General features: G+C 42.4%; 5 protein-coding genes, 2 long non-coding RNA genes and 3 other non-coding genes across 15 annotated transcripts; 9 read left to right on the top strand and 1 right to left on the bottom strand.

Annotated features, from left to right (window-relative positions):
- The first annotated feature begins 5,211 nt into the window (after window positions 1-5,211).
- Window positions 5,212-9,407, top strand: LOC148651289 (uncharacterized). The gene is made up of 2 exons (XM_088600289.1): window positions 5,212-5,296; window positions 6,924-9,407. The coding sequence occupies exon 2, from the start codon at window positions 7,305-7,307 to the stop codon at window positions 8,052-8,054; it is 750 nt and encodes a 249-aa protein (XP_088456415.1). The 5' UTR covers window positions 5,212-5,296; window positions 6,924-7,304; the 3' UTR covers window positions 8,055-9,407.
- Window positions 9,408-10,773: 1,366 nt separating this feature from the next.
- tbrg4 (transforming growth factor beta regulator 4) lies at window positions 10,774-21,930 on the top strand. Its single transcript, XM_088601386.1, has 11 exons — window positions 10,774-10,899; window positions 12,116-12,628; window positions 13,036-13,359; window positions 13,538-13,712; window positions 13,828-13,985; window positions 15,128-15,238; window positions 15,371-15,515; window positions 16,475-16,711; window positions 17,666-17,777; window positions 18,087-18,201; window positions 21,209-21,930. Exons 2-11 carry the CDS (start codon window positions 12,185-12,187, stop codon window positions 21,308-21,310), a joined length of 1,923 nt encoding a protein of 640 aa, XP_088457512.1. The 5' UTR covers window positions 10,774-10,899; window positions 12,116-12,184; the 3' UTR covers window positions 21,311-21,930.
- Window positions 21,931-31,062: 9,132 nt separating this feature from the next.
- Window positions 31,063-55,991, top strand: nacad (NAC alpha domain containing). 2 transcript variants are annotated; one of them, XM_088601384.1, is made up of 9 exons: window positions 31,063-31,468; window positions 44,800-50,439; window positions 51,547-51,822; window positions 52,572-52,657; window positions 53,682-53,759; window positions 53,971-54,117; window positions 54,823-54,954; window positions 55,512-55,634; window positions 55,854-55,991. In XM_088601384.1, the coding sequence occupies exons 1-9, from the start codon at window positions 31,384-31,386 to the stop codon at window positions 55,866-55,868; spliced, it is 6,582 nt and encodes a 2,193-aa protein (XP_088457510.1). In that variant the 5' UTR covers window positions 31,063-31,383; the 3' UTR covers window positions 55,869-55,991. The 2 variants fall into 2 exon arrangements, with proteins under 2 accessions (XP_088457510.1, XP_088457509.1); XM_088601383.1 differs by having other exon boundaries at window positions 31,064-31,468; window positions 53,676-53,759.
- Window positions 55,992-63,685: 7,694 nt separating this feature from the next.
- LOC148651284 (uncharacterized) lies at window positions 63,686-66,723 on the top strand. Its single transcript, XR_015925709.1, has 5 exons — window positions 63,686-63,845; window positions 64,602-64,649; window positions 65,398-65,551; window positions 66,289-66,491; window positions 66,598-66,723. It is a non-coding gene; the product is annotated as an uncharacterized LOC148651284 (long non-coding RNA).
- Window positions 64,939-65,071, top strand: LOC148651286 (small nucleolar RNA SNORA9). Its single transcript, XR_015925824.1, has one exon. It is a non-coding gene; the product is annotated as a small nucleolar RNA SNORA9 (small nucleolar RNA).
- Window positions 65,652-65,784, top strand: LOC148651285 (small nucleolar RNA SNORA9). Its single transcript, XR_015925826.1, has one exon. It is a non-coding gene; the product is annotated as a small nucleolar RNA SNORA9 (small nucleolar RNA).
- On the bottom strand, window positions 66,422-67,212 carry LOC148651282 (uncharacterized). The gene is made up of 2 exons (XR_015925710.1): window positions 67,100-67,212; window positions 66,422-66,750 (listed from the first exon to the last, which is right to left on the bottom strand). It is a non-coding gene; the product is annotated as an uncharacterized LOC148651282 (long non-coding RNA).
- Window positions 66,592-66,724, top strand: LOC148651283 (small nucleolar RNA SNORA9). Its single transcript, XR_015925825.1, has one exon. It is a non-coding gene; the product is annotated as a small nucleolar RNA SNORA9 (small nucleolar RNA).
- Window positions 67,213-68,379: 1,167 nt separating the features above from the next.
- rbm43 (RNA binding motif protein 43) lies at window positions 68,380-77,969 on the top strand. 4 transcript variants are annotated; one of them, XM_088601380.1, is made up of 4 exons: window positions 68,380-68,653; window positions 70,143-70,333; window positions 74,355-74,434; window positions 75,319-77,969. In XM_088601380.1, the coding sequence occupies exons 2-4, from the start codon at window positions 70,150-70,152 to the stop codon at window positions 76,822-76,824; spliced, it is 1,770 nt and encodes a 589-aa protein (XP_088457506.1). In that variant the 5' UTR covers window positions 68,380-68,653; window positions 70,143-70,149; the 3' UTR covers window positions 76,825-77,969. The 4 variants fall into 4 exon arrangements, with proteins under 4 accessions (XP_088457506.1, XP_088457507.1, XP_088457505.1 ...); XM_088601379.1 differs by having other exon boundaries at window positions 68,382-68,815; XM_088601381.1 differs by lacking the exon at window positions 70,143-70,333 and having other exon boundaries at window positions 68,380-68,815.
- A 2,284-nt stretch (window positions 77,970-80,253) lies between these two features.
- On the top strand, window positions 80,254-140,508 carry myo1g (myosin IG). Of its 2 annotated transcripts, none has more exons than XM_088601377.1 (23): window positions 80,254-80,395; window positions 82,255-83,529; window positions 92,098-92,306; window positions 92,606-92,699; window positions 92,879-93,044; window positions 94,276-94,329; window positions 95,830-95,925; window positions 96,612-96,728; window positions 97,982-98,188; window positions 99,301-99,446; window positions 100,119-100,233; window positions 101,014-101,184; window positions 103,137-103,207; window positions 108,607-108,681; window positions 110,934-111,066; window positions 113,785-113,951; window positions 115,757-115,964; window positions 117,156-117,379; window positions 117,727-117,871; window positions 119,217-119,321; window positions 119,731-119,844; window positions 120,984-121,141; window positions 139,604-140,508. In XM_088601377.1, the coding sequence occupies exons 2-23, from the start codon at window positions 83,435-83,437 to the stop codon at window positions 139,767-139,769; spliced, it is 3,036 nt and encodes a 1,011-aa protein (XP_088457503.1). In that variant the 5' UTR covers window positions 80,254-80,395; window positions 82,255-83,434; the 3' UTR covers window positions 139,770-140,508. The 2 variants fall into 2 exon arrangements, with proteins under 2 accessions (XP_088457503.1, XP_088457504.1); XM_088601378.1 differs by having other exon boundaries at window positions 80,287-80,399.
- The last annotated feature ends 1,157 nt before the right edge of the window (window positions 140,509-141,665 follow it).

The raw sequence follows: 141,665 nt of genomic DNA, 5'->3' as shown, positions 1-141,665 counted from the left end.
AAGCATTACATTTCTGTGCAATATTTGCACTTCTACGTTAATGTCTTGGAATATTGACGATTTCAGAAATTACACTATTATGTTTCTTCTAAGTGACAAAGGCAATGCTGATTTAACTTTGGAAGCCCCAACTCCACAATAAGATGTGTTAAAAAGAGCCCCACACTACAGGAAAGTGCAGTAAAGTGAAAAAAAAAAACCAATACAATATCATATAATAAAACATAGTATATACGAAAAAAACATAAAAATATGTGTAAGGTTTGATATATTTGTAATGAACAAATATGCTCGACTTTGTAAGTAGAAAACTAGTCATTTAATAGCTAACTAAATGACTGAAGAAAGTAAGGCCCTGTACAAAATGAGCTTCACCTTTCACCTCAGTCTTCATCTTAAATTTAGATTTCAAGGCAGGTAAGGAGCAGCTCTTACCTATAATACCAAAGCTCAGTAACATCTCAAAGGCAAGAATTTTCCAACGGACGAGAGATTTTCCGGTCTGTGATATAGCCTGCCAGTGCCTCCCAAAATCCAGTCAATATACAATCCTCTCTGATGCAGTGCAAAAGCACACCCTTCTAATCTGACATTGAAAATGACTGGTATGGTAATGCATTCATTAGAAAGTTATGGAATTTGACAGGATCCTTTCAATTAGAATGATATTATCAACTGCATGATCATAAATATTATAACATAAACAAAGTCAAATAAATATAAATGGCAGCAACTGCTTTTATACACGTGAACACCAGCAAAATGCCTCTTAGTATTAGCTATCAACAGCAACAAAAGTTCAAGGCAGTTCACCCCAGGTGTTCCTGCTCAGAGTACGTGTCTCTTTAGAGAAAGAAAGTTGCTATTGCACCTATTTGTGAAAAGAAGCATGGTTTGTACGTGGAAGGGAGAAAGAGGATAGAGCTCAGGTTGACATCACTTGCAAAATTCAAGCTCTCCCCTCAGTCCTTATAATAAACTCATGACTCTGCTGCTCTGACTACCAAACAGGAAAACCATTAATTCCTATCGTGTTTATTTCTCTCTTTCTGATCACTGTAGGAGGCTTTTTTAGTTAGGGTGGGGGGTCCAGTAGAAACACACTGGAGGCCAGATGGAAGTACAGACGTGTTTTACATTACAGCATTAAGAACAATACAAGACCTACACAAATATGGGATGCCAAGTTTACTCAAAACTGGTTTTAACGATACTGACAATTCCTGTGCCGTTGCTAAGTAACCTGAAGTAAATGCAGCTGTGAAGCCTCAGTCTTGCCCATAAAGAAATGGGGGTATATCAGGCTACTCTTTAACCTTGTATTCCTGAAGAAATTGGCTCGTTTTTTGTATTAATAGAGCTGCGTTGTTTTCAAAGCAGGCAGATCCCTTCACATGAAGTTCAATTTTTTTTAACTCATAACCTAAAGTAAAAAGCAATGATGCAGAAGTAACCTATAGGAACGTATTTGTTAATTTAATGTCTATAACAATAGCTAATGTAACACTCTTACTGACGTTTAGGGCATTTCTAAGATTGGTGAATTACTATGGATGATTTTTTACCAAACTAAAGCACTGCGTTAGCCCCACTTTTTTGGCATCTGGAAGAAAATGTCACTTGTAACAGGAAAAAAAGCTGAAAAAGATGCAAGTGGCATAGTGGTGCAGTGGTCAGCATTGCTGCCTTGTAGTCCTGAGTTGAATTCCTGGGCTGCTGTCTGTGTGGAGTTTGTCAGTTCTCTCCATGTTCGCATGGGTTTTTGCCAGGTGCTGTGGTTTCCTCCCACAGCCCCAAAAAATACTGGTAGGTTAATGGGCTTCTGGGAAAACTGGTCCCATTTTGTGTGTGTGTTGGCCCTACGATGGATTGGTGTGCCATTCAGGTTCTATGCTGCCTTGTGCCTTTGCTTGCCAGGATAAGCTCTGAATCCTCAACCCTAAATTAGAAAATGAAGGATGAAAAAGGCTGAAAAGCTGAAAAGGAAGTGACCAGATCTTAGTTCACCATGATCCCATACTTGTTGCCAATATTGTTATGTTTTGACACCAGGTCATGTACAGTATGTGGAAACTGAAACAGTTTTAATTAACACTGTTTGCAGGCCATACATTCAGGGACATTCTTGCACTAGCTAACTATGGGAACCCAGTGGCACCAAAATAGTTCAAATATACTACAGTATCCATCTGCTACCGGCTAATAAAGTGAAAACATGTAAACCAATAGTTATTACAAATGTCAACTTAAATACTCAAATATAATACATAGTTAAAGAAGACAATTCTTAAGAATAAATCAAAAGTTAATATGTAGTGGGACATTTCTCCCTTTCATCTTTAAAAACTACTGTCAGTTTTACACCCTTGGAACACATAACTCAGCCAGAATTGTTTAAATATTAAAAAGCTGGGGAGTTATATAAAAGCTTCATGCTGTAATCTCTGTATATACATATTCTAATAGAAAAAAATGTCTTTTAAAAAGCTGTTGTGGAATAAAATGTAATGGAACTGGTTGGTGGGACAACATCCAAGCCTGCTTTTGGAAAGGGTGGGAATTGCTGCCTAAAACTGAATTTAAAACCTGCTTTGTAACCTTCCGTCTTACCATGAACATGCAGTGGGACTGCTGCTCGTCCTGTATAGTGAAAAGTTTATTTGCTTTCAATTTGGTCAGGTTTACATAATGGTTGATTGAGCAGGACAGATTCTTGTATCCTCCGTTAGACTGACACAGCCCGATCCTGTGCAGCCGGGATAACTCGATTAAGAGAAGAAAGGTAAGGCTTTAAAATGTCTCATTATTGTCCTCCATTGATATAGAAAGTCATTTTCCATAATGCAATCCAGGTCCACACCCCAAATAATTTGTAATGTAACCTCAGTAGAAATTTCTCTTTTTTATTGAGATTTTTTTGTTCCTAATTGCTTTGTTTCTACAGTAGCTATCCTACATACTGTATATATAGTTTGTGAAGAATCTCAAGACAATGTTTTAAGATAAGATCAGCTGATCAGATAAGTGTTCTGAATCTAACTGGTAAACCTAAAGGTAAGTTTATTATGGTTTATCAAATTGAAGGAAAAACATGGAAATACTTTTGAACTGTATAAATGAGTTGAGTTAAAGTGTCTCATTATTGTCACAGTAATGGTTCACTGATTGCTCCATTGATACAGAAAGTCCCTGTGCTTCATTTTTCATATGCAAACCAGGTCCACAGCCAAATTAATTTGTATTGTAACTTCTTAGAGATTTCTCTTTTTAGTGAGATTTCTTGTTCCAAATTGCTTTTTTTCTACAGTAGCTATCCTACATACTGTATATAAAGTTTGTGAAGAACTTCAAAACAATGTTTTAAGATACGATCAGCTGATCAGATAAGTGTTCTGAATCTAACTGGTAAACCTAAAGGTAAGTTTATTATGGTTTATCAAATTGAAGGAAAAACATTGAAATACTTTTGAACTGTATAAATGAGTTGAGTTAAAGTGTCTCATTATTGTCACAGTGATTGTTCACTGATTGCCCCATTTTCCATAATGCAAACCAGGTCCACACCCAGATTAATTTGTAATGTAACCTCATTAGGGATTTCTCTTCTTTAGTAAGATTTTTTGTTCCTAATTGCTTTGTTTCTAGCTATCCTACTGTATATATATATAGTTTGTGAAGAACTTCAAGAAAAAGTTTTAAGATATGATGCGCTGATAAGATAAGTGTTCTGAATCTAACTGGTAAATCTAAAAGGTTAGTTCATTAAGATTTTTCAAATTACAGGGAAAAGATTGAAATGATTTTGAACTGTATAAATAAATTTGAGTTTAGAGGTTATTCACACTGTTAGTGCCTTGAACTATGGGATTATTGGAAATGTAGGTAATCACTGAAACTATTGACATTAATAGTAGCCACTGTATTATTTCTGTTCTATCTGTGTTTCTTCCCTTGTTGTATGTTTATTCATAGTGATTGTGTGCTTGCTTGTATTTGCATTTTGTGGGGATGTGTTTGGGGGCAGTCCCTTTGTGAGCTTCCTCAACCTGTTGTTTCTGTGCTCACGGTATTATGAGTGTGTCTGTCAGCAGGAAGACTAGAAAATGCAAAGTTCTGATTTTTATTGAACGATAAGAGCACAAATTCCTGGAGAGTGTGGCATAGTGGTGTGGCAGTTAGGTGTGTTTCCTCACAGCTCTTGGGTCCTTCTGTTCAGTTCCCTGAGCTCTGGTTGAACTGTGTGGAGTCTGCATTCTCTTGTTCATGCTTATGTGACTTTTCTCCTGGAGTCGGATTTCCTGACATATTCAGAATTCAAATGCATATTTGATCTGTTACTTGATTTTTTCTTAGGCTTTTGCAAGTATTCCATAGGAAGCCTGTGGTATTCCAGCTCAGGCCAGTGTTACCAAGGAAGTACAACAACCATGGACACTGACCTACACACAGTCCAGGTTCTCCAGGTTCCCACGCACTTCCCCCGGGACTGGATTCTTCAGAAGCTGCACCATCACTTCTCCCAGCCCTGGGGAGGAGAGGTCCTAAGGGTCCAGTACCCCACTCGAACCCCTGGCCAAGCCCTGGTCACCTTCAAGCACCAAGAAGGTGAATTTTGGTCCTCAGCGCTTTCATCTCAGGGAAAGCCCTGAAGTCAAATTCCTTAAAATAACAAGCAAAAAAAAAGTAAAAATCTCTGAAATGCTTACAAGTCGAATGCCGGCAATATGGACTTCTGGAGAGAACTTCACACCTGTCATAGGTATGCTCTGTGTTTATTGAGAGGTTAATAAAACATAAACCACCACTTTGAACGAGTGAATGAATAAGATTGGCTGGATGGCCTCCTGATCTGTAAAGGTTACACATTTACATGGTTATTTTCTTATAGTCCTATTAATTAAAATTATAATGTATCAGGACAGGATCTGGCTTCTTGATCTTGCCTTTGCAATCAAACTCTAATCATCTTAAAATTATCTTTAAAGATTTTTTAGGAAAGCATTTTATTCACAGAAATAAAAGAAATGAAATTCAAGGAAAGCATTTTATTCAAAGAGGGATAGAGCCACAGATAAAAGTGTGTTGCAGCACACACTTATATGAGGCTGCAGTTGAAGGAACAGTGTGCTCCCAGGTTTTTATGAGGGTTATATGAGGCTTTTTATCTTTTTAGCTCACTGACCTCCCCTGTCTCTGTTCCTGTACAGCTGCAGAGCGAATATTCCAGTATAAGCATGTGCTGGAGGTGGAAAGCGAAACTTTCATCCTGAAGGTCAAGAGGATAGAGAAGAATGAGGTGCAGGATGTATTTTACTCTTCTTCACCTGTGTGTTCTGTTCGAAGACCAAAACTGAATTTCTTGGAATCTGATTTTAAAGTGAGGGCAGCACGCACATACAAAACACGAGTTATGCAAGGCTTTCCTATATGCAAGAAGAAAGAGAGCTCAAACTAAATCTAGCAGCTACTAGCCGGTATTTACACAAACATACAGAGTGACATAATGTATTAAGGAGTATTTTATATATTAATGTACTTTATATTGTAAGGTATTAAGACTTGAGAGTATAAAAACTTAAAAAAGCTACAAATGAAAGGAAGCCATCCAGATCAAATTTTTCTTTTGTAGTTTGGTCACTAAAAGAATAAAAATAGCCAGACATTCAGACAGCCACTTCTTGAAGGAAGTTTGGGCCTCAATAGCCAGGCTCAGGAATCTGAAACTCACAACTCTTTACGTTAAAAACATTTAGCTATTTTCACTCTGAAATGAATTTCCTTTGCTTCTGAAATTGTCCAATTGTATTTCCAAATGCTGAACATACAGCTGTCCCCTAGGTTGATGGCACCTATACAATTCAGGATTTCTATATACTTGGATCTTGACTTCTTTTATTGTTCTTTGAGAAAATTAGCACCTTTAACCTGTCCAAGTTTGATAATCACCCAAGACCTGGAATCATTCTTGTTGCTCTTCTTCAAGCTCTTTCCAAGGCTTTTTGTGGAAAGATGACCATAACTGGACACAATATTCCAAATGAGGTTTCACCAATGTGCAGTGAAGCTTGTTGCTTTTTCACATTGTCTTAATGAGAGCATAGAAGAATTTCCATAGATACCCTCACATAGCTCCTGCAGTCCAAAATCACCCATGCAAAGTGTATATTGCACATTGCTATTTCCTGTCAGAATCAGAATCACTGATTTATTTGCCAAGTTATACCTCCAAGGAATTTAATCTGATGTCATGGTGCAAACACATAAATAGAAACCATTCAATAATACTTAAACACTTCACACAAAGAACACGCACAAGTTCACAAATACACACACACACTACATCTGGTATTTCTGCATTGTGTTTAAGCAGGGTGATGGCCAAAAGGAAGATACTGTTCAAATGCCGGGCAGTTTTGCTTTTGATTGACTGGTAGCATCTCCCAGAGGCAAATTTTGTGAAACCGTGTGGCTCGGATTGCATTTTATCCAACTTAAACTTAATTTTCCAAGTATCTGCCCGCTCCAGGATTTTGCTGCCGTTTCTGTCTGGGCACGTCTGACACCCCCCTGTTTTGTGACATGAGCAAATGTAACTCAGTTACTGCGTACACCAGAATCTAAATCATTGAACAAGATCAATGAGAGCACCAGACATGAAATACACCCTGTGATTACATGCTTATGTATAATCGGTTAGTGTTTAGGCCCATTTTGATGTGCTGTTTTTTGTTCATTAATCCGTTCTTGATCCCTGTGCAACAATATCCTTGGATTACTATGGCTTTTCCTTTGACCTTTTCCAAATAGTGCATTTTCCCAAATGTTGATAAGAAAAATACCTGCATATTATCTCATCTCTGTTTTAAGGGAAAAAAAAGTTCAATGAAAACTTACTGGTTTCATTTTTTATTTTTTTAAACAAGTTGATAAAGTGTTCCAAAGACCTGCAAAGTCAACCAGCGAGGGAGACGGGCACCCCAGGCGATGGAGAGTGGAGACGTCAGCCGGTCAGGAGAAGCTCCACTCTGCCGAGTCAGTCAAGCAGGTGCTGGCTGGTGGGGACTGAGACGGACTCAAGTGAAACCCAGTGGTACCTTCAGGAGAGGCTCAAGGACAAGTGGCAGACAGATGAACAAGGACCTCACCGTGTGCCACTAGGCACAAGAGGCAGCTCAGACTCTGCTGCACCAAGACTGAGGTATGTGAATAAGGAGCATCCTAGAAGAAGTTACAGCAGCCCCACTTACAGCACCACTCCAGGTAGCGTTCATCCCACTCCACCTGGAAAAGTGGAAATCTACGAGATGAGTTACAACAGCCTGCGCTCAAATGACACTGATCTGATTCACAGCCCCAAAAGCTATGAGAGGAATTTACCTCAGTCACCAGGAAGAAGAATATTTCCTGCCCCAATAAGGGGCATTTCTGAGGCACCTCAGTATGTTTCAAATGAAAGAAACCAACTCAACTGGAACCACAGAGCTGCCTTGTGCCAACCGGAAAGAAAACAGAACTTTCAAACCTGTCTTACCATTGATACCTACACTCTGAGATACACCCAAGCCTTCCAAAAGCAGCAGATAGACCGGATCCTGAGCAGCCACTCAATGGACCTCAAAGTGGAGGAAAGCATCAGCAAATTGATTCTATCACCCAATGTTCAGGACCCCAAAATGGCAAGAAACATGAAAAATGCCCAGGAGCTCCTCTCAGAGCTGTTAAAGAACACTGGATGCTCCTTGCAAACACAGGACATCAATCTTAGCAAATACAGTGCCCAGGAGCAGAGTGCGATTCTGAGTCGCTATCCGGGGCTGAAAGATGTTTACAGGGTTGTGGTGGAGCTCTGTGGGGACAGGCTTCGTCTGGTGGGGGCGCCCTTGGCCTGCAGCGAAATGAAAGAGAAGCTGCTGGGTAACTCAGCCATGTCTCCAGTAGAGTACCGGCACGTCACACCAAGCACAGGACACAACCAGAGTGGGGATTGTGAGATAGCTGTGCGTAGCAGGTGTGATGCTCAACACCAAGCTGGAACCAAAACCCCGCCTGTATAGTTCGTTGTAACACCTGGGACTTTCCATAATACTCTAGAACTAGAAAAGAAGAGTTTCCTCTTACAAATATTAGCTTATCCAACTAAGAAAGAAAGCCAAGCATTTATCAGATGGCTTCTCAAGATCACACGGGTTTCCTAGTTGCCTTACACTTCATAATAAATGAGCAGTTTGTGGTTATAAATTGGCAGCACATTGGTGCAGTGGTTGTTATTGATCTTTGTAGCTCTGGGGCCCTGTGTTCAATTCCTGGGATGTTACTTGTGTGGAATTTGTTTTGTAATGTGTTTGTGTGGGTTTCCCTTGGGTGCTCCGGTTTCCTCCCACAGTCCAAAAACATACTGGTGTGTTAATTGACTCCTGGGAAAATTGGCCCTGCTGTGAGTGTGTGCACAGCAATGAACTGGTGTCCCATCCTGGATAGACTCCAACTCCCCTTGACCCTGTATTGGAGAAAGTGGTTAGAAAATGGATGGATTATTACCTAGTGAACTACTAGTGAGAACAAAGCTAAGAATAGTTCAGTTCAGTTTAGTTTTATTAGTTTTATTTTGACTTGTATTTTAAAAAGGGTACAATTAAGCTTATGCTGAGACTAGTGGGATAAAATACAAAAATCTGGTCTGACCTTGAATGGACTGCCTACTTACATTGTTTGTTTTTAAAGAGCTGTTTGTATTCATGATCTGAACTTCGGGTGTAATAAACATGCACAGCTGGACTTTCCCCATGTCCTTCTTCCTCATGTTAAAAAACCTGAATCTCTGCTTCAATACTTTAGTTAAATGACATTGAAGCCTGCTTTCTCTTATGGGTGTTAGTGTTAAGCAATGAACACACAGTCTGATTTAATGTTATTTAACCCAGACATGGCTGGCTTGGTGGTGCAGTGGTTAGCATTGCCTCGCTGTGCTGAGGCCCCAGGTTCAATTTCTGGGGAACTTACTGTTTTCACCAGGTGCTCTGGTTTCTTCTCGCAGTCCAAAGATATTCTGGTATATTAATCACCGCCGTTCGGAAAGTTCTTATTGCATGCGAAGTTCACACCTAGTTAGAATGTTTAGCAAATTTGTGAGAATGTTTCGTTTGTGAGATGCCAGCAGCCATATCACTCTGCAACTGACAACTGGCAGCCCACTGAAGCTCAGCAGGTGTGAGCCTGGTCAGTACCTGGATGGGAGTCCTCCTGGGAAAAACTAAGGGTGCTGCTGGAAGAGGTGTTAGTGGGGCCAGCAGGGGGCGCTCACCCTGTGGTCCATGTAAGTCCTAATGCCCCAGTATAGTGACGGGGACACTATACTGTAAAACAGGCGCCATCCTTCGGATGAGACGTAAAACCGAGGTCCTGACTCTCTGTGGTCATTAAAAATCCCAGGGCTTTTCTCAAAAAGAGTAGGGGTGTAAGAGTAGGGGCCCTTACCAATCATGGCCTCCTAATAATCCCCATCTATAAATTGGCTTCATTACTCTGCTCTCCTCCCCACTAATAGCTGATGTGTGGTGAGTGTACTGGAGCACTATGGCTGCCGTCGCATCATCCGGGTGGATGCTGCACATTGGTGGTGGTGGAGGGGAGTCCCCATTACCTGTAAAAGCGCTTTGAGTGGAGTGTCCAGAAAAGCGCTATATAAGTGTATAGATGTTGTTATGGAAATAAAGTATATTTTGATTTAAAAAAAATAGGCTCCTGGAAAAATTAGCACTGGTGTGTCTTTTTATACCCTGTGATGGACTGGCGTCTCATCCAGGATGTTCCCTGTCTTGTGCCTGTTGCTTGCTGGGATAGGCTCTGGCTCCCCATGACCCTGAATTATATAAAGTGGCTAGAAAATGGATGGATGAATGACCCAGAGATTCTACTTACAGTACATTGTGCTTCACAGACCAGTTCAAAGAGAGCCACCCTACTTGAAGCATTAGTCTTGGAGTTCGATAGAAGGTGATAGATGAATGGTGATGTTAAAAGAGCTACACACCTGAAGCTCTCAATTCTTTATAAACTCCAATGAAATATGATATTGCCACCTGCATAACAGGCATGGTATTACAGATTAGCCCATTTCATCACTAGATTTTAGATCATGGTGGACTCTGAAATGCCTCAGCAACTGTAAGAATTGGCAGAATTCTTTCAATGGATTTCAGGGTAAGCCCCACACATGTTAGATCACAAGATGTATTCAAATTAAATCTTACAAGAGATTTCAGAGCAAGATATAAAAAGGTTTAGGTTTCACAAGTAGGTCTTCATTTTAATTTCCCCATCTCATAAGGACAAGCAGGATTGTTGCACGTCCTGTAACTCTTTCTGGATCTGGCTGAATGTTTTGAGTACACAGTCATTAAAACAAATCAGCCAAAACATTTGAACCGAACATTTTTTATAAGGAACAGTAAATTCGAAATCTTCTATGTCTGTTTTTTATTATATGCTCCACAAAATACAAACTACCTGGAGTTCCTACCTTTCACTGCGTTTACAAACTATACTTAAATAAACAGAACTAACTAAAAAAAAGTTGTGTAGTTCTGTAATGTTTAAGTGATCACCAGATGCTTCTATGACTTAAAACTTCTTAAATGTCGAAAAATGAGAAGTGGTCAACCGTTTGCTCTGTAAGATGTAAATCTCACAAAGTATCTGTGCTTTCTTAAAATTGTAAAGTGTACTTTCAGATCGAAAAACCCTTTAAATCAGACAAAAATCCCTTTAAGTCTTCCTCAGTGCAATTTGATACCCATATCACGTGAGGAGGACAGCGATTCCCTGCTTACTAGTGACGAAATCAATCTGCGACATTTGCGTTTGGAGGCCATGTGAATATTGCTTCCTTCGACCAATAAGGTGAGTATATTGTTTATGAATTATATTACACCTCAATCTTATTTTTAAATTTAGAGGTTGGGTGATGAGTAACGAATGGTTTTGTGGCGTTAAGCACATATTTAATGTGCAGTCTTGTTCGATAGTCAGTAAGTTAGGGCAGTGTAACCGGCAAGGTCAGAACGGAGTGTTTCCGCATCAGGTTGTGCAATAGATCAATTCTACTGTCACTACAACATGAATTGTTGGACACTACATTTTGAAACATAGTAGACAAGGGCTTTCACGTACTGTACGGAGTCTGGAGAGCTGTACAATGGTCCTGTGGTTGTCTTTAGGTGATTGTCACTATGTACAATGTAGAAAGAGGATGATGAATATACATACACGATAACGATTAGCGAAATTAATAAGTGATCTCATAATTTTCATAATAAAATGCATTACTTGTCCATGATCTTGGAACCAGAGGCTGCAACATTAACAGAATCGCGAAGTGTTTCTCCCTAGCCCTAATTTACCCCCCAGTCTCCCCTAATCCCAATCGCCAATCATCCATCAATTCTCCGTCCGTTTGCCCTGTTGAGTGTCTCCAGAAGGGTGTAGTTGTTCCTCGTTAAGATTTGAACATTTTACGTCCCACTGGGTCACTGTATTGACTGGGGAAATTACTGCATTGCATGTTTTCAGTTTAACAAGTATGTTAATTATTTAAACGAATTAGCAGTTATTTAAGAAGTGCCAGTTGTGTTCCGTGCTTGCAAGGTCGTGAATTTCATACCTTAATCTGCTTAAATTTTGTTAACCTGACTGGGGGACCAAGTGTATTAGTCCCGGTATATTTCCTGTTCACTCAGTGCAGGGCCTGCAGATTCCCTTTCAGCCCATGGCTGATGTGTCCATAAGTGCTGAGGACTATTGTGTATCTGTAACTCTCCCATTTTCTTACTGTTGGAACTGTTGATAGGCGGCGATATCCGAGTCAGGGCAATCAGACGGCAAATGACCCAGAACTGCACTGGTGTCATCACAGCTATGCCGTGTGTTCTTGTTATTGTTGGGCTGCAGACTGTGTATGTTTGGCCTATGCTCAGACAGGGCTATTTCTTCCCATTTCTAAGAGCCGTTTATTGAAGACCTCTGTCTAGCAAGTCTTTACAAATCCTTCATATCCAATTCCCTGTATAAGCAGAAGTATTCCTGACAACGGGATCTGGCTTCGCATGTTCCCCTGCAGGTTCAGTGAGATGAGGAGTCTAGTTCTTTGCTTGTGAAGGCAGTGGCAGCGCCTGAGAGAGAGCTCCTGATGACCACGCGATTTTTAGCCCGCTGCACCCGGCTCTTGGGTGCCCAATGCACTCGTGTTCCTGCCGTCCAGGGACGGCCCCTGGCCTTCCGTCCCCCTTCAGAGCCCCTGTGGATTGTGGCCTGGCGGCTCCCCTCCCTGGGTCCTCTCCGGGCGCTCTGCGATGGGCACGGCGTGGCGGCGGCGGAGGAATCCTACCCCAAGGCCCCGGAGCGCACCGAGCTGGACCAGCTGCTGGAACAGGCCTGCTCCCCGCAGGAACTGCTGCAGCTGTGGGCAGAACGGGGCGGCAAAGCGAACCAGGCCGCCATTGCCGTCGTGCACCTGGCACGCCTCGCGGGCGACAGGCAGGCCGCCCAGGGGGGAGAGAAGGGCGGTTCTGACACGGACGATCTCCTTTACGACTCCAGATTCCAAGACCTGCTGCACACAGTCAACTCCCAGGTAAGAGCGCCCAGGGCGAGCAGCACCTCCACCTGCCTGTGTGCAGCTGGCCAATAACAGCAGCTATAATATGAGATCTCAATGCAGCTTAACCCACTAAGTAACAGGTCAAATACAGTTATAGAAAACACCAATCCACTGCTCCACTGCACAGAATGGTGAAGTGGCATTGAACATTGCCAAATCTGTGAGTTGCAGAATTTATTCTCGCTTGTTTTTTTTTTAATATTTTAATATTTTGTCAGTGATTTTAATTGTAACAATTAGAAACGTAGAATGGGGTTAATAGATTGTGCTGTGCACGCTCACACAGTTGGCTCAGGGTGCTACAGTGGAGAGTGGGGCAGCGCAGGTGTGTGTCTGGAAGTCTGAACGCCACACGTAAGTACCTTTGCTGTGCTTTCCAGGTGTCCACAGTGTGGAACGGCTCTCTGGTGTCTCTCCTGAGGGCCCTGTCCCGACTGGGTGTGGCCCCTGGGGCTCCTGTGCTGCGCTCTCTGCAGACGGAGGCCCATTGGCGGCTCCGGCGGTTCAGCTACAGGCAGCTGGCGGCGCTGGCAGAGTGGTGCAGTATGCGGCAGCACAGCGGGCAGGAGGGGGCGCTGCTGAGGGACGTGCTGAAGCAGCTGGAGCTGCGCTGGACAGAGATCAGCGACCCACGCACTTTATCCCTCCTGATGATGAAGGTGGGACATCTGTCCGCCTCCCTCATGGACAGGCTGGAGGACAAGGTGAGGAGCGCGAAGGGGGGATGCACTGCTTGGAAATTCTTTCTCTCCTGCCTTCTGTTTGATTTGAATGTGACTTTTCTTAAATAGCCCCGTTTAGTTTATTTTGTGCAGCATTTAATATCCTCCTCTGCAGATCCCACTAATTATCTCTCTCTTTCTCCCTCTCCCTCTCTCCCAGGCTCTGGAGCTGGCCGAGAGGTTTGGCCCGGAGGAGACACGGCGGGTGGCTGTGTCCCTGGCAGCTCAGGGCCGGCGCTCGGTGCCCCTGTTGAGGGCACTGTCCTACCACCTGTTGCAAAAACCTGGCCAGGAGCTCCGCACGCCCCTGCTCATCGACCTCGCCTTCTCTTACGGTGAGGAAGGAGGGAGGGAGAGATTGAGGAAAAGAGGATACCCTGTGTGCCGCTAACAAGCACCGGAGCTCCTTGCACCTTTGATGGATTTCTCCCTTCCCTTGACCCCTGGTAGGAAAGCTCAATTTCCAGCAGACCCAGGTGTTCCAGAGGATCGCGGGTGACCTGCTGCCAAGGCTGCCTGAGATGAGCCCCGGTGATGTGGCACGTTGCGCCAAGTCCTTCTCTTTGCTCAAGTGGCTACATCTTCCGCTATTCGAGAGCTTCGCCGAGGTCTGTCCCTGCCCCACTCTCCACCTTCTCTGTCTGTTCTCTTCATTCTCTTCTTCCTGAAAACACAGCTACAGCTTACCTGATAGGGTTACGTGGGTTTCAGCTTACATTTGCAACAAAAGACCTTTGCAAAACAGAAGAATTAGAAGGTGAAAAAGTAGATAACGAAATTAAAAATTCCACACAGACCCTTACAGAATTGTTTAACATTTGAAAGCCTTGGCCTTCAAGTTAAGACTTGCCCATAGCAAAGCATTATACATTTACTTTAAGGTTCACCAGCCATAAGTTCATATTACAGTAACAATACAGTGGAGCTTGTTGGAGTGTGTGTCCCTAGTTCTGTCTGCTTCTCACTGCCCTGCATTGCTCTCTTAAGTGTCTTACTGACATCCCGTGTTGAAATTCCTGCTCAAATCAAAGGAGGATTCTTGATAAACACAGAATATACCAAACAGGACCTGGTGTGTTCTATGGGGACCAAGATCATTTGCAGAGGAGTTATATCCATAGCAGACTGCAGATTCTTAAAATGTTTCCTGTTCTGCACAAGCTTGGGCAGACAAATGGACAAACCCAGAATAGTATTGGATACACTGCCAGCAGCTAAGCAGGGGTGAGCCTGGTCAGTACCTGGATGGGAGACCTCCTGGGAAAGCTAAGGTTCCTGCTGGAAGAGGTGTTAGTGGGGCCAGCAGGGGGTGCTTACCCTGCCATCTGTGTGGGTCCTAATGCCCCAGGATGGTGTGATGGGACACTATACTGTTGCAACGCTTGCTCTGTGGAAAGCGAAGGGCATGACAAGGCACAGAAAGGCGTCATGGCCATCCACTGCAATTAAGGAAGTCTCCAGTCATGACGAGTACTCGTACCACTGGACCCAGGCTTCTGAGGTCAAGAGAGTGGGACTGCCCCAGTGCAATAGCATTCCCACTTCAAAAAAAGCTCTCCCGAACAAGTTTCTTTGTGCAGAAACAGCCGTCATCATTAGATACACTGCATTTCAGTTTCATCAGTACAGCTTGTAAAGCTTGTAATAGATCCAGCTGATGAGCAATAGGATTCTGATTTGCTGTCGTCCAATCCTCGCGTATTCAAATTCACACCCGAACCCTGTGTTCTCTAACTTTCTCTCATCACAGAATTTCCTGCAGTGCAGCGAAAACTACAGCACCACCCAGCTGTGCAACCTTCTTATGGCATTTGCTCGGCTCAACTTCCAGCCCAGCAAGGATGTTGCCTTCTATAGTAAGGTAGGCACAGCTCGGCCAGGATGGGCTTGTTGACAGGCCCTCCTTCAGGTCCCGGGGGCAGACTTGGGGATTTCACAAGGGCGCATTGCTGCACTGTGTGGTTGATCTGAGGGACTGTGTTTCTGCGAGCAGGTCCATGCTGGTCTGGAGGGTGCTTTGACCCAGCTGGAGCCGTTCCTCCAGACGGACGTGGTGTGGTCACTGTGTATTTTGCAGCAGGCCAGGCCACAGGACTTGCGGCCAGTGCTGGAGCCAGGCTTTCAGAGCAGGCTGACGGGTGAGCTTCTGTCGACACACACTCTCCAGTCCACCGCTCTGCAGCCATTTCCCTCTTTCTTCCTGTAGCCATGTGCTCCTGCTCTTAAATTCTAATTTAGAAGCTCATTTTTGGGTATGATAAAACTGTCCTTCCCCTTCTCATTTCCATTGAGAAAAACAGATTGGCACCTGGTGAGGTCAGAGATACGTGGCCTTCTATATTTGTGACTAAATCTTAGTGATCTTTTGCATTTCTTCTGCATCTGTACCGTGTCATTCCAAGTGTGCCCAGGAGAGGGCAGTGCAGGATGGTGTTCGGGTCAATAAGGTGTAGATCTGTACACAAACTGTAGGCATCGTCTCATGTAGTGGTTAGTCGGGATGCATGTGCTCCTTGCTCAAGTGGACATCCAGCATAATCTTGTGCATTGAAAAAAGCTGATAAAAACGTTCCACATCCGTAAGTGGAAAAAACTGAAGCTAGGGGCAGCGAATCTGAATTTGTACAACACATTTCTGAAAACCATGGATAGAAACTAGACTGAGAATTTAAATAAGACTGAAACTTATTTGGATGACACTTCACTTGAAAGGTGTGACCTAAATTGAGATGTTAAAAAAACTGCATGTCTTTTGCCCTGAACAGAGACGACTTTGTGGAAACTTGGTTCATATTGACAGAATCCTTAAAATATGGACAACTCCAACCCTTTTTTATCTAGAGCTGAGAACAGGCGTCTTTAAAATGAAAGTACGAGTTGTGGAGACTAGAAGTACCCCACCACGTAGTGGAAAGTGGTTGATAGCAATCCTTCCAAAAAAATTGAAATGGTAATACTAATTCCCTGCATTTATATAGCGCCTTCCATCCCAGCGTGCTCAGCTCCTAAAAGCAGGAGGCTTCCTTGTATTGACACACAGTTCTCATGTGCCTGTTGCCATGGCGGCGCTCTGACCCTGTGTGAGTTTGTGTTCCAGGCGGCAGTCCCTCCCGCACTCAGAACTACAGGCTGAAGCTGGCCCACATCGTGGCAACGGCACAGTTGGAGTACGGGGAGCTTCTGGGGACACCACCGCCCGCTCCCCCCGCCGAGGCCTCCAGGAGCCAGCCTACACCCCTGCAGAGCAGCCTGCACGAGGCGCTCCGCAGCCTGGTGGCGGGGCAGGAGGGCACGTACCGGACCGCTGTCAGCACTGTGTACGGCTGGACCATTGGTGAGCCTGGGGAGAGGGCTGACACTGGCTTTGCTGCTGCTCGGGTCCGTCCTGGTCAACTTTTGTAGGTTAACCAAGCTCCTGGATACTACACAGATAGAGCCCGTTTACTTTGCTCTCCTGTGGCTTTCTTTGACAGCGAACGTGTGAAGTCAGAGTTAAGCACCTTACATGTGGTATTTTTGGCATTGAGCTTTAAACCCTGCTTCAGTCATTTACTGTATCATGTTTAAAACAATCGTGATCTAGTGGAGTTCCAGTGGTTAACTGTGAAAGTCATGGGTAACTGTAGTCTAGTGGGGCCCTGGGCTGTAAGTGTAAGAAAAGCAAGCAGAAATATGAAATTACGAAGCAGATTTCTCATTCTTATCTGTAGTAAATGACAGCATTAACTCAAGCCAGGCTGGGGAGGCTGTCGGATGTACTGGTTGTCTCATAAGCTCACAGAAATGATTAACTGTGAGACTGTATTTGTGGAAGATTTAGACAGAAGGTAAAGCAGGTTGCACTGCCTGATGTTAAAAGTAGTAACTGTCTTGTTTAGATTATAGTTTTGGGTTAATTTTATTGTCTTTTAATTTGATATAATTCCACTTGTAAATAAGAGAGTAAATGTTACACTAATTGAGGACAATGAGGGCCCAGTTTAAATCCTTCCTAATAAGCACAAGCCTCTAGTCAGGTTCCACAGAAAGTTTTCTGGACAGTCTGTGCTCCATGCTGCCATATTAGGGCGTCACAACACCCCCTTCATTTTTAATCTTCAGCAATGGTAAGGTCTTTTGCAAGGCTTTTGCAAGGGAATTAAGGTTAGTTTGCTGTGGGCACTGCCTTGAAAAAGATGAGTGAGCTGCAGCCCAGTGGGGTGTTGTGCCTGAGAGACAGATCCTCCTGTTGCGTTCATGTGGCTGTAGTGGACAGACGCTGATGTTTTATTGCCTGGTCGCTCTGCAGACGGAGAACTGGTTCTGGATTCGGAGAATAAGCCAATGAACCTGGAGACCCTGAAGGCCCCCCACCTCCCGGGGGCCGGGGAGCCCACACCGCTCCCCAACGGAGCCAGGAGGTGAGCCGCCTGTGCCTGGCGTCGCCCCTCGACACCCCTCCGCCTTCTCCCTCTTTCCTGCCTGCTTCGTTTCCTCCCTGCCATGTGCCATGCCACCCTCCTCCACCTTCCCACTGTCTCTTCCGCTTCTACAGTAAGGCACTGTGCCCTGACAACTCAAGCCCTATCCTGATTCCTGCCAGTCTGACGCTGGCAGCCACCTTTTTAGAAAACAATGACTCTTCTTATGACGCGAGATGAATGCAAAACGCATTGCCATTTCCTGATTGATTTGTATCCTATTCACCCGAAATCAATGTCGATGTGCAGGATTGCGTTCCTGGCTGGGGAATTCCCTAATTATGGCTCACGGAGCAAAGACCTGCTGGGGCGATTCGTGATGCAGCGGCGCCACCTACAGCTGGCTGGTTTCCTCACTGTGGAGGTGAGAAAGAAGTGTGTGTGTGTGTGCAGGGGGGTGTGCTCTCTAGAAGTCATAACTGGGTCTGTGATGCCATATTATAAAACAGTCAGACTATGCCATTCAAACAAAAAAACAGCAGAAATTCCAGCTACAAAGGATCCCAGTCCAGGTTGTGACATATACATGGGAATTAATATCCATTAAGATTGATGTAATTAAGCTTGAGATCTGTTTCCAGCACATACAGTTCAAACACATGTATATACTTATAATGCATCTGATGTGTATATTTAGTGTAAAACAAGAAATGGAAATAATTGACAAGTGTGTTATGGCCTGTTCATCACTTCTGATGTGCTTTATCACGTCTGTTTGCCCAGCGAGACTAATACATTGCTTCTTGCAAAAAGCAATTAAATTTGCACCAACGCTTGATTTTCCCACCTGTGGTTTAAGTATTACACACATTAAGTTAAAATATATGCACCGGCAATGAGTCCACTTCAAAACTTACAGACTGTAAGGAGGGGAACGCAAAGGACTGTGGTGTGATGTCATTGCGTATTATAGCGCCTACCAGGGAACCTGCTCGGCCTATGTTGCTGGGTTTTGCTGCCTTGAATTTAAGTGTGGATCTGTGAGATGTGTAATAAATTGTTTCGTTAATTAGTTGACGATGTCCGTGTGAAACGAGGAGACTCATAAAAGGGACCCTCTGTATCTTGAAGCAAATCAAATATATTTCTCTTGTCAGCATCTATAGTGCACTACTGGAAATGCAATACCTCAGCAAGCCTCTGACTGCTGCCATGATCCTTAGCAATTGGCCACCCCTCTGAGGAAAGCTGAAGCCACACTGACGTTACTTTATTTCCAAAATGGCCTTCAGAACATTTTTGAGTGCAGTGTTCGCTCAACAGATGCTGTTCAGTATCCGACTTTATTGCATCTTACTTCATTTCTGCAGCAGCTGTCAGAAATGTTACAGTGAAGCAACAGGTTTTGAAAACTGCAGTGCCCCTCCAGCCCAGTAGACCAGCAGGGATAATCCTTCTCCAAGCTCCTTTACAAGATGAGCCTAGTGGCTGAGCCGCTTTTGGTGAAGGGGAGTGTGTTATATCCTGAGTTTCCTGTAACTTAGTTTGTGCGGTTCTTATCATATTATCTGGGGACTGACTGGTGTTGCTTTTTTCTTTTTCTGTTGTTTTTGTCAAGGCTGACACTGTAAAAACTACTTCCATTATAAAAACAAACTTCAAGCTCAACGGGCAGACTAGGACTAAAGGATAAAAACTAAAATGAGGTGGGGGGTATCCCAGTTCCAATCCCAGTTCCAATCCCAGTTCCAATCCCAGTCACCTGGTGACAAGAGCCATGTTAAAACTCAGTATATCACTGACAAAACCTGCCCAGGGGCCTTCTTCTGAATTACTAGTAAAAGTCATACCAGAGGACACAAATGACAGCTAAGAGGAAGTGCATTTAAAATTGGGAACTAGTGGCACTTTTTTACTCAAAAGGTTGTTGGAGCCTAGAACAGTCATGTGGCTGAAGTCACTACCCTGGCTTCTATCAGGAAGCCTCAGAATGTGATCCTCAGATCAATGGGTGTTGTGAGCTTTGTGAACTCTCTTGTTTGAGCCCTTTCTTGTGTGCATAGGGGACTTAATGATTGTCAGTCTGGTTCTGAGCCTCTGACTGGTTTAGAAAAAGCTGAGATCTATTAAATTCTGTTGTTGTGCCCAAAGCAAACTTGTAGTCTGTGAGCAGAGCCAGTGCTGCACAGATGCTGGGTTCCTTCTAGCAAAGAGAGGAGGGTGAGAGGGAGGCAGAGCTGTGATACGCTGGGAGGGGAGGGGCACTGCAACACAAATATTACATTGGGGCGAAGCATCTACTTTAAACACACTCATGTACAAGACTGAATTAAATATGAATGAGACGTCTGTCCAAGACTACAAATATAACTACATTCTATGAGAGTCTTGCTGTCATTGTCTACATAATTTCATGCCTTGCTCTTCCCTGCTGAAGCTGATTCATCGGATGCATAAATGTGTTGAAAAAGGTTCAGCTTTGGTGTCATGGGTAACCGCGCACACGCAGCAAACCTTTTCAGCTTCCCTCCTACATGCGTCAGTGATGAGTGTTATAAATAGTGAGGTCAGCTCTGTGCTCCTTTCAACAGAATCTGTTATCTCTATCTAGGCCAATCCTCTTACCCCTCAGCCAGAACTCAGGCTCTGATGATATTCACTAAATTAAGCCAGTTAGATTGGGCTTGTTATTAGGGCCTAAATAGCAGACCCAGCAGATCTGAGTTACAGCACGCCGAGAGAGTATTTGGCAGGGGTTGGTGGAGAAACTGGGTTACTCCTTAATGGCATTAGACCTCCCTGTGCTGGCAAATAATGGGCAGAGAAGAAGCAATGTCAAGTCCTGCTGATAAGAGTGTGCTGACCACAGGCATGACCAAGTGAGCACCCATAAAAATGCTGCCGTCGAGTTTCTCTGCAGTACTTCCACAACCAAGATATAAATATCGGTTTTCTGTATGACCAAGCCAAAACTACCAGAGCCAGATGTGCTTGTATCTATTTTGTGCCGGGTGTTTTATTGTGGTCTCTGTCCTAATGCTGTTTGTTATACTGTGGCAGTAGCTCTGTGGATTTCCAAGCAGCCCATAAGAGTATTGAAAGTGCAATTGAAAAAATCTGCTGAAGTAATTTGTGTGTACCAGGGTGGAAGCTCATGATACAGGTCATAGGAAAATATAGACTTTGTCATTCTCACTTGTGCACCATCCTGGGCTGAAAGAGCTGATAAATGGGTGGTTTGTACCCTCATCTAAAAACGAGTTATTTCTAAAAGGCATTTATTGATGTTTATTTGTAATTGAGGGGTTGTCCATCCTGCTAAGCTTGAGCATTGCTGTTAATTGTTTTGAGAAAGTAGGGTGTTGAAGCCTGGCCCAATGATTGCAGTTCAGTAATTGTGTTTTTCTTTTTCCGATTTTGTCCTCTTGAAGGTACCCTACTATGAATGGATGGAGCTGAAATCTGACTGGCAGAGGGTGGCCTATCTGAAGGACAAGATGGGGAAGGCAGTGGCAGAGGACATGGCCAAATAACATCTGGACAGCGGAGCCATTTCCCTAAATGAAACATCTGAAAGGAAAACACAAAATAAGGATTAGACAGAAGCAAGCAGCTGGATTTCTGTGTACTCACAAAGAGTTTGTCCATCAGAGGCATTCCCAGCAACACTTGCAGCCCATAGTTTGAGTTCTAGAATGCCACTCAGGTTGTCATGACAACCACCTGGGAATTTCCCTCTGCCCATGGAGATGGCTACAGGGAGGCATTCAGAAGCCTGGTTTTGGATGCAGTATCTATGTATAGTAGGTTGAGCCAGCGGAGATGGAGAGTCAGATACAAAGTGTGCATCAAGAGAAATACCGCGTGAGTGTGCAGAGGATGCTGAAAGGGGAGTTAAGAGTTTTCCAGCTCTCTTGCTTTGCTGTCAGCAAGTAAGAGCTGCCATGTGACGTTATAATACTTGCAAGATAAAGTTCTTGTTAACTGTGCAGGCTGCTGGTGATGTATGTGAACTCAATACCAAACTAATTAAAATGGAAAGGAAACTCCACAGCTCTCAGTGACTCAATTAAAAGAAGAAACCTTAATTTGACTATTTTAATGCTTTGGCTGCTGCCTTCAGTGAGAATAAAGTTTTTAATTGATTTCTTTAGAGGTGCAGTTTTCTTTCCTGTCTGGTGTAATACCACCAAGAGTGTGTCCTGGTGCATGTCTCAAGTTTCAGGAAGAGTTCACTGAAGACCCCTATTATATCACAGCTTCTTACGTAACTCTGTACACTACGGTGAGAGTGACATCTATGGTAGCCATTCAGATTAGGTTCCTGTGCTGTCCTTTAGGACAGTGAAGACATTATCTTTTTAGGGTACAGTAAAATGGGTCTGGGACACCTTGTCAAGAACCAATAATATATAGTGTGGCAATAAGATTTATTTTAACATTGCCTTGGTGACTTGATACATGTTTTTATGTTGGTGAAGAACTGTAAAATGTTGTATCCATAGAATAATGTTTACAGTTTAAAGTTGTATCCATGATAGGCCAACATGGTGGCACAGTAGTTAGCATTGTTGTATATTCTCTCTGTGGGTTTCTTCCAGATGCTCCAGTTTCCTTTCACAGTCCAAAGACATGCTGGTAGGTTATTTGGCTCCTGGGAAAAGTGACTCTGGTGTGAGTGTATGTCTGGACGTGCCTTGCAATGACCTGGTGTCCTGCCCAGGGTGTATCCTGCCTTGCGCCTGTTGCTTACTGGGATAGGCTTCGGCTCCCCCATGACCCTGTACTGGATAAAGCGGTTAGAAAATGGATGGATGTACCTGGGATCCTGAACGTCGGTTTTTCAAGGGCTCTCAAGCTAATGAGAATACAATGCCAAAGTTAGAAATGTGTTCAGTGACCTGAACAACAGGACGAAGGAGGTTGATATCAGCTTCAAGCACATAGTTCAAGTAGGTAATGTTATTATAGTAGCATGTTCCAAGATGAGCAGAACACATTTTGGGACAGCTTGTCTCTTCCCTTCCAGTTTTAACACATAATCTTCAGTTTCTAGTTTATTGTGTGCGAGAGAGGCCTGTTTAGTGTTTCTTTATAATATGCTTTTCTTATTAGTACAATGGCGATATAATCCTTCTCTTATTTGAGTTTAGATGGGCTGGAGTGTAGCACAAGGGTGCCCAGGCATGGGTGTTTGAAACCCCGTTAGACAACTTACACTGATTGCCAGGTCGGTATGTAAGGGAGCTTTGTCTAGAACAGGGCATGTCAGCTCTGATCCTGGAGGCCAGCAGGGTGTGTTAATAACTGGGATCTTATGTTATTGTGGAGCTTTTGGTTCACATCTGGTTTTATTCCAAACTGTTTATGCTTCTAGAAAATGATCAGGGGAGCAGCTCTCCAGGAACACCTGGCCGACGCTGCCAAGTCCGTTAAGCACAAGAGTATCACTCTGTGCTCCTTGACTTGCCACGTGGTCCCAGCTTTCTGAACTCACTCAGCCAAGGGCTGGAGTTCTGTACGTTTTGGCTAGCACTGCACCTGTGTGTGGAACAGTCCAGTGAACAGGACCACGTGACAGAAGCGGACAAACCATAAAGCTGGAAGTATTTCATTCCAGATTTGGCTTCCTCGGGACCTGTGGTCTCTGAAATTAAACTTTAAAAATTGCCACAGACAGGTTTTCTCAATGCTTCGTGAGGGAGCGATGTACTCTTTATTTTCTGGCAGCGTGATCAGTCCAGTCGAAAAAGATTTGTGGGCAGGTTGCCCCTACCTGCAATCTTCCTGCATCGGCATCTCCTCATTACCCCCATTGTAACCTAACTTTAGAGTCTGTAATCAAGACAGGGACCTGTCTGGGCAGAGGAGTAACAATGAGTGCATGTAATAGATGTACAACAATTGGTTTAAACCATCACATCAGGCATTCCAATCTAGAACTGATTGTGGAATTTGAGTACCATAAATATGAACATATAGAACTTTGTCTTCAGGAAGAAATGTTTAATTGAATTTGGAAACTTGCATTTCTGGGCTACTTTTATGTTGTAGGGGAAATTATGATGATGAGTGAAAAGTTTTAGTGATTGCTTCCTTGAAATACACAAATTAGGCAGGCTGCCTGTGCATATTTAAAGTTAAAAGGTATTGCTGCAGGCACCACCAAAAAAGAGCTTTTCCTTGAAATGACTCATTTCCTTTTCCTTCAAAACTAGGTTTGCACATGCATTTATATATTGAGATCCATTGAAAACCCAACAAATGCTGTTATGTAGACCGTCTGGGCCTCTGTTATAAATCCCATGCCACTCCTAGGCCCGATCTGCAGGTACTCTTCTCTAGCTGGTGGAGTGTCAATTCTTTGTCAGTGAAGGGATTAATATGAGTCACCTTCTTCGTGGGAGAATGGACTGCCTTTTAATAAATGGCATTTTGTCTTGATTAGGCTATTTTTTCTCCCTTGACCACTGCTGTGCTGATATGCTATCTGAGCTAATGTTCCAGCTGATGCTGCTTAATGCGCATGTTGTCCTCGCAGAATTTCAGTCTTGGCCAGAAAGGAATTTCTTCCCTCCTCTACCAGTGTGTGAGGCCAGCCAAGGCATGGGGCACTCAAGTGTTTACTTGTGTCTTTTGAAAGGCGACCATATAAGATCCAGATCCAGTCCTTCATTCTATCCAATCCAATCATTCTAATTACTTCAATGCTCATTTTTGAGTGAGCCAGCTAACATTTAGGGGGAGTCAGATCAGAGAGGGTCTAATAATCCTCAGTTGCAGGCCCTGACCTGAGCAGTCATCTCTGCTGCTGCCAGCCAAGAGTTAAACTGCTCACCTTGAAGACGCGGCTGTGATTGAGCCCCGTACTTCAAAATATCCTTAAAATGCCGCTGCCCCCACCTGCAGAAAATCTGCTTACCAGGGTGCATCAAGAGCTGTTGAGCACGAGGCTGACGTCAAACTGGGAAAGAAGGGGGAGGTGGGCAGGTTGGAGCCTGTAAAGCTGTAATTTGCTATAACAAAGAGATCTGGCGAACTGCAAAGCAGCAAAGGGTAGAAAGAAAAGGCCGGGCACATATGCACAACAGCACAGGCCAGCCAGTCTTGAATGAGACTTGGCAAGGTGCAGCCTGCACCAGTGAGAGCCAGCTGGGGCATGGGGCCCTCCACAGCTCACACTCTGCACGGTATCTCGGCAGCATTCGCAGAGAAACAGCTGCGGATGCAACCTTTTAATTTTTGTTTTGAAGAGTAGGGGCATTCAGGATCATTTTGTTTGTGCATCACTTCTGCTAACCATAGCTCATCTTCTGCGCATTATGCATCCGAATACCATATATTTCAGAACCACCGAGAAGAGATGCACAGGACGACCAAATACAGAGGTGTTGGTCTGTGCTTGTCTTTTGGTGCTGAATGGTGTTTCTTGCCATTGTCTTCGTGTCATCTTTTCACTTTAATATGACAGGGTTCTGTCTGTGTTTCATATAGAGATCTGCATAAAATGTCTGCCTACCAGCGATACTCACCCTTCTGTAGCTGTCTCTTCTCAATGCGAAGCAGCTGAGGCGGCAGTCTTCAGGACTGTCCCCAATTGTTTTGAAACCCCCAGTCACTGGTTTATATTAGAAAGGTGTAGTGAACAGTGAACGCTGTTGTGACAGGAGTGCGGTGTGTATGATACTGAGGTGATGTTTTACTTAGGCTAAAAAACATTACACAATACAACGTGCACCAAAACCATATAGCGAAAACAATTAGATAATCAAACCAAGATCCTGTTACTGAGCTGCATCTGCAAGAAGTTCTTGACAGATCTCAAACCTTCAAATGAAAATGTAATTTTTTTCTATGCTTCTGTCTACCTTGTGTTCTATTAGTGTTCTGTTGACAACATATCTCATTATGAACCAGAACAATTGCTTATCTGTAATTCATCTGAACAAATGAATGTAATAAATAATGAATTTTATATAATGTTGTGTTGAGATTATGAGAAAGTTATGACAGTACGTATTAGCTACATTCAGATGAAACCCTGCCAGTTTCAACACTTGAATTGCCAGTGTGCTTGAATTTTGTGAATGCAGATTAAAGAAATCGAGTTGTGCACTAGAACCATGCTGTATTCAACAGCACTCATCAAAGCAGTTCGTACCGCATTCATACTGTTAGATCTCTGCATTGTGGTGATGCAAATGGATTTCATTGGTTAGGAGTTTGTTTCACCTTCCATTTAAGTCTGAGTTCATCTGTAAAATGGCAGTTTTATATGTAATATTTAAGTTTGTATAGCATTCTGAATGGAATGGATTTGTGTCTAGAGTCTCTGGATGCACTCTTGTCTGTTTTCAATTTTCATGGGTATTTAGCTGTTTATGAATGCATTGATTTAAAGGCTTATGTACATGTAACCTCACAATCACACATTCTTAACAGATCTTTATTTGCATATCATATAGAGGCAGCAAAGTTAAGTTATATTGCAACGAAGAATTTTAAATCAAAATAAATTCAAAGGATATACAAATTGACAATTTAATTGTCAAATTGCATAATATGTCGGTGAGTCCTTATTTCAGAATATTATGTACACATTTGATCACCACATTAAGACAAAATATTTCTGCTTCAGAATTCTTTGACTTCGGTGTTAAAAACTGACAGATTAAAATATCTAAAATGTTTAGACAATGGGGGGAACCTGTTTGAAGTAGTCAAACTTCCCTGACAGCTGCAGCCCATTGGTTGTCTTTACACTCAATTCTGAAACATGAACTAGAGGAAACAAGTGGAAACTACGCAGTGTATCCTGGATGCACCCAGATATAGATTGCATTTTGAACTGAGAAATTCTGCTACATCTTTACACGAAGGGTTGTGGGGGCTAGAACAAGCTATGCAGGCTTGAAGTTGATGCCCTGACTTCGTTCACGAAACAGCTGAATCCTTGACTCTTAACGAACTCAGTGTGCCATATAGCCTTCTGTTTTTTTAAAATCTTTTTAAGCCTAATCTTTGCTTTTTTTTACCATCCATCCATTTTATAACCGTTTTACCCAATACAGGGTGATGGGGGAGATAGAACCTACGCTGGCAAGCAGTGGGCACCCTGGATGGGATGCAGGATACATACAGACACACACTCTCATGTCAGGGCCGATATTCCCAGAAACCAAATAACCTACCATGTCTTTGACTGTGGGAGGAAACCAGAGTATAGTTTGAAAAACCCATGTGAAAACGGGGAGAACATACAAACTCTGTCCAGACAGCACCCCGGGAACTAAACTCAAGGTCCAGATGCTGAGAGGCAGCAATGCTAACCACTGTGCCACCAATGCCCCCATTCTTCTTTACCAATCTGGCTGAATTGTGTGAGGAAAGCAAAAAGATTTCCTCATTCCAGCCATAAGCAGCATGCCTTTCATTGGAAAGGCCAATGAGGTCTGCTACCAGCCCTGCTGTGACTCTCACCCCATGCTGTCTCCATACCACCTTCCTGCCCCCACACTGATGATGTCATCACAGAGTCCTGCCTCCTGCCAATGAGCAGTGTCAGGATTCGGTCAGCTTCCTCTCCTAAGAGCATCTGCAGAACTGGCACTGTTGCTGGGGTCTGGCATGACTTCCAGTCTGCCTCATTGATAGGGTTGTTATACACAGGATACATCATTACTTTGGAATTCACACAAAGAAGCACACGTCTCTATGCTGCTGGTCAATTTATCAAGAAAACAATTGCTCCTTAAATATATTTGGAAATGCACACAGTCAAAATGATATTTTGCTTGTAAGCAAAATTCTTCATGTCTTACATCATAATCGTTCCCCTTGTAACAAAAAATGTGGAATAAAATGAGTCATTGCTCGGTAAAACAAAAAAACTTTTTTATTATAAATATGTCGAGGGACGTTATGAGATTTTAGTGACAAAATATTTAGGTAGACTTCATCAACCTCAGGAAACCATCAGAGAATTATTTTTACATTACTTTAAGATAATATCTAATAAAGATGAGATTTTTTATTGTACCCTAGGGGATTTTTTATGGACATGCAGTGTTTTTGTACATCTACTGTATATACATCACAAATTGCAGTATACAAGACATATTTGACACATTTTGATCTATATTTGGGAACCCTAAAAGATCAAAGATGTTGAATTTCAGAATTAAGAATATGAGAAGGATAGTTATTTCTGATTTTTTTAATGGAAGAGTTGCACCCAAAGTTTGTCAGTTTTGTTCAGAGGGTGATGTGATGAGTGATGTGTAAAATGTAAAATCTCAGTTTACCGTCTCTCAGATCAGACACTAACATTTGCTTCCTGTGTTTTTCCGAAGCACCTAAGCAATGGGAGTCAGGTGACAATGACACTGATGTATTTAATGTCTGAAAGATGAGTAAGATATCCAGCCAGCCTGAGAGCTGGGCTTCAGAGCTCCATGTGTGAGCTTGTGTGCAGGCCAGGGTAGCTGGGAGGGGGGGGTCTGATCTGAAACAACTGATTACTGAAGGATTGTGTTCAATGTAGAGACACCCTTCACAGACAAGAGTGACAGATGGGCAAAATGGCCACAATCCAGCCCTGACTCAGAAACCGCAACCTATGCAAAAAGAGAACTTTCGTTTCCAGGGAATTTGGGTATGCCGCAACAGTTTTTGATAGCACAATGAGGGCTCACAATTAAAAGCACATTAAAAACCAAATAAATTTTAGGAAGACGTGGAGACAAAAAAGCTAGAAGATTGCCGTAACCGGCTGCCAAGAGTAAACTCTACATAAGCAACTCCGCCATCTGACCCTTCAGAGCTCTTCCCAGCCCACTTCTTCACAACCTCACAACCTCTGGATTTTATTTCAGGACACCCTCTGTTGAACTAATTATTACAAAATTATTTTAACTTGTTTTTCAAATATTTTTGGCTCCCTCACAAACTCCAACTGACAAATAATTTATGTTTTTCTAACTTGAAAGCCAATGATTTCAGAGCCTAAAACCCTTAAAGAGGCCTAATGAGTGAATTGTTAATTGCAATAGTGGGTTTGATTATGGAGTTGGGGGCTCTGGAAAGAAAACTGGATGACAACGGATTCACAGAGGCCTGTAAAGCATTGAATTACCCCGTGCAGTATGGACCTGTGTTAACCGAAGGCCATGTGAGAATTAAGTGTTACAGTGCGATGATACAGGGGAGGTCAGACCAGGTCTATTGTCCTGACAGCATTGGTGAAATTAAAATCAGCCTTGAGTTTCAGATGAAAGAACTCATTCCAGGAAAGTGAAAGAGATGAGAAACAATGAAAAATTCCCCTCAACCCAATCCACATTGTTGTGTGTCAGAGTCTGGAAAGCCCCCAGTCTTCCTGTACTTCAGTAAGTGCTGTCTCGGGGAACAGGAATGACGCCAGCCTTTGGTTATCTCATTGGATTTTTCTTGCTTCTCTATTGAGTTTTCTCCTGCGATAGTTCCCATGGCAACCTCACTTCTTTTTCTTCCAAAGTTAAGTCTGTTGTTGTTCTGCTGCAGTCATCCCACCTGTCCTCTGTGTTCACATAAGGAAATTCCCTCAGGAAGACAACTCGTGGATAAAGGGGCTTTTTTCAACATAATAAAACCCTAAAACCATAGCTACACTGATTATACCTAAAATACGTTGGGTCTCTTAAGGTGAGCACCATGGTGGTACAGCAGTTAGCATTGCTGCCTTGCAGTCCTTGTGCCCAGGAGTCAGTTCCTGAGATGTTATCTTTTTATAATCACTATGTTGTCCCTGGGTTCATTTCGGTTTCCTCCAGGTGCTCCAGTTTCTTCCCACACTCCAAAGACATACTGAAAGGTTCATTCTTCTGAGAAAACTGGCTCTGGTGGCGTGTGTGCTTGCCTGTGGCTGTGTGTGCCCTGCACTGGACTGGCGTCCTGTCCAGGTTGTATCCTGCCCAGTACCTGTTGCCGGAATGGGTTCTGGCTCCCCTGCGACCCCTTAACTACATAAATTGGTTAGAAAATGGATGGTTGGATGAATACTCTTTCTTTTCCTCGAATCCTGATCATACAATAATTTGATGGAAAGAAACATAGAGATTATTTTCTTCCCCCCTCAGCATGGAAGGAACCGTTACCCTTCATTTAAAAACTAGACTGGGACATGCTGCTAAAGTTGTCACAGAGTGCCCCGAGTCCAACAAGCTGTGATTGCTAACAAGGTGGAGAGGGGAGGGGATTTTATTTTAAGTGAACAATTGCTGTAAAATGCCAGCAATTCAAGCCCTCATTGTATTTTTAATTTAATTTTCACGTGAATCAATGTTTGGTACTGATTCTTCTCTGGCTTCATGCAAGAAAACATCCTTGGATCAATTTGCTGCTAGCTGCCCAATGGGCTCAGTGGGCTGAATGTCCTCCTTTTATTTGTAACACTTCTTATATTCCTTTTTTTAAAACTTTTTATTTAATGATGCAAGAATTTACAAATAAAACACATACAACACAAAGAAAAATAATGTGCAGCTTTCATCTTTCATGATTTGATTATATTATTTTTTATGTAATGAGCTATTTACTTTATACCAGCAAGGATGGGACGTTGCATTTAGAAACACGATCAGCTTAAATATAACAAATAACCAACAATCTAGTCACTGTTCCATCCTCTTTCATCTCAATGGGGCCACAAACCCCAATCCAGGCTGGCCAGTATCTGCTAAACCTTTCTGCTTGTAACCATTATATTAATCTCTTTTTCTGATATCCCTTTATCAGCTTCTTTTCAGGAAGAACTTTCTGTAGACAACACAGTGACTGTTGTGTTCTGGACCACGTGTGCATCTACTGTGCAGCAGGTTCAGTGGAAGTACAGCAGTTGAGAAACCGTTCTAATGGGGGATAAGAGCATCAGACAGCAAGGCTGGAAGAGTTGATCTCATTCCGCAGTAACTCCCTGGAGAGCGAAGGGTTAAAGGAAGGGATGTTGAGGTGGGGGTGGAGCACTGCTGCTGGGCTTGCCTGTGCTCTGCAGCATTAACTGGAAATGCAAGGCCTTTTCTTTCTTTATTTTTTAAGTCTCTCGCAGGCATCTTCTCCAGCTCTCCGCAGTGCTGAATGCACATCCTGCCTTCACCAATAGGGCCGAGGCAGGGAACAAAAACAGAGGAGAAATCTGCTGACATCACAGATCGTGTTCCAGTCACAGCCTGGGAGATGCTGAGTGAGAGAGAGAGAGTGAGCGAGGGAGAGAGGGAGCGAGGGAGGGTGGGGGCCAGGGAGAGAGAAACTGCAAGCAAGAGATTGTGAGAGGAGGGGGGGGGGTATTGCCGAGCTGTGCTGTAATCGGAGAGAATACTGCAGCTCCCTCTCAGACTCCACACGCAGACAGCAGCGCAGCATCTCTGCAGAGTGCGAACACTGGGGAGAGGCAGAGAGCCGTGCACGCACACACACACACAAATGCGGAGAGGGCTGCTGGCCAGGGCTTGAGGATCAATGTCTTAGGAACCGGTAAAAAGCCCGGCGCATCTGACACCACCTATTCTGCAGAGCTGCCCTCAGTCTGAGCGCTTGTGCGATTGCTGGGCTGCTGCAGCCTCAGGGAGCCATGCCAGGGGAGGCAGCCCGCAGCTCCGTGCCCACACCCGGCCTGCCGGAGGGTGAGGCGACAGACAGCGGCATCCCCGGACCAGGTGAGTGAGAGCGAGGGACGGGACAGAGGCAGGGAGGGGTTTGGGGCCGAAAATGCAGACAGAACAATGGCGGAAGGAAGGCTGGGGGAGAGAGGGAGAGGCTAGCCGGAGAGAAGGTTGTCTGACTGGGCCCAGCTGAGGCAAGGATGGAGAACGGAGGGGCTGGGTAAGCAAGGCAAGAGAAAGAGAACATAACGGTTGAACAGAGGCCATGCGAGATGATTGTCCTTTGCTACGGGGAATGACGAAGCCATCAAAACAGATCCCCCACCCCCCAGCAACCCCTAATTACTGTATTGTGCTGTGAATTAGAGCGTAGAGCAGCACTGCCTGGTGCAGAAATGGCGCCTCCTCTGCTGTGAGATGCCAGGGGCATGACACAGCACTGGCACACTGCACCTCATGTGCTCTGGAAAGGGGGGCAGCAGACAAGGAGGACAGAAGGGACACTGTGACACCTGGCCGGCGCGAGCAGACTGGTCACTCCCACGTCCTGAGCGAGAGATTTGTGTCCTTGCTCACAGGCATGCCTTCATGCGTCTCAAAACCAGAGCATCTTGCTGGTGCGCTTTGTCACTTTTGTCATGGCTGATGCCGAACACGAACAATGAAATCCGAAACATTTTATATACTGTATATATAAATGTTTACCAGTTACAGAAAATGTCAGACTGAAAAAGGGTTTCAAAATGTATAATTGATTAATTCATGCCGCTTGACTCGTTGCGCACAAAAGCCGCCAGAGGCGATGCCGCTTGTGCTTATATAAGGTGAACTGGTATGCAGCCATGCGTTCGTTCACTGTGGAGGGAAATGTGAGTGGAGCCTGACGATGTCCCGGGCTGTTGTAGACAGGCTGTCTGCCATCTGAGGTGTGGACAGGTCGGTGCTGGAACACACCAGAGGGGCGATGGCACCTGGCCCCCACTACATCCCTGTCTTTTTTGTCTTGGATACTGGAAACAAGGCAGGAGAAACACGGGGATTGATGGGGCATAGATGGAAGAGGACGGAACAGACTGGGAAAGACAGGGATGTAGTGGGGGGATAGGACAGGAGAAGGAAAGGGAATTGGTGGAGAAGAACAGCTGGGCCAAAGAAGAAGTGAGAAGGTTGCACTGAGCGCCATGTGCTTCAGGGAGTCACAGGGTTAATAAACACCTTCTGTCAGGCCCAGATTGGTGCAGACCCTAGTCTGTCCCCCCAAGGGAAGAGAGAGCGCACTCTGTGAGGGGGATCATGTCTAATTGACAGCTGTCAGACAGCCAGGGATGGGGGGGTTATGCAATTCCCTTCAGACCACGTTCAGAAAGGCTTTAGCTCCCTGACGCAGCAGAAACACTGGAACAAGGCCTGCTCTTGAACATTACATACAGGAGGATACTTGCTATACAACAATAGCAGCTCTTGTTACCCTCTGGTGTAGCTAGATGACTGTCAAAAGACCAGCTGCTTTGGAGATGTTAGCTTTTCAGGAAGGGGGGGTGAGCAGAGAGAGAAAGAGGCTGCCTTATCCTCTATAATTGATATATTCTCTCTGACAAGGGGAAGGTCTGAGATTTTTATGCTGAGATCGAGTTTTCTTTTGAACTTGCTCTGTCACCCTATGGGTTCTCCTTGAGCAGCAGCAAGGATGACTAAGCTATAAGATTTCCCAGAGAGATATGATCAATATGTTTGTTTGTTTTTAAAGATGTAGTTCTATCAGGATATGACCTATTCTAGTCATATGAAAAATGGTCATATTTCTAAAGCATCTCACAGTAATGCTAAGTATTCCAAATGTTTTAGAAATTTGAATTAAAAAATCCTATCTTTATGAAATTTAAAAGCAGAATTTGAATTGTACAAATCAAAGGTAGCTTGATTATCATACTAAAACTTTCACACTTTATACAGTGGGTATAGAAAGTCTCCACCCCCTTTCAAAATATTCACCTTGTGTTGCCCTAAAGCCCAAAAAGAAGGCAAATAAAATCAGACATTTACAAGTTGTACCTTGCAACATCCAAGTGAAAAAAAGTAAGCAAAATATCTGAAAAAAATTAAATAAAAAGTAGAATAACGGGGTTGGATAAGAGAACACCCTGAGTTAATACTTGGTGGAAGCACCTTTTGCTTGAATTACAGCCTTGACTCTGTTTGGATACATCTCTACCAACTTTGCACACCTAGAGGGAGGAATATTTGCCCATTCCTCCTTACAGAATTGTTCAAGCTCAGTCAAACTGCGTGGTGACCGTTGATAGACTGCCCTCTTCAAGTCATTCCAAAGATTTTTGATGGGATTTAGGTCGGGGCTCTGACTGGGCCACTCATGGACATTCACCTTCCTGTCCTTCAGCCACTATACGTTTGCTTTGGCGGTGTGCTTTGGGTCATTGACATGTTGAAAGGTGAACCATCTTCCCATTTTCAATTTCCTGGCTTAGGGCTGCAGGTTTTCTTCAAGAATTTGCCTGTATTTTGCACCATCTTCCCTTCTATCCTGACAAGTGCCCCAGTCCTAGCTGAAGAGAAACACCCCCGCAACAGGATCCTGCCACCACCGTGCTTTACCGTAGGAATGGTATTCTTTGGATGGCTAGATATATTGGCTTTTCACCTGACATACTATTTTACATTCTGGCCAATAAGTTTGATTTTGGTCGCATCTGACCACAGCATCTTTAAGGTGCTTTTTAGCAAAACAAACAAGACTTGTTGTGGCTTTTTTTAAGGAGTGGCTTTTTCCTTGCCACCCTGCCATACTGTGGGGCGCTTGTGATATAGTTGTCACGTGCACACAATGACCAGTCTTTGCCATAAAGGCCTTTAGCTCGTTCAAAGTTGCCATCGGCCTCTTGGAAGCCTCTCTGATCAGTCTCCTTCTTGCTCAGTCATCCAGTTTGGAGGGATGGCCTGATCTAGGCAAGGTCTGGGTGGTGCCATACGCCTTCCACTTCTTAATGATGGTCTTGACTGTGCTCCATGGGATACTTAAAGCCTTTGAAATCTTTTCATATCTACAGTATCTCCTGAGTTGCGCCTTTCCAAAACTTTATCTCAAAGTTTTTTTGAAAGCACCTTTCCACTCATAGTGGAATCTTTGCTTTGAAATGCACTCCCAAGCAGTGGAATCCTCTAGAAACAGCTGCTTTTATTCTGAACTTATCAAAATCACCACAATGGATCACAGGAGGGAACCAATTAGTTTGTGATCTGTAAGGTGATCGATTATACCCGAGCAAGTTTACAAATTGTAGGGGGGTGTTCACTTATCCAAACAAGGTATTTCACTGTTGTAATATTAATTCATTTTCAGAATGTTTTAGAATTGAATTTTCACTTGGGTAATGTGGGTTACTGTGTGTAAATAAAAATGGAACAAGCCTAAATTAATTTGTTTTTATTTTCAGAGTGTCACACAACAAAAGGTACAAATTTTGAAAGGGGGTGGTTCTATACCCACTGTAAATGGTGTCTAGTTCTATTAGGAAAAATAACGCAGTTGAAAGGTCCATGTAGTGGTCATTGTTTTAAGATTATACCTAAAAATCCCTGCTTTTCTTCCAAGGAGGAAACTGTCTTGACTCAAACCAACCCAGTAAATAGCACATAAAGTTACATTCACCACTTTCTAATAATAGTTGGTTGTTTGTACTGATAAAATGAGCTAATGTAATTCTACTGATACACAAAACTGATACAAAGTCATAATCAACAATAGGGCTTCAACATGTTGCTAAACTCCCTTGACATCTGATCTAATCTAATTTCAGAATTTTACCAAGGCACAGCCTACCTACAGTATACTGATTTAGGAGACATCAGCTGAAATCTCCAAGCACCTCAGTCGACCTCTAGGTGGCACTGTGACAACCAGCTTTTGGAAGAGATGTTGTTTTGAGGTCTTATATCACAAATGTTCCATGGTGCTTCTTACAAGAATGGAAGTATTAGCTTAGGGCATGATGGCCTGAACTAAAAACAGGCTGCGAATTCTGCCATACCTTAAGAGCCGCTGACATCTTTGCTCCCTGGATCCGAATAAGACTTGCGGGTTCAATGAAGGTTAAATCTGAAAATGTCTTCCAGCTGTCTGAGCTTTACCTTGTATCCAGCTGTGCTATATAGTGCAGTGTTAGGAGGAGATGGCACCACTTTCCATTGTCAGTCTTTCGTACAGCTCTGTGCCAGAACCCAACAGTCGCTTGAAAGACTCTGTTTACAAATGCCATTTGTTATATAAGAGTTGCTCGTTTGTGTATTCTCAGGGATGGACAGATGGACTCTATTGTTCATCTCACAAACTAGCATGCACATTTCTCTTCCTGATAAAATAAAAAAAACAAGTGTAAACTATACTATTGTTTTATGGCTTATCAGCAAGATCAAATTGGCTGTGTTTTTTTACCATACTGGGAAATCAAAAACATCTAAATGTATCCCCAAAGAAAATAACAAAACAGCATACAGCAATATACAGTATGTACTGTACACCTCCCACCTTGTACAGCAAAACGAATAGTACCATTCAAAAGTCTGGATGTATGATCAACTAAAACATGCTGGAGAGAAATGCTCACTGTAATCCTTAGATTCACTAATATTTATGTATTTTTGAGCAGATATAAGTAACGGTACACTGTTTAGAGAAATTAGCATATTTAATATGCAAATATCTTGTGTTGATATAAAATCAGCTCACCTCTCCTACGCAATGGGAATGCCATTCCTAGTAAAGAAGGATATATCAGCACTCCTGACATCAATGCCTGCTGTTAATGATAAAAAGGAAATAGTTGATAGTTCAGGGGTGCTAGTACCGTATATTACGGAATCTGATGATAATACTGAAGAATTAAGAATTACATTACTCTCTCTCAGCTTCTCTGGGCATATAGTTTAAAAACATTTCGAATAGTGCCGCCTATGCAAAGATCTTTCCTCTTGAAGGAGTTTCTCAGTAGCAGCTGTGCAGTATGTTGCACCAGCTGGAGGCAATCTCCGCAAACACCGCCGATCTATCCCTTCATCCAATCTGAGCACCTCACTTGTTAACACACCCTCTACTTCCTGATTTACGTAAGGCTTCTCCGTTTTGCTGAACACTGCTCTGTATTGTTAGCTTCTTTGAAATTCCTTGCCTCGCATTATTAACGCTGTATTGCCTTTTGGGATACCCGAGACTGGATCTTCCCTTTTGACCTCGATTTCAGCTAGTACTTTGGATTTGTCTGCCTTTCTCCGTTTGGATAACCTTTGGTATCGAACCCGGAATTCGCCCTCGACTATGTCTCTGCCTAACATTCTGGATTCGTCAGAAATCTTTCCTGACTCGGCTCACCATATTCGCATAGGGTTGTTCACTCTAAGAACAACGCGGCTTGTTACAGATCTTTGATAACTGAAGTACTGCAAGTTTTGTATTTAAAAAATCGCTGTGCACAGTCCTTTTAACTCGTGCACAACTCATGCCTTTTATAAATATAAAGCCCTACCAGTGATATCCTATTGTGTTGAATGGAAAGTGCTGTTTAGGTTTTTCTAAATGAATATTTTTAATTAGAATGTGCATGCACAGTCTGGACGCTTTCCTAGGTTAAAGAATATAAATGGCAACAAAACTGTGAAGGGAAAGCCAGTCCTAAAATATGTTGGTTCTGTAAATATTCACCCCCATTTGCTATGGCAACACTAAATTAGTTGAGGTGAGCTTGATTACTTTGACAAATAACATGATCAGTTGAGTGGCCTCTGTCTGTGTTCATTAATTGCTGGTCATACTGAATAAATATACCTGTCTTTGTAATGTCCCTCAGTCATAGTGAAATGCAAGCAAAGATGCAGCTATGAAGACCAAGGTGAGGGAGACTAAGGAGATGATAATTTAGTGGTTAATGGGGCCAGTAGGGGGTGCTCACCCTGTGGTCTCTGTGGGTTCTAATGCCCCAGGATAGCTAGGACACTATACTGTTAAATGGTACTGTCCTTCAGATGAGATGTAATACTGAGGTCTTGACTCTCTGTGGTCATTCAAAATCCCAGGGTATTTCTCAAAAAGAGTAGAGTAGGGGTGTTTTCCTGGTGTCCTGGCCAAATTTCCCATTGGCCCTTACCAATCACGGCCTCCTAATAATTCCCCTCTATGAACTTGCTTCATCACTCTGTTCTCCTCCCCACTGATAGCTGGTATGTGGTGAGTGTACTGGTGTATTATCCCGGTGGGGCTGTACATTGGTGGTGGAGGGGAGTCCCCATTACCTGTAAAGTGTTTTGAGTGGAGTGTCCAGAAGAGGGCTTCTTAAATGTAGAGTATTATTATAGGCGTCAAAAGACACAAATCAAAAGAAAAGTATAAAAACTTACTGTAAAAGTATAAAAAGATACTGAATATACCACTCAGATACTGCCATGGTCAGGCTGGGACATCGTTGAAAGGGGATTAATACAAGTTGCAGTTTACAAGGCACTGTACTTTTTTTTTTTACAATTGCTTTATTAAAAGATAAAATATCAAATAGCTAGCAAGCAACAACATAGCTACCGTGTCGTAGTTTATATCAATGAAAAATCAAATCTAAACCCCTTTTTTCAAAGGGTGTAATTTGTTTTTGTGTTCATAATAGCTTTCATCTTTGTGTTGGGGGCATATTTCACTTGCAGAGGTTTCTGTAGTCGGAATTGTGAGTCTGTTGTTTCTTCCTGAGGTGTCCCCTATGTACTATACATGAAATGGGAGATACCCCCAGTACATTCAGACAGTGCCTCATGGGATATAGCATAAACCCAAACCATTCCCAGCACATCTTGTTAATGTTAACAGTATCTTCTGAATGCAATACTGCCGCTGTAAAAAGACTTCTTAATGAAGTTGCCGCCTGTTGTTTTCATTTCGTCACGGTCTAGAGTTGACAAAAAGAAACCGTGACATAGCCCAACCACCCGTAGGGGTGTGAGGGAGATGGCATCAATTGAAAAGGGATGCAGGTTATATTTACTGTGCCCCCCCCCCCCCCCCCCCCAAACCCTTTTAAACCACATTACCCAGCTGTGTGTGAGCATGAGTTTTAACATAGAGAGATGGAACTGCAGAGTGAGTGCCTGCAGCTGTTTTTCTGTCTTTTTCAGCTGCGCAGGAGCCTTCTGCTGTGTGAGTTGCTCTTCCTTCTGGTAACTGTGGGTTATTGATGGGATGCAGTGGCCGAGTACTAATTCCGGGCTGCCCGTGCTTGTTGTCTCTGAGCCAAAGTAGGAAAGGGGGAGGGATTCTTTGAGCCGATGCAGCAGTGGTTCCAATATTAGCTCATCAGGGTTGTTTTAGAGGGCACGGATCAAAGGTTTCAAAATAATACGTCCATCCGTTTTCTAACCACTTTATCCAATACAAACAAGGAGAGAAGCTAGGCATGATGTCACCTGGATGGGAGATCAGTCCATTGAGGGGCACATGCAGACACAGACATGCACACACTCATACCAGGGCCAGTTTTATTGAAGCTAATTAACCTACATAACAGTATGTCTTTGGATTGTTGGAGGAAACCCACACAAACATGAGGAGAACATAAAAACCCCACACAGATAGCACCCAATGTACAAAATTGAACGCAGGGTCCTAGCACTTCAAGGCAGCAATGGTAACCACTCTACCACCATGCTGTCCCAGAATAATACAATTATTTCTAATTTACGGTGTTTGGCTGATGCATTTATCCAAAGCAATCTCTATTCACACCCATTTATACAGCTGGGCATTTTTCCCAGAACAATTCAAGAAAAGGACTTTTCTCAAGGCTACAACAGATGAATCTCTCCTGGGATTTTAATCCTCAGCCTTCCAGTTTGGAGTCCAGATCCCTAAACACTGCTCCACTTGAAGAAGGGGTGAAAGATGAGTGGCTTGAATTTACAAACTGACTCTGCTTAGATTTGCATTCTGGGAGGCTTTGGAGAGGAAATGTTTTGTAAAGAACTCCTTTGACAAGACCTGAAAACAAAAATATCCCTGCAGGGGTTGTGCCTCTGTCACAATGAGCCTTTCAAAGGGTTTACCCTATTTACAGGGTAAAGTGGTAACGATTCTAGGTTAATTGAATATGGTACATTGACAATTATTCGGTGCTTATTTTTGGAGGCGCCAGGATATGTGTTTGCAGTCAATACATCCATTGTCTAACTGCTACATCCAATTCAGGGTCAAGTTGGAGCGGGATCGTATCATGGCAGGGAATGGGCACAAGGCAGGATACACCGTGGGTGGGACACACACAGACATAAATATGCACACACCCAAAACAGGGCCAATTTTCCCAGAAACCAATACTTTTGCTTCACTATGTCTCCGCACTGTGGGAGGAGCTTTACAAACCCCTGCAAAAACTCAGGGAGAACATATGAACTCCACTCAGACAGCACCTCAGGTCTGGAACTGAAGCCAGGGCTCCAGAACTGGGAGGCAGCAATGCTAACCATTGCACCACTGTACCATTCTTGTCTTACAATCTATTCACATATAAAGTATATTAACATTTTCTGCACGCTAACATGCAGCAAGAAAAGGGCACAATTGTACAACAACGTAACACCATTATTTCAAAGTCAGGCATCAGTATTGTTTAATGGATTTGGATTTAAGAGTCTTAGCAAAATGTAGACCTACTGTAGGAGTACAATGAAATAAAATGGAAGTCATGTTGATAAAGAGTGGAGCTTTGGTTGTCATGCATGAAGAGATGTTCTATCGAAAGGCTGTTTAACTGACCCAGCCAGACAAGGTACTTTTCTTTCCTCGTCATCCGCTCTTCTCGGTCATGTGCTCCACACTTTATTGCACCACAGGCTTATTTCGCTTTCCTCTCTTATCCTGATTTCTCCTGATCCTACTCTAATGTTGTTGCTTCTTTCCTGCTCATCTGAATTCTATTCATTGCTGACTCTGTCTGTGTGTCTCTTTAAAGGGCATTGTAAATACAGACACTAATTGAGTTGACAACAGAGTTTCATCTGATGATAAAGCCTTTATAAACCACATTAGCCTCAGGTCAGGCTCCCGCTGTCTGGAGCTAGAGTATGAGATTACATACAAAAAAATAAAAGTGAACCTCAGCAGATTTCACAGACTCCCAGCCAGAACGAGCTTCACCTTCCGCTTGCACAAAAATGATCTGATCAGCAAAATGTTCTTTATAAGAGATGGGGGCCCTGGACAAATGTTGTACTGTAAACAGTACAATGCAGTATTAACCCACTTTTGTAAATAATATTGGAAAGAGCGTTGCAGTTCTGTTCACACTTGAAGTGAATTATAATACAGGGCAGGGGTTCCTTAACCTGCATTCTTAAGGAGATCAAAGCAATTATTAAATTAATGGAAAGATGGATAGTCCACATGTCACATGTCCTGCAGATGTCTAAAAGCCACCGGAGCTGGGTGGGTTTCATTTAGCCAGGGTATCGTCAATTTGCCCGGCATCTGTGATCCTTGTTGTCCGGTAGACACCTCTGAACTCGAAATGTAATCTTTGAGAGCTGTATCAGTCCTCTATTTCATTTGAGCTCTGTTGTTGGTACTGAGGGTCTTGAACTGCGAAGAAAGGTTGATGGCTCAGCAGTGCCCCCTTTTCTGGAGGTCCTTCGTGCTTGTTCTGCTGCAAGCCACGTTGCTGTCACATTGTTTTTATTTTTAGATGTGAGTCTTTCAATCTTTTAGGCGTAGAGTGAGTCCAAGGACAAATAAGGATTCTCCTTAACTGGATTCCATGTAGACAGTTTCCTCTCCATCCATTCAGATACAGTACTCTCCAAGAGTATCAGCGTAGGTCCTGGAGCTGAAGAAAGTTTCACAGTCAGCTTAAAGTTTAAGGCAAAATCGGAGCTGTGTGTAAAGATGTGAGGGTATTTCTAGAGCCACAGGTCCTTCTCTATCTTTGAGTGAATCTTCTAAATGAAGGATATTCTTCCACAGACCTTAAACCTCTACCAAATTAAGTGGATTGTAACATTACCAATGCTATTACTGTTCCACTGATCCTACCTGCTATCAATACATCGAATAATCATGGAGCTCAGCAGAGCACAAATCTGCAGCAAAGTGGAGTGAACACCTTGAAAGGGACATACTGTACAGTATTTGCATGCATGATTTGCTTTCAAGGTTAATGCTGCATAAAATATGGCGGACAGCTCTGAAGAGCAGTAAAAGAAAAATGACTCTAAGCATTGTTGTTCGTTCTTAATTGGTGCTTGTGTGCCGCTGGGAGACAAAAGTTGAAATGTGGCTTGACATTTAACCCCTGGTAGTCCAGACAGAAAAAAAATTATATCTTTTTACCAGCATTAATATAGCAGCCTCGGTGGTGTATCACGGCTCAGTGATAGACCAATTTGCTTCATTATTTTTTCTTACAGACAGAACTATTCTTTTCGTTTTTTACCCAGACAGGTAGAACATTCACAAGTTCTGTGCTTTATACTGTATGTTATTCCCTACATGAGTACGATCTCATGAGTCTTCAGTACTCTCTGAAAGTCTTTGTTGTAACAAAGGCAGTAACTGTTCGGAGTAATAGCTGCTGTTTTGTGTATTAATTAGTTGTCCTCTTTAAAGAGCTGGGCTGTCCGGCCATGTGCACTGAGACTCTGCCTGCGGAGCCCAGCAGTGCCTCATCACAGCTCTCTGCAGAGGCAGTCTGACAGAAAGGTTAGCAGAGGATTTATTTTGCAGTGATGTCTAATTATAAACAAGATTATATGTTTTTTTTTCTACCGACTTGACAGACCAGGCAATTACTCACTTGGGGTTCTTCTGTCCTCTTCTATCAGAAATAATTATATCTGAAATGCACAGTAAAACGCTTTAGATTGTTTCAAATAGAAAAGGGAGTGCATTAATGCAGACTTTCTTCAGTGTGAACAGATAAACAGTTAATGTTGTGAAAGGGACAGGATGTTCTGATGTGTTTAAGACAATGAAGGGTCCTCTGGGTCTGGTCATTTAGTTACACAGCTGATGCCCTTAATTTTCATATCTTACTCCATGCCTAATCAATGCTCTCCCATCATACTTTCATAGTTATTTTACTTTAGCCCTGGGGTCTGAAATCTGTCAGGTGTAAACCACTAAAGAGGTCTGATTACATGCATTGTAACTTCAAGTGGTGTGAATTAAGTAACTAAGATCTCAGCTGGATAGGAACAAACAAAAACATTATGACTGGACCATAATAATGCCGTTCAGTTGTAGCACTGTTCATTTGGACACAATCATACAACTCATATAAACTTTTGCTCTGGTTCTGCTTATTATTATTTTTGCCTAGTGTTGTAAAGACCTTTAAAGACATGGAACAGAACTGTAATAAAAAAATAATAAGCAAATAACCATCCCATTTACCGTGACTCTTTTTCTTCAGGGGACATTCTTTGAAAGCCTGAGAAACCATGGGTGCAAATTTTAATGTTAGTGAAGAGGCCACAGTAGCAACCTTCTTAAGGAGGAATCCCCTTCAGGCCTATGAATCCTGCAGCACATCACTTTATTCACCTTCACGTTGTCTAATTGAACTAATTATTTACTTCTGTGATCAAAATAATACATTGCTGTTTCCAATGAAGGGCAGCACTGTGGTGAAGTGGTTAGCATTAGTGCCTTACAGCTCTGGGGCCTTGGGTTCAGTTCCCTGGGTGCTTTTTGTGTAGAGTTTGTATGTTCTTCCTTTTGAACATTCCTCCAGGTTCCTCCAGTTTCCTCCCACAGTCCAAATAAGTACTGGTAGGAAAAATAAGCTCTGTTGTGACTGTGTGTCTGTGTGCGCCTTGCAATGGACTGGTGTCCTGTCCAGGGTGGACCCTGCCTTCTGCCCTTTGCTTGCCAAGATAGTTTCCGGCTGCCCTGCGACCCTGAATTGGATGAAGAGGTTAGAAAATAAATAGATTCAATTAAATCCTACTTTAGTTCTCCACTTTAGGGCTGGGATTAGAATTGCTTGATATCCATACCTCACACAGTAGACCGATGACTCAAACAGCCATGGGTTAATGGCCTATTCTACAAGAGTTAATGGATGTGATCTACCCATGATTCAAGATAGCATGTCACAGCTTTTTTAACTGATGCTGCTGTACATATAAAAGAGAAAACAGATAACTGATACTACTTATAAAAGAGTGAAAAACACATTTCAGGATTCCTTCAAAAGTGAGCTTTGACAGAATCACTTAAAACATGGCAAAACAGAATTCTGCTGAGCTGCTGTACTATTGTTAAAAAATGTTTTGATGTTTTTACATTGGTTTAGTTTGAGGTCATCGCTGCCTTCCTAACAGGCCCTTATTCTCTAGGCTAGTGATCTAGAGGGAGTTCAGTGGGTTTTATTGGATATTCCCCTGGGAAGATATGTTTTAAGAGAGTGATGCACATTTTCTAGTGCTTTCTACATGGTTGTTGGTATGACCTTTCTTGTCAGTGTGGTTTAATATTTTATAGCCTGGCATTTAGCTGACATTATTAGAAGATAAACAAGACAAGGGGGAGAGAGGAGGAAAGAATTGAATGTGGGAAAGAAACACAGAGAAAATTAGCATGTCCACAAAACGGATTGCCTCTTTTTTCATCCACTGCTGTTTAAAGTTCAAATTGAAGTATCCTCTTCTTCAAAATCTCTTTACGTTAAGAATAGTTTTTAATGGGCAGCTGAAATCAAGGCTCTAATTAAACAGTGTGTTTGAGCTACACTATAATCACATCAATGTCCATTTTTCCCGAAAACAGTCTTTGACTCTGTTAGCAATTGTTTTATTTTTCCTGAACAGCACCTGATTATTATTTGAATATCTGCTTTGCTTTGAATTGGACTAAACAGATCAGAAGGCAAAGAAACTTAGGGGCTGAATAGAGTGAGAGAGAGTTAAAAAAGATCACAGATTGCTGGGGGACCGGGACACAGGGTATCTCTTACAGAAGGTGCACAAGCAGCTGTGATATCTGACATGTTAAGAGACTGTATGCCTTAATGGATAGAGTGAAGAGAAGAAAAATAATGTGAGAGAACCAGAGGAAATAAAAATGTGAATAGATGGTTGTCACTGAAAACTAAAACAAAATTGTTGATTGAAAAGAAAACTTAAACCTGAAACCAGTTTGACCTTCCAGTTATCATTGAAACCAGGGGGCAGTTTGCCTACAATTTGAAGAGATTAAAAGTACAGCTTTATCACCAGATTGTTGGTTGTTTTAAAATGTGCGGTACTTTGTGTCTTTGTCTAAATTATAGTTGTGCATGTTGAAGTGTTACATCATTGCTAACCCCTCTCAGGATCTGACTGTCTCTGTATTTCCTCTCTTTCAGATATGACCAGGCATTCCTCCAGTTCCTCAGCCTCCACTCCCAGCGACTGTGCCTCCACCCCCTCCCCCCTCACCCCCCCGCAGCTCTCCCCAGCAGGCAGCCCCGAGTGTTCCTCCCCCTTTGGTCCACGGCTGCCCAGGGCCAAGCAGAACTTCTCAGCTCTGCGCCCTCCGCCAGAGGGGGCGAGCTGTGACGGGACCCCTGATGGGAGGCTTGTCAGCATTGGGAGGGCAGCAGGCAAGTATGGCAGGGGGCCATGCAAGCGCGGGTACCAGCCTGTGAAGATGGAACGCATCAAGGTCCTGACCGGAACAGAGATCGAGAGTGACTACAAGGAACCGGAGATACTGGACACTCGGGTAGTGATGGGGGAGGAAGCCTTACTACGCAACATGGAAGCACAGGGAGATAGGGTAATGAACAAGAAGACAGAAGATGAAGGAGCCATTCCAGAAAATTGCCCTCTTCTACCCTCCTCAGCCCCTGAAGAGATTCAGGAGAGACCTAATGAGGAGGCACAGTTGGACACAGGTCAGGATAGTTCCTCCGTCTCCCAGGAAGACAATCCGGCACTCCAAATGGAGCTGGCCAAGGACCCTGTAAGCCTCCTCCCTTCTTCCATTCAGGAACCTACAGCTATGGATGCTGGGATGGCTGATAGTGACCCTCTTATGAGAGAAGAGGGGTCTGAGAAGACGCCGTCTCAGGATGAAGTGCCTTCCTTGTCATTTTCACAGCCCACCTACATGGCTGAGCGCCAGGAGCCGGACCACCAGCTATTGGGGTCTACCCACAGCTTAGATCCTGACCTCTACTTCACTGCCCCCTCCACCCCCATCAAGATGGTCTATTCTCAACATGTCAAGCAGCAGTGGTTCCCTGGGTCACCCACTCCTGAGTCTCCACCTGATGAGTCCCCTGACCTGCCAGAGAGCGAAGGGCTCTGTTCTCCTCCAACCTCCCCCTCGGGCTCCTATATCACAGCAGAGGGGGGAAGTTGGACCTCATCCTGCACATCCAACACCTCCCCTTCTTGTTCCCCCAACCTCATCACAGAGGGAGAGCTGCAGGAGGCCCCTGCCTGTTATGTGGAATCTCTCTCAGAGATCGGGGATGAGCTGGGAGAGGAGAGGCATGGTGCAGACAAATCTGAAGGGCTGGGGCTGGTGGAAAACATTGGCTTTGTGGAGGGCAGGGAGAGGCTGAAGAGGGAGACATGCCGCCCCAGCTGGGTGACCGAAGACATTTCCCCTCAAAGGAGTAGCAGTGGGAGGAGTACTACTTCTGGAGAAGAGGAAGGAGAGGAATCTGAAGGTTCCTTGGAGCCAGCAGAGGTGCTGGAGCCCACAGAACTCACTGCAGATGAGGATCTTGACCAAGACCAGGATTTGGACTTGGATGCATGTGTTGCAGAGCATTTTGCCACTCTGAATGCCCCTCTCAGTCCTGAAGAAGACATTTCCACAGAGCTGGTCTCCTCTTTCCCTTTTGCGCAGCATCGGTTAGCTGCCGCAGATGCTGGAAGTCTCACCCCAGCTACCTGTTCTTCGGAGGTTTCTGACACTGATAACAACAGTCCCTGTGGAGAAATGTCCATCCTGGAGTTTCCTGGCCCCTGTGGAGAGGGCGGCCTGGAGGATGAGAGGATGATCCCTGCTTCCCTCCTGCCTTTCCATGCCAGTCTGATCTTCCAGGCAGACTCCATGGAGATCACACTGTTCCCCACTGAGGATGGGCCAGGAAACGATGTGGATGCCTATGCAGCAGGGGAGGAGGAAGGTGATGTGGATGAAGGTGATGATGATGAGGAGGAAGAGGAGGAGGAAGTAGAAGAAGAAGGGAAGTGTGTTGAAGACGTCAATGAGGAAGACACTTCAGCCTCCTTCCTCAACTCCCTCTCTGAAAATTCCATCAATGAAGGTGTGGATGAGTCTTTTGCTTTCCAAGATGACACAGAGGAGTCCATTGACTCAGCCTCCTACAACGGGGATGAGGATGAAAGGCTGTATAGTACTGAGAGGCATGCTGAGTTATCACAGCACTTCCCTGGCCCTGATGATCCAGCAGAGGAAACACAACCCAAAGAACAAGACTCTTCCAACTCTGGCAGTGGGAGTGAGAGTGAAATGGAGATTTCCTCTGGGTCCTCTGATGCAGAGCATGAGCAGAAGGAGAAGTGTCCTGCCCCTAAATCCAGTCCAGGAGCATCCGTTTCTTCAAAACACCCCAAAGTCCAGGAGTTCATTGAAAGACCAGAAGAGACCTTGACAGACCAGCCTTTGGAAAATGTAGAAGAAGTGAGAGAGGGAGGCCCAGCCCAGAACATTTTCCTGGAAAGTGAAACAGAAGAACAGTGTGTAGACTCCATTATCACAGTCACTGAGGAGCCTGCTGATGCAGCTTACCAAATGTCTTTGCAGGAAGGAATTGTGGAGTTAGTGGAACATGATGATGTGGACAATAACATCCAGATAGAAGAGCCTGTTGTGATTTCTGGACAAAGCGACATAACAATATATCCACAGGAAAGCCAAATGGTAACAGAAAGAGATGTTCTGGCTGATGAGACAACTCTTGAGGCTGAATTAGCTGATCAGGAAAATGCCAATAGCATAGAGTATAATGACTTAAAAGTAAGTCTGGATAGTACAGCTACGAATGATCTCAATAAAGGAGTCCCTCCACTATCTTATCCCAAAGATGACCAGAGCTCCAGTAATATTCCTGTTTCAGAAACCCCTGAAATTCCCACTGATGTCCCTGATAACCTAGCTGTCACAGCATCAGATGTGTTAATCTCTGAATCCTCTCTTGACCAGGATAATCTGACCGAGAACCATCCTTGTACTGATGAAATTAGTTTAGATCCTCTTTACGTCTCCAGTGCTGTTTATAGCATGTTAGCCATTTCGCCAAAGAAGGAAAACTCTGAAACCAATGTCTCAGGAAGGGGAACTACACCTGAATTGTGGGAGTCTGGAGTGCCTGTCTCCTTAGAAGTATGCTGTGAGTATGAGGCTGAAAATTTGCTGACATGTTCAATGGCAGGCCAAGTGATTAATGAACCTGTTGTCGTTCCAAATATTGAGCCAAAGGATACTACCCCTGCTGACCATGAGGCCAACAATAACTGCCTTGTAAATAGCAAGAATAGTGAACTTCCTGAAGATACACTCTTGGATAACTCTGATACTGGTGTGTTGGAGTCTAATCTGTCCAACTGGAAATCACTAGAAGAGATTTCTGAAGCTGGAGGAGGGGAAGATGGAAGTTCTCAGTTTCCAGAAGATGATAACAGTAACCTCCTGGGCTCCATTCTTGAAACAGCAGAGGGCAATGTCCCCCAGCACATCTTACCTGTAGTAGGAGAGGAGACTTGTGAATTGAACAATACAGATGAAAACCACTTGCCGCCCAAATCAGTAGATGATCCCAACTATTTGCAATTTAATATTCTTTCCGAAGATGAAAACAAGGATGCTAAAGACCACACCTATGCTGATTTAGCACAAGATAATCCAAGTGTCCCAGGGGAATCAGCATTATCAATTGTATCCATCGTAGAAGAGAATCCAGAGGATACTGAACACAAAGTGGTTAAAAACCAGTCTGTAAGAGGATCACTGCAGACTGAAGATGCCACTCAGGACCTCTGTGAACCTCAACCTGTCTCTTCAAATTCTCTCCCAGAGGAGGCCTCCACAAGTGCACTATCTCTGACAAGTGAAACTCAAGTCAATTGTTATCCAGAGAAGGTTCCAGATCTTGAAAAGTCAGACAGCACAGGTTCTTCAGGAGGGGGGTCTACTGTTGAGCAAAACACCACACTAGGACACATACAAGTTTCTAAAAATGAGAATGTGACAAACAATGAAGAAGGTCCCAGTAGCATCAAGTCTGAACATGCATTCACTTTGGTTAGTGGTTCTTTTGGATCCTTCATTCCTAGACAAGTATCTTCTAAATATAAGCCAGAGGAAGCCTTTTGCCCTACCTCACCTTTAGAAATCATGGATTCTGTAAGCGAAAATAAGGCAAAGACAACAGAGTCTGAGACTGAAAACTCAACAGATGAGAAGTCTGATGAAAAGACAGATGAAAAGAAAGAGGATCCTGTTGAAGAGGAAAATACTCTTCAATCACTACACCACTCTGAGCAGGTAACTTGTTCAGAAAGAGAGAGGGGTGGAGAAATCGACAATGACCTTGATCTTCAGGAAGAGGAAGAGCAGCAAAAACAGAATGAAGATCCTGTGGATAATAATCATGTCAGTGAACCAAAGAGTGAAGGTGCCTTTGAAGAAAATGAGAGCACAGATGTCAAAATTGATGCTTGCATCTCTGAGGAAACTATCACACCCGTTGAAAACATGGGTTCCCTTCTGACAGAGAGCAAACAGAAGGCAGAATTAAACTCTCTTTCTCAAGGGAAAGATTACAAGCTTAATGAAGACGTTATAACATGTACTGAGAAAGCAAGCATTAGTCCCATAGAGGACAGTTTCTTTGAGAAGGGGACCAGTGAGCAATCAAATAGCATTCCTTTTGATGAGCAGGAAAATGCAACTGAAAGTTCTGACAAAATTAAGGGATCTGACAATGACAAACAGGAAATACACCGTGAACCTGAAAGGAGTGTCAGCCCCATTAAAACAACTGAATGCCACAGGGATAAAGACAAAGGACTTGAGACTACTTCTACAGCAGCTGATTCCAACACACCAGACAACTCTTTGAAGCTGGAGTGTACTATTCAGGAGAAAGAGGGAACTATTGCTGAGGTAGTAGGTATAGATGTGTTACAAGAAAATATATCTTCTAGTGAGAGTGATCATGAAAAGGAATTAACTGACCCTGGTATTAATACACTACAAGAGAACAAGGATACATCAGACCTGACTGTTAGCGAGGGTGGGGTCATAGAGGCATCTAAGAAGGAAGATGAGGTCGAGATAAATAGTTCTTCTAATCTCACAGAAAGCTTTGAAGCTGTAGAAAAAACAGACAAGCCTATTGTCTGTTCTCCTACTTCACAGAATGATGCACCTGCATGCTGCGGGGAAGAACTGGGATCCAACAGTCAGATATGCAGTAACACAACAGAAGTGTTCAATCCACCTATTTGCACAAGCCTGTCAGGAAAAGAACAAGTTGCAGAACCCCCTGTGCCCACCTCAGTGGAAGAGGAAGAGAAGCCAAGCCCATCTATCTCTGAGATACCAGATGAAAACATATTGGATGCCTGCAATGCTGAGGAAAGAAAATGCCAGATCGAAGGGATGAGGGACATCAATGACAATCATGTTGATGACAGCCAAAATGCTCTTGACGAACACAGTGAAACATCTCCTTTGAGTACCTCACCAGTTAATCAAGAGCCCTGTGAAGAGCTTTGCATCCCTGTCCAGGAATCCCAGTCTGTGCCTTTGTGTACCCCACTGCAATCCCTCCCTGATTGTCCATCCCAGATACCCATGAACCCTCATCTGTGCTGTCCTGATTTCTCCAGCCCAATTCCATTTCCCAGTCAGCTATCCACCAAGTCTGTGTCAGGACCAGGGCAGCTCTCTTTAGTTCCTGTTCTGGACACACACACAGACCTGCAGATATCGGCACACTACTCGCAGGACAAGAAGACAGGTAACATTTGAAATCATATCCACCTCACTTTCATTTTCACATTTTCATGGTGTAGCTTAAAATGTTAAATGGTCAAATTCTAACATCTTTGCATATATAAATATAGTTTATTGAAAAATGTATAACTTCCTAGTAGAGGGGAAACAATATTTCCTTCAAAAGCATATCTGCAAATGGGTGGTTAAAATGTTTTGTGGCTAAAGCAGAAGAGAACAACAGAATCCACGGCAGCTGCAGATACATATAGTCTAAAACCATGAAGGAAGTCCCTTTGGTTGACCTCAGCAGCCATTTTTTAAAGAGCCATGAGATCTCATTCAGCAATGTGGCTGTATAGCTTTTTTCAGAGTCCTATAACCCTTTGTGCCTCAGTCTCAAATGGATTTCCTCCTATTTTCTTTCTTAGACTACTGTAGTAGTACAAGTACTAAGTTTATTCTATGCTGAAAAAAGAAGAAAGAAAACACAACGTTTCAGCCATGGAGCCTCAGAATAAAATTATTACTTGTTCCTTTGCAACCTACGCATGCTGACACAGCTACCCACCTGAACTACTGTAGTTAATGTTTTGCTACTTAATCTATTCAAACAGTTAAAGCACAAGGTTTTAATTGCATTGTTCCATGTTCTGGACAGGAGTGTGGACTACGTCAGATCAGGGCTCAGGACTCATAATCAAAAAGTCCCACATGTGACCCAGCTGTTGTATTTGTGTGTTGTATTGTGTTGGTACTTCACTAGGATTGCTTTAGTAAAATGTTCAGTTGTATAAATAAGTTAGTTTGGTAAATGTGTCATTGATAAAAAGCATATTATTATTGTAGTATAGTCATCATATTTTTCAAATTAGTGCACACTGAGTCAAAAGAATTTGATTAAAATGTTTATTAGTGTTCTCTCACATCATAAAGCATAATGCTCCATTGTCTGTATTCAATATCCAGCACTGTACTTTTTCCTGTATCACAAAAAAATAAACAACCCTCACAATTTGAGGTGAGACAGAATCAAGATGATATGAAGTTTTGGTATCCTCTGAGATCCTAAATTTACTTTTATGTGTCCTTAATTCTCTAATGTTCTGTAATTCTGTTTTTCCCCATTCAGCCAGTTCAGCAGTGGACAGGGACCTCAGTGTGGATCAGCTGGACTATTGCATGGAAACTCCCTGCAAGTCCCTCACCCAGACAGACTCAGGTCCTGGTCGGAGGGTAGGGAGACAGTGTGGTTCATCCCACACGGACTCCAGCTCATCCAGTGAGAGGGAGCTCCTGTCTCCCTGCCAGAAGAACTCCCCTGTTCCAGCCCCTCATGCTGCAGCAGCTGAGCCCGAGAGATTCCAGGACAGGTTACCACGCTGCCCCATGTCCTATAGCCACAAAGGTACTTCACCCCCTGCAGCCTAGGCACAGGAACATGTTCAATAAGCACAATAAGCACACATGCATGGACTTTATGTTTGCAATATTGTTAGTCATGTGGATTGATACATCATTCTCTATATCCCCACTCCACTGGGAAAACTGTACATGCAAAACACATAGTGTTTAATTCAACTTTAAAAATAGTTCTTAGCAACATGCCATCCAAGTTCAAAACAGTGAATTGATCCCCTTTTAATGGAAACAGTTTCTGACTTGCATCTAGCGAGACAATACATGTGCCTGAATCTAGTACACCATCTCTATATATTCTGTACAGAATGTGCTTTTTTCAATGTGCTTTTTCAATTTTTTACAATGTACACATTGTAAATGCATTTGCCAAAGGTCACATTTTACATTTAAAGACTTTTTTTTGGTGGTGCATTGATTGCTAGTTCTGAATTGCCTATCTGACAGTGTTATTTAATTTTCAAGTACTCAAACCTAACATTTAGCCTGAACTGTTGAACACTTGTCTTTACATATTTATTCATGTTGATTTCTTCTCCTCTTAATTTCTTCTTGAAGTATGAGTCTCATTGGCAGTGAAGGAAAATAATGTGTGCATCTGCTGTACAGATTCTTCTTGAAATAATAGCATGCATTCTGGTGTGTGTGCTGCCCGTGTATGTGTGCACTAGTGTGCAGACAGTGCATGTCTGCAGTGTTATTCCTGTTAGTAAACCGACACTGTGTATTTATCTGTAGGCTCCTGCAATGACTCAGAGAGTGATGACTCTGTGCCTGACCTGGAAGAGCCAGACAACCACCCACTGCAGCCTGCAGACACACAGGTGAATTCCAGGACTGCTATGAGCACTGAAATGTCTTCAATTGGATCATTGTAGAGCATTTCGAAATCTCCTCAATGCAGAGAGTTATTCAACAAAACACATCAATAGATTATTAGCAGCAGTAACATTATTGATAAACTATGAGAGGTGCAAACAAGCTTTGAGGAACTCCATGGCTTTGTATCCACAGATCCTCTGCAGTTTAAACAGGAAATAATTTGTTTATGAATGAACTCAGAGCATCACTGGCTGTTTTCCTACCAAAAATCATTAGAGATAAAAAATGTCTTGCTCTGAAATGCCGAGACCCATTTGCTTTTGCACCAGCAGCAAATTTTTTCATTTTAAAATAAGATAAGATATAGTGGATCATGCCTCAGTGTTCCATTCACACCAATAGTGAATTAGTTACAGAAATCTTCAGTACCACAGACAGCTCATGCAGTCCTGGTAGCAGTTCAGCACCATGGACAGCTTACAGCCTTACCCTGCAGACAGTCCTCGCACACACAGATATTTAGTACTTCACAGAGCTAAATGCAGAAGTATAGAACATTAAATAAAAACAGAACATGCCCAGAGCTCACAGAAGCAAATATATCTTTCTAAGAAAATAGTTTATCTATAGATTTTTCTTTTCCCTTTTAAGAAGAATGAGCTTTGTGGATTTGAGTGTATTTTGAAAACTGCTGATTTCTGAAAGTCAGGAAGATTAAATAATATGCAGCAAAGCTCACCTAGAATTTCAAACAAAAAGCTCTGCTCTATTATAAAGGTCATTTTTACTAGCTCTAAAGAAGGATATAGAAAAGGAATGCACAGTAGTTATGTTTTTAAAGTAAAGGAAGGAAGGTTGAGCAGATAAAGGTTAAGTGCATTCTAGTATTCTTTACAGAACACTCACTGAACACTATTCACTGCCTTTTCACCATGTCTCCCTTTCTCCCTGTCCATTTATCACTCTCTTTTCCTCTGTCTCTTCCTCTGCCCTCATTCCCCTACTTCATCTCTCTTTCAGTCCCAGCTCTCTCCCTCTGCTCCTTCAGGAGACGACTCCATGAACAAGGCAAAGCAGAGCCGCAGTGAGAAAAAGGCACGCAAGGTAAGAGGCAGAGCTGGACAGAGAAACCAGCACTCAAACGCCAGTGAATCACAGGCAGAGCTAATCGAAAACAGAGCTACAATACTACAGACCTTACAACACGCATAGCATCATGACACCTTGTGAAAATGCACACGGCCTGTCTTTCTAACAACTGCTGTTTGTGTTTCTTCTTCATTGCCATGCTTCTGTGTGCTGTTCTCCCTTCCAGGCCATGTCTAAGCTGGGGCTGAGACAGATCCACGGAGTAACCCGTATAACCATCCGCAAGTCCAAGAACATCCTGTTTGTCATCACAAGACCAGACGTCTTCAAGAGCCCAGCCTCTGACATCTACATTGTATTCGGGGAGGCCAAGGTCAGGCCCCATGGCTTCAGGATAAGGAACATACCAGCAGTCCCATTCTACCAAATTCTTTTAGTCTATTGTACCCACTTGGACTCCAATCAATAACCATGTACTCCTTAGTCCTGAAAGCACATGACATTTCAAATATATACAATTCTCTAGGTAATTTAATGTTAGGGATAGTGACATGGTTCAACACTTTTTCAACACTCATCATCTGTCCTCAGTATTTTCAGTAAGCGCTAGTAGCAATGGACAATAAGCAGAAGGGTTTGCTGTTCCAGGAGTTCTAGGAAGCTGGTTTGTAATATTTTACCTTCACCTATTTTTCAGCCCAACCTGTGTCTTTGCCAATACCTGTAGTGTGCTTGTTCAGTTAACTGTTTACAGCCACAAGACTATTTCCATCTGAACCTGGCAGTATGACAGGTTTTAATTCTGACCCCTCTTGAAGACGAATGCTGCCTTAAGTCAGATGTCCATTGTTGGTGTTGTGTTACTGCATCTCTATTTGAAGCCAGAAGACCTGGGTTAATACTGTGCCTAGGACTGTGCAAGAGTCATCTCTTGTTGACTAAGTCGACAAGTGATGTCCAGAGTGATGTCTCAATGTCCAGATTTAAACATCATGTGATGAAACACCGTTCTGTCTTGAAAGACAACCAGTGCGCCTCCATTGCGTGCAGCTGACAGTGTTTATTCTGTGTGCCGCAGATTGAGGACCTCTCCCAGCAGGTGCATAAGGCAGCCGCAGAGAAGTTCAAGGTGCCACTGGAGCCGTCACCCCTCATCACAGAGAGTGCCCCCAGCCTGAGCATCAAAGAGGAGAGCGAGGACGAAGAGGAGGTACCAGGGGCACATGACTCCCCTTCCTCAAAGCTTCGCTTTTATCTTATAATAGTGCAGTCACTTCTCTGACAGCTTCTTTAAAAAGTACAAGATCACTATTGATTTTTTGCCTTAAATGCACAACAATGTGGAGCTGCCAGTGTTTCAACTCACTGTTTATACCTTATACCACACCAGTCCGGGAGAGATGAGATCAACAGGCAGGCATCTTCAAAAGTGTGCATTGTCAAGACGATTCCTCTCAAACTGAGAGCTCAGACAGCAGTGCGGCTTTTGGGGTCACTTTAAAAACTCTTAATTTTCCCAATAACAAACCAATACGCATGTAATGCTACGAGACGTTTCTCTTTCCACCAGGAAATGTGAAGCCGAAAGCACAATTTTCCTGGATACGGCCTAGAATTAGCAAAAATCTAACCAGACACTTCTCTCTGTCTTTTTACATTTCTGCTCTGCCCTTTCACACTTCCCTTGCTCCTCTTCTTATTCTGCCTCTCCACACCCATCGTCTTTTCTTCTCTTTTTCCCCACCGTCTCTCTGGCGCCCCCCCCAGGTGGATGAGACGGGTCTGGAAGTGCGAGATATCGAGCTTGTGATGGCCCAAGCCAACGTGTCCCGTGCCAAGGCAGTCCGCGCACTGCGGCACAACAAGAATGACATCGTCAATGCCATCATGGTAAGAGCTGGCTTGCTGAACTTGTGAGAGATGTACTCCAATTGTATGAGTATGACAGTGCTCATGGTCCTCGTTGATGACCTGTTCAAAGTACTGTGGTATTATCATGGTGGGTCCTTATCGGCCACAGTGAGTGAGGCATGAGTCTTTTGATATTGAAATCAACAATGTGTTGCCTCTTCACAACCTTGACCCCCTTCTCTCTGCTCTTATCTGCAGGAGCTGACCATGTAGGAGAAAAGAGGCTTTGTCTGTACCTGCACAGTGAACCACAGCTCATACACACTATAGGCTCCACTGCATTGCTGCTACCTTGCATCCCTATACAAGCTCAATAAACCCGTCTGTTATAACCAGCCCAGTTGTTCAGTTGGTTTGTTCACAGTGGTCACGTGTTGCAAGACAACCCTTCACCTGTTTCAGGTCTTGGGTGATTATTCAGAGGCTTCTTGACATTGTTTTAACTGCCCTCTCTAGGAAATCTGCCCACCCCTGACACAGCAGCACCCTATTTTCTTCAATTCATTCATACAATAAAGCTCAGACATTTTATTCAGTTAAAACAGCTTACTTAGAAGTATACTTCTGCTTTTAGTGGAAAATGGTACAAAGGTGACAAAACATTTATTTATTCCATTGGGACCTTTAGTACCATTTTCCTATGCAGTTTTGATCCGAATCCTGCTAGAATCTATTTTGTCTCCGCTTCTAGGCCCTTTAAAAATACTTATTATGTCCTATTTTATTGTTGTTTCCATTTGCATTTTAATTCCAGTTCAGAATTTAATTCCTAACAACATTGTTCTTTATGAGCTAATGCCTTAACAGTATTTACAATGGGCTATTGTACCTGCTTTCCAGCAGAGTATGGCTCACTCAGTGACATCTCCCAGTGCCCTGAAGCTGGAAAACGGCAGTCAAATCAAAATAGAAAGTCCATTCATTCTCTGACCTCAAAGTTGACACAGTAATGGATTTTTTTTTAAATGAAAGCATGTGCTAAAGGAAAATACAGCACACGTCTTCCATTATAAAAGGAAAGACCTGGAAATGCATTGTGGTGTGATTTAATCTTTTTAAACTGTAAGATATTAGTGCATTCATGAAAAAGCAGCTCTGAGGAGATGGATTAGTGTGAACAAAGTAGGCAGCGCTGTACACATTATCTTCCTCTGAAACTTATTACATGGAATAATGACAAGCATCCCTGTGAGGTGTATTTTGATTCTGTTGCAGGCTAACAACAATTGAATTAAGCCTTTACAGAGTTTAAACCTTTACAACAGAAACAAACTAGGCTACTGTACAGCATTGGTTGGGATGCACACTTAAGGTACAGCTAAACACAGTTACTTCAGCCTCTCAGACCTGCTGCCTGTGCTGTTGTCAGCAGCCTCTGCTCTATCTGCAGGACCGTAGCCCCTGGCAACTACTGCCCTGGAAACAGAACCCTGATCTGTCATTCTGAATAAGCTCTCAGTGCTGTATACCCACAAGGGCCTTTACAACTCTTGACTGACTGCTTTCTTCATCTTTTGTTGGCATCCTTTCTAAACCATAGAAACACTTCATTACATTTTTGTGCAAGACAACCATTAATAAAACATTTTAAGAAAAATGTTTTAAAGTAAACATGAAACAGTCTTGTCAGCTTTAAAATCTAAGGATCTTTTAACAAACATAATTTGATTCATTAGGAGAGTTTGGACTGCAATAGTCCCAGGTTGCCCAAGATATCGTAGGTTCAGAGTTTCTTGGGAGTGGGAATCAATCTTCACCAATCACATTTTCTTCTGTCCTCCATTTAAACATGACACTTTGGTAAATAATGTGGTGATGTTTCACTCTTTGACCAGGTGGTTCCATAATGAATTAGGCTAATTTAGTTTTACTATGCTACTATATGAAAATTACTACAATGTAGGGTACTGGGTACATCACTGGACTCCTAAAGCAGTGGAAGTAATAGTAAAATGAGCAGAAAAACCAAGATGAAAGAGCAAAATTAGCACATTTACAATGGCAAACGTTAACAAGAGGAACTTATCAAGTAGCCATAACCTTCACATTCAGAGCTCCAAGCAGAGCTGTGAAACAGAGCTTTAATAGCCTCGCACCCCTGAGCACCTGACCTCTTCAGCTTTGAGCTTTGGGCACTTGCTTGGTAAGATAAGAACCCCAGTGGATATTGACGTGCCTCATGGAAAGTGTCAAGCCCTAAACTGCAGGAGGGCACAGCTGTGCTCCTAGAAGTGTGCAGTCCAGCAGGACACATAGGTCTCTGCAAACAGGAAATCAGGAGATGAAGAAGTTTGGTGGAGGAACAGCAGAAGACCCTATATTCCTCCGGCATAGGACATACATACCATTGCTTTATTAGCCTGAAAGGAAAAAAGGAATACTGTATAAGGGTAAGGGAAATGGTATGACCATTTGAAAGCAAGTTACCAAAAAAACGATTTGCTTTGTGCCTGTCTTCCTAGAGGAGTCTGTACAGGGACCACTTCCTGTCTGTCTGTTGCAGCGGCAGCAATAGTGTGTCTCTGCCCTGCTACTGCAGCAGTTGCCTGCTATGGGCAGGTGTGCAAGGGGACGGGTTGAGCTGGTCAGAAGGAAGTCTTATCCTCCTGTGTTAATAATTAAGGGTTTTAAAAAGTGGCCTGGATTTGGTGCTGCATGTTGTCGTGGAGACTCACTTTGGCAGAGGTGTTACAGAGGGGAGAGGACTCGTTAATTTCGTGCCAGATGATGACACAAAGTGGGGATGGCAGGAAGGGTGTCTCCCCACTCTCATCCATACACACCGGCAGGTCAGTTTGGTAAAACGGCAGTACCTCTCCTGAGAAGGATACACAACATAACACACAGACACATGCAGACATATATAAACATGCTGTGACAGACCTATGTCTCCTCAGGTGACTTGTGAGGCCTGAATTCCTTGTCAAACTGCAAGACAAATATGGTGCAAAGAGTTTCTCTATTTTAGTAAATGTGTTCAAGATACAGACAAAAGAAACACCTGCTCTAACAACCCAACACCAACTGTCAATGTGAATCCCTTTACATACCAAAACTAGTCTAAATTAAACCCATGTGAGAAAATGGCTCTACGCCCCTCACTAATATACAATTAATCAACTAGCACAAGTGAATCTATATACAATACTGTACAAAGACTAGGGGCCCTAATGACCTCTAGTGGCAGGTGAGCTGAATTATTAGCTCAATACAGTACGCAGTTTGAATACAGTATGCGTTGCTGGCCTGCAACACATACAGTACTGCATTCAACGAGAAGAATGCATAAGCACTAGAATACTAGAGTATTCTAGAGTACTAGAATCTTCTAACCTATCAAGCACATAAGTGCAGAGCTAAACACACAGGGAGTTTCTGTTGTCACTCTTTAGTGCACAGAAGCATGTGCTCCCTTCTGCATTTCTGAAGATGAGTGCATATCTGAATTCTGGAGAATTTAGCTGTGTGAAAAGGCTGAGCCTCCTGCTGTGGTAGAGCTCAACACTCTCAGTTTTCCAAGGGGGGTGATGTCATCTTCTGTAGCAGGCTCAGGACGAAATGACTAAGAACAATTCTCCATGATCTGAGTCACAGTACCAAGGTGATGAGTAAAACTCCACCTGGTGTGCATTGACACTTCTGGCTTCAGAGCTACACAGCTCCATGCGACAGTGGAGAACTCTATTAAGACAAAAGGCTGGTCCTCCTGTTGGGGAATTCAGCACTTCACAGCTTTCAATGGATAACAGACTTAATGCTACATGAACCAAGCTGCACACATTTAATATAGGCGAGACTTACGTACAGTAAATGTGACTGTGTGCACCCTGTCTTGTTCAGCACTGCTTCATGTGTGTATCGTCTTTCATGTGTACCCACACATGATACATGTGGAATAATTTCTGCCATGGATCTGCAGTGTTACCCCTTTAATGAATGAAAATGGTTCTAGTGATTTGAAAGGTGCCACTGCTGTGAAATAGTGTACAATTACTCTGCAAGAGAAACTGGAGTGATATGAGGGTGGCCAGTCACCTCCTTCCCCTGTAATGATGGTTTTATTATCTTCACCATTGACACAATTTTGAAGAACTAAGAACATATAAAAGGTGTAGAAAATCCAGACTCTCAGTCAGGTTTGTTTGTGAGAAGGTGCAGTGAGTTTATTATGTATGCATACAGGGACTGATCAGCCACAGGAGCCGTAGTCAATTCAAAGTACGAGGCTGGGACTTTCCCATTTACATAGTCAAGCAGTTACAAAAACCAAGTACAGAGGAGGAAGCATTTCATGAGGAGTGATACCACTCCAAGGGAGTAGTTAACATATTTGTGTAATAAGGCATTAAGCAAAGATATTGCAGAACAAGGACAGCTTATTTACAACTCCAGATATCCACTCCTCACTAGTCCTTGAGCATTATTTTTAAGTCCGGTTCAATTTCAGCTCTGTAAATCTTATCTGACATCTTCTGTTACTCCTCAGACAGCTAAGAGCTCTGATATGCTCTTAACCCTTTCCTTCAAAGGTTATGCACATTTGTGATAATATATGAATTGCGATTACAAAACAGTGGACTGGAATGCTATAGGAGATGGAAAATCTATTGAAAAGATTAATTCAAGATCACATTTATAGTCCCACTAAGTCTTTTCTCCATCCAAACTGAAGCTACAGTACCAGTGATGACCCATGAAGTAGTTAAGCTTGCTCATCAAATTTAACATGAGACCGACCTTGAAGATGTCAAAAACCTCTCAGAAGTGCACTCCGAAGAGCTCACAACTGAGGACTTGATAAGCTTTGATAAGATAAGCTTTGATAAGAACAGAGTATCACAGATGTCAGAAGGGCAAGCCATGGAATGAGCAGTAGAGACCCAATGCGTAGCTGCAAAAGGGGCAACATGAGGGTTAGCCCGGGCTCAGGGGGTCAGACGATGTCGGAAAGAAACCTATGCCCTTAGGCCATGGACAGGAGTCACCTGGTGCTAAGCGGGTCTCAGGTGCTCAATGCTGAGCAAAGAGCAGAGCAGACACAGGAAGTAAATAGGCTACACAACAAGACACACTGGAAAGACAGGAATAATCCCAGGGAACTAGAAACAGGACAGAAGTAGAGCGCCCTCTAGGTGTACAGAACATGACAGTACCCCCCCCTTCAAGGGTGGCTCCTGACGCCCAAAAAAGAGCTGCACAGCACTGGGGGGAGGAAAAACCTAAATTAACTGTAAGAAAACCTCCAGGAGTCCTCGGCTGAGAGCTACCTCCTCCTCCGGGGTAAAAAACCTTTATTGAGTAGAGGAAGGGGGGGCCGGACTGGGCCCCGGAGGAGCAAGACAAAAAACCAGACCGAACAAGTAAAAAATCACGCACAACAAAACATAAACCCTGATGTAACAGGGGAACACATAAAAAATGACTGTTCAGCGCCTCAGAGAGATTTTGCCTCTGTCCGTCTGTCTTCAAAGATATACCTTCTGCACACAGACTGGCCTCTGGGTACAACTGCTCCTAAATCACAGGTGAGCCCCCATCTCCACCTGTGCTTCCAACCTGTCTCTGTCATCAGAGGGGGCACCAGTCTTTCTCCCTCCCCCCCCATAATCCAGTCCAGCAAATCTAGTGAGGCCAGTGTACTTCCTGTCTCCATTACAACTTGTGGGAGAGTCTAGACTCCGCAATGCCCAGGGAGGGGTCCCTGCACTCAGCCACCCTGGCAGAAAGGAACAACTGGGTCAGGACACAACAAGCAACAAGACTCCTGCACCTCCTGTGAAGCTACTTCCTTCGAAGCAGACTCTAAGGCCCATTTCGCACCAATGGCACCCTACTTACCAAGTCATGCTGGAAAAAATTGACATGCTTTCCATCTTCCAGTGCGACCCTCGGCACCTTGTAAATAATGTTGCTTGTCGTAGTTTAATTCCCCAGAGTCTTCATTTTCCTGGCAGCTGTGTTGTCTGGGCATCTGAATGAAAAACAGACAAATGAGTGGAATCTAGTTTCCTTGGAGGATTGGCTTAATCCTTGGAATGGACTGGTGGTTGAGGACCCAGCAGTTACCAGAATAAACAATCAGGTCATATTGTGAAGGTTGATACACTGTGATCTTTCAATACTCAGTTCTGTGTTTGGTAGAATCATTTCAAACATAAAGGATATTATGGGCTTGTAAGGCTGTAATGAAATGGCAATACTCAGTGGCAAAGTGACACCTCCAGGAAGATACTAAAGACAACGAGGCCTGTGTGTGAGGATTTCTTTGGAACTCTATGGATGCACAATGTGAAAGGTGAAAATATTTAATTTCAAGAAACATGATTAGTTGTAGACTTCAGTGAGCTTTTATGTCAGGCAGTCCTGGGGTTGTCTTTTATGTGCTTTCCAAATCTCATTTCACAAAAGGTTTTATCCAATAAAAATGTGTTTAGCATTTGTGTCATTTGAGAAATAAAAATGTGTTTGGCAATGTGTATTGAGACATTAAGCATCAGGAGGTTAGGCTGGGGGTCGATTACTGGCTGTAGGACGAGAAAGCTGGGGTCCCCTGCAGAGGTAGGATTGAACCATGGGACAAGCTGCACAGGCGGAGGTGGGTAGAGGAAGGATGCAGGAAAGAGAGGGGCTCACTGTGGTGTTTATAGTAACATCCATGGAGGATCGTGAGGTAGAGAATTAGAGGTGAAGAAGAACTTGATTGCTTCCATCCTTCCTGTCATGGATGTCGGAAGGGCAAGCCGTGGAACGGCAAGGAGAGCAGTAGTGACTTGACACGGGGGTTATCCCAGGCTCAGGGGGTAGGACGATGTCGATATAGAAACCTGTGCCCTCAGGACACGGACATGGGGCGACCTGGTAATAGGCGGGTCTCACGACATCCGTACCCTCAATGCTGAGCGAGGAAGAAAGGGTGACCCGGAAATATATAACCTCACACAAAGACACACCGGAGGGACAAGCAAAGCACAGGGAAACTAAGAACAGGACAGAAAAGGAGCACACTCTAGCTGTAGAGGGCATGGCACTTCCTAAACGTTTGTTAAAAACTTCTTCCCTCTAATCTCAAACCACACCTACTTTCTCCAATGTGGCAAATAGTCAGGTAGTTGAGTGGTGAATGAATGTTTGGGGGACGTGGCTCATTGATTCTTGTCATAGTCTTTGAGTCTTATCAATGTTTCATTATCTAGGCATGTGTGTAATGTCCATCACTTGTCACCCACTCTCTATCTCTGATCACTGTCTATATCTCGTTCTCCCTATCCTCAAGATTATTTACAGAATAATCTGCACTGTCCTAAGCATCACACGAGTCAGAAAATCTCTGGAGTGATTTTCATGTAATTTTTCTCTCCCTATTATGGGGCTAAAGATGATCAGAACAACAATAAAAACTGTATAATTCACACAGCTGTCTACTGTACAGTGTGTATTCTTGCTCCTAAGTAAAGGTTGTAGGTTAGTTATCTCCAGTTCAGTGTCATGAGACCTTATTAGGTGTTAACCCTCAAACTTGTTCAGTTTAGTTCTGGGGAGTCTTCTGTATGAAGTTTGAATATTGCGTAGGTTTTCTCGGAGCCTCTCAAATCATGCAAGTTTGGTTTGGTTGGCTAAAATAAATTACCTGTAGATTGAGCTGGTTTTCATAAGCATACCAAATATGGCTTGAAATGCGGTATCCACACACATGCATACAACACACGAAACACGCATATTTATATGATCATTTACTTCTTGCTGTTTGTTTATTTTTGATGAGAAATGAAAAGAATGACCTGCATATATTTCTGAACTATATTCATACATTACTTTCTTGATTCCAGACTTTTACACTCGAAAACCAGAGCTGGGAGAGAATCAGCCACCGAACATGACATTTTTCTTTGAAGTGTGCTATTTGCAGTCCATTTGTAACTTCCCACCGCTAGCTAGCGCATTTGAAAAAAACCTACCCAAACAAACCTGCCCCCAAAGTATCACAGGCAATTATTGGCCTCTTGGCTTCACTGACGCGTTTGGGCATGCGTCACCCATCTTAAAAGTTGCAGGCATGCATTTTGTTCTTCCTTTAACACAGTGAAGAGGGAAGAGAATGGCGTGTCGGGGAGCAGTGGGTATAATCTGTGGCCATCCTAAAGCACCGAAAAGGCTTGTTACTGTGGAGGTTCGGCAAAAGTTCTATAAGCGGTAAGACGAACAAATAGTTTATTTTATGATAAATAAGTGTAAAAAACACGTTTCTCGATGGGAGGGAGACTTTGTATTTTGCCGCTCTTGCGTCCTTTTGTCGAGAGAATGATGGTTATTTTGTTAAACACGATTTGAATACTAATATTAGTCTAAGTACAAAGTTATATTTCGTCTTTAGTCACCTTTCTTTACTCCCATTGTGTCCCACGTGTTTGGTTTGCGTTGAGTGCTGCCCCTTCTGGAGATCTCCTATAGATTGTAGTATTGTTTCCATGAGTTGTTTTCTTTCTATATACTGTAGCTTTCTAGTATAAGACTGTGTAATAAAAATTGATTTGCAGGTTTGTACTGCTAGATGTTCAGTGGTTAAAATAATTACGGTTGTGTTAAACGACGTTCACACATCAGCCGTCTGATCGCTTACAGAGTTGGAGACTCGTATCCGTTTTGTTCACATGGAGAGAAAAAATATTGCCTTCTGTATCCAGTGAGAGACTTTAAAACCTGTTTTATCTCGTGTCTGCTTTCATTATATTTGGGTCTACAACTTCTGCTGTTCATACTGATTTTCAGTGGTCCTGAACTGTTGTCCTATGTGTGTGCCACTTTTCTGCCGTTTTAGTTGAGCAAGCGAAAAGGTTTATACGTTAAATCACAGAACAGAAATGTACATCTTTCTCTGACGTGTAACACCTACAGACAAGAAATTGTAGAGTCTAGCAGACAGTTGAACGTTGTATTTGCCTTTTCTAGAGAGCACCTGACATGGGACTGAGAGATGGAAAACGACGTCTTCTGCAGGTGAGTAAAGGCATCTCTAACACATGCACCATTGACTAGCTGCTCTTTAATTTTCTATGCTTTGCTAAAAATTCCTTTATTTAAAGGACATGCTAGATGGTGACCATCTGTGAATGTTTTATAGAATGTAATTTCCAGTTGAATACCATCTTAAAAAGTTGTTGGTGGTGCCTTATTTCTGTTGTTTTTTCCTGTGTGTTGGATCCAGATGTGCTGGTCTGTATGGCTCCCTAGATGGTCGATTTGTATTTCAGAGGAGCTGTGTAGAAATGTGTGTGGTCCCCATGTTGTGCAGGCTAGTCAGCAAGGTGTGGTCTGAGGTGGCCCTGTCCTTTCCTGTAGTGCCTGCTATAGAAAGCTGGGGTGGTTTGAGGCCTTGATGTGTTCATTTCACAGTAAGGTTATAAAAACCTCAGACAGTCACTGCTGTTGTCACACAAGTATGACTGCTGGAAGCCTCCCTCAAAATGGAGGGGACTGGTTTGTAGAACAAGCTTTTACAGATCTCTGAGTGGATGTCACAGGTGAGTAACTACTTTAGGATCAGTTTTCGTTTCTGTTTGCTCAGATATGTTTCTAAAATGATCCCGTAACAGGGCTGTGACAGGAATGTCACATGGCAGTTTTCCAAGAAATTGTGAACTAGTGCAGATCTTGTTGTGTTAGCAGTACATGCTTGTGTGGGCAGTTAAGGAGTTAGTGGCTCAGTTATTTGCACTGTGTGATGTTCTGTTTTTGCTCCCTGTAGAGGCTCCTCTGACCCCATGAACCCAGCCTGAAAACACCTGAGAGGGATCCAGCCTTTCTAAAAGATAAAAAGGTTCTTAAGGGAGAACAGATGCCCCTGAGGATGTGCTGGATTTGAGCTAGATTTGAAGAGGGTGGGATCACTTGAAGAAAAGGTGGGTAGAAACTGGTGAGAACAATGAGACGATACTGCCTGTTCAGGGTGCTACAGGTGTTTTTGCATGCCTGCGTGCTCCCTCATTGTGCTGTCTTGTTGTGCAGGTTGTTCAGCGAGGCCTGGCCTGTGGTGGCCTTGTCCTTTCCTATAGCATCTGCTAAAGAGACCTGGGGTGGTTTGAGGCCTTGGTGTGTCTTCATCATGACAAGGTTATAGAAACCTCACACAATCATTGTGATCCAATCTGCAAGCCAACACTAGCTCTCCCAGCATGGGCAAGGTTCTGCCTATGAAAAGGAGCAGTTACTCGAGGTTCTATGTATGATCATGTATTCAGTGAATTTACTCAGTCCTTGAAATTGATATACAGTACCCTTTTCCATTTGCTCAGATACGCATTTCTGAAATATCCCCATAGCAGGTTGTTTCTGTGTCATGTGGCAGTTTTCTAAGAAATCTTGAGCTGGAACTGTACTGCTGATCTTTGTGTGTTGGCTATACATGCTTGTGTGGGCAGTTAAGGAGTTAGTGGCTTGGTTATTGATGCACCAATGTGCGTCATCCAGGTGGGGCTGCACAATGGTGGTGGAGGAGGGGAGTCCTCATTACCTGTAAAGTCCTTGAGTGGAGTGTCCAGAAAAGAGCTATATAAGTGTAAGGAATTATTATTATTATTATTATTATTATTATTATTATTATTTGCACTGTGTGATGTTCTGTTTTTGCTCCCTGTAGAGGCTCCGCTGACCCCATGAAGCCAGACTGAAAACACCTGAGTGGGATTCAGCCTCCGGGGGTCTGATGTGCAACAGAAGCTGCTTGTACAGAGACAACAGCAATTCTAGAAGATTAAACGGTTCTTTAGGGAGAGCAGATGCCCCTGAGGATGTGCTGGATTTGAGCTAGATCTGAAGAGGGTGGGATCAACTGAAGAAAAGGTGGGTAGAAACGGGTGAGAACAATGAGGCGATACTGCCTGTTCAGGGTGCTACAGGTGTTTTTGCATGCCTGCGTGCTCCCTCATTGTGCTGTCTTGTTGTGCAGGTTGTTCAGCGAGGCCTGGCCTGTGGTGGCCTTGTCCTTTCCTATAGCATCTGCTAAAGAGACCTGGGGTGGTTTGAGGCCTTGGTGTGTCTTCATCATGACAAGGTTATAGAAACCTCACACAATCATTGTGATCCAATCTGCAAGCCAGCACTAGCTTGCCGGTGGCAAGGTTCTGTCAATGTGAAGGTTTTACTTGGAGTTATATTCATTATCTTGTATTTTTTAGTGAATTTACTCAGGCCTTGCAGTGTATATAACTAATAGAATATGGTGAGTTTAGCAGGTTACTGGATTTTTGTCATATTTGCTACCAACTGTAAGGAAAAACATCCATTTAAAGCTTTTTCTATGGCTAATGAAGTTAAGTAGCTTTTCCTGTTTTTTCTTTCGCTCATCCACTTGGTTGAGGGGATATTTCCGCAGATTTGAGTGTTTACCCTGTGGGTGGTGGTTCAGATCTTGGGGGCAAGTCCCTGTGAGAACGGGACACTGACCAGACCTTTTCTTTTTCTCCTGTAGGTGGCAGCATCTCTGGAACAGGCTGGCAGGGAGAGCAGAGCTTCTCATTGACGCACTGTTGTAATGTTTGAATAAAGGCAATGCTAACAAGTGTTTTGGTGTTTGTTCGTCTTGCAATGTGTGTTTGCTGGGTCCATGGGCTTACTGAGAAGCATTTTAAATAAACAGTAAGGTTCAAAACATGGATTTCTAGTTAAGTGTTTTTACCATGCAATAAAAACAGGATCCTGTCAAACACATCTTAAGAAAATGGACAAATTAAAATGCAGGTAAAACTGGTTAATGAGTTTTTTAAATTATTCTATTAAGCCTCAAGGAAAACTGCTGAAATGTTGGGGGACTCTGACACGGGTCAATCCTGTGCCTTGGGGGTACATAATTTGAGGAAACTTACCGATTGCAGATTTTAATGGGTTTCTGCTTAGTGTGGATAAACTGTAATATGGAGATAAATTGGGAAATTATGCCACAAAGAACAGCTGGAAATCGCACTGCAGCTGAGTCTGGAATTGTAGGGGTTCCTCCGTTTTCCTGCTTTTAGGAACACTAATCCGTGGGGTACTCCATCACATGCAATTTATTCCACCTTTGATCTCTGGTTGTAACTTAGTTATGCACAACATGCTGTGTCTGTCAGGTGAGCAACTGAGGAAGAGAGGAATCCATGTGTTCATTTTTTTAGGTACACTGTTTAAGGTACACTGGTTTAAATTCTTTAAAACCTTGTGTGTTTGAAGAACAAGTACAGTGTGTATTTGTGAGGTGAAGTATTCAATGTCCTCATACTGTAGGTGTTGGTTCAACAATGAAAAAGGATCTGGGCTGTGAGGTGGAAATTAAGTGGTTAAGTAATGAGCAGTAATATGTCTGAAACCTAGCTGATTCTGTGGTTATTCAGAACAATTAAGGTTATTGGATATCTCCAACCCTTTCCTTGGGGATCCTTAATCTGGGCTGCTTTCTGCTTTCTTTTGTGTTCAGTCAATTTAAGTATTGAAGCTTGGGACTAAAATCTATATACCCCCAAAAGACCAGAGTTGCCTTGATTGAGCAGATTATAGGATTCATGGAGAGTACAGGTGTTGCTAATATTTAAAACCATGCCGTTATCTCCAGTGTTGGGACTTTCTTAATGTAGCTTGTATCAAAGGAAACTAGGATATCATCTGGTTTGCAGCGTTTATGGTCCTGTGCTGAAGTACGATTTAATACTAGAGGTGCATTGAAAACTACATTTTGGGTAAATATAAATTCTTGAGCGGAGTGGTTTGTACATTGTGTGGTGATTTGTATGGCAGGACCAATTGTAGTTGTAGACTATATGTTGTTTCTGTAGAGTTCTTAGAAAAACAACTGCACGGGCGGGGAGCTGTTCGTCTCGAAGACTAAATTAATACTGTGTTTCGTTGCTCAGTACGGGTCCTTGGAGCTAAGTGAAAGCTCGCCGATGACGGGCATTGAAATCGTTTTTACTTTCGCTTCTGCGTGAGCGGCGAAGGGGCAATAGGCTTTGACAAACAAATGGAGTTCAGAAGTATGTTGTGCGTGGAAATCAGCGAGATCTCTCTTTAAAATGTACATGAATTGTACTAAAGGCGCCACGGTATTGTGGAGAATAGAAACTAAAAGTATAACAGACTAAAAGTAACGCATCCGCATTGACTCTGAGGTTTTGTTGTTCCCGTGTAATCGTGGAGTATGTATATTTTCTTCATTTTCATTCTTCTCTAGTTTAAACCTGTTCTTATGTACATACAGTATAACATTGTGTGCCAATGTTCCGTGCTTTTTTAAGCTGTTATTTTTTATTTGGGCTCTGTTTTTTTAGCTGTAAGATCTGCCGAGCGAGTTCTCGGTGACTTGTTTCCTGTTGGGAAACAAACCACGAGTCTCTCTCAGTTACAGCGGAGCACTGCGCTACCCTTTTGCGAATTCTGTACATTTGCTTAAATACATAATTAATATTAGTATATAATTCTGTTCTTATTAGTATATAGTATATCTAATATAATTTTAACAACGCTCGTATGACGTAGTGGCCGGCCTATAGGGGTCGGAATTTGGTGACTTAGTTCGTTATTTACCTTTGTAAAATTGCATTGACAATTCACATTTTTAAACGTGCTTTTGTGCATACCGTAACTTGAGTGGGGATTGTTTCCAAATTTTTATTCAAGTCAAGTATTTAAATTATGTAAATACGCCAACTGCAATCTTGGAGTGAAGGGCGCTATATTCAAATATGGAATAATTTGGAATAATGGCATTTCAATCGTTAGTAGAAGGCAATGAATGAGAAAGGTTTAAATGAGAAAAGAAAACAGCTATTGTAAAAATTCTGATTCCATTGTGTTTCGGAGGTTGTAAAGTTTTGTGAGGAACTTGCTTGTTTAAGCACAGACTCGTATGAATCAGACCGACTCCTAGAGAAACTGCAAGAGAGCGCGTCTTCCGCTCTGATTGTACAATCTGAAAGGAAATTGCTTTTTGTAAGTTTTCGAGTTAAAAATGGATTTCATATTCTAATAAGAAAACTTGATAAATTTGAGAGTCATCCTGTGAGCATTCATATCTACTAGTAAAATGTTAAGATGTGTGCCCCAGACAGTATGCTACGTATGTTCTGCTGCATGCCCCCAAAGAAAGCCCCCAGCGTGGTCACTAGAGTCAGTGTTTTGACTCTGGAGTAAATTTTGAGGGGTTCATGTGGTCAGGTCAGGAAAGTTTGATGGATGAGGGTTGTGGTGCTGCAGGGAGAGGGTGAAGGATTGTATCTTACTGTCTTGGAGTTGTTTTGTTGTGAGACTATACCTATACTATACTATAGCACCATGTTCTGTCTTTAGGCTTCATTTAATATCTCTGAGCTGTCTTTGGTGACACATTATAACTATTGCTTGACTGTTCCATTGTGCATGTACAGGTATCAGTGCTTTAACAGAATTTGTACAGTGCTGTCCTGCCAAACATCTTGAACTTTGTCACTAGGGGGCAGTGTTTACATAACTATGCTTTCTGTGTAGGCAGTCCATGGCTTCAGAGTTCACGACCATCCAGGTCTTCAAGGTTCCCAGCATCCTCCCTGCTGACCGCATGACTGATAAGTTGATGATTCACTTCCTGCGGCCAAGGAATGGGGGAGGAGAAGTGCTGGGAGTAAAGTTCCCTATGAGCACCCCAGGACAGGCACTGGTGACTTTTGAACTCCTGGAAGGTACATTTTGTCTTTACTACAATGATCAAACTTCACTGAAGAGCTATTTTGTACACAGTGCAGATTCTTCAATGCTCCTTATTTCTGTTCTTTTCCATTAAGGGTTATATTCGATTCTGGCTTAACATTCGACATACATGTGCAGCATACTGTCAAAACATATTTTTTTCACCTTAGAAATATCGCTAGACTACGCCCTATGCTATCATTAACTATGGCTGAAAAGCTGATCAACACATTTGTATTCTCTCAAATTGACTTCTGTAATGCTCTACTCGCCGGGGTATCTAAATCTACGCTGAACAAACTGCAGTATGTCCAAAATTCAGCAGCTAGAATCCTGACCAGGTCTAGTGCAAGTGCTCACATTACTCCTATCCTGGAGTCCTTGCACTGGCTTCTGGTCAAATTCTGTGTAGACTTTAAAATCCTCGTGCTCACCTATAAGGCTCTGCATGGCTTGGCACCTCAGTACCTGTCTGAACTATTGTCGCCCTACTCCCCACCTCACAACCTCCGCTCTTCCAATTCTGCTCTCCTTACTGTCCCCCAACCCCGTCTACACTGTATGGGTGACAGGGCCTTCTCCTGTTCTGCCCCCAAGCTCTGGAACTCTCTGCCCAAGGATATCAGAGAGTCACCTTCTCTAAACTCTTTCAAATCCAGACTCAAAACCCTCTTCTTCAGAAAAGCCTTTACTTAACTGGTTCCATTCTTCACCCCTCTGCTCTTCTTAGTATCACCATCCAATCACCATCCACGGTCTCATCTATATATTGTAATTGTGTCTTATCTTGTGTATTCTTCTTATTTATTGTTGTATTTTTCTAATTTATTGTTATTGTCATCCTATAAAGCGCTTTGAGAAGCCACCTTTAAAGGCGCTATTTAAAATAAAGTTAATTATTAATATTATTATTAAGCTTCCTATGACTCCAACCAAGTGCAACATTTTTAAGACCCTTTAATTGAGCAGATTTGTTTTGGCATGCTGAATCCAATAGTATTGTAGACTTTCCAGGAACAAACTTATTACTTTATCCTTTGCTTAAGGTCTCCCTTAGTCATGTGAATCTATTGTGATGATTAATGGTTTTAATCTAAAATCAAAGTCAACTTTATTGCCAAGCCAGCCCTTTGGGCTGTTAAGAATTTTTTGTGCTTGCTCAAAATAAGAGATGCAAAAAAGATGCATACAAGAAGAGAAAAAAAAATCATAAATAACACATATATTGTATTGTATACAATAACCAATATAAGGCTGCATTACAAGCCACAGATTTACCAATAAATAGTTTAATAAATAATTTTATAGCAGTGTTGAATTAAGAGACCAAATAGCCTTGGGGCAGGTGCTCTTGTAGAATGTCTCTGTTCTGTATTTGACACATCTTAATCTTCTCAAGGGAAGGAGCTCATACAGGGAAGAAGGTGGGTTGGAGTGGTCACTGATTACCTTCTCTTTAAACTCTTTTTTCTCTTTAAACAGTATTGAGTATATGGAAGCAGCATATGGTCAGTGACCAATGGATGCAAGGTGGGGTACACCCTGGATGGGACACCAGTCCATTGCAGGGCAGACAGATGCAGTCATTCCCTCACTCACACCAGGGCCACTTTTCTCAGAAGCTAATTAAACTACCAGTATATTTTTTGGACTATGGGAGGAAATTGGAGCACCCAAAAGTAAGCCATGTGAACACTCGGAGAACATATAAACTTCACATAGATAGCACCCCAGGTCAAGAGTTGAACCCAGGGTCCCAGTGCTGAAAGAGAGCCACGCTAACCACTGCACCATCGTGCTGCCCTGGTTAGCCATAAACGGAATATGGTCGTATGTTGCAAGCAGCATTACCACCTCTGTAGCCTGATCCTGATGCTCAGTTATGCTGGGCCTGGTCAGGGTAGTGTTTTGGGACCTGTAGGTGGTAATCTTCCTTCTTGACCATAAATGTGAAACCAGTGCTTGCTTAACCTACTAGGTGACATTTGTGCTGTAGGAAGGGCTGTACTTCAGATGAGATGTTAAATCAATGTCGTGATTACTTTGGCTTTATAGACCCTATGCCACTGTTTGTATGAGGAGGGGTATTAACCTCAGGGTTTCAGATAAAGTGTTCCAGCTGCTCAAAATCTGATCTCCCTCAACTTTCCTTCTTTACTGTTGTTGTGTAGTTAGACTGTTGGCTCATAGTACAGGTAACTGCTGGAATATAGGAAACACTTGAGTAAATGGGGGAAACAAAGTATATTGAAAGCAGGTGTTTCCATACTGGTGTAGTTCCTGAGTTAATTAAGCAGTTAACATCCCGTCATGCTAAGGATCAGTTGCCCATTATTTTGGCTGCATTGGCTAGAAGAAGAGATCTCAGTGACTTTGAGAGGGGTGATTGCCGAGGTATGTTTGGCAGGAGCTTCTGTTAAGAAGACTGCTCCACTTGCTGATGGTTCACAAGGAACAATAGCTGAGGTGATGTTGGAAGGGAAACACATCATCATCTAGGGGCAACTGGAAGAAAGAGCATACTCCTCGACTGTGATGTCCGTTAGTTTGAGGTACAACACAAAACAGATGAGCCTCTCTGAATCGGTTGACTGCACATGTCAATCTAAGGTGTGAGCAGGCAGTCTCATCAAGTACAGTCTGTCAAACTTCACAGTCTTGGAATACTATGGTCAGATTGCAGTGCATAAACACCTTATTGTGCCTAAAAATTCACTTTTGTAAGTAAAGTGGTGCAGAGAACACAGGCAGTTGTGAGCTGAGTCATAGAAGGAAGTCATATGGTCAGACCCTGTTCTCAACAAGTGGATGAGGACGTGTGGATGCAAAGAGAAACCTACAGGCTCTAATGCTTGTTTCCGAAGGTGAAGGGTGCAATTTCCTAGCGTGGCTTAGGCCCATTCAATCCCTTAGAGGCCAAGGTAAATGCCAGGAAATACAAAGCCATTCTGAGTGATCATGGTGAAGCATTTCTGTCATGATGGGAGTGGAATCTTCCAGTATGACGGTTCCCCTATGCACAGGGCATGAGTGGTCACTGAACGGTTTGATGAGCATGAAAACAATATAAACCATATGCCATGGCCATTCCAGCCATCATATTTCGACTCAAATTGAACACTTATGAGAGGTTCTGGAGCAGCCCTGAGTCATTGTTTTTCACCACCATCAACGAAACACCAAATTATGGAATTTCTTATGGAAGCATGGTGTTGCATCTCTCCAGTAGAGTTCCAGACACTTGTAGAATCTATACCAAGGTGAACTAAAGCTGTTCTGGTCAAACTCCAGAAGGGCCCCAAGTCCCTTGTAAGACACTATGTTGGTGTTTCCTTTATTTTGGCAGTTACCTGTAGCTGCTGCATGTCAGCATGTGAATGGAAAGAAAAGTGCAAGAATTAATTATTAATATTAATATTTTTATTGCTGATGTCAACAAAATTATCTCCAATACAATGTGGAGTGGGGACATGAATACATAAATACACTTAAATGGGGCTAATTGGAATGGAGTTGATCTTGCCTTGTGAAATTTTGAATGGGATATAGATTTAAAATGCACATACTGAAGTGAACTTTGTTCTCAATTGTGTTATTTGATTAAATAATGGATTAAAACAGTATAATTTGTATAATGGTATAATACAGATAAGATATGTAATGAATTGTAAATAAAAGTTACATTTTAAAGTGAATACTGTACATAAATTCCCATTTTCTGAAAAGTCTGGTGAATATCCATTTATATGACAAGAAATTTCTGTCTGCAAATTGAGCAAAGTACCTTACTCAAGGGAAACACTCTGAATTTGAGCCCATAATGTCCTGGTTTGAAGTCCAATCCCTGATGAATTTGTGAAGAGCTTCAAATTCTCTTCATGAAAGGTGACTTTGTAATAAAGGTGTATTAAGTGATGACTTCTTAAGAGTAAGGACTCAAGGGACATCTGATTCCTGTGACATTGCCTCTGCACTAGCTGGAACGATCCTTTTCTTTCTGTTTCTCCCTCTTAGTGGCTGATCGTGTTTTACAGCGGGACCATGTCCTGGAGCTGGAGGGACAGAGGTTCCCCTTGGAGCTCAAGAAACTAGAGGTGAGCTCTGCCAAACAGGAGGTCACAATCCTCTCCACAGAGTTGTAGAGCACCAACACTGGATCTCTGGGCTTTCAGCGGGTTGTGCAGAAACAAGTCTGTCCTGAAGGGCATCAGTATTATGGGGGTGTTTCTATTGGTTCAGTACTTTTGTCTAAGTGGTCAACTAAGAATGACCTGTTCTGTAAAACAGTGCTGAACGTTTTCAGTTCTCAACAGACATATAGTTATATTTATGGAATTTTCATTCCATCACAGCTTTCTTTACTGAGTTATATCCAACATTACATTTTTTTCAGGGCTTTAGTCTGCTAGTTTTCCAGTTTTTAAACAGCCAAGATTTTCCAGATTTTCAGTGGGTGGCTGTTTTTTTCTGTGCGACTGGGACATCTATTAAAATATGGATTACACACCTTCTATTGGAAATTTTTCTCTTTATCTGTGGTGTGGAGTGTTTGCCTCCTGTTCAGGATAGCTTATTTTGATATTTGATATTTATATCCTCAACGGAAAACTAAAAATAATTGCTTCCAACATACTGAATTCAACATATGGTGGCAGTGATGAGAACAGTAAAGGAAGAAACGGGTCAGAAAGAGTAAAGAGAGTGAAAAAGTGGCTAAGTTCATGGACACTTTGAGAAACTGAAGGATGTAAATTGTTAAAACATAAAGTTACAAACAGGAGGAGGCCATGTGGGAGTTAGAAGCTAATTGGTCTAATCTAATACTCGCCTCTGGCCCTTAATTGAAAGAAGCCAGTGTATCAGATTAAACACTTCTTTGACACATTGCATGAAAAATTGTCTTCTATTCTTATTTTAAAATGCACTAGTTTACCAATACATAACACTAAGCTGTACTTCTGTTTCCTATTATGTACAGATTGACATTCCAGCAGAGACAAATCTAGATCTCCAGATGTTTCCAGACCAAAGTTCTGTATGGGAGTTGCTTCAGCGACATCGATTCAGAGTGACACATGGCAGCCCTGGGCAACTGCACCTGCAAGGAACCTTCCTAGGCCTGAGTGTGTTACGGACTCAGCTGCAAGAACTGCTGCTCACTGCACCCCCTGCCCATGTGCGTGGCCCCCCTCATCATCACTACCCCCTGAAAGAGCAGGAGTATTTAGGAACACTCCACATCAATGGACACGCTGCTGGGTCCAAAACCAAGGTTTCTCAGGAATCCACCATGCCTTTAAAGCAAAATGGAGCTGTGGACATAGGTGGGACTCATCACAGTAGAAGCCCTCCGTTTATTGGAAGCACAATGCCCAGCCGTGAGTCTCTGCGTAGTCCTGCTGCCACGGCAGTGTTGTCTGGCTCCTTTGAATCTTCCTCTTTCACTTACCCCTCCCCTAGCAGGTCTGGGGACTCATCCCATGAGTGGTTAGAGTCTTTCCGCAGTGATTCCAGCACCCCAAGGCACAGGGCTGACCTCTCCTTCAGCGCCTCTTCTTCCCAGAGTCACTCCCCTCGTTCCAGTGCCCACCCTCAGACATCCTTCGTCATTGACACACACGTAATCCGCTATGCCCAAAGATTCAAGAATGTGGATGTGCAAGAGATCTTGAAGAAACATTCTTTAAGAATGAATGTGCAAGGAGAAGGCTCTGAATTGAGCACTGTAACGCTGCTCCCTGCTTTTTATGAGGCTGAGAGGGGCACACAGAGAACTATTCAGAGCACCTTGAAGAGTGCCTGTGATGAGCTGTCCAGCTTCCTGTCTCTGGTCGGCCAATCTCTGCGCACGCAGGAGGTACACCTGTCCTCATGTGACCATGATCAGCGGGCTGCGATCGCTAAGAGTATTCCAGTGCTGGCAGAAGTCTACTCTGTGCTTGTCAAGCAACGGGGGGACACCATCTATCTGGTGGGCTCCTCCAGAGGGAGCTACGAGATGAAGCTGAGGTTGCTGGGAGAGGAGCTCAGTTTGCCACGTGTGGGTCGCGAGGGGAGGGGGGTGCGACCTGGCAGGACTGTCACGCGGAGCTCCTCTCTGCCTCGCACGCCCAGTAGGACAGGGGTCCGGGTACCTGAACAGGGATCTCCCAGAGCTCAGGGGTATTCTCCCAGTAAGTACCAGAAAGAGGACGTGGGACCTGGGAAGCAGATGCAGGAGATGGCTGCATTAATGCCTTGTGCAGACAGAGAGGTCCCAAGAAGGAGAAGCCACTCTGAGACACGTAATAAGCATTTGATAGAAAGACCAGTACAGGGTGAGAGCAGCCTAGGAAACATGCAGTCTGGTATACAGACAAATGTAGGGCTGGACCCTGTAACAATGCAGAGGACTGAGAGACAAAGTAGTAAAACACCAACAATACTAAAACCACTGGGTGATTTGTCAAAACGATTTTCTAAAGCAGTGATGAAGCATAAATGACCAAAGTTTGTGGATGTGTATATTCTTTTACAGCTGTGCCTGAGCAAAACTAATGTGTACAAGTATGTATTACCTAATGACTTGAGAGTTAAAACTTGCTAATGGTATGAAAATAAGAGTCTAGGCTGTGTTTTTAACTTCTCAAAATTTTGACAGCCCAATTTCAGTGCTTCAGCTGCATTGTGAAACATGTGGACTGTAGTGAAAATTGCTTGTGCATGCCTAACAAGTCAGCGAGAGTGAGAGTATGACATTTCAGAATGGGGTACAGCAGGCAAAAAGCCTGGCCAATAAATACCCTTTTCTCACAAGAATTAAAAGAACTGAATCTCAGTACTGTTCCTTCTTTAAATAGCAACATTTTCAGGGCATGTTCTCTCTCTGTGATGTTCCTACATCACTTTACAAAACCATTAAAAGCCCAAGGATTTGTGTGCCAAGCCTGACCAGCACCTCACTCTCTTGAACACAACTGAACACAATTAAAAATAGCTGTGAACTGTCCTTGATACAACTTATTGTAAATATTGTCATTTCCTACTATTGTGATGACTCACTCATGACCAACAGAATCGTTTGTATAATACACTCATGTGCTAAAATATTTGGTATCCCTACCAATTAACATGCTGAGCCTCAGCAAGTTGTAAAAAAACAAATTGAACAGTGTTCTTGAATTCCACAAGGCTTTAAGACACTTCAGGCAGCTTTCAGAAATGATTGGGAGTGTTCAGTATTCAGTAAAATAATGATGTGTGGGACTGACCTGCTCAACCCATAATTTTCAACAGGATTAAGGTTCAGGGCTTAATCAGAAGCTGATGGAAGTCTGTCTCTTGTCCTGAAGATGACTATGGATTGTACTCAGGCTGCTCATTTGCCTTAATATTTTATTCAGTGAGTGTATAGAAAGAAGACTGTATCATGTCTTGTGAAGGTGTTGATTAAGGTAAATTAAAGTTTCCAGCACCATGTTTAGAAGCTGTTAGCTGTAGTATCTGTGGCATTTTAAAGAAAAAGGCTTGCATAATCCAGCCTTTGTTCTACGCGTTTGAAAATCATTCTATTTCTTTTACATATGTTATACCAATGGAGCTGTATGTTTTGATGTTAAGATTACGAAGTAAAGTCTTCATTGAAATTAAGTGTTTACTTCTTTTGTGTGTTTCAAAGCCTTTCAGTATATGTACCGAAATCTTCAGAATTTAGGGGCTTTGAAGTGCGAGATGCAAACTGAAACAAAACAAAAAAAAACAACACTTAACATGCATACCACAAAAGAAAAAAGAAACTGAAATAGTCCATGATGTGTTTTCAGTTACTCTAAAATGGCAGGAAGGTGTCAGATCATGTTGACTGTAGCCATTTGTGTTCACAGTAACTAAAATGATACAAATACAAATAATTGTTTCAGTAATCAAAAACATTAAAATGTTACATTAAAATGTAGAATCTTTAAAGGACACAAGCAAACATGCAAGCAAACTTTCCCCCAGTATCTCCATTATTTGTGATTGGCAAGAACACATAACAAGACCACAGCTGAGACAAAACAATCACCTTGTGCCTAAGGAGTACCTCAAAACGGGCAACTCACATTGTGCATTGAAAAATGTGAGTCCCATACACATTCGTTTTACTGTTAACAACAGTGATCATGTCTGAAAATCCAGCATGTCTGCCAGCTTTTTTACAGTACTGCACAAATGTAAGACGAGCGATTACAAATTCACTTACTGTCACCTTCTTGTCCTTGCTGCCTTCTTACCGACCCCATTTCTACCATGAAAAACTTCCATTTTGCATTTTCATGTTTTCCTTTGCGTTTGGCATTTCTGTGCTGGGTGAAAGGTTAAACACATTTTAATACTAAAGCTGAAAAAATGAGTGCCATCAAAATGTATTTCTACATTGCTTGTGTCTGGTGATTAGCACAGTCAAAAGAGTTCTGCGATTTGCGTGAAAATTAATCAAGCATTTTATCCGTGTAAAGGGCTCTTTTACACATCGACCTGCAATACATGATACAGCTGTAATGAGCTATGTAGAGAATTCTTTTAGCACAATGCCATGCAGTAAAATACTTTATAGAGATTATATGCCTACAGTAGGTTATGTGCCAGAATCGTTTTTGATGTTGAACTCTTGGATGCTTGTTGGAGTTTTATGCTGTGCTGTATGACTGACAGGGAAGGTGCAGGTGTAGAGCATGAATAAGTAAAGCCAAAGGCTGCTGGCCAACCGAGGTGTAATAACACTATTTAGGCACAAGAGGGAGTGGGCGTACTCCTCAGGTGTTTAGTTTGATTAGTATCTCTGCTCGTATATACAAAACTGACTATTCAGGGAAGCTTAAGAGCTGCTTCTTAGTCTGAGTGCTGTCATCCTCCACCAGGTCTTCGCTGTGAACTGCAGTAGTTGAAAGCCATTTTCTAATATACAAAATGCCTTTTTAGCATGATTTACAAGAAAGGTGTTTGATAAGTTTAGGACTTTAAGATTACTAGAACATACAAAATCAGTGACAGATTTCAATGATTTGAAATGCTGGACGTTTTTCTGCTCTTCGACCACTTCACGCTTGATCACATGACAGACATGTCTGCGGCTCACAGACTGTGGCAGTGGAGTCTGTGATGTGCTAGTTTACACCCAGTCTAACTCTGGAGTGTGCCATCACACTTTGTTAGAGGACAGATGGTTTCATTAAAGCCATACAGTTTAACTAACATAAAAGGATGAAACCTAAGGTGTGAGCCAGCATTTATAACTTGTTTTAAAACACATCTATTCACTTGTAGGAGCTTTTTAGTGTCACTTGTTATTTCATCCATCTAGTCCATGAACAAATTTAATTTATTGCTTTAAAAAATGCTTCAATGCTGTGTTCTGCCACTCACAGCCTGATCTTCCAGCCCATATCGGATTCTTGCAAGTTCAGTCAGCACTTTCAAATCCTGTTTTGAAACTCACTTTTATACACTAGCCTTTATTTCTGTTTGACTTCCTATATTAGTTTGGACATAGCTGTCCCTTTTGTTTAATTCTTGTAAAGTGTCTTGAGAGAATGCATCCAGAAAAGCACTATGTAAAAATTATTACTGCTGTTATTGCTACAAGGTTGCCCATGCGTGGTACTATGCTACTCTTGTAAGATAAGACATGAGCCATGGTCCACCCATGGTCTTGGTTAAGAGAATATGGAACCATGTACACTGTGCTGCTACAGTCCGTTTTGCCCTGATGCCCACGATCGGTCTGGAAACAGGGCTGTGTGACAGTGGAGGCGGAGAATGACAGCTCTGCCGCTCCCCTGTCATGGAATAGGAAACGCTGAAAGAGGAAACACTGATGTCACCATTAACCGCAGCTACGCAGACTATGTACAGGAAGTGACCCAATATAGTACCTGCAATCAGGCACCAATGCATTGCCTGCACAGTGAGTGACAGCACAGGAGAGGGATGACAGCTTAGAGGTGGAATGGGAGATAAGAAGACAGGAGGGGAAGAGCAGTCATCTCTTGACAGGGAAAGAAGAGAGGCTCAAGAGGGAGGAGAGAAGTAGGAGAGTGAGTGAGTTATGACACGACATGATGGTTGGACAGCAGAACACTGATCTTTCAGGATTGATTAATTCATTTCAGGTTGATTAGTTTGTTTGCAGGTCTGGCAGATAAAACAACAAGCATACAGGATGTTCAGTGGATCAGGGTATGCAGATAAAGTAGTTGCTTCTTCCTCACTCCTTCCTCAGACCTGTGTGGTGGGAGGTGTTTTATATGCTGGTATGGACCAGAAAAGCTGGTGGCTGGGTGGTTTTGCAAGGGTGATAATTAGCTTGGTGGTATATGTGTGTTAATAAGAAATGGTAGCTAAATATCTCACTGTTGATGTCAATTTCGTATCTATTCATGCAAACCTCTTACAGTCACACCAGTAGAACACTAACACTTGAAGTTTTGTGGGAAATTAGAAAAAGTCACTCTTTGGGGATGCTGTCAGTCTGATGAGCCTCTACTGGGACTCCAAGAGGCCTGTTTGCTTGTTCCATATACAGTAGTTCCTTTAATCCGGAGATGAACAGAGATTTTTTAGTTCTCTTAGACCTTTCAACATAGTGGACATTTTGTTAACTTTGAGATTCTTTTTGAGATAAGCTATGTGATGTGGAATAAGTGGTTCAGTCAATTAGTTTTCATCCATTTCCTGGAATGAGGGAACCTGAGACACTGGGCTCCAGTGAAGCACAGCTCTTTTTTTAATTTGGTTCTACAGTTATTTGTGTGCAAGAGTTTCTCTTGTCTCAGGCTATAATTTCCTTATCCATAACACCTATCCTTATTCATGAGGGCCCTTCTCTGTCTTTGATGCCATATTAAAAAACACTTATCTGTAGTGGAAGTGGCCAGTTTCTCCACTGCACATCTGCTCTGTGGTATGAATATCAGCTGCCTTCTGCATGAGATTTTTCTTGTCTTTTTGCACCTGGTTTGTGTCACCTTTTTGACATGGCAGTTCATCACACAACTCCGAAGGAAGACAGGGATTCAGTGTTAATGAGTATGCCTCTGGAACGTTTTCTGTAGCCCCATTATTTGGGACGTCCTAAGCTAAGATAATTATACTCTGCAGTGAAAGTGCAGTGATAGAGATTATATAATTCTTACAAGTATTAGAAGGAGTAGTATTTCTCCTCCTAAATCCTGATAAAAATGTTTCTCCAGCGTGCCACCATTTTGAAATATATGAGATGAAATATGTGTTTTTTCAAACTAAAGAATGATTACAAACTAGAGGTGACCATTATTGTAATAATATCTTAGCTTAAAAACTAATTGGTCTCATTTGGCATTTTTCTGAAAGAATTCTGGGGATTGGCTTCAATGGCATGACTGGCTAGCTTGTCCCATACTCCTTCAACCCTTTGGGTAAAACAAGTGCCTCCAGTTCTCAGTATTAATTTAATTTCTCCATTGCTTCCACTTGTGTCTTTTGGTTTGTGTTTTACTGCTGATTCTTAAGACGTCATTCATAAATTTGTCCATGCCTTTGAGGATTTTGAATAGTTGTATTAGATCTCCTCATGGCCATCTCTGTTAAAGCTAAACATTAATATTTAATAATGTGAGAAATCCTTTGTCAGCTGTCCTACTTTAACCTGACATTGCATTGCCCTGCTTCTGCTTTTGAAAGATCTTATTTTTAAATTTCTAGTTGGTTAAACATGTCTAAGGCCTTCTTAACAGTTATCTTTGCAGCTAAAGCACTACATCCACTATCCAAAGATCTGTAGTTGCTGATAAAACATGCTTTATGATGGCTTAATTTTACTATGGCTTCTTCACATACATAGCATGAAACACACTGTACTTTGTTTCACGAGTAAATTGTTTTATCATCAGCCTCATTTATCTCTTTTTTTCCACAGGTCCAAGTCATACAGGTTCACCTCTGGGACCACAACCACTAGTTCACCACACAGCACAGTAACCAAGCACGTTTGTGTTGTGAAACACTTTTGTGCAGAATGAACTCTCACTTATATCTGGGTCTCACACATGCCACTTGCAGGGACACATTTCCAAAGTGCCTCCAGACCCAAACTCTCATTTATTTGGTGTATTTCTTTTAAAACGTTTGCTTAATACAAACGAGAGGAGGAGGCCGAACTGGTTTCTAGCAGCTAATTGATCCGAGGATCTCATCCAGTGGTTTCTTACTCTGAAACAACTTTGATGACACAGCCATGTAGCTTGTTCCATACTCCCACAACCCTTTTGGGTAAAGAAGTGCTTCCTGTTCTACATTTTAAAAGCATATCCACATTGTTTCCACTTGTGTCCTCTGGTTCGTGTTTCACAGTTGATCCTGAAGAAGTCCACTGGGATGCCTTTATCACTACCTTTGAGGAATTAGCAATATTCATACCATATCCCCATAATCTCTCTAGGTTCACCGGTTCACTCTTGGTGCCTAGGATCAAGTGCATCTTTAAATAAGCAACCTTAACAGGCCCTGAGAAAATCGTAAACATGGCAGTTTGAGCAAGTACTTTGATTCAAAGCTGGAATAAGAACCAAAGGATTCTGCTGCTCTCAGGTAATGGATTCTGACACCCCTGGTCTCCAGGTTGAACAAGCAGACCCATTCTGTGCCTTCTCTTACTGTGCAGTGTTACTTTGCACTGTCACGGTTTCACACAGTTAAACTGTTGTTGGGAACAGACTTAGAGATACAGCATCAATGACAGGAAGTCAGAAATAAAAGCAAAGAGAAGTGACTTAGAGTATCTAATGATAGGTGCTGTCTCCACTTTCTGAGTCCTTCAATATAACTAATGTACATATAGAGAGACACACACACACGCACTCACATAGCAGTGGGAAGATGACGTGCAGCAGCCTGTGACCGCAGCGCTGATAGCTCACGGAGAGCCCTGTCAGTTGCTCTCAGTTAGTCAGTTACACCACACCCACATGTGCTCACACAGACAGAGGATTTGAAACCCTGCCCTGCTCTCTTTATTGAGAGGCCCTGCCAAAGCACCGGCGAGCTAGTCTGTTTGTCCCGACATCGGCCTGCCTGTCTGTTCATCAGCCGGCTCAGGGATGGCGGAACTTGAGGGTCTGGAGTTCGGGAAGTCGGATTTTGTCCTCCTGGATGAGGTGAACATGGAGCAGTTCATGGAGAACCTGAAACTGAGGTAAGAAGGGGTGAAAGTCTGGGCAGCTTGGATGAAATGGGGTGAGGTGAAGAGGAATGAGAGAAAAGAGACTCTGAAAAGCCGATGAGAAAACAGAATCTGGGATGTTGGCTTTAACCCGTCCCTTACCTCACCAGTGTTATCCGACTTCAGGTTATTTTCACCTTACTAAAGACTGCTGGAGTCCATTCTCTAGTGATGGAAAGACAAGGTGTAAAGGACACCAGCCTCTTTACCAGTTTGACTTTTTTATCTCTAGTTCACTTTTTGTGAACAGTTTGTGAGTTGGACTTCATTCACAAACTTGTTCACAAAACGTTCACTTTGCTCTGTCACTTATTTGCCATCAGCTTTCATCCACAACTGAATGAAGCTGTGGACAACTGATTGCAAGAAAAGATGACAATGAAAAAGTAGCTTTCGGTAAACATTTTGCTGTCAAATTTCTCTCATATGTGAAAACACTGGGACGTCTCACAGGGCCAAAGAGAGAAGATAAGAGGAGAAGCAATGAAAATGATGAGAGTCAGAGCGAGAGAGAGTGATAGAGCAGGAAAGAGGGAGTGATTAGTCATTTCTGGTTTGACTTTACCGCTCTTTGCAATGTAGATATGAAGCCTTTGCATTTCAGAGCCTCGCTAGCTGGTTGGTGGAGAGACAGACTGGTTACTGCTGCTGAATTTGTCGTTCACATTTACTGACTGGGTTAAAAGATGTTGGTCTATTATTTCAACAGTAGATTCCCTTCATTATTTTGTTTCTGTTGTTTGTGGCTGAGCAGAAAACAGTGTTAAGTTTTCATTGTAAAATTCAATGATCAAATATAACAGTCATGTATGGTTTAAGGGAATTGATTCAACTTTTCTAAATCTTACATTTTGAGTTGACTGTTACAATTGTGAGTTTTTAAGTCTGAATTTGTCCCTAATTAATGTACTTTAGGGTGGACAAGATCTTTGTAAGACTGATAAAGAATCATAATATATGGTAAATATCAAGATTCATATACTGTAATTAATGCTGGCTGCCCCTTTTAACACAAAACATACATTGTACCTTTCATTCATATTAATTCTAAGGTTACAAACTGTTTGACTATAAAGCAAAAACAACAGTTTTAGCTTTGCTGTTTGGTAGGGTCGATGCAGTAGTCCAGGGAAATTCATATTCCTCCTTGGGAACAGGGTAGGGTAAGAATCTTCTAACACCTGTATAATATCCTAAACCTTCATCTTTTGAGCTTTGGGAGATTATTAGAAGTCCTGTGTTTAGCTGGCAGTTGATTTTCTACCACATATAATGAGCTGTGAGTTCAGAGAAAGCAATTTCAGTCTAATTTCCCACATGCTGACCTGTTCATTTTGTTTCAAAAGGTTTCGCTCACATAGAAATAGTCCCTGCCTGTTTGTGGTTGCATGTGCCTTGCGTGACATGAAGTCAGACTGACACAAGTCCCTTTTTTAAATGGCAGTGGTTGGTATTTTCAGTTTAACTTCACAGTTCATAGTTACTGCTCACCACATTCTTCTGAAAGAATTGTGCTGCTGATAAAGTTCTTCAGCACCTTGTTTTAGTGAATAAGCTGTGGACAGCTACTGCAAAAACCTTTCCTGTTCTACGTCACAAAAAAATGGTCTTCTGGAAATTCGACTGTCAAAATTCGAAGAACACTGAACCCTGATATCCTTCAAAATTAGATTTTGTGCCACCCAGTCCTCACATACTTGTAATGAATAACTTTCATGTTTTCCTGCAAAACGTCTAGGAAAACGTTTATCACACAAGTATTGTCTTGAGCTGAGATCATTTAGCTTTTAAAGGATGATCTTTTTGTTCCTGTCCAAAATACTTTCTGCTTTCGAAATTCACTCATTTCCAATTTGTTTCCCATTCCAATATTGTCTCTGGATAGAAATGCACCTTTAAGACATAATAAGGACTCATAAATTGATATTTTTCATCCCCCAGAAGACAATAAAACAGGGCAAATTTTAGCATATTAATTCAAGATAGTGCCGTTTTAATAAATATGTTTTTCCTGTTGAGAGAAGTTAACTTTAGAAAAGTCCTCAATTTCAAAAAGGGGTTCTTCCAAGGTTTCACTTTGAGATTGGGAGTGACATTACACAAAAGTTTCCCTGAAGCTGACTGAAGCTATGAAGCACTATGACAATTTTCCAGAAGTGAAAGTACTAATTAAGTACTTAATCTTAAGCTTTCTAAAATCCCATTAGTTCATTTCCCATCAAAACTCCCTATAAAGGGAGTTATAAGTATAAAGGAATGACTATATAAATGTTCTTAGAGCTAAGAACATCAGAAAGTGCAGACTGTGTGGGAGAGTAGCCTCTGAGTTCATTACAGGAAACAGGCTTTTGATCTGTTGATGGATTACTGGATGGATAATCCTTTGGTTTTGTCTTAACATTTGAGTTACATATTTTCCAGCTTGATTACAAGGCAGAGTATAAATTCCTCAGCGGGGTATAGAGCAACAGGCAGGAACTTGCAGTATAGTGTGAGTTGGGTATGTGGAAGAGGTCAGGGTGGAATTGTATAGGCAGGATCTGCACCCTCAGCACACTGAGAAGAGAATGCTTTCCTGTTTGAATATGTGAGCACAGGAGCTGAGAAGAGGAAAAACATGAAGTGGTACACAGCACTAAAATACTGTGAGCATTAGACTGATTTCCAGGGCTTTACTAGGCCTAAACAGAGCTGTGGGATCCAGTATGTAGGATATCGAGTAAGTCACAGCTCAGTATACTGACTTTGTAATCTCCTGTCAGAGTTCAGAGGCTATATTTCCTGTTCTCACCTTTCATAAGGTGAAGAAAGGAGACAAGCAGACATGTCATTACACAGACTCTCTCCTATCACTGCCCGCTGGCACCACAGCTATGTACACTGGTTCATTTATCAAAAGCTTAAAACTACAATAATAGTAACAAACATGATTATAATAACTATGGTAATAATGGGCAGCATAGTGATGTAGTGGTTAGAGAGAATTTCAATTCTGAACCTGGGGTGCTATCTGTATGGAGGTTGTATGTTCTCCCCATGTTCTTGTGGGTTTCCTCTGTGTGCTCCATTTTCCTCACACACTCCAAAAACATACTGGTAGGTTAATAGACTCGCACCCTTTATATCACTTATCCCATAGCTTGATGGGATAGGCTCTGATTCCCCCGCCACCTTGAAGTGGGTAAATCAGTTGGAAAGCTCATTAATAATAATAATCATCATCATCATCTATCCATGGCCAACCATCCTAAAACAAATGGTGATTAGCATTGCTGCCACATAGTGTAGGGCTTCTGGGTTCATTTCTGTACCAGGGGTGTAATCTGTGTACAGGTATATGTTTATATTTTCTCCCTGAGTTTCCTCTTGGTTCTCTGGTTTCCTCCTACAATCCAAAAACATACAGGTAGGTTAATTGGCTTCTGTAACAAATTGCCCCTGAAATGATGTGTGCTTGTGTCTCTGTGCCCTGCAATGGATTGGTGTCCCACTCAGGGTATATCCTGCCTCGTGCACAATACTTCCCAGGATAGGCTCCAGACCACCATGACCATCAATTGAACAAGTGGTTATTGAAAGTGATGATGTGAAGAACATAAGGCATGATATTTATGAAACGGTTCCGCAATTAAATGCTGGAGATTCCATTCTGTCTTTCAGTGAATCCATTTCTCCACATGATCCTGGGAAATCTACTTCAGCCACATGTCTGTTTAAAGGACATTGATCTAGAAACTTAATAAGTTCTCTCACTTAACAAGATCTCTCACTTTGATCTCTCAATCTCTCACAATTGTACATTTTGACTGGGTACTTGTGGAACTGGAGTGAAACCACTATAGATGAGAACATTCTGAACATGTTTTGAAACAGGTTCCAGTATTTACTCATAATTTGCATGATAATTTTGCAGATTCTATTCCTGTTATTAAAAAAAATATATAAGCACTTGTTCTCATGTGGCCTTCTCTGCCTGTAGCTGTAGCTCTGTAAGGGGGTCCCCTCCTCCTCTTCCTATAGCCAGGGGGCTAGACCTCAGCCAGCAGGTTAAGTCAAATTTCACTATATCTAAATAATCTATGTACTTACTGTACATCCTGAAATGTATCTTTTACTCCTTGTGAGCAGTTGTAGATTCCTCTCTCACCTCTGACACTTGCAGCCCCCACAACACCCAGTCTTCACCTATTGGTTGTATAGCTGGATCTTCTCTGAGCCCCTATCTTTTACTTGGCCAGGCTACACTGCGTCTCTCCAAATATTTCACTGCCTCATTAACACGAGCTTGACTTCACTGCATTCAGAATTCTTAAAATTATTGAGATTGTAAACCCACTGGAAGTCTTTAAGATCAAGAGTGAAACACAAACCAGACAACATAAGACTGAGAAAAGGAGGTGGGACTGTAGGAGCAGGTACTCATCCTTGATGTGGAGGTTGCTTTTAAGAAACAGCTGAATAAGACTCCCTTATAAAATTAGTTGACACCAGAAGTCTGGAGGGAGAGCAGCTGAGTTGTAATTGTAATTATTCCTATCGACATTCCTTCATGGTAAAAAAAAAACATACGTAAGCTCTGCTCTCCTTCTCATTTGTCTATTGTATCCCTCCTCCACCCCATCTGCACCAGTTGAGAGATATAATCCCTCCAGTGTGCGGGGTCTGTGTGTCCCGAGGTCTCATCGCAGTGGGCCATCCATCGGGGGGTGTCTGGGGGGCATCCCAACGAGATGCCTGAACCACCTCAGCTGGCTCGTCTTGATCCAAAGAAGCAGCAAGTCTTCTCCATGGTCCCCTGGGATTGCCGAGGTCCTCACCCTTCATGGAGAGTGAGCCCGACGGCCCTACTGTAAACACGGGGAAGACGATGAGAGAGCATCAATCCAAAACGATAGACAGAGCTAAAAAGGAGGGGCAGGCTAAAAGGTCACATACCAAAATGAAGGCTAGTAAGGAAATAACGCGCACTTGGGAGCTCTAGGAGAATCCGCAATAGTGAGTGGGGAAGTGAAGAAACGGGAACTCAAATAGTGACAGTAGTAAACGGTGATAGGTGTATTACTTGCAGAGCGAGCATTTGTTAAACATGGCAGTGTGGGAATGCGAGACGGGACAGAGACGTGTGTGGAATGCATAACACCTACAGAGGTACACCTACACCTACATTCCTGCTGCTTGTATCCGTGATCTCATTCTTTCGGTAGCTACCCAAAGCTCGTGATCAGAGGTGATGATGGGGATATAGATTGACCAGAAGCAGAGCTTTATCTAAAAACTGAGCTCCCACTTCAACACCATGGTTCAGTATAGTTTCCTCCTTACAGCAGCTGCTGCACCAATCCACTCCAAGCCAATCTCATGATCCTCTCTACCCTCACTTATAAGCAAGTCTAACCTAAGATCCTCTCTCCAGGAGAGAACCATGATCTCAGATTTGGAGGTACTCACCTTCAGCCACATCACACTCAGCTGTGAAGCTCTCTAGTGTGTGCCACAGATAGCAGAGATGCAGCCCTCAGGTCCCCAGTCTGGATACACTCCAAACCTCGGCTCCACCTTGACATTCTGTTCATGAAGATCATGAACAGCCTTGGTGGAGGACCTTTAATTACTATTTATAAATTCATTTTTAATTAATCTTAAAACAAGATTTTTTTTTCATTAAGAGCTAAAAGAGGGTAGTGGCAGTGCCAATATTAAAGGGGAATGGAATATCAAGATCAATCCACTGAAGGAGGCAGTTACTTATTTTTCAACATCTTTGCTGTAAACACACAAATTAAGTGAGATGTGAGGATGGGGACTGTATGCTAACTGTCTGTTGTACCTTGATTTAAAGTCAAACAAAGTCAGTGTGTGTCACAGATCCCCTAGTGCTGGAGAGAAGTTAGATTTCTGAGAATAGCATACTGACCTCACCCAGGTTTACATACAGAGTACTTCCTGTTCTCACTTCCCAGCCCTGTGCTCTTCCTGTGTATGGGTGAGGCATGCTGGGACAGGGTTCTGTATGTATGGGGTGGAGTAGCATGGGCTGAGCTCTCTGCACAGGTTAGTCACATTTCACAGCATGTACAGTAAAATGTATGCAAATGTGGGAATAAAGCAAGACAGAGCAAAACCTTGAAGCTCTAGTGATAGATACATACTGTAGGTGTACTACAAAAGATAAAGCATTCCTTAGTTGCTTCATATTATAATGTATTAAAAGTTATTTCTAATATAAAAATGATAAATATTGATTGGCATGTTCTTTATAAGAGAGAAGATAGTAATCCTCGATCCATGGATTAACAGCTGCATGTGATGCAGGTGTAGCCTGCAGCTGGTGAGCTTGCAGGTCCTTCCATCTCTCTGCTTCATCCAGTTCTTGTCTGGTCCTATTTTCTTGAAGGTCACTGAATGACAGTTGCCTTCAGCTAGCTTTATCTCGGGGTCATATCCTACAATCAGTAGATGTTTATAATGCAGTCTTTGAGGTTCGACTGCTGAGTGATCTTGTAGCACAGGCATTGTATATCCAGTGATCTTCCAACTTTAGAGCTGGCTTTAACCTCCATCCACACCACATATCTACATATTGAAGATGGTCATGTATCAAGAAGAGCACCAGTGCCTGTTAGATGTTGATCTTTGCTGAGAGCCTAGCCTTTCTTTTGTTCTGAAATCAGTGAAATAGCCTTGACGAAGCACTATGTGACATTGTTGTTGAAATTGAAAATATATATATATTGTAAGACCAAACTGACAAGCCACATGCAAGCTGGTCAGTGATGAGATGAATGAATTCCAGGGAGAAACGTGCAATCACCAAGTAAACAGTATACAGTATCTCAGATCAGATCTCTGATAGTTATCATCCCGTCAGACACCTGAGCAGCCAAGTTCCTGGAGGATTTTCCATATGCTGTCATGGTTTACAGCGTCAAAGTCAGTGGTTAGGTTAACCAAAACCACATAGATCCTGGTTTTTGCTCATGACACATTTTCTGAATCAGTCCTACCACAGTTTTCATTTCCGTGGTTCACTTGATCGGATCTGAAACCTCCACTGTGTTTCTGGAAAGATGGTTTCTTCTAGCTGCTTAATCTTTCATGATTTCTCAGGCTAGAGTCTCGCCGGGGATCAAGAGCAGAGATATCCTTTGGCTATGGGTTGCACTGTCACTCTTTGTTTTGTGCAGGGTACCAATTCATTCACCATTTTATTCCTGGGCCAGCAAGCTGCATTGTCATGTGCTGAAATATGTGAGTGAGTGGTTTGAAGATCTGTCTCTGCCTGTTTACACTACTATCTGCTTTAGCATACTTGAAGAAACCCACCTGATGTCATGCAGTGCAAGGCACAAGGCTAGCTCAGCGAAGACTGAGCACCAGGAAGTTGCACCACGTTATTCTTGTTGTTTATTACACCTAAATGTAATCACCTTGTTACTTATCGTCCATTTGTCACACAAATCTCCAAATCTTCCACAGCATTCAAACAAGCTAAAGTTGTTTCTTTGTGCAACTTTCTACTGGTACTTTCATGTTTCTATATTTGTAACTAATAAGGGATCCAATGCTATACAGTCTACAGCAGATCTGCTCTGTTCAGAAGATCTATTCATATGAAAGACACACTCTATTCTGAAACTATGTTTTTGCAATAGTCCTGTTGCCAGAAACACTGTGAAAATTGAAGACACACCCAGATAACATCCTCCTTGTAGTGTTGTGAGAATCAGAATGAACCAACAGTCCAGAAGACACACCCTACCGAGATACACAACTTTACTCACAGTGTTTGCAGAATGTATGTAGAAATCATTTCTCTGCAGTGTTTAAGGTGTGATCAAAAACACCTTTAAACAGCACGCAAAAGCAGCTAATGCTGACAGGATGTAGACTAATCCTAGTGCATCAACGTGTCTAATTAAAGGCAGATTGCGCACAGTGCTATGATTAACGAAATTGTATCTATCTTTCCTAATAGAGCAAATTGTGGGGACTCTCCACAGTAATCTTTTATGTTAGTCCTGAGTGCTGAATATTCATCTGATTCCAAGTGCATGTTGCATTACTTAATTTACTGTTCATGTTTATTGCCCTGTATTGCTGTTGTCCTCAAACTGTAAAACACTGTACAATAGAGAATTTTTTACATCCATCAATACCTAAAAATATTTTTACTGTGAAATTGTGAAATCATACTTCAATGGTATGTGTATGTTGTGTATAAACACTATATAACAGAAGTCTAAAGCTATATTGTTAAGCTAGAATTCCTTAGCTCCCTCTGTGCAATGATGATGTACAGTATGAGTAGATCTGACAGGGTATTGGACACCTCAATGTCTCGCAGTAGTGTGATTTGTGCATTTCTAGTTGTTTGTAGGCTGTTTTTCTTATAATCCATGTGGCTTTATACTTATGATCAAAAAGAGTGTCCAGGGCTAGTCTGCATGTTTGATTAGTGCATGTCTGTCTACGGGTTGAGAAATCATATTAGCGTCTATGTGTGCATACAGTTTTCACTGTCTGTGTTTGTCTGTGCCACAGGTTTGAGAAGGGCAGAATCTATACCTTCATTGGGGAAGTGGTGGTATCAGTGAACCCCTACAAACAGATGGATATCTATGGCAAGGAGATTATTGAGACGTACAGGGGCCGCGAGCTCTATGAGAATCCCCCGCACCTGTATGCTGTGGCCGATGCCGCATACAAAGCCATGAAGAGACGAGCCAAAGACACCTGCATTGTCATCTCAGGTCAGAACCTGTCCTCCTGTCTTTATTTTCTATTGTATCATAACCCAGTCTATAACACCACAAGACAGGTAAAGTTCATCGAGGGAAAGGGTCTCCCATATGGTGCTGGAGGTTTTGGAGAGCTGGAAGAAGCCGCTGAGATGGTCCAATTAAGCCAAATACTGGCCCTCCAGGATTATTACTGGGGGCACCAGATTATGGGTGTTCGAAAGAACAAGAAAAGTAACAACAGCAGAAAACAAGAAGTGAAACAGCAGGATCCAAGCTGAATGATGGAGCTGTGTGTATGTGTCTTTCAGGGGAGAGTGGAGCAGGGAAGACTGAGGCCAGTAAATACATCATGCAGTACATTGCTGCCATCACTAACCCCAGCCAGCAGGCAGAGGTGGAGAGGTAAGGGCAGGGTGATCTTCAAATGTGCTTTTGGATGCATCAGTGAAAGAAGACCAGGAATACTCAGTGGAGTGTTTGTCCATATGCTTACTTGTGTATGATTGTGGGTGTCTTTGGTGCATGAGTGTGTTGTGGTGCACGTGTATTGCCTCTGGTTTAACACTGCTGTCTCTGTACAGTGTGAAGAATGTGTTGCTCAAGTCGAACTGCGTGCTGGAGGCTTTCGGGAACGCCAAGACCAACCGCAACGACAACTCCAGTCGCTTTGGGAAGTACATGGACATCAACTTTAACTTCAACGGAGACCCTACTGGTGGTCACATCAATAACTACCTGCTGGAGAAAGTCAGTAAAACACCACAACTGAACATACACATACATTCTGTATCCACAGCGTGAGGGGGTCTGCATTCCTAAATGGACTATGCAGATAAGGTTTCTGTAGGAATCAGCCATTTTGGCTCATGTGTATACCAAGAATAGTCACTGAGCCAATGCAGACTCACTCACACATAGTCACATAAAAAAAATATTTTGTGCAGGAAAGTATGATGTGTTACTTGCCCTAATGCCCAGAAAAAATCTGTAAGTTAGTTACAAACCAATGTTTCCATCTATAATGCTTTCTTCTTCACCAGGTCCTGGCCTGTATTTTGATTTAATCATATTAATGGAAATGCACTACATAACACTACAGGTAGTACATGTGCATCCCAATAGTGCAGGGATGAGTCCTGATCCTGCACTATTGGATTAAACATCAAGGTACATTCTTGTATATCCAGATTCAGTCTTGACTCCAGATGATGCTCTGCTGACAGTAGTACAATGTCATGCTTATCAATCACAGTGGAGGCAGAAGAATGGACCCTACTCCCAGAAGAGAAAAGCAAGAACAATGAGTTATGTAAATTAAAAAAAATAATGGCAGATCAATTTGAAAGGCTGTTTGCCTCCTTTTAAATTCTAAAGCCAGTGCCCCATAATGGTGTCAGGGAGCGTTGTGTTGATCCTTCTCTGTAATGGGTTTGGACATCCATGTAATACGAACGATCTGGACGAACACTGAAGCACATAGACAATTTGAAATCTTGATTGCTGTGCACTGCAGGGAAGGAGATGTGCATTACTGATTCAGTCATCAACAAACAAATATCACTGTCTGTCTGTGACTTTCTGTACAAAAGCTAACCAAATAACAGGGTAGCAATTTCCTCTTGCTTTCTTCCTCTCTGTCTGCTGAAGGAATGTGTTTGTCAGGTCCCTCAGGCAATCGTTGCACAATGTGGTATGATGACATGTTGAACAGTGTTAAAACTATCTCAAATTATAGAAGTAAGACTTCTCTTGTACAGGCTGGTGAATAACTATCGTTTGATCTCTGTCAAATGCAATTCAAATCTAATTTAAATTCACAAAAATTTAATTAGCAAAGATGTTTTCCAAACGCTTAAAGACAAACCCCTGGAAGCTTATTATAATTAAATTATTTGCTTTCACACATTGCCATCATTTATATTGCTTTTATATGCATGATAACAACAAGATCTGTTTTCTTACTTTATATTTGTTTTAGTCTCGAGTCATCAAGCAACAGGGAGGAGAGAGGAACTTCCACTCTTTCTATCAGGTAAGACCTACAGTATGCAGGCTAGGTAGCACAACTGCTAAGGGAGATGCATCCTTTTAAGGGATTGGAGATGATATATATTTAGTTAATAATAATAATAATAATAATAATAATAATAATAATAATAATAATAATAATAATAATTGCTTACAGTTATATAGCGCTTTTTCTGGACACTCCACTCAAAGCGCTTTACAGGTAATGGGCACTCCCCTCCACCACCACCAATGTGCAGCATCCACCTGGATGATGCGACGGCAGCCATAGTGCGCCAGAACGCTCACCACACATCAGCTATCAGTGGGGAGGAGAGCAGAGTGATGAAGCCAATTCATAGATGGGGATTATTAGGAGGCCATGATTGGTAAGGGCCAATGGGAAATTTGGCCAGGACACCAGGGTTACACCCCTACTCTTTTCGAGAAACGCCCTGGGATTTTTAATGACCACAGAGAGTCAGGACCTCGGTTTTACGTCTCATCCGAAGGACAGCGCCCTTTTACAGTATAGAGTCCCCATCACCTTTTACAGTGAGCGCCCCCTGCTGGCCCCACTAACACCTCTTCCAGCAGCAACCTTAGTTTTTGCCAGGAGGTCTCCCATCCAGGTACTGACCAGTTATATCATAGTTATATGAAGACAGACAAGACAAGGCTTATTTCCAAGAGAACGTAAACAAGTTTACAAATGAGAGAAGGCCATGTGTCTGGTTATTAACTGCTAAATAATCTGAGGTGATCACACTCAATAGCTCAAGTAGGTTGCATCAGCATACATAAGCAGCAAAGGAACAGGTAAAGGTTTATTCCATGCTGAAAAGAAAAGACACAAGCTGTTTCTTGAAAGAATCCAGATTATCAACTTCAGTAACATAACCAGGTAGCTTCTTCCAGACTCAAACTAACCTTTAGTTCAAAATGACTGCTGTTTCAGTTTTTACTGCACTTTCCTGTTGTTTCCACTTGTGATCCCTGGTTCATGTTTTACTGTTCATTCTAAAAAAGTCTATTGGGTTGATTTAGTCAGCATTTTTGAGGATTTTGAATATTTGAATCAGGTCCCTGCAGTTTTCAAAGCTTAAAGGTTTCAGTTTTTTCAGCCTTTCAGTGTATGACATTCCTTTAAGCCCAGAAATGCATCTGGTTCCTGTTCTTTAGACTAATTCAATTCAGCAATATTCATTTTGTGAATAATTTGTAATGCAGTGACCTAAATTATGGATAGTATTCTAAATGAAGTCTTACTAGTGCATTGCACAGTTTTCAATTCAATTCAATGTATTTTTATATAGAGCCTTTCACAACAAGGTTGCCCCAAGCCACTTAACAATGCAAGTGATCATGTTGTGAATACAGAACAGAAAAGAACAGAAAAGACCAGAAGACTTTATGGTCAAGTTGTTTCCTGGTTTGCTTGTGCTTCTGCCTGTCCATGTGTCCCTGTGTGTCTGCATGTCTGTGTTCCTTGTCTAAACGTCTGGGTGTCTGTCTGCATTTCCAGCTGCTAATGGGTGGCTCGGAGGACATGCTAAGGTCCCTGCATCTCAAGAATGACCCTGCAGCCTATACCTACACCAGAGAGGGATCCGTCTTTCAGGTGAGTGTGTTAGACCCTTCATCTCTCCTTCATCAGGAGCCTAGCACTGTGTTCTGCACTGATGGTAACTTTCTGGCTAGAGAACTTGTGTGCTTTTATGTCAGGCCCCTTAGGCTATCATTGCCCAAAGTTTGTTCTTACGTTGAATAGTATTAAAACTATTAATATGATCAAAGTTTGAGGGATGTTTCGCTACTATCAATGCCTTCTCATCTATGTATGTAGCAGATGCAGTCCATTTTCCATTACAGTTTTTTTTGCAATTTTTCCTAGTCAAACAACCAGTCCCTCAATCTGTATTTCGTTATACACATTAAGATACCAGATTTTCTTTTCATTATGTACATTACTGTACTTCACTAACTCAGCAGCTCTTCTATTTGCCTTGTATTAAAGAATTTGTAATTAAGCTGGCATTTGTGCTGAAGCTCCATCCTTTACTAACTTAATATTCATTCACAATGGACTCTAAATACTAAGGAAGAAAAAATCATAGTATGTTCAAATCCATAACAGCACAGTCCACTGCTAGCTAATAAAACACAGAACGACAAGACAAATATCCTGGTCTGTACAGTGGCTGGGCCCTTCACTGATCTGTAGAACAGTATCTGTGTTGTGTAATAGCTTCCTGTCCAGTGACACTGTCTTTATGTCAGAGGTGATTGTTCTTGCCGTGTTTTCAGACTTCAAATGATGACCGGACCAACCACAAGGCTGTGCTGAATGCCTTGAAGGTGATTGGCTTCACACCTGAGGAGATTAACTCAGTCTACAAGATCCTGGGCACCATCCTACATCTTGTGAGTGGGATCTCAGCATTTGCAGGGGACTGCTAGCTCTAGTCAAGACACCTTCCTGTGAATTTCTCAGTAACACAAATCACTTACTAACCTAAACTTTAAAGAACTTCTTGTTGTTGGTTGCTGTAACACAGGGACCCAGTCCTGCAGAGCCACATGGTCTTCCGGTCTTGATGACAACTGAAGCATGAGCCAGTTATTGCATTGATAAATCATTCAATCAGATCTTATTCATTGCTCTCAATCAGTCCAAGATTTCATTTTTACCAACACTTTATCTGTCCTCCTTCATAAGATCTGATGAGCAACTAAACCTCTTCTTAGTTCAATGAATACTTTAATCAGATAACAGCTTAGCAAAGAAGAAAACCAGTCAAAAGTGCTTCTAAAACAGAGTCTGAGACAGGATGTTTCAAAGCTGTGCATTGCACAATTGGACTGTGAAAACAGTCAGTTTTGAACACAAACATATAATTAATCCTCCCAATTCTTTGTTGGCTTTTTTTGGTTTTTATTTGTAATTTGCTAAGTTTAACGGAAGGTGTGGTTTAAGACGGTGCATATTTATTTTAAGAATCACGTGGTTTACTATGACTCAAGCCTACTGACAGCCACAGTGAAGCAATTCTTTTTCCTCAGAGAATAAAAAGCTCTGAACATCCAGTTTACTTTCTTTTACTCAACAATGCCAATTACTGCTTTGGAGGCCTGGTAATGAGGGTGGTAGCAGATGCCCAAAGATGATACTCCTAATAATACTTTAGAATAGTAGGACCAAAAACAAAGTTGACACTCCTGTTTGGGTTTGGTGATGGACATTTGTGGTGATTCATTATCTTGGGTGTCAGGTTTAACATTCTCAGCTCTCTGCCTCTCAGAATCTAAATGCCCACAAAAGCAGTATCAGGAAGCCACATTGCTTCTGTCCCACGGTCATCAGCTGCACAGTACAAGAGAGAGTGTGTATGAGAGAAAGAGTGTGTTGCACTTAGTTACCTAGTTGTGTTGTAGCTTCTGCTAACAAATTGAAAAGATCTTCTGTGATCACTTAAGACCAGCAAAGGTAATGGATTGTCCATTATGCTTGTCAAACTTTCTAGTATTGTATTTGTATGCACCACCTTAAATAAATCAATAGTTGTTGCATCTAGTTGTTGCATCTATTTTTAGTTGCTCATGATGACCATCAAGTCGTGGAAAAATGTCAGGATCAGGCTCTGACCTGAAACGACCTCTCTGGTCCATCTTCCCAGGGGAATGTGGAGTTTGTGTGTGATGGGGAGAGTACTCAGGTCGCTAATGAGGAGCTGGTTGACCACATCGCGGCCCTGACGGGCACAGAGCCCAGCGCCGTGAGCAAGACCCTGCTGTTTCGCACAGTGGCCACGGGGGGCGGCGAAGTCATTGACAAAGGCCATAACGCACAGGAAGCTAGCACAGGCCGCGATGCCTTTGCCAAGGTAAGGCTCCCTCTCTCCTGCTCAGACGGAGACATCATGCTCACACACAGGCACAAACAGTAAAAAGCAGTTGACATGTTGCACACTTGTAACAGTTTGTCTTTGTGATAATTATTTTAATCAAACAATTAAAGAAGTGACAAGTAACAGGTTTATTCCATGCTGAAAAGAGAAGAAAGAAAACACAACTTTTTGGCCATGGAGCCTTCTTCAGGTGTGTCTCCTGAACTAAATAAAGAAGTGGCTGAGCACATATTTCCTGCTGCAGAATGAATAGGAATGTCCAGTGTTACTCCTGGTTTAGACTTTGAGGTGGGTGTTTTATTAGTAATATAACTGGATAACTGAGATGGAAGGTCTTGGAGTTGATTCTATAGTCAGGGTTCAATTAGGCTGAATCTGGGTTACGATTAAACTTGGACAGGAAATATTGATATATTCAGCCCAATTACTTACCTAATTAGTGTTGAGGATTCAGAAAGAAATCAGTCACCTCTTAGCGTTGGACCTGAGCTGGTGCTGGGATAAGAGTTCCCCCAGACTTCAATTGGGATATCCAAACCCTAACCCAACAGTAAAACTGAACCCCAAACTTCACACCAACCTGACGATGTTATCCGAAATGGACCCTCTTACACCAGTCTTGCCTTTAACATAATCTATGAACCTTGCCATATCCCAGTGCCATCTTTAAATATATTTAAAACCTCAAGTCTATTACCTGCCCAACATTAAACGAAGATGTGGGGTTAGGTTACTGTCCTTACTGAACCCAAGTTGAAACTATGTGTGGAGACTATGAACAAGAGACATTTCTTAACCCAAAGGGTGGTGGGTATGTGGAAAAAAACTACCCACCTCCATTGTTTAATCAAATATGCTGGCTTCTTTAAAAAATAACTGGGTGCGTTCCTTTAAATTCATTATCTACTAACTTCCAAAAGGGTGAGATAGGAAGAATGGCCTCTTACTTTTAAACGCCTTTATGTAGGGATGTCAACCAGCATAGCAAGGACAGAGCTCAAACTGCAACTGGTTCCATTTCAGGATTTTCTCCTCTCTGCTCATACAGTATCTATGGTTTGAAATATGTCTCTGTTCCTCTCTCTCAGGCACTGTATGAACGGCTCTTCTGTTGGATTGTGAACCGTATTAACACGGTGATCGAGGTGAAAGATTATAACCCTGTGCTTCATGGCAAGAACACAGTCATCGGTGTGCTAGATATCTATGGCTTTGAGATCTTCGACAACAACAGGTAGCGTATTGTTCCCTCCACACCGCTACCTGTGCTCTGTTTGTACATTCTGAACTCTGGTTAGGTACAAGCTGGCTAAAACCCTCCTACTTTGCAGAAAGAGTGAAGATATTTCTGAAAATATATTAAGATATGTAGAATCCTCTGAGACGCCCCCTGGTGGCTTTATGGCATCATAGACCCTAAGGAAATGCATTTTACAGTACTTTCACTAAGTCCTATAGTTGAAAAAACAGGAGTTCTTTCTCTAAACCTAAATTCCCTAAATTATGAAGGTTGGCATTAAAATCTTTTAAAAACTTCATTTCATTTTGAAGGTACTTTGTAAATAAATGGTGTTTTTCCTATTACAACTGTCACCCTCAGCCACATGGCCAGACTGCTGATAGCAAATCACACCTTGGTTCTTAAACAAGAACCTCTGGCATTTCTACTTCTGTCCGTATACCTGTCTTGTGCTCAAACCCCCTTTTTCTCTGACTGTCCTTTTACTCACTAGTTGGTCTGTCCACCTCCAGGCAGGTGAGGCCCCCAATCTTTCTACAGGCCTTTTCTCATCTCAGCAGGTCTGTGTTTCTATATTTGCCACAGTCTGTTTGAGGTAGATGAGATCCATTCCTGATGCACGATGTGTATGATGCCACACTTCTCACTTTTTCCTCCCTCTGGTAGTTTTGAGCAGTTCTGCATTAATTACTGCAACGAGAAGCTGCAGCAGCTGTTCATCGAGCTCATCCTGCGGCAGGAGCAGGAGGAGTACCAGCGTGAGGGCATCACCTGGCAGCACGTAAGTATGCTTTCTCACCTGCCCCCACCACACAGTCACAGCGTACGAGAACCCTTTTCACACATTGTTCTCGAGGGCTTAATATTCTTCTTATTATTAATTGTCATCAGTTTTCTTCTTCCATGTTAAATCTGTTATTTCACCTGGCAACATTACTAAAGGTGCCAAATCTATATTATTACAGATGATCACTTTACTTTATTAACCCTATACAATTTCTTTGCATAAGGAATTTGTCTTTTTTCGCATACCCCAGCTTGCTCTCCAGGAGACACACAGACAGGGAGGGAGAAGCCTGGGGACAGAGCGCAGGGTTAGCCTTTGTACAGTGCCCCTGAGGCAGTTGGGGTTAAGGGCCTTTTTCAGGGGCCCAACGGAGTAGGATTCCTCTGCCAGCCACGGGATTTGAACCCGCAACCCTCCAGCCATAGCTGCAGATCCTTAGCCACAGTGCCACTGCTCTGCCCCATATATGTCTCAGGCTGGGTTATGTGTCTTTGTCTTCTTCTGCCTTCTTCTTGCAAGTGTGCTTCCTCTGCGAGAGAGAGGTATCTAGCTTTCATTTTTTTATTGAACAAACAGGTAGAGCTCATCAAATGTGAAGAAACTCATGACGTGCTTGCTACCATTCTGACAGCCACATATTTCACATCACATTGAAATAAAAAACCCATGGATACTGACGCTCTGCGGGAGAATTTGTGTGCATTGTTGTCCGTGTGGGGCTCCAAGGGCGGTGTATCTGAGCTCTGCTCTAATGTGTGCCCCCGCCCTCTGCAGATTGAGTACTTTAATAACCAGATCATCGTGGACCTGGTGGAGCAGCCTCACCGAGGCATCATCTCCATCCTGGATGAGGCGTGCCTGAGTGTGGGCAAGGTCACTGACACACTCTGCCTGGAGAGCATGGACAGCAAGCTGGGCCAGCACCCCCACTACACCTCCCGCAAGGTCAGTTCACGCCTCATGCTAGACGGGTAATCTGCGCTCCTGGTGGAGTGTTCAGTCAAGGTGTCCCTGGGAGCCTTTTGTAAAGTATCAGGTGAAATGGCCTCACATTACACCTGTAGACAAAGGTGATTATATCAGCTGCTGGAAGCTACAGAGGAGTCTCTTTAGGAAGAAAACAGTGCTGGAGAGACTGAAAAAAAGATGTGTGTGAAAGAATTCTAGTTGATAATGATAGTTAAACAGTTATTGTTTAGAAGTTTGGAATGAGTACAGGGAAAAAGCTATAAAAGTTATGTTAGGACTCTGCTTGGCTTTGTTTTGGTTTAGACGTCGGGCTTATCAGGAAAATGAGCTGTCGAAGGCTGAACTTGAGATAAACAAGTGGCCTTCTGAAAGACGCACTATGCCTAAATCTCACACTACTCCTTGAGCACAGCCTTTCAGGGGATGGGAATCACAAAAAATAAATAATTTACTTCTGGCTCTTTTTTAGGACTTGTTTAACATATGTTTTCCTTTGGTTTAAAATGCAAGTTGAACAATTTTAGACTTTCGGTCTTTATGCCTGAGAAATTACTTCCAATGGATGCCGACAGTGCAGCTGCAGTAGAGGGCAGCATTTCCCTGTGAAATTCAACCGAGAAACTAGTGTCTGGAAGACACATTAATATGTGTCTATTATGTGATGTAGTATGTGAAAAAGATAGTGTCTATTAAGACAAATCTTTATGCAAAGTGAGAAAAATACCCCCTTTGCTCCATTCTTTTATTTCAACAGGCATTAAGGGCCCGCTGAATGTCTCCACCTAGCATGGGAAGCTTTCGCAGATTGTTTCAACATCAATTGGACACATCAGACAGCGTGAACTTAGTCTTACTGAAAGACACAGGTCACAGCTCAGGGTCCTTGGCTTTGAACCAGATAGGGGAGCCTTGTGTGTGGAGTTTGCATACCCAACCTATGGTTGAGTTTTCTCTGGGTGCTCTGATTTATTCCAACAGTCCAAGACATGCTGTCTAGGTGAATTGGCATCTCTAGTACCAATCTCTAAATTGTCCCTGTATGAATGTGTGTGTCCTACAATATAGAGTCTGGATGTTCTCTACCTTGTGCTAGTTGTCTCCCAGGTTTGGCTACAGCTTGCTGTGACCTGTATTGGACGAAGTGGTTACTGAAAGTGGGTGGAGTACTTCTAAAACCTTAGATACTTTTTTAATTGGTTGAATATGAAAAAAAAACATTTGTTGATTCTCATTTGCCGACACCTCGTTAGTATTTTGTTTTCTGTTCGGAATTATATTTGACTTAATTTTTTCTTTATTAGTTGCCAAGACCGTGGGTGTTATTTCTCACAGGATGAATACTCTAACCTTGGGATGCAGGAATAAAAGGTGCCTCAATTTAATGACTGCGTGTCTTGCTGAACAATCCAAGAGCACTGTGTTTAGTGCCAGGTTATTGATTCGCAGGAGCGTGGAGATGGGAGTGTGCATGAAAATTATGTTCCTGCTCTGTCAGTTCTTACCTTGACCTTGTGTATCTCACTGTGTGACAGCATGTGTTTGTGTCAGTAAGGTGAAGGAGGGGGGGATGACCTACTGGTAGGGTTATTGTGTGGCTTTCTTTTTACACATAGAGAATTACCAAAGGGATGACATGATCATTTTTGCCTGTGCTACAGAGTCAGACGGCAAGCTGTGTTACTGGTGTTTCTGTGAGAGTGAGATGTGTCAACCTCCCTGTCTGTGCAACATGTACAGTAGGAGACTGGAGCTCTCAGTTTTATGTGAAAGGAACACAGTGGAGCTGTACAATAAGCTCTAAATTGTGTAGGACACTAACATAAGACTTTTTGCCATTCCCCTGCTCCGGCCTCAAACCCAAACCCCATTTGATCCTGAGCTGTGCTACAGCCAGGCCTGACTAGTAACCCCGTGTTCTTCCCCTGCAGCTCTGCCCCACAGACAAGAGCATGGAGTTCCACCGTGACTTCCGCATTCGACACTACGCTGGAGACGTCACGTCAGTACACCCCGTGCCTACATCTGTGCTAATGCGCGTGTATACAAAATGTGTCTGGTATAATGCATGTGTGTTTCTGCGGTGTCCCACCATCTGCACGCTCCTACATTCTCCCTCTCTCCTGATAGCTTTCTTCCTTTGTGTGCCTTCTCTCCTTCAGTCTCGCCTTGTTCTAACTTTCCTGTAATTCTCTTTTGAGGTCATTTGCTTCAAGTCCTTGAGGCATCAGCCTCAATCAGCTCCCGGGCTCTTCCCCAGTATGATTAGTGACTGACATGCCCTTGATTGAGTTTGTCACTTCTAAATTTTGCATTCATTGGTCAAAATACTACACAATGCACTTTCCTGCTGTGGGCAGCTGCACTTAAACCCTGTTCAAAGTTGTACAGCTGGCTGAAATTATTCTGACTAGCCTGCTTTGTGAGGTAGCACAAATTGCAGTCAGTGTGAGCCTCCATGGTCTCCTGTACTGTCTGTAGTTAAGGTAATCCTAAATATTTTATATCTCTCCCCTAGAGTCAGTACTGGGAGAAGAAGATACAGAAATTCAATGACTTATTGCAATAGGAAATGAAGAATAATATATTTCACAGCCCATCAGAACTCTGATGGTATTGAAATGCAACAGGCATTCAAAACACTTAAAGCAAAAAGAACAATCTAGCTTTTACATGTCCTTGTTGAAGCAAAGCAGAGGATTAATCTAAAAAAGAAGTATCAGCCAATGGTCAGGGTGTGGACTTGGGAGCCGTGTATCTCTAGTCCCTGACAGAGCTGTTTCCAGCGACATGACTGATCTGGGTTATTACTGAGGGTCAGGAGAACAGCTGTGGATGACCACAAAGAATGAGTCATCCAGAGGCGCTGACTCACTGACAGGCGAGAGTGGGCAACAGGTGAGACGCCCTGCCTGGTGGAGAGCGGATATTGTTATTTGGCCGGTGTAGTCTGTCCCTAATCAATACTGCCTCCTGTCTCTGAAGGACGGCGAGAGAGAGCGAGATGAATTTGTGAGAAGAGGGGGTTATAAAACATTCTAAGTCACAAACACGATAATTTTGGCACAAAAGGGCTTGAAATCATAAAGTCTGGGTTAAGATAAAGTCATGTTCCCATAACAGAGCATTCAAGGTCTATAATAAAATAGCATCCTTATACATCTGATTTAATAAGTGCTGTCTTTTTTACCCTTGTTGCTTGGAGTTTTTTTACCTATGTGTGGCATGGATTAAAATACACCTGTGGTGAAGGAAGGAAGAAACTCTTGAGAGTTTCTTGGGAGTGCTTGCTGCCCTCGATCCAGGAATAGCAGTGGAGGACGGTTGTGTCTCACATGCTGTATGGGAGTCGAGAGGAAGCAGGAGGTCCCCTGGGTGAACAGGCTTGGAAGAGAGGGAGATGTTGTCTGAGTGCGACTGTCACCTCCTTTAATATCTCTGTGACTCTGATTACACAGTCTACTCTCTGGCTATATTTACTCCTGCTGCCCCACTTTATTCATCCTCCTTTGGCTCAGAGGCTGTGACCTACTTTGCTGACAGTTCCCAATCTGTTTGGCCACACCCTGCCAGGCCCTGCAACAACCCTGTTGTGACCTGGGGCTAGCCATCCTGGGGCAGGCTGGGATAGCGCAGGGTGCTGGAGGCGAAGTATGTCCGAGAATAATCCACACCCCATCTCCTGTGCTAATGCTATGTACAGTACGTGCATGTACAGTCATTTTATCTTTGGAACACCCAAATGTGTTACATTCTTTATCTGACTTGGAGCTACGTTTTTCACTTTGAAGCGTTTCATTCAGCTCTGTGGAGCTCTCCAGGGCTCAGAGATCTGACTGGAGATGTCACAGTTTTATCAAAGGACTGGCAGGAGTCTTGCTGTTGTATGCATTGCTAGAAGAGACAAGGATATTGACCTCCCCTGCTCTACAGGAATATACTGTATCAGCATGCCTGGACTATTAGGGTTTGATCCTCACTCACTGCCTTTAATATAGCACAGATGTTACGTTCCATTCCAGGAGAGCTGTAGTGCAGTGAGTCCCTCATCTAATCAGACAACACTGTCATACTGACAGCTGTTTAATTTGCTGGATCTGATTATCAATTGAATAATAAAATAGGACAATTAAAAAAAATGATCACGGACCATATGTCCTCTGGAGCCCACATGTGGTTCCTGCTTCTCTTTTAAAACTCTTTTAATCTCCTTTTCTGCCATCTGACGAACCTTATGCTTTAGTTCTTAAGTCCCTTCACTAAGGTTTAAGGTCATTTTGAGGATTTGGACATAAAGACAGTCACCCCTGAACCTGAACTCACTGTGTCAGTTAACCACTGTATCCAGCCCTACCATATTGAAATGAGCACTGCTAAAATTAATAGAAATGTCCTATTTTCCTACAGTCCTTCTGCAACACTGTGATGCACATAAGACATCTGCATGAGTGCCCATATTCAACCTAACACAATTTGGTGCATAGTTTTTGATCGCAGTTGTATTAATTATATATTAATGCTTCCCGGGTCCTCTGTAAAGGTAAAATGGTAGTTTCTCAAAAGGTCATGTAGTTTGAGAACAGCGCCTTTGAGAACAGCGCCGTTGGGTAGAGCTGGTCTCTCAGGCGTTTTTTCTGCATCCTGGAGATAATCTAGAGGGCTGAGCTTTGGCCCTTATGCATACATTTATTCAGAGATGGGGGGGGTGAGTGAAGGTGTACAACAAGCCAATACGGTCATTTAGAGACATGTCTAGTTCATTTGTAAAGTTCTTAAAATACTTAAGGATGTGTCTAAATTGTTCGCACTACCTCTTGCTAATGAAGAGGCAGAGCCCCTTAAGTTTTAAAGGACAGTCAAAAACCTCATTTGTTAAAAACCTGGGAGCAAAGGAGTTTTGGACAAATTAAAGAGAGTGATTGATAAAGTTAACCTTCATATTTTCATATGGAATTAAAAACCAGGTGATTCTGAGGCTCTCCAGGAATTCGAGTGAGGAGCATTACTCTAGACCAGTGACATGAGAAATATTTTAGGATGTTTTTTAAAACTAGTTCTCATCTAAATAGGTGTTTCCTTACATATTAATTAATTAACCTCATTATGATGAACAAACTTGAATAAACCAGATTTATGGCTTGACTTTTCAGGCCTTAAAAAAGAATAAATAGGCTCATCTATTGCAGGAATGCTTCGTTTAATAGAAAAATGAATTAAAAAGCATTCATTTTAGTACACAGTATTTACAGGCAGGTCCCGAAGGGTCTCTCCTGCAACTGTAGTATGTTAAATCTATCTCTGTTGAATATTCTGATGCTATTAGCTTGTAATGTGATAATTTCATACAAGATGTGCATATATTGTTTTGTAAATGATCAGCTTTATAGATTGTTCAGGGCTGATGAGTGAGATGAATTTGCAGACTAATGATTCATCTGCAATAGCTCAAGAATTTATTCAATAACAAACATTTAGTTATGTGCGGTTATACTCAAAAAGGCAATTATTTCCTATTGACTTAAAAAAATATGGTGTGAATCTTGAATCGTGCCAGGATTATTTTTTTTTTGTAGCAGAGTGTTTTTTGAGTGATGAATTCTGTCCTGTGTCCTCTTCATTCCAGCTGTGCATTGTCTTTTGATCTTACTTTGCAGTCCCACCAGGGCAGAAACCCAGATTTAGAATAATTAGACTTTTTGTACAGTTGGGACCTTCAAGCCCCAACAGACCAAAAAGGATTAAGTTAACAGTATGTTAGTTTATATGTCTTTAAAGTTTTAGATGTTTTGTAAATCTAGTTTTACTGAAATATACCTTTGTATGAGATATCTGCAAATGCGTTTTAAGAAACCTCCTTGTGCATCTTAGATTTTTTAAATGAGAAAGAAGAAGATCTGAAGTAATAATTATAATAATAATTGCTTTCACTTTTCGCTTTTCTGGACACTCCGCTCAAAGCACTTTACATGTAATGGGGACTCCCCTCCACCACCACCAATGTACAGACCCACCTGGATGATGTGACGGCAGCCATAGTGCACCAGAACGCTCACCACACATCAGCTATTAGTGGGGAGGAGAGCAGAGTAATGAAGCATATTCATAGTTCCATGATTGGTAAGGGCCAATGGGAAATTTGGCCAGGACACTGGGGTTACACCCCTACTCTTTTCGAGAAATGCCCCGGGATTTTTAATGACCACAGAGAGTCAGGACCTCAGTTTTATGGTCTCATCCGAAGGACGGCGCCTTTTTTTACGGTATAGTGTCCCCGTCACTATACTGGGGCATTAGGACTAACACCCACTAACACCTCTTCCAGCAGCAACCTTAGTTTTTCCCAGGAGGTCTCCCATCCAGGTACTGACCCAGCTCACACTTGCTTAGCTTTAGTGGGTTGCCAGTTGTGAGTTGCAGGGTGATATGGCTGCTGGCATGTACTATATCTTTCTGTGTTGGGATTGGACATGTGGGTTGGTCCTCTGTGCCTTCCTCATTTTGGAGAGCTGCTCTCCCTGTCAGGGAGGGATACCAGATGTTGACATCCCATGATCTTATCAGATAAGCAGCCCAATCTAACTGGATAAATCAGATCTCTGATAACATATGAGGCTGGAAATTTCCAGAAATGACCAGGCAAGCTCAGGTATATAGCTGCATACCTGAGCTTGCCTACAAAGGGGAAATACAGAGGCAGGAAAATAGCATAGAATTAACTTTGCACTTGTGTTCCTCATGGACCAATTGAAACCTACCATGTATTGGGACCTGAAAGGTCTCAGCTTATATTTAGAGTATTATGAAATATATTTCACAACTATTTTTCACAGTATCACAATGGATATAATATCTCTAAATCATCAGGTTTTAATTACAGTACTGGAGGGCATTGTACTTGTTTTAGTTTCAGTTTAGCTCCAACATGTAACCTGTAATTGAAGATGTATGTGCTGAATTGGATCATTTTAATTTGAATTATTTTCAACAGAAAATAAATTTGAAAAGCCCTGCTTTTGTCAATTAAGTATTGAAAGCTCAAAATGAATGAAAAACAGAAAACACAGGGATCCATCTGCACCAGAGCAGAAAATCCCCCTTCAAAATGAACATTTGGCATGCCTTAGAGCATATTATGAGGAGAGAGTAAAGAGAGAATGGGAAAGAAGCAGGAAAAAGCATGTGAATTAGAGAGCTCCATCATTACATGTCTAATGAAGACAAACCTTTCCTTTTCAGTTTGAAACTGGTGCTTTGCAATTTAAGCTTGGGAGCTGTCTTCCCTGTGTCTTCTCTGTCTTCTTTCTTCTTTAAAGCCCTCTTTGATCCATATCCAGGTGCTTTGTGCAAGTATGGTGTAAATTCTCTTTATATTAACTCTTCTTGTTTTTGCCCATCCTTCAGGTACTCTGTGGAAGGATTCCTGGAGAAGAATAAAGATCCTCTGTTCCAGGACTTCAAACGCCTCATGTATAACAGGTCAGAGGTTCCTCTCCACCCAACTCCTCACTCTTCCCTTGTCCTTTCATTGCTATTCTTTCAGCCCACCTGACTGACTACATACCCACCTATCCTGACCCCTGTGCAGACCACAGTGAACATTAATCATATAGGAGGACAGCTCTTATTAATAATATTAATCTTTGTTTTGTCTTTACCTTTACCTCTAGATCATTCATTATTTGGAAAATAGATGCTGCACAATAGCTCCTACTAATCTCTCTCCTGACCCTTAGTTTATTGCTGCTGGCATGCCACAGGGTTCTGCCTTGGATATTTAATATTTACACGGAATATTTACAAGGTCAGGTTATTCAATGTCCATGCAAATTTTGTTATATAAGTACTGTTATACTCAGATGTGCTTTTCCTTTTAAACTGACTATGATATAGCTTTTGCAGTCTTGCCTCACTGGATTATTAAAAAGCAGAATGTATACAGTAGTAACTCCCTACAGATAATTTCTGATAAAGTCTGGGATCTACCAGATGAAATACTGAACTGAGTTATTTTCTCCTTATTGCTTTTATACCATTATAATATCAAAATGATGATCTGATATACAGTGTTATACAGTATATTATCATACATCATTTCTAGCCTGTGCCATTCATGTAGAGTATTCAATGTAACCGAGACAGCCTATATTAATCTTTTCAGTATTTCCTATTTACGTCCATTTGCAACATTGCTACTGTAGATGCTGAGAGATTAGTTTCCTCACCTGCATTCCTCACCTTGAACACAGTGTATTGCAATGCCCTCCTAACAGTTCTTTAAGAAGTCTTCTAGATGTTCAAACTGCAGCTACCCATGTTCTAACAAGGACAAAACCTCATGATCATATTTCACCTGCATGATTTCACCTTCACTATTTACCTAATTTTAAAAGCATTATTGCTAACATACTGTATAAATCCTTAAACAGCATGATTCATTCTTACATTGCTGATCTGCATACTCCTTATCACCCCACTCAAAACCTGAGCTGTACTAGCTGTACCAAACTCCAGGCCGCAGTCAAGGTGACAGGATTTTCTAGGTTAATGCACCAAGTCCTAGGAATTCCATGCCAAATGATAATAGCTTTTCCAAATCACTGGAGATGCTTAAATCATGTTTAAAGACATTCTATTTTAATTTGCCTTCTTGTTGCACATTGTCTTATATGTTTTGTATGTTCTTATATTTAATTTCTACATTTATATTCAATATAGTATAATTAATTTAATAAAATATAATTTTTAATATTTATATTTTTTTTATGTTTTGTGCCTTTTGATACTTGTTATGAAAGATGCTTAATATGACTTAACTGTTGTTAATGTCATACCTATGGGGCTAAGTACTGTGTGCACTTTGTAAGCAGTATACCTAACTTGAATTGTGGTGGCACCTGGCTCAATGCCAGTCAGTCGAGAGGTGCGAGCATTGTGTCCCCCTGGATATGGCACAATTGTGGCCCTGCACTCCACCCTACACTGCCCTTCCTTTACTACCTGATTGCTGGATATCAAGTCCTAGGTGTCAGAGCAGCAATCTCAGAAGCTTTTGGATTAGCACATGTGTACATGGAACCTTTACTGCTCAAGCAGTCTGTCACACTAGTACAGGCACAGAACACAATTTCATCTTAGGATGGTACAGGTATATATCACACACATCCATATACCCTGTGCTTAAAATCTCTTAAGCCATACCTGGCTCTAATGCCTTTGTCTCTAGATGTCCTTGGGGAAATGTAGGTCATACTGAGAACAGCGAGATTCCTGTACCTCTGTACACTCCTTGGGTGTTTTTGGAGTACAATGCAGAAAACTCTAGAACAATGCACAAAAATACAGGTACAGGCAATGTTATTGTAGTCCTATAAAGTATCAGTTATGGTCTTCACATACACACTAACAATGGGGCCCTACCTACACAGGCTGCTCCCTGTTTGCTTTCAGCACTGAATGATAGTCCTGTACTGACAGAGTGTGCTGGTACACTTTCAAAATCAATTTTTTTTTATTTAAAATCAATCCAGTTTATTTGACTTGGCAAAAATAGGGACACAGCCAAACTGCAAATCCTTCCTCAAAAGCAATGTGTTTGTCGGAGGAGGCTCTTGTTGCCAAGTTAAATACAATCTCTCCTTCTCCCTTTCCAACTAGCTTTTTGCCCCCATCTCTTTCTCTCACCTCCTCTCACTTGCTCTTTACCCATCTCTCTTCTTCTCTCCCCACAGCTCCAACCCGGTCCAGCAGGAGATGTGGCCAGATGGTCAGCTCTGTATCACAGAGGTCACTAAGCGCCCGCTGACTGCTGCCACACTCTTCAAGAACTCCATGATAGCACTGGTGGACAACCTGGCCTGCAAGGTTAGACACAAGCACATGCACAAATGCAAAAAGACACATGTATACAGAGATAAACAGTGCTGCAGGTAAAGTCATGTGGTCCAACAGGGCTAATCCTTTAGGGTCTAATTAACTCCCATGGTGTGTAGTAGAGGTAAAACCCCAGCCAGCTCTCATGAGGAAACCTCTGGGGAGGTTCCTCTCATCTATCTGCCAGCTGCCTCCTCAAATAGAAATTCATTCTGTTGACAAGCATCTTTCTCATTCTCTGTTTCCTCAAAAAGTGTTTGTGCTGGGTTGTATTGATTTTAAAGTTTTTGTTCCACTCGAACTCTTGATTTCTTAACTAAGTCTAATTATTTGGCTAGACCCAGCAGCCCTTAAAGACCAGTGTTTGAGAGCTGCTGATGCTGTCTGGGCATAAGGTGTGTACTCAGTGCTCCACTGAGTTTGATTATTGTACTGTTGCCTCAGTGAACAACTCATTTTAAAAATGCAAGAAGTGAACAAAATGTACTGGCTTCCCCTGGCTGCCCGCAGCTCTGCCTCACAGACATGATGAATGCAGAGAAACACACACTTTTAAATCTGAATGTCCTGTTTATCAGGCTGTGGTCTTGTTTTTTTGTGCTTCAGCCTTCCTGCTTACCTTGACTGGCTTATGTAAATATAGTAGTGAGTGGGTGGAACGAAAGATTGCAGATTACTGGTTTACTGAAACTGCTTCTTCTTGTGAGTTAGACAGACAGAGCACACCATAGCAGCTATACAGTAGACAGCAACTCAGTTTAAAAAACACACGCTTACTGGTCTTGGAATGAAAGAGAAAAAGTGTTTTTCTTTCCCACTGTTTGTAATTTCTCTTTTGAGTGCTGACTAGATTTTAAATAGCTGTACATCTTATATTCCTTGCACAATAACAATCTCACAAGCTCATTTAAGATGCAATTGATCATCTTGTTTTTTACTGAACGAGTTATATCTGACATTTTGTTTTTCACTGACAGAGTTATATTTGATATTTATTGTGTGTGACACACTTTTCTCTTTAAAGAAACAGAGGTTGTCTCAGTGGGGTGTGGGGAAGAGGGGAGTATCCAGGACAGATTGTGTTTTCTAGGGCACATTGAAGGGCCTGCAGTTTCTCTTGTAGCCCAGTGGGACCCCTTTGCTAAACCCCCCCTATCCTCCCCCCACCCAATCTCCTTCCCTGTTAGAGAGCTAGTAACAGAAACTGGGCCCCTGAGTTTATACAGCACCCATTTCTGTGCAGAGAGTACAGAGTGAAAGAGAGATAAGGAGAGACAGACAGAAAGCATTCTCTTTCAGGCCTGGCTCTGTCATCTCTCCTAGTGATAGCCCCTTCCCTCTTTTTTTCACTTATGATTAATGGTTTCCAGGTCCCTCTCTGCGCTATTCCTGTTTCTGGGCAGATAGGGGAGGGGGGGAGGGTTTGTGCACTGGACACCTTGAACTCTACCTTCACAGCAAGAGCTGAGGCCTGATTCACCAGTCTTCCCTCTTTCTGAACTGCAAACTCACCTTAAACCCTTCTCTGCAGTTTTCTAAAGGAGTTTAAGAGAGCAGCTTAGTACCCTAAAAAAACCTTACCGAGCTGCAGACACAGGTTGCTGTGACATTGGAAAATCTGTGGGATTCTTGTTTGCATTTCAATCTAAAACTTTTCTCTGTTCTAAAGAGGCTGTAAGAATACTGTGGCATTACAGGGGGGCATGCCCAGTGTGGAGGCAGAGCCCTGGAGGAAGGGCGACACCTCATCTTTGTGGTCACAGCTGTCCCGGCTTCTAGATGATAAACCACAGCTGTGCAGGTCCTATAAAGGCACACTGAACACACACAGAAGGGACAGGCAAGGCCACCCCTGAAAAGGGGAGTTTTTACACCAACTGTCCCGGAGGGGATTACACCTGCCTGTCCCATTACATATTTTTACCGGGGCAGGCACACCTTTTTCATGCACTAAGTTTTTATATATTTTTTGGCTTTTCACGCCCTGCTCAACAACAAAAAGGCAAAATAAAGGAGTACCGCTGTGCATCGCGACCTCCAGGCTGGGCTTTGCCTCTTTAGCGGGGTCCAGTCTGGTCACCGCTGTGCTAGCGGTTCTTCTCTTTCCCAGGGTGGACCCCATTAAATAGGGTAAGCCCAGCCTGGAGGTCGCGATGCACAGTGGTACACTTTTCTTTTGCCTTTTTGTTTCACTTTTACCACCCTTTTTGTGTTATTTCTGGTCCCTGCTAACCTCACACTGGTGCTTCTGTCCCTCAGTTAGGGGGGTTGATGTTTTACTGCTTTTTACTGCTCTACTGACTTTTTCCTCCCACTGCTCCACTGTCACAATACACATTTATTACGACAGAAGAGGCCTTTTTAAGATAATGCTGCCTGTTTTCCCATAATGAGACAGATCCAATAGTCTCATGCAAGTCTCATACTGTTTACTAAAGGGTCTCAGAGTCAGCAGATCCATGACCTTCTGATGTTGCTGCAAATTACGATGGGATGAATTTTCCTTGTCAATTTAGAGTAGCACATTTCTGTGTTCTTCAAATCTTAAGATATTACTGCTTTCATACTAAGAGATCACGTCTCTGTCTACCTTCTTTATGTCACACGCTTCAGATATGTGAGTAAAGACCACAGTACACACTGAAGAGCAGTACATTGTGAAATAACGTATTAATTTATTTCTCTGTTTTTATGTCTGTCCACCTGTAGGAGCCCTATTATGTACGCTGTATCAAGCCCAATGAGGTGAAGTCACCACTGGCATTTGATGAGGCTCGATGTCGCCACCAGGTGGCGTACCTGGGTCTCCTGGAAAATGTCAGGGTGCGCCGCGCAGGGTTTGCCTATCGACAGCCCTATTCCCGCTTCCTGCAAAGGTGAGTCTCTCTGATGTCCCAAGGTGCAGTTTGAGCTAAGACTGCAGCATTACAAAGAGCAGTTTACACCAAGAAACAGGGCTTTCAGCTCTTCAGCAGATCACATTTGCTGCCTTAGCTCTTATAAAGATATTAGACTTCCAAAGCATTCACTTGGACACTTCATGCTGGTCATTTACATCACTTCTTAGGTGTATCTTGATTAGTTGGCTGGCATATCAGAGAGATTTTCAGGTTTGTCAAAAGATTAGAACTTGCAGTGGGCATTTGACTTGACCAACCTTTGTCATGTGTGCAGTAAGGTCTTATTGAACTCTCTTAATAGATTTTTCAGCAATGTGCACAGTACAAAACAAACTTAATTACAAACTTAATTAATCTCACTCCCACTGAGTTCACTTCAGTTGCATCTTGAAATTATTTCAAAAGAGAGTCAGCAACTTTCAACTGTTAAAGGAAATAGAGGTTTATTTGAGCCATACAACCAAAATTTATGGGCAGTTTAGTTATGGTTCTTAGTGTTGTAAAGTGATATGAGTTCATCTTATTTGAGAAATAAGATTAGTTTTGCAGAGGCCATGGACAGTTTAAGTTGAGACTCTAACATGCTGACTTCTCATGTGGGTATACTGCAATAAAGTTGTACAAGGTGTGTGGGTTCAAGGATTCAAATACATGTTTCAGGAACCCACATTGTTTCTTACTGGATAGATGGGTGCACTTATATTATCAAGTTCAAGTCCATATTTTAATCTGATTTAAATATAATGGTATTTAGGAAACTAAGTATAATTCTTCACCCAAGACTGTCTTTTCAAAGTCATATTTATATGTTATTAAATAATTTAATTGAAACACACAAGCCTGCACTCAAGTAGCATAAAAGCATTTTACAGCTGTCTCGTGCATTTCAAACCAAAATGTATTTCTGACGAGACCTTGAAAACATTGCACTTTACTTAATTCACAGTGATGTGATTTTTTTTAAGTGCAATGAAAAGATTTGATTAGTAACCTCTTATATGGTCACATGCTGCCTTCTTGACTGAGTGCATGAGTGCTTGAATGGAATTAAAGTTGTCAATCTATCAGTTTAAAATATTTTTCAGTGTATCCGTGTCTTCTGGATTCTCTTATAGGTTAGTTGCTCTGTGCTTCCTCAATGCATCCTATTCTGCTCTAAAGATAAGTAGAAGGAGTTATATAGTCACAGTATAGATTTTATGGGGCTTCCTGGTGCCTCAAATAGTAATAGCACTCTTCTGAGAATTAGTTGAGCTCTATGATTGTGAGTCTGAACCTGGGTCATGTCACTCGCCGACTGTGACTGGAATATCCCATGAAGCAGTGCACAATTGGCTGAACACTGCAGAGGGTATGGTGAGATTAGTCATGTAGAACTCAGTGGACTCCTGTGGTGCTTTCAGGAAAGTATGCACCTCTCCTTTGATCAGTGCTGAACATTTGGGACAGCGTATCTTGGGACGTAGTAAAAAATTAGGGACTCTAAAGTGGGCTGGTTGTAGGAGTCTTCCTACACTTTCTCATTTTCTTCTGTGTGTGGTCATAGTGTGTGTAGTTTTTGAAAATGTCTAAATAAGTAGGTTTATTAGATTGAGAAGGAAGAATAATAGGGTTGATTTCCCAATGTTAGAGACACAGGACCTCATGTTCTTGGAAGAATTATTCCTCATTATGGAAGAATAATTGTGTGACTCAGGGAAATAAGACAACGAGTGAGAAGATGAGTACACCCAACACCTATCTACAGCATGTGTATCACTCAGTCTCTGTCTTGATCTCAGGTACAAAATGACTTGTGAGTACACGTGGCCCAATCACCTGATGGAGACAGACCGTGAGGCAGTGGAAGCTATCATAACGCAACACAATTTCCAGGGTGATGTGGCATATGGGCTGTCAAAGGTGTTTGTGCGCACGCCCCGCACCCTCTTTACACTAGAGCAGGAGAGAGCTGCCCTCATTCCCATCCTCGTCCTCTTCCTTCAGAAGGTAGGTGTGTTCACATGTCCATGACAAGACAGCCCCCCCCACTTTCCTTGTCTCTCATCTTTTCCTTCTGACCTTCCCAGGCTTTGAGACTAGTGTTTAACTAGTCAACACTGCCTCCGTCTCTCTCTTTCCCAGTCCCTGGGCACTAACCACTAGTCTGTGCTAAACATTTGCATAAATCTATTCTGTTTGAAAGACAACAGTAAATAAATAGGCTTTCGGGCCTGGTAGAAGTGAAGTTCAATATCTGTAAGATAAAACAGGCTAATGGCTAAAGTAACTCTCTGACAATGGACTGACATTCCCAGCACATGCCTGAAAAAGCCCTGCTTTTTTCCTTTTCTTTTTTTCCAGCTTTTGCTTTTGTTCCTGCTCTTTTTTTCCTTTGTTTTGCCTTTTAAAAGTTGCTCATGCTCTTCAGAGCAGCGAGCGACCCCCAGTAATGACCTGTGAAATGAGTTGCAAATTGCCATGACTCCATGAGCCAGTGAGGTAATGGTGTAATTAAGTGCTGGGCATTTTGATCTTGGTCCTGTCAAGGAGTCTGTTAATGACGGGATTGTTTGCTTGAGGCTGTAGCTCATTGCTGTCTCCTTCCCTTTGAAGTTGCAGAAAGGAAACTGTCTGGTTTTATACTGTATCAGCTTCACACTGGCTTCATTAACTCCAATCGATTAGAGGAATTTCTTGGTTGACAAAAGAGTTTTTTCATAAAGCGCACCAGTAACTTCCTGTTCTTTTTCTAATTCAAATAATTGCATTATAGAGTTATGAAATTATTTTTTTTCTATGCCAACTCCTGTGCTTGAGGGTCGAGTAAGGTGGCTACAAGAAAGCCTCTGTAAACATGCCCAGAGGATTAATTGAACTAATTATATAGTGACTGTAATGACCCTGGAGTGGGGTTTTTATGGACGCACATGAAGTTTGGTTCTGACTGCAGTGACAAAATGGATAAGGGCTCCATACCCTTGCTTTTGCAACAGTCAACAGTTTATTGGAACATTAACAGGCATCTTGTAGCACATTCATAAAATCTCATTAATAAATTCTCCGCTATCATGTTGGACACTGACAGTATGCACAGGTGTGCCATTTTCCCCAGCTGTGGTGGGAGGACCCTGACTCAAACAGAGAGCAAGATAATCAGGATGACTATTTGTCAGTGACCAGCTGTACTTTATTACTCAGGTCTGGCGGGGAGCGTTGGCGCGCATGCGTTGTCGGCGGATGCGCGCAATCTACACCATCATGGGCGCCTACAAGCGGCACAAGGTGAAAGCGCACTTCCACGAGGTGGAGCGACGCTTCGCCAACGTGCGCAACATGCCTGACTATGGGAAGAGTGTGGAGTGGCCTGAGCCTCCTGCCGTGCTCAGCAAGTTCCACCAGAACACACAGCTGCTCTTCAGAAGGTTCGAGATGGCTGGTGTCTCTGTGCATGTCAGGCTTTGTCTAGTGTCCATGCACACGTGACTGTTCTTAGAAAGCCTGTTCAGGTATCAGTGTTTGTCCTTGTGTAGACCAAGGTGTTTGGCACTGTATATTGATATAACTTTTCAAGATTGTATGTTTCTATGAGTGTATACATAGCTATATACTGTAGTTGTGTCTGTCATTGCAAGACCTGAAATCTGCTGCACCAAGAAAATGTTTCTGGACTCTTTCTCTCTCTCTTTGCCTTTCCCTTTGACTTTATCCTCCCTTCGTTACTCTCTTTCTAATGCTTTCTCTCGTTCCTCTGTGTCCTCTGTGTGGTCAGGTGGCGGGCACGGCAGATCATCAAGAACATACCTCCCTCCCACATGCCAGAAGTGCGGGCCAAGGTGGCAGCGATGACTGTCCTCCAGGGGGAGCGACCCGCCTGGGGCTGTGGGAGGACCTGGGAAAGAGACTACTTGTTCTCTGTGAGTGCAAGAAGGCGAGTGGGGAGACTTTGTGAGGGTGGGAAGGGATGCAGTGCTTGTCTTCCTGGAGCAAGGATAGTAGGGAAGCACTTTTTAAAACATTAAGAGTCTGCAGCATTAAAACTTACACCCTCAAAACAGCAACATCAGCCAAAAAACTTTTACTTTCACAACATATATACTTGCCTTGAGCAAGTATATGCATGAGAGTATTTATTAGACCCTGCAAAATGCACAATGCCAAGTTACCGGGTGCTGCTCTGTTTGTATCTGCTGTGTCTGTGTCTTTGCTGCTCAGAGTCAGGATTCATGTGTATTACTTCTAGGTTTCTTGTTAAAATAAAGCAGCACTCTATAAATGAGTGTTTGCTCAGGGCTCAGTTTGCTTAATTTAACAGACATAAAGAACAATACTGATGAACTGAATGAGTTCTTTTAGTGGCCATGATTTTTATCTATTCAATCACATGGTCGAGACAATTATATTGATCCCTTATAATAAAGATGTAACTGGTCTGATAGAGGACTAAAATGACCTTAGTTACAATAAATAATGGAGGGGCCAGGGTAGTAGTGGTCCTCGATATCTGAGAGGAAAGAAAGAATACATTGATGTTTGGATATGAGTTCTAGGTGTGAGCTGGGTCTTTCTGCAACCTGGGTAACAGTTCTAGAGACAGGACATACTGTATAGGCTGCTCTCCTCGAGCTTGGCATAAGGGTGGCAGTAGAGTTCTGCCAAAACAAACCACCTTCACCCACCTCTTCACCACCCCGCAGCATTTCCAGCCCATCACACTGACAAGCAGAGTAATGACCCAATTAACCAATTCAGTAGTTAAGCCTAGGTTAGATCTTGAAGTGCTTTGTAATTGGCCAGAGCTATAGCATTGCTTTTGTGCTCCAACAGTACAGTTACAAGAGTCTGAGATCCCCAGGGCAATTCTTTCTGACAAAGGGACGCCTCTGTTTCAGTCCCACAGTCTTCTGTTTTAAATCCTACATATGCAGCTCCTGCATCTAATTAAGTTCAAAACTGCTCAGCAATATCATCATCTAAATATGCCCTGGAGCTGCAGGACCCTTACATAAGTGACAGTCAAGGCTGGGACAATGTGTATGTGTTTTAGGGCCATCAATCTGGATGTTACTTGCAACTGCAAATGTTATTTTCTCTCTAAAATTCAACATGGTCGGCAATTTTCTATGGGTGGTGAACAGTCCACAGGTTCAAATTTAGTAAATTAGAGATTCTGTTTGGAAGAACCCCACAGAAGATACTGGGGTTCTGAGGAGATGATTGTAGCAGACATGGTTTATATCAGATACGGATTATGTGTTTCAGGTGCGAGACTCTCCTCAGACCAGCTCCAGCTTTGCCAAGGTGTCGAAGGAGCTGAAGAGTAAAGACCAATACAACACAGTGCTGTTCTCTAGCTTTGTCCGAAAGGTAATCTTACACAGCCCTTGTGTTGTACAAAATGTATTGTCCGGATATTCCTTCAAATAGTATCATACCTAATCTGTATAGAGCCATGCCCAAGTGCTTCTTGCTCATTTTATGTTTCCTTGCAAATAGATAGGAAAACATGCAGGCACTCACATCCTCATATCATATCAATACATAGAAACATACAAGCTAATGCAATCATACATGTAGACAAACTATTTCATTGTATTTTCTCTCACTCTCAGTTTCCTACTCTTTTGATCTGCCTATCTTTATTATACTCCCATATCCTCTCTCTCTGTCCCTGTCTCTCCCTCTTTCTCCCTTTCTTTCTGTTCTATCTGTGTCCCCCCCTCAGTCTGTCTCACAGTCTCTTCGCTCATGTTCTCCCTCCCTCTGCTTTCCCCAGATGAACAGGTTCAACAAGAGCACAGACCGTGCACTCCTGATCACTGACACCCATCTCTACAAGCTGGAGCCACGCAAGCAATTCAAAATGTTGAAGAAGCTGCCTCTGGACAGCGTGAGTACAGACACAGGCTAAGACAGACTTCTGGCTGTCCACATGTCCACTGATCACCTATCCACAAGAACATGTTTGGTGATTGGGGATAGTGTAGTGTGTAGAGTCCTGCAGAGATTTTAGTGGATAAAAAGAAGGGTTCACATCAACCACACATTTGTTGCTCTCACAGCCTGTCTGGACCAACTGCAGGCTAACCTTAGAGTTAAGGGCAAGGTTAGAGGTTTAATTTTAACATTACAGTGTAACAAGGGTAACAAGCAAGGTGAGCATTCAGTGTAGGTCCAGTGTCTGGGTTACTGTATGGTTTATTGCTAGGGAAAAGCCTATAGATTGAGATTACACTCATGGTCATTGTTAGGATGAGGGTAAGGCTAAGTACAGTGTTCTTCAGATCTGATCTACAGACCAATGGGCTTTTTTTAAGTGAGGAAACAAGTTTGACCTACATTATCTGAAATGTAAAAACAGAATAATTCTAAGGGAAGGATATTCTGAGTTTATCATGAAGCTAAGACTTGCAATTTTCATTTCATGCTCTGCTCTTGGAAATGCGATTACCAAGCTCTGAGGGCATTCTGAAACAGCATAGGAAGCATGTCTTCATAATGTGATACTGCAGCCAGCAACCTAGAGTCAGAGCTCCGACTTTCTCATCTGAAAGCTACTGTATATTGATGCCTCAGAGCAACCATAGGAGAAGATATGCCCTGTTTTTCTGAACAGTTCCTGCTTCTTCTGTTTTCTTCAATTTTTCTTATTTTTTATTTTCCATATTCCTCATATGTAGTTTTCCTTTATATTTATATAGTTTTTTGGACTGAAGACAAATGCTTGATCACGTCTCTTGCCATTTTATGTACTGTAGAACATACTTGGTGTCTTTTATTCTTTTCTGAGCTCCCAAATGAAATAAAAGGTATTTTATTGCCCAGAAAGTTTACGATTTTAACTGCCAAAGCTGTGCTACTGTACGTGTTAAATGTTGAGAATTCGCATATAAATTAACACTATAGATTATAGACAGTTTGAGGCTGCCTAATACATGCTCACTCCTCCTCGGTCTGCAATGCTGTGTGTGTTGGAATTGCAGACATGAGGCCATCTGGGTTTGCCTAACTCTTCCTGTGTCCATACAGGTGACAGGAGTGAGTGTGACCTGTGGGAATGACCAGCTGGTGGTTCTGCACACCCTCGCTCGGGATGACCTGCTGTTCTGTCTCCAGAGGGGTGAGCTCAGCCCTAACGAAGATCGTGTTGGAGAGCTGCTGGGCATGTTGGCTGACCATTTCATTCGGTGAGACACCCAGACAGGACTGACCACTAAGACATCACGCTTACATTGACCAAACTAAAAATGATCCTCTTCTGTTCTGTTCATAACGTACCACTCTGTTTGCTGGAAAAGCAGTGTGTAATAGTGATTAGGGGCTCTGGACTCCAAATTGGATGCATATGGGTTTGAATTTTGGCTGGTCTCTTGGAGCCTGGAGATTGATACTGTATGTGATGGTTGGTGAGGAGGTATATCCAATCATGCTGTTCGCTCAACATTTAAGAATCCAGGACCATATACAGTATAGTAAACTGTCAATATTTGTAGTTTCTCCTGTGCATGCAAAAAGTTTTTAGTGACTACTTCTTCACATTCTTAAACCAAATTCACATATTCATGAGCTGTGCAGTAGGCCCATAAACACGGGTGCCCACTTCTGCATCTTCATCTCACAAATCTACTTCACCTGACCTGCATCTGACTCTAGCTTGGTTAACAAAGAGGTAACATGTTTATGTAGCAGTGCCGTGCACCATCGGTTATGCTTTAGTTATTCATTTCTGTCAGGAAAGCGTTACATGTATGTTGTGTGAAGGCCCGTTATCAGAGCAAAGCAATGTGAGTGCTGTGCTGTGAAATAATAGAAATATTTAATAACAAAAAAACCTCCATGGTCCCCTAACTTATCACAGTCTTAGTTCTTCTACTGTATGTCTTAGGGAAAAGAAAAACAAAAGAAACTAGAAGAAAGAGAATCTGATAAATTGAAGGAGAGTGAGTTGGTTGAGTGGGAAGGGAGAGAGTATGTTCAGTTTATTTTGTTATTACTGTACTGAATTTGTAAGAGCAACTAAGACAAGATTTAAACAGTAAAGAAAATGTGCTCTCCTAAGATTGAAAAAAAAAAAAAACTCTAATACAAGGTAAGCTATAATATCATAACAGTGATTTAATGTAATTGTTTGCACATGCAAATACTTGAATTACAGGGGAAAAACAATGCTTTGATAAGTTTGCAGTATTCATTTTCATAAAAAAATGCTTTCTACTAATAAATATTAACACTATTTTGAAATCATGCTTGTTTCACCACCTATATCCTACTAAGTCCCGCAAATTTGACATTCACAGAGACTTTAAGGCACCTAACCCCTGAGAATACTGAGGTTTTACTGTATTGTATTTGTTTGGAACTATTGTGAATCCTGATATTCAGGAGAAAGGGTCAGTGTTAGTGAAAAGTAAGAGCTCGATAGAAGATGAAAGGTAACTATACAAAGAGTGCCTGGTGTCTGGACCAAAGTAGCAAACCATTTCTCATAAGCTAAATTTATCTGAAATGAAACTTGAGGGGGCAACTGGCCAACTATACTGTGTTTGTATAGTACTTTCATTGTGTGCTATAGTAAAGCACAGTCTGTTCATGGTAAAAAAACAGTGAATTTTAGGAAAGAATAAAAAAAAGGCAAGTGTGTGGCAACAAAGGTAAAAGTGCAAAGTTACTGTGTAGCTATGCTGTAGTTAACGTTTGTAAAGGGCAAAAATGTTGTATGTTATTAATATATCCATTACCTTCACTCAATGTGATCTGCAAATGTCACTAAGCTTTTGCTTTACTTTTAAAGATAGGAGGTTTACCTGGAATTTATCCACTTATACTCAAAAACAGCAGGCATTTCCCCATCACTAGGAGCTTGATCAGACCAGACGGCACTTAAGTGCTCTCTGGTCAAGGGATGAGTGGTCTTTCTTTTTCGAGATTGACAAAGCTTGATGCTTTCGAGCAGAAAGAGACTAATAGGAGAGAGCTCCTGCAGTTGTTCATAAGGTATCCACAGAATGCTGGCACCCTGTGTGTTTATTGTGTAAACATGCTCAAAGAATTTTAAAAAAGGGGATGCGAAGACATTCTGCAAAAATGCACCTTTCTATCATTTCTGTATCCAAAGGGAGGTAGTTTATAGTGCTTGCTCTCAGTCATCTTCCAGTCTTACTGCTGGAGACCCACATACCTGCTGATCAACCTCCCTGCCAAGATCTTTAATTAAATAAAGCCTAGCATTTAAAAGAACTAATGAGTATCTTAACTCAACAGCCAGAGATGTTATGCTGCTTATAAACCATAATAATTGAAAGAGAGTCTCCAGTATGTTTAAGAACTAAAGAGTTCAGCACAATCTTAATATAAGGTCATTTGGGGTCCAGTTGTGTAACTGAGAGCTTGGCTGGAAAAAAATAATGGAGTTTGTAAGCACCCAGGTCTGGGTTTGGGGATCCCTGCTCAATACATCTCTAGATTTACTGTCATATTATGATAAAAAAAACATTTCATGATGGACTACAGTCGCTGTTCATTATGCTTCAGATGTGAGTAAATACAGCACTGGATGGGGAAAAAAAAATGAGGTTAAGAAGACCTTGTGGACACTCAGTACAAACCTTCCCTCAGGACAAAGTCCACGTGCCACTAGAAAATGTAGGATTTCTGTGCTCGGATATGTGCCTAATTGCAATACGAGTCGCAGAGCCAAGAGCCAAGTTCAGTTCCCAGTCTGCACCCATGGTTATAAATAGAGCAGCTTCTACTGTATGTGTCCTGCCGCAGCTCTTTAAATTGATTTGTTTTCTAAACCTTAATCCATAAATCCGTTTATGAGCGCATCACTCCTGGAAAACACACTTCCGCTTCCAGCTGCCCAGGAAACACCGGCATACCAGAGCTCAGAGAGAGAGAGAATGAAGTGAGGGAGAAGATCACAGGAGTGAGCTCAGGCATGAGTGGGGATTCTGGAGAAGAGACACAAAGAGTGCATTGTGGCATTAACCTTCTGAAATAGAGAACTAAAGACTGGATGAGCAAGATGCAAGAAAGCTTGAAAGCATCTAATGACAGAACTATTCTTCAAGTCTGAAGGGCTTATTTAATTGCTGTGCAGTGCCTACAGCACTTTCAAACATGAGGCGAAGGTGTTCCCGATGCATACATTAGTAGACAGTATTCTCTGGTGTTCGTGGCATCAAATGGCGATGCCTTCTCAGCCGTGAAGGGGACATGTACACCCTTTGATGCAACCCAGAATGGATCATTGAATGACGTTATTATTATTCATTCATTTGACTCTTTTATCCAGAGTGGCATACATTTGCCCCCATTTATACAGTTAGGCACTTTGCTAAAGCAATCTGAGTCCCACCTTGTTCAAGGTCCAACAGCAGAGTCTCGCCTGGGATTCAAATCCATAGCCCAGCAGGTTTGAGTTCAGTTTTGAGTTCAAGGTGCAGCTGGTACTGACAGTGCAGAATGACTCCCCTTCCCAGCTGTCAGGCTGATGCTGGAGGGTGGACCAGAAGGGCTTGTGCTGCTGCTATGCATCCAGGCTAATCTGCAGGCCCAGACTCTCTCCGTCTTTGTCTGTGTGCTCCCCTGTCGGAGCGCGTTTGTCAGGCCATCTGGGGTGATTACAGGGGTCGTGACCTCTGGGGACTGATCACAGGCAGGAGGGTGAGGGGAAATGCCGGGATCATCTGCAAGGATGACAACACATGCACATGCCCAGAGAGCGGCGTGTGTCTGAATACAAAGAAGGGACAGGCTGAGCGATCTTTGGCCCGTATTTCACGACATGGCTTTTCATATTAAAATGTTGTTGAATTTTAAAATAATCTTGGTCTTGAGCATTAGGATGTTGCAATTCCAAGAACAACTACCTAATAATGATATAATCAAGAAACACTAACAGAATGACTTTCAGATTTTGCTCCCCTGAAAACATTTTGCCACACTTATTTGATTTCCAAAAGAAGCTCAGTTAAGGCCTCCAAACTAAGTGAAAATGCACAAACTTACATCTTTTTCATAACTACATTGTCTTCTGCTAGGTTTGCACCTTTCACCTTTTTTAAAATTCAGTCTCCTATTAAAATCCTTTCTGATTGTTAATTTTCTTCAGTAACTATGCTTTACTTATTTTTGACTGCTCATGTTGAACCAAAGCAAGCGTTGAATTAATTCAGTGATGTGGATCATTCACACTTCTGGTTTAAATTGGAATTATCTCTCAAATGTGTACTCTCTGAATACCCAGGGACAAGGTCTGGCTTGATGAGGCGGATTCTACAGTGAGCGACATGTCTGTGCCCAACTGTGAAATATAAGCCCCCCACTGAAAACACACATGGAGACTTACAGTATGCAGAACAGGGAGACACAGGGACACTCAGGTGTATTCATGTAAAGGCACAAATACAGTATACACAATGATTGACTGAAACAAGCGAGCACGTGCAGAAGCACATACGTCTCTCCTGTCAGCACACACTCACCAACGCAGTTGGTCTCTGCCTCCCTCTCGCTGTCTTTCTTGGGGTCTGTCACTGGCACACTCCCACTCCCTCCCTCCCAGGTGTCAGCTGGGGGCTGCTCGCTCTCGGCCTTTGTGAAACTTTGAATGAGCAGAAGGGGCGGGGCCGCAAAAAAGGTCAGGCCCCGCCCACACCATCTGCTGTGACAGCTGGAAGCACGCGCCAGGGGGCAGGGAGGGGAGAAGCAGCCAGGCTCTATCCTCTATCACTTGATTTTCTCTCCCACCCTCCATTCTCCCTCCTCTCCTGTCTGCTTTGCGGGGTTTTTACTTATATAGTGTACAGTATTGTTCTTAAAATGAAGGGATCTGTTGTCCACTATGAGCGAACTGAATGATATCTCTGCCTTGACAGCAGAGCTGTGCCCTCTGGCTCTGTACTGTAGCTTCTCCCTCCTGCAGTCTGAGCTGTCTGCACTTGTTGTCCGTCTGTATCAGTCTTCTGCGTTAACAAGACAGGTCGAAGGACCCTTACTTTTAACATTTGCGGCTAGAAAAGTCCATCCCAGAAGAAAAAGGGGTGTTACTAATTTACTTTCTTCTAGATCACTAGAGAAATTAATGTATTTTTTCCTAAGAATCAATACAACTCCTAAAACTATTTGTGTTTATTGTTGTAATTAATTAATACTGCTCCCCGCGATGGAGAGAGTGAAACGTTATCTCTTGTACCCTTTATCTCTTGAGAGTGGTTCTGCACAGACCTCCAGCTTCTATCATCAGGATGAGATTACTAGGGGCAGGAATCATATTTGTCATTAGTAGCTCAGACCACAGAGAAACAACTGGCCATTGTACAGGCATCTTCATTGACAGCTGCATTTCTAAAGCTTGGCGTCTTATGAAATATGTGAACAAAATGCATAATGATGAGGTTGAGAAAAAAAAGCTCCTAAGTAGAACTTAATTCAGACAGTCACAATTCATCATTAATCAGTCTATCCTGCAAAAACTACAGTATGTAAACATTTGTTTCAAGTAAGTTATCCAGTTACACAGTTTTGACTGCTTTCTATGGGAACATGTGTCTGAAGAGATAAGGAGGATTTCTCAGTGTGTATTAGGAGGATCAGGGTTCATCGTCTGTGTATCTACACCAAGACAGGTTACCCTTGATTTGCTTTTACTAGACTGAGCAATCTAACATTGTGACATTAGTGGATAAAAGAAATTCAACATTATGTCATGAGTCTAAAACTACTGTGAAAACAGTCAATTGTATGTTGCTTTTGTTATGGTAGCCTCCATAATGCTGAATGTTTGCCCAACTATTCACCTTCACCCTACACCCCTTCACTCTGCAAATAGTTTTTCATTCTACACTCAAAATTCTTCCCCCACAACTCCACAACTAACTCAAGACACATAACTAACACAAGACAAGACACACTTAACTCAATGCCCCTCCCACTTGTTCAGGTCCAGCCAAAAACAGTACAGTCAATCACAGTACTTTACCTCTCCCTCTTGTTATTTTCATATTTAAAACTATAGCAAGAGGAAGTCTGTAACTCTGACTACACAAAGGCTCTCTCGCACACACATCTGATTGGAATATCAGACGTGGTCAGATAGACAGGTAACCAGGTAAAGTCAGGTAATCAGGTAAGGCAAAACGCGACAGTGCCCATCTTTAAATCGGATAGGGATTTGTGTTTGTCTAAAAATCCCTGTGCGTCAAATTTGATTATGCTCGTCGCTAATTGTGTCCCTCCACCTTTATCCGCATGGATTCACCTTCTCCGGGAATGGATCATTTGAAATTGACCTGGGATTGGGGATTCTCATAAATACATCATAAATAATACTTTCATTACTGGCAGTAGCTTCTATCGGAAGCATTGTACAGAGACTAGGGTATGAACCGTGAGTCCATAGCTGCTGCTGCAGCGGGTTCACTTTAAATAGGGGCTGGGTCTGCTTCTTATCTGAAGAACCGAGCATGTGGAGGCTAAAAAACGTGCTCGGGGTAAAATAATATCAGTGGCCAACACCTTCAGAGGAGACTGAGGCGGTAACATTTAGGGTGTACACAAGAGGGTGTATGGTGTCTGTCCAGTGTAGGAGATTCAGTTTGGCACATGCTTGGCCAGCCTTACTGCAAGTGCCAGCACTTCTCTGTGTCTCCCCAGTGGCTCCCTGACCATGTAGGGTGGCAGCACAGGGATACAGCAATGAATGGGGCAGGAGAAGAAGGGGGGGGTACCCTTAGGCTAATCTGTCTTGGCTCTCAGTCAGGGCTTGGAACCTGTCCCTTAGCTTTACTCTCTCCTGCCTCCTTTTCTATAGCAGGACACAAGCTAGACAGGACCTGCTGGAACCCAGAAAACATGTGGTGCATTAATTCACACTAGGGGTTTATTTTTGTGGTGCCACTCTAAGCATGTATGCTGCACAGGCGATAATGAAATTGCCATCACTTCTGGCTCTCTCTGTGCCAGTCAATGACTAATTAGGATGAGGGGGAGAGCCGTGCACCTCTCTGGGGCATCTGAATTGCTATTCTAGTGGGCAAAGGTTTCAAAACTATGTTATTTGCTTACTGATTTAAAGCAGTTTTCAAGGCTATTGGTATTACTGGTGTATCCATTAGTGAGCAACTTTCCTCCCTTTTTCTGTCTCAATCAGTCTGTCTGTCCTCTCCAACCCGCAGACTTACTGTACCTTAGCCCAGAGACTGTTTGGCCCAATCCTGCAGTGCAAGACCATTCTAACTATGTCCTTTCTCTTTAGCACTAGTAGTAAATATTGTAAAACACTTTACTGGACAGCTAGAGCAAAAAACAACTTTATATACTGTATGTCAAACCAAATATGGGACCAAAAAGGGGAATATAGGAACCTTTAACAAAGCAATGATGTATTATAAAGAACAACACTAAGCATCTGGAATATTTTCTTTATGCAGATCTTAAAAAAGGTCCTTGTCTACAATAACATTTCCTACACATCTGGAAGTATCTATTTTCTAGTGCACAATGTTCTGCAGTATACGAGTGAGGGAGGCTGGGGTAATAGCTGTTTAATGTGACTGCAGTGAAAGTGAAAGTGTTTCAGCACAGTCTGAGAGGGAGACAGAATGGATAAGGGCGAGAGAGATGGTAGAAGGCTTATCTTACATAATCAGACGTGACAGCAAAGAAGTTATTAGCAGCCCGAGATAAGTACTGTATACACAGGACATTTTTGGAAAAGGGCTGGAGATTAGAAATCAAGCAGATGTGCCGCATAATATACTGAGGTCAAGGGAGAAAGAGGCTGTCAGCCTGGTATCACAAAGCATGATTCAGTGTTAGAGCAGAGAATCTGAGAGGCAGGAAGAAACAAAGTATGCAGGCTTCACAGTTTGGCTGTTGTGTGAGCAGCTGACAGTAATGGTGACAGCAGTGGGACTTTGGCAGGAGTTTGCATTAGATGGCAGGCTTATCAGCAGTGACAGGACTCCTGCCAGCCCGCAGTGCTGTAAAGTTAGTCCTGCTGACTTCTCTGTCCCTTCGTCCTCCTGGGGCTGCCTGGCACTCAAGCCTGCACAGCACCTCAAATGAGGAGGGGAGAAACACAGAGGTGCCTCATTTATCCTCGCCGGGTCCTGTGTATTTATTAGTATGCAGGTCTAGGGCGCCATGACTTTGCTTATCTTGCTTTGTGCACGTGTTTACCTACACGTACTGCAGTGTGTTTGAGGTGCATTAGCTGATCCTTGTATTTAATTTCCCAGGACGTTTCTCGAGATAGGTAGGGGTGTTACCCTGGCGTCCTGGCCAAATTTCTCATTGGCATTTATCAATCATGGCCTCCTAATAATGCCCATCTATGAATTGGCATCATCACTCTGTTCTCCTCCCCACTGATAGCTGGTGTGTGGTGAGTGTACTGGTGCACTATGGCTGCCGTCGCATCATCCTGGTGGGGCTGCACACTGGTGGTGGTGGAGGGGAGACCCCATTACCTGTTAAGCGCTTTGAATGGAGTATCCAGAAAAGCGCTATATAAGTGTAAGCAATTATTATTTTTATCATCATTAATTTAAAGGTCATGCCTGTTTTGGCAAAAGTGCTCTGGAGTCAGACAGCAGTGTGCAGCACTGAGACAGAGACCCACCCCATTGAGACGGGAATAGTCCTGCACACCTGCCACTCGCTCTCCTGAAGCACAGAGTGTCCTCTTGCAGGTGCCCCTCCCAGCATCCTCTGCACACATTGCCTAGAAGGGAGCCCCCTTTATGCAGCTGCATGTGCAGTAGTAGTGACTGGGACTGGACCAGACCAGATGGATGTTGGTTTAAATCCTGTGTGGGACGCAGCTATTATACTGTTGAGCAAATTGATCTAATAAGTGTCTCCAGTCTATGGGCCTCCAAGTCATCAGTCTAAATGCATGTAGACCTACTAATCCATTCTGGCACAGCTTTCAGTGTGCCCAAATCTGTCATTGTTTAGTTGAATTCATTTTGACTAATGGGGGAAGGTGTGACAGGGACAGTGTAATTGCCAGTGTCTGGGAAGCAGTGTGACTGTGAGCCTAGGGCAGTCATACTGTAATGACAGATGGCAAAGCTGTGGCTCGGTGTAATGCCAGGACTGTGAGACAGGATACGTGTCTGTGCCTGTCCGGGATTCAGTACAGCTGTGTGTCAGTTTCACTACATGACATTCAAAGCTCTTTGTTCCAGTGCATCGGATAGTTACTCAGCTTCATCTAACTATTAATGAACTATGTCCACATATGGACATACTGACCAGGCTCAGGTGTGAGCCTGGTCAGTACCTGGATGGGAGACCTCCTGGGAAAAACTAAGGTTGCTGCTGGAAGAGGTGTTAGTGGGGCCAGCAGGGGGCGCTCACCCTGTGGTCCACGTGGGTCCTAATGCCCCAGTATAGTGATGGGGACGCTATACTGTAAACAGGTGCCGTCCTTCGGATGAGACGTAAAACCGAGGTCCTGACTCTCTGTGGTCATTAAAAATCCCAGGGCGTTTCTCGAAAAGAGTAGGGGTGTAACCCCGGCGTCCTGGCCAAATTTCCCATTGGCCTTAACCAATCATGGCCTCCTAATAATCCCCATCTATGAATTGGGTTCATTACTCTCTACTCTCCTCCCCACTAATAGCTGATGTGTGGTGAGCGTTCTGGCGCACTATGGCTGCCGTCGCATCATCCAGGTGGATGCTGCACATTGGTGGTGGTGGAGGGGAGACCCCATTACCTGTAAAGCGCTTTGAGTGGAGTGTCCAGAAAAGCGCTATATAAGTGTAAGCAATTATTATTATTATTATTATTATTATATGGAAAGTAAGTGGGAAAAAATACATTAATCTCGCTTCATGTCTCTTCCCCTCTTAGGAATGCCAGTTACACCTTCTTGGTTTTTTTTCAGAAAATAAGGAGCAAATTTCACTATGATATAAAGACCTGTATTGACTTCTCTTTATCAGCATATGTGAGCCTGGCATTAGTGTGGCCCTGTGTGCCTGTGCCTCTTTCTTCTGCACTGAGCCCTCAGTGCAGATGCTTTGTTGCTCTGGAAATGGTTGCTAGGCAGCTGAAGAAAAGCTCATTAACAGCTGAGAGGAAATAATGAGCTTGGAGGTGCAGAGAGAGAAAGATGAGGAAGAAGACTAGTTTTAAGGGCAAAGGAGAAGGAGACAAGAGGGAATGGCAGAAGTGGGAAGAGAGAGGAATGGGAACATGTTCAATCAATTGTGGATCAAGAATTTTAATATATGCTTATTGAAATATTTCTGATGTAGTGACTATCCATACAACAGTGAAGCTGAACTAATTAATTCTGCACCTATAAATCTGTTATCTTAACTGTATGTTCAGGAAATGAAAATTAGAACTAAACCAGAGAATCATCTGTATTGCAATAGGACTCTAGGGGACAGTCAGTGTGGATTTAGGACAGGTAGGTCTTGCATAACTAATGAAACGAGTTCTTTGAACAAGCAAAAGGAGTGTATATACAGTACACAGAGCATGCTACAGTATATCGTATATTTCCATTTTGATTTTATATATGATTTATAGATATCTAGGAGTTTAATAAAAAAGAAACAATTTTATAAAGTTTCACATTAAAGATTAATTTTGTTACCTGGTGAAAGGATAGAAAATAAAAGTTGAGATAAGCTATAAACACACCAATTGAGGTAATGTACAGTAATTACCTTTATTAGGGTAATTATGTATAATTATGTATTATGACTTATGTATTAAGGCCACTGCTCACCTTGATTCGTATAAATTGTTAAGAATAATACATTGATTATTTAGAATGATAAATTAAACAATTATTTAGTGACTACAATTAATGGCAAAATTAAAAACTGGAAAAATAAGTAGTGAGTGTACATTTATGGCTACTAGGATTCAGTTGGACAAAGGAAGGCACACAGATTCACAGACATTTTAGATATTTTTACTACAACAACAACAAAATGTGAATAACAAACCAATACAAGACCAAACATACTATATCTTGACAATACACTTGTTATTGACTGCCTCATCATTTAACACATACTTACCACTCTAATCTCTCTGTCTGTGTTCCAAAGACGGTTTTCCGAACTCATACATCAGAAAGACTACCGAAACCAAATTTATCCTGCAGCTAGGATCACACATTCCCCCTTCTCTTAACGACAGACTACACTTCTTTTAAATTTTCTCCATTCATTGGAAGTTGCATTTCACATCTCTCTACTCCTATTCTGACTTCACACCTCTTGATTGGCCTCTCTTTCATTCCCCTGCTCCCACCTCTCACTCCTCCTCCCTCCCAGCCTTTGTTCACCCGCTACATTACCTTTGCCTACTCCCTTGTCTCTCTTACACCTGAAGAAGGCTCCACGGCCGAAACGTTGTGTTTTCTCTCTTCTTTTTTTCAGCATGGAATAAACCTATTACTTGTTCCTAAATACTTAAATATTCATTACCTTAAAATATTTAATTACCGTCTTGAAGAAAACTTTATCTAACATGTATTTAGAGTATTCACTTCATTTTTGAGGTTTGTAATGAGAACATTATAAAATAGACTTTTTTTGTTTTATGTTGAATCACTACAACTCTCACTTTACAACTTCTGGAGAATGTAAGTAAGCAATAAAAGGACAATGTTAGGATATACGATTGGTACTGTGTGAAATTGATCTGGTATGTTAAATTTTACAGTGATCTAGTAAGATCACATTTAGAATATTGTGTACAAATCTAAAAAAAGTGCCCTACTCTGACACACATAAAGAACTATGTATTTAAGTCTTGAATAGAGAAAACTACAAGGGTATTTCATTCAAGTACTCAAGATCCTCGAAGGCATGAACAAAGTCATCTAACGGAAGTTTTAAGAATGAGTAATATACAGTACCTTGGGTGAGTGGCCTGATGGTGCAGTGGTAGCGTTGCTGCCTTGCAGGGCTGGAGTCCAGAGTTTAGTTCAAGACCTGGGGTGCTATCTGTGTGGAATTTGCATGTTCCTTCGGCGTTTCAGTGGGTTTCCTCTCACAGTCCAATGACATACTTGTAGGTTAATAGGAAATTTGGCCCAGTGGAGTGAGTGTGTGCATGTCTGTGTCTGCCCTTCGATAGACTACTGTTCTGTACAGTGTGTACCCTGACTTTCTCCTGGGATAGGCTCCAGCTCCCCTGCATGTAGTATCTTCCTTGTCTGTTTATGGACATTGTGATCTACTGCAAATAAAGCATAATAAAACAGTGCTGTAATGCTCGTAGCCCTTTTTGCTGTCTCGCCGCTACGCATATGGGTCTTTTTCCGCTCTCCTGCTGCCCTCGGGTAGTCCCTTTGGACGTCCGTGACAATCTCCTCTATCATTCTCAACCTTGGATAGGGCTGCAGCTGGATGGATTTGTGAAAGTGTGATGTGAAGAGAAAGGAAAAAGCTGCTTCACCTGACCCACACCTGAATCAATGTATTCCACAGAAACAGTTTATCACACAAGCACAAGGAAACATCAACACTTACCTGCAGCTCTCAACTGGCTACCCACTGAAGCTCAGCAGGGTTGAGCCTGGTCAATACCTGGATGGGAGACCTCCTGGGAAGCTATGGTTACCACTGGAAGTGGTGTAAGTGGGACCAGCAGGGGGTGTCCACCCTGCGGTCTGTGTGGGTCCTAATGCCCCAGTATAGTGGTGGGGACACTATACTATAGGGCTGCCATCTTTCGGATGGGACATTAAACCGAAGTCCTGACTCTCAGTGGTCATTAAAGATCCCCGACACCATGTGTTACAAAGTGGTTTGGCCAACAACATGACAAGGAAAAATGTTTATTCTTTGCATTTAGGATGCGATCATGAACAATATAATCAAGGTTACAGACGAAAGGCAGCCTTTTGGCTCATCTAGTTCTTTTGATTAATGGTACCTCATTGACCAGAGAATCTCATCCAGTCTTTTCTTGAAAGAAGCTGATCACGGATGGTGACTCCTAAATGCGTAAACTGCTTTTAAAAGCTTTGTAGCCAGCTATGCCATCTAGCAATTTTAAGGGTGCTTTGACCCCAGTCTCTGCAATGGCTGGGATGTACTGGAAATCCTCCCATAGACCCTGCTCTGTTTCCACTCTGTCTCTTATCTCAGTACCAGCTCTTCTGGCCTGTTCCTTTGTTCCTTGGCCCCAGCAGACCTTAATCTGTTGCTAAGGCCAGATGTAGTCTGCAGGTTCATACAGGTTCCTGTTTCACAAAAAGTGGCTTGTTTTGCTCTAGCCATCTTGCATACATTGGTGATTACAGAAGGAAGCACAGTGTCAACTATATGGGTCGTTCGAAAACCATATGCAGATTTGCAGGTGTTGTGCTCTCACTCTTTTGTATCACTTTTTTGTTTCCTTTTCTGCCCCTGTTCTGCTCTGAACTGGCTCAGTACCACCACACACCTCCAAGTGCCAATCCTTAAAATGTGGTAATTGCGTTATGTCTGAGCAAACAGTGTTCTTCAATCCTTCTTAATTGTCACCTGGTGTGTTTGAAGACTTGGATTATGTGAAACAGACACACAAGAGAAAGACAAACACACTGACAAGATCACTGGCCACTATATGCAAACTCAATTAATCGTGGTCCCTAAGCCTATTCCCCTCTTCAGTTGTTATCACTACTGTTATGACTCAAGTGTGCATCATTAGGTTTAGAGCTGGGCATTAGTGTTAAGATTGCCTTAACATATTTAAATCTGCACAAACAACGTTAATTTGCATATATTAAACATTATAATGCAGTCATTATAGTTCATTTGCATATATTAAACATCCTATGTCTATACCAGAGCCTTAAACATCATTCTAAAACACCTGTCTTTAAAGATTAGGAACACATGCATGCCGTTGATCAATTGAGCAAGTGATTTGTTAAATTAATGGTTCTGGTTCAGGAGAGCTAAAGGGTGTTCTGAATTGTGTTCCATATCATCTTAAATTTAATTAAACAAATAACCATTTAAAATTGGTCGCAGAGTTTAATTGTTCACAGCTTTTAGAACTTAACTGCTATCAATTCCTTAACTGCTAAATTCCTGTTTTAAGTGTGGCTGTGGGGTTGTTACTGATTCTCATCTTGTATAGTTGCGAGGGATCTTGGGACACTGTGATTTTCTGTTTTATTTATTATTTTCTTTTTACATCCATGATTAAACAATTCATCCTCCCCATTGTACAAGAAACCCTCACAGTCCCACAGACTCGATCATTCCTTTCCCCCAAGAGGAAGTGTGGGCAACCCCAGAACATTTCAGCACCAAGCCCCTTAAGGCGTGGTCCTCCTTGAAACCTTGGATGTTCGTCCCCCGGAGACTGCTTTTAATTAGAGCTCATTAATGTTGTCTGTGCAAATGCAATCTGAAATATTGATGAGCTCCCCGTGCCGTGTCCTCATTACAGGAAGGTGCAGAGAGCAAACAATAAAATAGCAGCTGATTACTTCAGCACACAGCCAGAGGGACAGTGTGCTGGGCTTATACTGATAGAGTTATTTTGTCTTTTTTATCAATGGTAATAAGAGCATCAATCTAAAGTTCCACCTCCTCTAGTGGTGTGATTAATTGAAGAACAAAATTAATATTCAAATGCATAATTCATTACTAGTATTAATAGTTAGAAGCCTATAATACTGCAAATATGAATACTGCTGTTTTGTTTTGTTAGAGATCCATTAGAGGTTTGTATCATTGAGCAGGATTAAACACAAACACATAGCCTTGGTGCTGCTGACCCATTCAGACTTATCAACAATTCTGTATGAGGCACAAATGCTGATGTCTTTAACAGCAAGTGTGGTTTAAACTATGTCAAGGCCATTTCAGATTTTCCAAGGTTGAAGCTGATCCTGAAACAAGACTCTATACTTAGAATCATTGTGAGTACTAAAAGCAAGCAGTGCAACTGCACAAAAAACTGTGGTTTGAGTTTAATTCCACTAAAAACTTTATTAGATCTTATTAAAAACCTTAGAAAATTCTGCAAAAATGCAAATGGCATGAGGCACTACTTGTCTGAAACAAGCAATGCTTTTTGTTTTCAATAAATAACAGAATAAAAGATTCTGGTGATTATTGACCTGAGGTAAGCAGACACAAAACCAAATTTCCATGTTTGTCTACTACAATTTCTTGTTCAGTAAAGATTATTTATTACCAGAATATTGTCTACCAATATGGATTAGAGAGTTACCTGAAGAGCTACCTGTCCTTTCTTGTTGTTCTTCTGACACAGCTCATCGGGGTGGTTTGATTTATTACGAATATTATTGGATCCTAGCATCTGCTTCCTAATTGAGACCTAGTTTTAAAGTGATGACTGACCTGCTTCTGAACTGCTTTCAGTTTTGTCCCAGATAGAAACACTATATAACAAACACCCTGGCTTCTAACATCTATTAGCTCTGAGTGTTGAACTTTTAAATTCAACGTGCTTCAAATCAGTTTAAACAAATCGCATATTTTGGATTGTACAATGTGCCATTAAATGGTGAACACTTTTTTAAAGACCATTTTAGTTCATGAGAACAATCTCTGATGCAATTCAAATTGTACACATTGAGCACAGAGAAACAGAGGATGTGCCAGTAAAGGAAAACATAAATTCCAGAGGCAAAGGATGCCATGGTGCTCAAAAGGTGGTGAATGTATGAGACCAATTATCAGACCAAACTGTAAATTATATGTGACTATTATCTTTGCTGAAATGCCTCACAAGATAACTTGTGATGCAGTAAGAGATTTCTTTGTAAGCCCCATCTCCTCACGAATGATTGTGAGGTTGCCACCATTATCAGGTGGCCATCTTGGCTCAAAACCCTGGCCTAATGGTCTGAACTTAAACCAAGATGGCTGCCTGGTAATTTGAATGTTCCGCCTTATAATTGGAATTTTGAAAATTGGAGGAAATGGGATTCCATGGGAGGGGATAGAGCTCTTAGGATAGGCTGTCTGTAGAATTAGCCACAATTCTGAATAATTAGGAGGCTTATAAGATCACTAGGGAAGAAAGTGTCTAAGGGTGTAGAAATCCAATGCTAAGAAGAACACTGGTGGCTCAGTGGTCCAGAGCTGACAGGGAATAGGCGTGTCTTAAGAGCTGCAGACAGACAAGTCATCTCAGTGATACAGTAGATAAAGAGGAAAACTGCAAACTAACTGCTGCTGTGTCAAGGATGCTAGAATTTGTTATAGAAAGGCATCCCTGGCAGAGAAAAGAGTAGGAATGTAAGTACAAAGATCTTGGCGCTGTGGAGGGAATGGAATGGATATAGAGTTTGGATGAAGATTGAGACTGCAGAAAGGGTTATGAATGTGCTAGTTATATGAAAGCTGGCCCCTAAAAATGCCAAAAGATCATGCAACAGACAAGCAGCAAGCAATGTAAAGTAGGATTAAAAGAGTTAGGTTTGCTGTTGTCACAGGCTTAGAAAGTCTGTAGCAATAAGGCTTATGCTTGTATGTATGCATGAACAATCATCTTCTGAGTGTGGCATTGAGTATTTGACAATATGGACAATGCATCCAGAAAAGAAACTTATGGTCTTGGGGGACTAAAGGGTAGGGAGGGAGGGGGTCTTCAGATAACTTCAGCAGTTTTCTCTGGCCCAATTCTGTCTGTGCATTTTTGTTGCAATGAATAATTCAGCACAGGACTGCGAAGCCTCTCTGGCAGACAGACTGAGAGATTTATTAACAAGCTTGTTCTCACAGCAGAATCGGCAGTGACAAGATTTTGGGCGATGCAGAACAGGGAGGGAGAGAGGACTGAAGGACGGATATTTCTGAAGAGACATCTTCACCAGAAATGTGACAGATTTAAGGGATTCTTTACTCAGGAAAGTGTTCAGAGTTCCACAACAAATGCAGAATAGCAAGTTCTCCTAGCAAGGTTCAAATACTTAGCTCAAACCCGGTCTTTATGGATGACCTGGGCAAGGACCTCTCGCCTGGCACATGCTTTATGTTCTGTCCTCCTCCCTTGCCTCTGTCTTCTGGTCTGTTGGCTCTGTTATGTGGTGTCTTTCTGGACTGTTGATAGATGCTTAATCGTTTGCCCAGAACTAACTACAGTAAATGAAGGTTAACTTTACGATTGCTTTAATCACTGAATATAGACCCCTTGCATCTCAGCAAACATCCCCCTTGCTTTAATGTTGGAAGTGTTTACACTGCCAGGTGTTACCCACTTTATCTAGATTCTCAGAGACACTTTGTTGTCATCTATAGCTGTAAAACAGTGTTATAAAGAAAAGAAGTAGCAAAGAATGTTGAAAATAATGGAAAGCAAAGTAAAGACAGGGGGTAAAAAATGACAAATCCATGAGGAATGTGCACATACAATGAAGGCACTGCATATCAAAATAAACCAGATGCACAGTTCTGTAATTGTTAAAAACACAAGGCAATGCCAGTCTATCCAGGAGCAACGATCATTGTAAGGACTGCAAATACACCATGCAGCCCCCCTCCCCCAGAACCCCACAGATCTCTTCTCTGCACATGGAAAACTACATATACACCAGCTTGCAACTGTGAGAGGGGTATGCTTGTGAGACAGGGCTGGTATCAGAGCCTTGTTCTCTGCCACTGAGAGAAATGGTTCAATTAAACAGCAGACCTAATTATCAGCTATAAATAGTCCATATGGGAGCAGGCACAAACAGTCACTGAGAACATCAATGAGCCCCTCACTGTGAGCATGAGTAATCTCTAGTCAGACAGCTGTGTGGTTCAGTATCCCCATCAGGCTTTTGTGATGCGGTCGTCGCATGGGCTGAGAGTCATGTGTTACTGGTTTGTGTAAGGAAATGTAACTGATCATCCCTACTCTTTCCCTGAGCACTACACCCACAATCCCCACGGAGAAGCTGCTGTTGTTATTCTAAAAGAAGCTCATGTCCTCATTTCAACTCAATGGACTGAGCAAACAGTGGAAACAAAAAATAAGGTGGATATATAATGCAATAGATACTATATATAATATAGATGTCTCTCAACATACAGTAGATTTTGTGCTTTTGAGAAAAAATGAAATGTTACTTATTACAATATTGTATTGACAGTCTCACTCAGTCAACATTTGCTGGGCAGAGGGAAAAAAATGATACTGTATGTATTTGTACAATGTACACGAAAATGAATTTATGTTAAATACCCACATTTTCCATTGTTTCGAGTCTACACAGTATTTTCAGTTCAGTGTGTTTGCAGATGCCATTCGTTCACATATGGTACAGAACTCACAGGTGGAACTCACACGTGGAAAAGAGTACATTGAAACTCTAAAAGGGTTTTAAAAAATACAGATACAAGTGAAGTTACAGCTCTGAAAAAGCCTGGCCAGATCTCTAAAGAGAGAGAGTAGTAGGAAATGCCTGTGTTGTCATGTTTGACATTTGGGCTGAGAGGTCACTGTCATTCACAGGAAGTGAGTGGTATGTGGCAGATGTCAGTTGTACAATACAGCTGTGGGGTTACATCACTGTACTGAAGCGAAGTACACGTAGGCCTACCTCCTGTAACTGGAGACTTGAGAAATTCAGGATTACCACTGTTGTGAACACTGGAGTGTGGTTAACAGTTTGGGTGAATACTGTGTGCTGCGCTGTTTTACAGAGTGAAGCAGAAGCCTCTCCAGGTCAATGTCCGCAGCTCGGTCATCCAGCTCCACATGCGTGGAAAGCAGAAGACCGTCACCGTGGAAAGCAAGAGTGGCGGCCAGTCTACTGCAGATTTCCGGAAGAGCCGAGACGGATTCACACTTCTGCTGCCAGCCTGCTAAGTTTCAACCCGGGTGACGCTGCAGAGCGGGCTTCTCCAGTTAAGCACTGCGCACGGCTGCTGCACTTCCACTCACATCTGCAGGACCTGCTCTCCAGGAAACTGCTGTACACTGAGCTCTGACTGTACTGCGGCAGTGTCACTGGAGCCTGGCCATAGCATAGCCACGGAAGCTAAGAGACCTTGGTCAATCGATGCATTCAGCTGCTGGCTTAACTCCGGATTGATGCTGAAGAGCTGGAGAGATGCACTCATGAGAACAGCGAAGCTCACACAGGGAAAACCCCACTACTGGGAGGGGTACCAAGAAGGACATGTGGTTAGTCTCACAGTGGAAACAGTATTATTGCACAAAAGTCAGTGAAATGCTGACACCTTTTCAGTCTTGTTAGATTTTGCTCTATTTGAGATTCATATCAACTTTGCTCCTGTTACATAAAATATAAATACACTGTACTTGACTATGTGTAAATACAGTATATTACTAAACATAAGCCTGACAAAGGCTTCATTCTGTTTCCACACCTGCCATTTCCTAGGGCCTGCTTTTGCTTACCTGCTATCATTCCAGACAAACAGACATGTAGGGAAATTAAAATCTACTTTTATGCTGTATAAAGTTATACTGAAGGAAAAATATGGCAATAATTGTGTATTGGCAGCAGGTTCTCTGATTGTCTAATATTTGATGTTAAGTATTTGATGTAACTTTATTTGTCAATAAAGTTATTTTTAATTCAGCTTAGCATGCATGTGTGGCAGATTTTTAGACTTGAAACAGCCTTATCCAATGTTTAGATAAAAGGCAGCTTGTGAGTGTTGCTCCAGACAGCTGGAGGACAGATATACAGTAACTGCTGGGTTGGCAGATCTGATTTTTCACAGGAAGAAAATGGTCAGTGCAAAGCTATAGTACTGATCCTTTTCAGCCCATGTTGCCTTGGGGCAAGCATCTGATTTCTCAGCCTGGGTGATGGACGTTTTTGTCTCATTAGCATTTAACACCCTGCAAAAGCCAGCTGGATTGGTCTAGGGGTGTGAAGATCATCTCCCACCCACACAGTCCTGGAGTATCAGGTAACATTTCTGCCCAAGCTGCCACTGCTGACATGGCTGCTTTTTCCCTTACTGTATAATCCTTCAGCTGGATATGAGCTCGAAGAAAGTATAATGGTTGGTTCAGCAAGGATCCAGCTGTCTGCACATCACACAGTTGGTACCTTATCACGTATCAGAAATGAAGTTTCTGCCTAACTGTCCTAGGAAGGTTTGTTATCTGCCATTATAAGAGTCAACATTTCAGTTGAAATTCAAAGCACTAGAATTTCTAGCTATTACATTTTCACCCCTTTATACAGTATATAGAAGTATATGAAGACATTCATGTCACCTTCAAATGCAGCTGTTAGTTGTTCCAGCAAAGAGAAATACTTCATAACAACAGGGATTTTGGCAGCTGTCCTCTTGGTAACAGAGCCATCTGATGCCCGAAGGTCATTTCGCAAAGTGCTGGCACTGCTGGGGACAAGGGTGTGTGCAAAAGTGTCCAGTATACAATGGGAGGGAGTATACCACGGTATGGTGTGCGTAGTTGCTTGAGATGGAAAACATATTGTGCAGCACTGTGCTCTAAAGCATAAATGAAAGAGAACTTCAAATGCAGCGATAAGAAGGTCACTTGACATGGAATCAATTGAAATAAAAAAATATGTTGCTCTGGGACAGGATGATGACATGGCAGTTTGCTTTATTGCCTAACAGATCTTGGGATCTGGATTCCATACTGGACTCCAGACCCCAGAACTGGGACTCCTGCTGTGTGGAATGGGCTTGTTCTCCCCATGTCCAGGTGGGCCTTCCCCAGGTACTCTGGTTTACTCTTACAGTTCAATGACAT

The sequence above is a fragment of the Lepisosteus platostomus genome, chromosome 12, assembly GCF_059453375.1.
Source record: "Lepisosteus platostomus isolate fLepPlt1 chromosome 12, fLepPlt1.hap1, whole genome shotgun sequence".
In the NCBI taxonomy this organism is placed as follows: domain Eukaryota; kingdom Metazoa; phylum Chordata; class Actinopteri; order Semionotiformes; family Lepisosteidae; genus Lepisosteus; species Lepisosteus platostomus.
The sequence above is the reverse complement of the archived record's forward strand: the minus strand, read 5'-3'. Positions and strand labels throughout refer to the sequence as shown.

Coding starts and splice junctions, on each gene's coding strand:
- LOC148651289 (XM_088600289.1), top strand. CDS start 7,305: ATGAGTTACAACAGCCTGCGCTCAAATGACACTGATCTGATTCACAGC.
- tbrg4 (XM_088601386.1), top strand. CDS start 12,185: ATGACCACGCGATTTTTAGCCCGCTGCACCCGGCTCTTGGGTGCCCAA. Junction 13,713..13,827: donor CGACCTCGCCTTCTCTTACG/GTGAGGAAGGAG, acceptor GACCCCTGGTAG/GAAAGCTCAATTTCCAGCAG. Junction 15,516..16,474: donor CTTTCAGAGCAGGCTGACGG/GTGAGCTTCTGT, acceptor TTTGTGTTCCAG/GCGGCAGTCCCTCCCGCACT.
- nacad (XM_088601383.1), top strand. CDS start 31,384: ATGCCAGGGGAGGCAGCCCGCAGCTCCGTGCCCACACCCGGCCTGCCG. Junction 31,469..44,799: donor CAGCGGCATCCCCGGACCAG/GTGAGTGAGAGC, acceptor CCTCTCTTTCAG/ATATGACCAGGCATTCCTCC. Junction 50,440..51,546: donor CTCGCAGGACAAGAAGACAG/GTAACATTTGAA, acceptor TTCCCCATTCAG/CCAGTTCAGCAGTGGACAGG.
- rbm43 (XM_088601380.1), top strand. CDS start 70,150: ATGGCTTCAGAGTTCACGACCATCCAGGTCTTCAAGGTTCCCAGCATC. Junction 70,334..74,354: donor GACTTTTGAACTCCTGGAAG/GTACATTTTGTC, acceptor TCTCCCTCTTAG/TGGCTGATCGTGTTTTACAG. Junction 74,435..75,318: donor TGGAGCTCAAGAAACTAGAG/GTGAGCTCTGCC, acceptor TATTATGTACAG/ATTGACATTCCAGCAGAGAC.
- myo1g (XM_088601377.1), top strand. CDS start 83,435: ATGGCGGAACTTGAGGGTCTGGAGTTCGGGAAGTCGGATTTTGTCCTC. Junction 92,700..92,878: donor CAGCAGGCAGAGGTGGAGAG/GTAAGGGCAGGG, acceptor GTCTCTGTACAG/TGTGAAGAATGTGTTGCTCA. Junction 111,067..113,784: donor TGGACAACCTGGCCTGCAAG/GTTAGACACAAG, acceptor GTCCACCTGTAG/GAGCCCTATTATGTACGCTG.